General features: G+C 45.5%; 1 long non-coding RNA gene across 1 annotated transcript; it reads left to right on the forward strand.

The window, feature by feature from the left end:
- The first annotated feature begins 6,502 nt into the window (after positions 1-6,502).
- Positions 6,503-112,545, forward strand: LOC135051309 (uncharacterized). Its single transcript, XR_010242176.1, has 6 exons — positions 6,503-6,645; positions 8,308-8,387; positions 37,627-37,772; positions 44,519-44,636; positions 103,976-104,085; positions 112,389-112,545. It is a non-coding gene; the product is annotated as an uncharacterized LOC135051309 (long non-coding RNA).
- The last annotated feature ends 31,634 nt before the right edge of the window (positions 112,546-144,179 follow it).

Below are 144,179 nucleotides of genomic sequence, written 5' to 3' on the forward strand. Positions count from 1 at the left end.
TGGGCCAGGTGTTTGTGTCAGCCACTTGGGTCGCTTAGCTTAGCCATCCAGCGACCTTGGTGCACCTCTTTTTTTCTTTGCATCATGTGCTGTTTGGGGACTATTTTTTGAAGTGCCATCCTGTCTGACACTGCAGTGCCACTCCTAGATGGGCCAAGTGTTTGTGTCGGCCACTTGGGTCGCTTAGCTTAGCCATCCAGCGACCTTGGTGCACCTCTTTTTTTCTTTGCATCATGTGCTGTTTGGGGACTATTTTTTGAAGTGCCATCCTGTCTGACACTGCAGTGCCACTCCTAGATGGGCCAGGTGTTTGTGTCGGCCACTTGGGTCGCTTACCTTAGCCATCCAGCGACCTTGGTGCACCTCTTTTTTTCTTTGCATCATGTGCTGTTTGGGGACTATTTTTTGAAGTGCCATCCTGTCTGACACTGCAGTGCCACTCCTAGATGGGCCAGGTGTTTGTGTCGGCCACCTGGGTCGCTTAGCATAGCCATCCAGCGACCTTGGTGCACCTCTTTTTTTCTTTGCATCATGTGCTGTTTGGGGACTATTTTTTGAAGTGCCATCCTGTCTGACACTGCAGTGCCACTCCTAGATGGGCCAGGTGTTTGTGTCGGCCACTTGGGTCGCTTAGCTTAGCCATCCAGCGACCTTGGTGCACCTCTTTTTTTCTTTGCATCATGTGCTGTTTAGGGACTATTTTTTGAAGTGCCATTCTGTCTGACACTGCAGTGCCACTCCTAGATGGGCCAGGTGTTTGTGTCGGCCACTTGGGTCGTTTAGCTTAGCCATCCAGCGACCTTGGTGCACCTCTTTTTTTCTTTGCATCATGTGCTGTTTGGGGACTATTTTTTGAAGTGCCATCCTGTCTGACACTGCAGTGCCACTCCTAGATGGGCCAGGTGTTTGTGTCGGCCACTTGGGTCGCTTAGCTTAGCCATCCAGCGACCTTGGTGCACCTCTTTTTTTCTTTGCATCATGTGCTGTTTGGGGACTTTTTTGAAGTGCTATCCTGTCTGACACTGCAGTGCCACTCCTACATGGGCCAGGTGTTTGTGTCAGCCACTTGGGTCACTTAGCTTAGCCATCCAGCGACCTTGGTGTACCTCTTTTTTTTTCTTTGCATCATGTGCTGTTTGGGGACTATTTTTTTAAGTGCCATCCTGTCTGACACTGCAGTGCCACTCCTAGATGGGCCAGATGTTTGTGTCGGCCACTTGGGTCGCTTAGCTTAGTCATCCAGCAACCTCGGTGCAAATTTTAGGACTAAAAATAGTATTGTGAGGTGTGAGGTGTTCAGAATAGACTGGAAATGAGTGGAAATTATGGTTATTGAGGTTTATAATACTATGGGATAAAAATGACCTCCAAATTCTATGATTTAAGCCGTTTTTTAGAATTTTTTTAAAAAAACACCCGAATCCAAAACACACCTGAATCCGCCAAAAAAATTTCAGGGAGGTTTTGCCAAAACGCGTCCGAATCCAAAACACGGCCGCGGAACCGAATCCATAACCAAAACACAAAACCCGAAAAATTTCCGGTGCACATCACTAGTTATTACCCAGTTTTGTTATATAATTGTTTTGTTATATCATTGTTATTTCCATTTGTAAAACGCAACGGAATTTGCTGCGCTATATAAGAAACTGTTAATAAATAATAAACAAATAAATGAATACACCATGAAATCTGTAAGGATATAGCTGGATTTTGTCTTATTGCTATGAAACACCCCTGCATATGAATGAGACCCCTAGAGACTCCAACTGAGATCTTCTGCCAATAACCACAGCCCTTTGTTCCCATAGAGTTTTATACACTCACGGGTACTTAGGCTGTTGCCTGGACTTAAGCTAAGACAGTAGGGGTTCATTCAATACAAGGGTGATTTCAAGGTATTGACTGAAGTAAATGAAAAAATACACTGGAAGAGTAGAGGTAGTTTGCAGAACCAGAACCAGCAATAGCAGGGTTAATTGAAGGTCAGAACATCATGATTGCTCACAGGTTAAAAGCAGACAATTATCCACACCTGCTAGACTTGTAATAATGGCAATAACTCAGAATCCACACAGAATGTAACTTGAATAGCTTTCAGCAATAATAGCAGTAGTATACAAGTCCTGCACAGTATACAGTTGAATAGTAGAGGTACTTATAGGGGATCAGTACGATATCCCACTGGATGGGATCCCGGCGGTCAAAATACCGACACCGGAATCCCGACCAGCAGAATCCCGACAGGGGTGGCGAGCGGAATGCAGCCCCTTGTGGGCTCGCTGCGCTCGCCACGCTGCAGGCACGGTGCCTCGCTACACTCGGCACACTTTTTTTCTCCCTCTATGGGTGTCGTGGACACTCACGGAGGGAGAATATGACAGGATTGTGCCGGTTGGGATTCCGGTGTCGGTATTTCAACCACCGGGATTCCGTCCGGCGGGATCTTGACTGTATCCCACTTATAGTTCAAGATGCTACTTAACAGAATGTAATCACTGAATAAGCATGGACACATATGGCTTTGCAGATGATAATCAGCATAGATGGAATTCACTGTGTAGAAATAGTAGTACTTGCAGTTAGTAGATACAAGAATAAATCTTCACTAGAACTTAGCAACCAGAAACAAAAACTGCAGGAATATGCAGAGCAGGAGACCAGAACAACTATACACATGGAACGAACCAGGCAACAGCACTGAGGTATAAACTATCACCGTTGTCAGTTGTGCCGCACTGTCTGGGTAATAACAAAGGTAAGAACCAAGGTAAGACAGTTGTGGAGAGGACAAGACTCTCTAATGGGCTGTGCAAAGACATGTACAGCTAAGCTCTTTCTGTCAAGTGAATCTAGACCCAGAGAGCTTTGCAGCCACCAAGTGTCTAGGTCGCTCATCAACCAGTGGGACCATCAGCCCATGTGACAGAGTAACATGGCGTCCCGGCTGCCTAGCAACAGTTGGAACCCGCTGAAGTGGTGACCTGCGCTGGCAACTTGTAACACCTATCTACCTGTTCTCTAACGGTATTAATGCTTTGCCATGGAAATGACTTTGAAACTTAAGCTGGCCATAAGCTGCATGATAATCAGCTGACCAAACTTCTGGTTTGAATGATTATCATTTGTATAAAGCTGAAAAGAGATCAAAAATGGCTGTAAAATGGTCTAAATTATTTGGTTATCAAATTTGTTCATGTCATCCAACCATAGTTCAGAATACCGTAGTGCAGAATATTGCCATTTTAAGAGGGAAAATTAGCAATTAGATACACTGTAATAAAGAAACGTATCTAGTCAAAGAGTCTCTGCTATCTATCCATCTGTCTATCATTCAGGCTCAGTTACATCCAAATCTGCAACAAGCAGGCTAGAGTAGGACCAGTTACAGACAGATACATGGGGGAGATGTAATTAGATGCAGGATTTGTCGCACTGGGAAAACTACGGGTTTCATGAACAGACTTTTTAAATTATTAGCCTTTTTCTGCGCAGTAAAACCTCTGGTAACTAGCGTGGAAAGGAACCCAATGACTTTTTATATACTGTAATGTGGAATCTAATGAGTTAAATGCAGAGGGGTGCATATAATGCAGCTATTTCCTTGCAGCTCCTAAGGCTGTGAAGAAAGATACTGCCTCTGTGGATTAGCGCACAGGGTTGCTAATAATTGAATCAGGCAACACCAACAATTAGGCACGGGGTAAATCCTGCAACTATTTGAATCTCTCTCATGGTCTATCCCAAGGGGAACTGGTTTAATTCAGAGACTCAGGTTGGAGATTTGTAGAGGATCTGTGGAACTTTGTGGCAATAGACTTGAGGATGACTCAAAACAGCTAATGAAGCTATGGAGATTACAGGGGGAAATGTATTTTGATCCGAACTTGGACAATGTAATCTGATGGAGGAATATGCAAATTTGCACGTTTCCTACTATCCTGAAACTTGCACAGACCAAACGCTCACCATGATGTTTACCTATGGAAACATACAACTCGGCCAATGTAATAAAGTGTGAGTTTTAAACTCACACCCAAAATCTTACCAAAAACTTGCCTATAAATATACCAGCTTTTTATAGGCGAGTTCGACAGAAGCATGCACAGACCAGTGATATCTGTGCATGCTTCTGTCTGTAAAAGTTATGAAATAGTTAACAAAATTAAGAAAAAATATGTGGGGTTCTCCCAAAAGCCTAGCCAGCCGTGGGCTATTTGAGCCGTCCTGGTTTTTAAAATTCAGGGGAAAAAATGCATGAGGTGCCCCTGAATTTAAGGAACCAGCACCAGCTCTTGGACCAGTCCTTGTTCTAAAAATATAGGGGAAAACATTATAGGGCTCTCCCATATTTTCAGAACCAGCATCGGGCTACACTAGCAGGGAGGTGATGCCACAGCCAAGGGACGCACTTGACAGGGTCCCGTGGCTGAAGCAATACCACACCTAACTAGAATCAGCAGAGGCTGTTGTTCCCTGGAGGAGTGTGGACCCCTCAATAAAGGGGTCCCCCCTCCAAGGCAGCCAAGGCCAGGGCAAGTACCGCATGAAGAATCCACTGATACTTATAGTCCTAATGTAAAAGAAATATTAAAAAAGACAGTACACACACATTGTGACAGTAGGACTTTGATAAACACCCTTGCACACACACACACACATACCTACACTACCTGTAGCCATTCATATCCTCTTGTCCATGTAGACTCAGTGGCGTGCGGTGAGGTCAGTGGCTGGTGAGGCACTGCAGCCATAATGTCCGCTGAATCCTGACGATGACCCCTACCGCCGCCAAGCCAATGCCCGCTACTGCCCCTGAGCCGATGCCTGCTGCCACAGCCAATGGCTTACAAACTCACCCACCATCAACTGACCCAGTCCTCTGCCACTAATTTGCATCACTGCATTCTCAATCACTGCCGACAATAGCCAAACACTTCGGGAAACCATGGAATTCGTAATAAAATTGAGCTTTTTGCTTGTGTGTTGTGATAGTCATGCACGGATCAGTGAGATCCGTGCATGCTTATCTGTGAAAAAGGGTGTGAATGGGTTAAAATGTAAAAAGAAATGCGTGGGATCCCCCTCCTAAGTATAACCAGCCTCGGGCTCTTTGAGCTGGTCCTGGTTGTTTAAATACTGGGGAAACAATTGGACAGGGGTTCCCCATATTTAGACAACCAGCTCCGGGCTCTTAGTCCGGTCCTGGTTCCAAAAATACGGGGGACAAAAGACGTAGGGGTCCCCCGTATTTTTAAAACCAGCACCGGGCTCCACTAGCCAGAGAGATAATGCCACAGCCGGGGGACACTTTTATATTGGTCCCTGCGGCCGTGGCATTACCCCCCCAACTAGTCACCCCTGGCCGGGGTTCCCTGGAGGAATGGGGACCACTTAAATCAAGGGGTCCCCCGCCTCCAGGCACGCAAGGGCCAGGAATGAAGCCCGAGGCTGTCCCCAGCACCCCTGGGCGGTGGGTGCCAGGCTGATAGCCATAAGTGTGTAAATAAAAAAGGATATTGTTTTTTATTGTGGAACTACAAGGCCCAGCAAGCCTCCCCCACTTGCTGGTACTTGGAGAACCACAAGTACCAGCATGCAGGGAAATAACGGGTCCGCTGGTACCTGTAGTTCCACAACAAAAAAATACCCAAATAAAAACACAACACACACACCGTGAAAGTAAACATTTATTAAAACACACTTACGCACTCACACATACTTACCTACATCCCACGCCGAGAATCACGTCGACTTGTCCAGTAGAATCCAATAGGGGGACCTGTAGGGGAGAAAAAAAGTAAATAAAAAAAAAAAAAAAGAGAGGAGAGAGAGAGAATAAACATGTGAGAAAGGGTGGGGTGTACTAACCTCTCCGGCAGCGTTAACTGCCTTTTGCTGCGCTCCCCTGACATCTCCTCGGTAACCTGGCTCCTCCCCGTCCCATCGCTTTTATTCGCTTCTTGTTGTTCACATGCACCACCTCCTCACCGCCGCAACCACTCAGGACTCAGCATTGCGGATACCGCGCTGAGCCTTGGTATGCACTGGCGATGCATGTGCTCATATCACAGCATCCGGAGAGGTAGCTGTGACGTGGAAACAACAGGAGCGAATAGCAGCGCCAGGACGGGGAGGAGCCAGGTTACCGAGATGTCTGGGGAGAGTAGAGAAAGACATTTAACGCTGCGGGGGAGGTTATTACATCCCACCCAAAAAAAGACACAGAGAATGGGAAAGAGATGAGAAAGAGAAGTGGGAGGAAGGAGTACAGACATGAGCTACTTAAGAACAAAGACAATAAAAATACATTTACCATGGAGGGAGGGAAGGAGGGAGAGTGCGTGAGAGAGAGAGAGAGAGAGAGAGAGAGAGAGAGTGAGAGGGAGAGACGAACCTCGGATCAGACGTGCAGCTTCCGGACTCCAGGGTGATTCCAGGTCCTCTCTTGCCGGTGGAAGCAGCAGGTGGCTTCTGTAATCTTCAGGCCGCTGCAGGGGAGACAACTACACGGGGGAGGGAGGCGGAAGGCTCCGACCCTCCACCAGGTGTGGATCAGCAGCATGCGGCCACCACACATTCCGGCGGGGTCACGGAGGTTAACGCACCGGCGCCACCGCGATGACAGGACAGGAGGAGAGGGAGGTGAGTGACGCCGCAGGCCCTGTCCCAGAGGCACTTCTACTAGTGCCGCTGTATGGTCGTTTTTTCAATGGGCTTTTGCAGCCCAGTCCTTGGCCCCGCCCCCCACTTTATGCCCATTAACACTGACAACGGGAGGCACTGCTAGCAGTGCCTCCTATACTAGTTTAATGTCACAAAAGGATTAGAGTATTATGTCGAAGATACATATGACACATAATATGTGTCATATGTATCTTCCTTGCATTATTTTAATCATAAACGACAGGGAGGCACTGCCTCCCCTGACTGCACGTCCCTGTGTAGACTCCATTGTACTGTAACTGTCAAAAAAATCCATACTTACCTCTTTCTAGTGTAGATCAGGTCCTCTTAAGTCCAAGTACGCATCCAGAAAGTTAAAAAATAACAAACAGTTATACCTGAACCAGTATGGACTAAGTAAGTGTATGTGTTAACAAATACACTTACTCTACGTGACTGAGCGGCACCTGAGTGACTTCTGTCATTGAAGTAGCCACCATCCAATTAGCAAGTGCATTCATAGGAGCTGCTCTCTGATTGACAGTGAGCGGCTGTGCTGTCACTCAAACGTCCTCCATATACTTCAGTGGTGCGAAAGCACCATTGAAGTCTATGATGAGAATCACTACATTGTATTCTATTATGGGAAACACAGTTGTTCTGTTTATATAAATATATAAAATGCTAAGACATTGATTCAGTAGTGTCTCTGTACATATTAAAGCTCAAGCATGTGTCTGGATTGTATATTTTCTGGAGAAAAAAACCCTATATTTCTAAAAAGTTAACCCAACTAGCTCCCATGAAGTGGGAACAGTCTATATGGGGACTACCTTATATGTAATTGAGATCATAAATCAGCTGACTAATGTTACTGAATTGTAAGTTACTTTTATATCAATTTATTAAGGTTGTAAAATGTGTGGCATTCTGTTATAGTCAATGCTACTCATATTATCTACAAACTTTATACACACTATATCATATCAGAGATGAAAGATTAATGCACTATTTTCAGATATTAATAATATAGATGTAGAAGATGGGGTTGATGCAGGTATTCCTTTCTGGAGTAATAGGATATACAATAGGGAAGTGTCAGACAACTCGCTAGAAATGTGAAGTGTTTATGGTTGACGTGGATAGGCTGAAAACTGATGGATCTCAATAAGGTAAAGGTCAAATAAAGATTCAGTTTTGTTTACGTAATACTTCCTCTGTTACCCAAACAATGCTTCCAAAAAACTCTATCTGCCAAGGATATCTGTGTTGAGAGCCTGCCAACGGATATATCTGCTTTACATCTATACTGTATGTCAGGGATAAAAGTTTTAAAAAAATCCCAAATACAGTAATTTAAATCTTGAGCATTTTTCCATCACTCTGTTTCAGGCAGGTGACAGAACAGAAACTACACAACTAACTTAGTGGATCAATGTATAACAAATATTTTATAGTGTCATTTGTGTCTCTCTCTTATATATTGGGTTAATACTTGTTTCCTTATTTCGTGGAATTGAACAGATATCATTAGCATTGTTTGCAATTGAATTTACAGTATGATTTTTAATCGAACAGTAGCAGACTAATTTTAGATTTAGCTAAAATTAGCTTTTCTTACCCCATTCTCTTAAAATATAGATGATTGGATAAAAGTGTATGGAAGTATCGAAGTAGAGTCCTCTGCCCTATGTGAAGCCTGATCTGCTCTGTCAACTGATGTACGTACCATCTCCTAAACATGTCTTTTCTATACACTGCCTCCACTGAGTGACAAGATTTATCAAACCTTTTAAAGAGGATTAGCGAAGGTGTTGCCCCCAGCAACTACATTCTAGCTATTATCTATCTAATGCATTCAATAATGATAACTAGAATCTGACTACTTTCTCTGGGAAACATCTTCAGTTTTCCTCTTTAAGGGGGACATGTACTAAGCAGTGATAAAACTGGAGAAGTGAGCCAGTGGAGAAGTTGCCCTTGGCAACCAACTATACTTTTATAGTATGCAAATTATAAATGTTACACCAATGCTGATTGGTTGCAGTGGGCAACTTCTCCACTGGCTCACTCCTCCACTTTTATCTAGAGATGAGCGCCTGAAATTTTTCGGGTTTTGTGTTTTGGTTTTGGGTTCGGTTCCGCGGCCGTGTTTTGGGTTCGAACGCGTTTTGGCAAAACCTCACCGAATTATTTTTGTCGGATTCGGGTGTGTTTTGGATTCGGGTGTTTTTTTCAAAAAACCCTAAAAAACAGCTTAAATCATAGAATTTGGGGGTAATTTTGATCCCAAAGTATTATTAACCTCAAAAAACATAATTTACACTCATTTTCAGCCTATTCTGAACACATCACACCTCACAATATTATTTTTAGTCCTAAAATTTGCACCGAGGTCGCTGTGTGAGTAAGATAAGCGACCCTAGTGGCCGACACAAACACCGGGCCCATCTAGGAGTGGCACTGCAGTGTCACGCAGGATGTCCCTTCCAAAAAACCATCCCCAAACAGCACATGACGCAAAGAAAAAAAGAGGCGCAATGAGGTAGCTGTGTGAGTAAGATTAGCGACCCTAGTGGCCGACACAAACACCGGGCCCATCTAGGAGTGGCACTGCAGTGTCACGCAGGATGGCCCTTCCAAAAAACCCTCCCCAAACAGCACATGACGCAAAGAAAAAAAGAGGCGCAATGAGGTAGCTGTGTGAGTAAGATTAGCGACCCTAGTGGCCGACACAAACACCGGGCCCATCTAGGAGTGGCACTGCAGTGTCACGCAGGATGGCCCTTCCAAAAAACCCTCCCCAAACAGCACATGACGCAAAGAAAAAAAGAGGCGCAATGAGGTAGCTGACTGTGTGAGTAAGATTAGCGACCCTAGTGGCCGACACAAACACCGGGCACATCTAGGAGTGGCACTGCAGTGTCACGCAGGATGTCCCTTCCAAAAAACCCTCCCCAAACAGCACATGACGCAAAGAAAAAAAGAGGCGCAATGAGGTAGCTGTGTGAGTAAGATTAGCGACCCTAGTGGCCGACACAAACACCGGGCCCATCTAGGAGTGGCACTGCAGTGTCACGCAGGATGTCCCTTCCAAAAAACCCTCCCCAATCAGCACATGATGCAAAGAAAAAGAAAAGAAAAAAGAGGTGCAAGATGGAATTATCCTTGGGCCCTCCCACCCACCCTTATGTTGTATAAACAAAACAGGACATGCACACTTTAACCAACCCATCATTTCAGTGACAGGGTCTGCCACACGACTGTGACTGATATGACGGGTTGGTTTGGACCCCCCCCAAAAAAGAAGCAATTAATCTCTCCTTGCACAAACTGGCTCTACAGAGGCAAGATGTCCACCTCATCTTCACCCTCCGATATATCACCGTGTACATCCCCCTCCTCACAGATTATCAATTCGTCCCCACTGGAATCCACCATCTCAGCTCCCTGTGTACTTTGTGGAGGCAATTGCTGCTGGTCAATGTCTCCGCGGAGGAATTGATTATAATTCATTTTAATGAACATCATCTTCTCCACATTTTCTGGATGTAACCTCGTACGCCGATTGCTGACAAGGTGAGCGGCGGCACTAAACACTCTTTCGGAGTACACACTTGTGGGAGGGCAACTTAGGTAGAATAAAGCCAGTTTGTGCAAGGGCCTCCAAATTGCCTCTTTTTCCTGCCAGTATAAGTACGGACTGTGTGACGTGCCTACTTGGATGCGGTCACTCATATAATCCTCCACCATTCTATCAATGTTGAGAGAATCATATGCAGTGACAGTAGACGACATGTCCGTAATCGTTGTCAGGTCCTTCAGTCCGGACCAGATGTCAGCATCTGCAGTCGCTCCAGACTGCCCTGCATCACCGCCAGCGGGTGGGCTCGGAATTCTGAGCCTTTTCCTCGCACCCCCAGTTGCGGGAGAATGTGAAGGAGGAGATGTTGACAGGTCGCGTTCCGCTTGACTTGACAATTTTGTCACCAGCAGGTCTTTCAACCCCAGCAGACTTGTGTCTGCCGGAAAGAGAGATCCAAGGTAGGCTTTAAATCTAGGATCGAGCACGGTGGCCAAAATGTAGTGCTCTGATTTCAACAGATTGACCACCCGTGAATCCTTGTTAAGCGAATTAAGGGCTGCATCCACAAGTCCCACATGCCTAGCGGAATCGCTCCGTGTTAGCTCCTTCTTCAATGCCTCCAGCTTCTTCTGCAAAAGCCTGATGAGGGGAATGACCTGACTCAGGCTGGCAGTGTCTGAACTGACTTCACGTGTGGCAAGTTCAAAGGGCATCAGAACCTTGCACAACGTTGAAATCATTCTCCACTGCACTTGAGACAGGTGCATTCCATCTCCTATATCGTGCTCAATTGTATAGGCTTGAATGGCCTTTTGCTGCTCCTCCAACCTCTGAAGCATATAGAGGGTTGAATTCCACCTCGTTACCACTTCTTGCTTCAGATGATGGCAGGGCAGGTTCAGTAGTTTTTGGTGGTGCTCCAGTCTTCTGTACGTGGTGCCTGTACGCCGAAAGTGTCCCGCAATTTTTCTGGCCACCGACAGCATCTCTTGCACGCCCCTGTCGTTTTTTAAAAAATTCTGCACCACCAAATTCAAGGTATGTGCAAAACATGGGACGTGCTGGAATTTGCCCATATTTAATGCACACACAATATTGCTGGCGTTGTCCGATGCCACAAATCCACAGGAGAGTCCAATTGGGGTAAGCCATTCCGCGATGATCTTCCTCAGTTGCCGTAAGAGGTTTTCAGCTGTGTGCGTATTCTGGAAAGCGGTGATACAAAGCGTAGCCTGCCTAGGAAAGAGTTGGCGTTTGCGAGATGCTGCTACTGGTGCCGCCGCTGCTGTTCTTGCGGCGGGAGTCCATACATCTACCCAGTGGGCTGTCACAGTCATATAGTCCTGACCCTGCCCTGCTCCACTTGTCCACATGTCCGTGGTTAAGTGGACATTGGGTACCACTGCATTTTTTAGGACACTGGTGAGTCTTTTTCTGACGTCCGTGTACATTCTCGGTATCGCCTGCCTAGAGAAGTGGAACCTAGATGGTATTTGGTAACGGGGGCACACTGCCTCAATAAATTGTCTAGTTCCCTGTGAACTAACGGCGGATACCGGACGCACGTCTAACACCAACATAGTTGTCAAGGACTCAGTTATCCGCTTTGCAGTAGGATGACTGCTGTGATATTTCATCTTCCTCGCAAAGGACTGTTGAACAGTCAATTGCTTACTGGAAGTAGTACAAGTGGGCTTACGACTTCCCCTCTGGGATGACCATCGACTCCCAGCGGCAACAACAGCAGCGCCAGCAGCAGTAGGCGTTACACGCAAGGATGCATCGGAGGAATCCCAGGCAGGAAAGGACTCGTCAGACTTGCCAGTGACATGGCCTGCAGGACTATTGGCATTCCTGGGGAAGGAGGAAATTGACACTGAGGGAGTTGGTGGGGTGGTTTGCGTGAGCTTGGTTACAAGAGGAAGGGATTTACTGGTCAGTGGACTGCTTCCGCTGTCACCCAAAGTTTTTGAACTTGTCACTGACTTATTATGAATGCGCTGCAGGTGACGTATAAGGGAGGATGTTCCGAGGTGGTTAACGTCCTTACCCCTACTTATTACAGCTTGACAAAGGGAACACACGGCTTGACACCTGTTGTCCGCATTTCTGGTGAAATACCTCCACACCGAAGAGCTGATTTTTTTGGTATTTTCACCTGGCATGTCAACGGCCATATTCCTCCCACGGACAACAGGTGTCTCCCCGGGTGCCTGACTTAAACAAACCACCTCACCATCAGAATCCTCCTGGTCAATTTCCTCCCCAGCGCCAGCAACACCCATATCCTCCTCATCCTGGTGTACTTCAACACTGACATCTTCAATCTGACTATCAGGAACTGGACTGCGGGTGCTCCTTCCAGCACTTGCAGGGGGCATGCAAATAGTGGAAGGCGCATGCTCTTCACGTCCAGTGTTGGGAAGGTCAGGCATCGCAAACGACACAATTGGACTCTCCTTGTGGATTTGGGATTTCAAAGAACGCACAGTTCTTTGCGGTGCTTTTGCCAGCTTGAGTCTTTTCAGTTTTCTAGCGAGAGGCTGAGTGCTTCCATCCTCATGTGAAGCTGAACCACTAGCCATGAACATAGGCCAGGGCCTCAGCCGTTCCTTGCCACTCCGTGTGGTAAATGGCATATTGGCAAGTTTACGCTTCTCCTCCGACAATTTTATTTTAGGTTTTGGAGTCCTTTTTTTTCTGATATTTGGTGTTTTGGATTTGACATGCTCTGTACTATGACATTGGGCATCGGCCTTGGCAGACGACGTTGCTGGCATTTCATCGTCTCGGCCATGACTAGTGGCAGCAGCTTCAGCACGAGGTGGAAGTGGATCTTGATCTTTCCCTAATTTTGGAACCTCAACTTTTTTGTTCTCCATATTTTATAGGCAGAACTAAAAGGCACCTCAGGTAAACAATGGAGATGGATGGATTGGATAGTTTACTAGTATACAATTATGGACGGACTGCCACGGTTAGGTGGTATAAAAAAACCACGGTTAGGTGGTATATATTATAATAATAATACAATTATGGATGGACGGACTGCCTGCCGACTGCCGACACAGAGGTAGCCACAGCCGTGAACTACCGCACTGTACACTGGTTGATAAAGAGATAGTAGTATACTCGTAACAACTAGTATGACACTATGACGACGGTATAAAGAATGGAAAAAAAACCACGGTTAGGTGGTATATATTATAATAATAATACAATTATGGATGGACGGACTGCCTGCCGACTGCCGACACAGAGGTAGCCACAGCCGTGAACTACCGCACTGTACACTGGTTGATAAAGAGATAGTAGTATACTCGTAACAACTAGTATGACACTATGACGACGGTATAAAGAATGGAAAAAAAAACACGGTTAGGTGGTATATATTATAATAATAATACAATTATGGATGGACGGACTGCCTGCCGACTGCCGACACAGAGGTAGCCACAGCCGTGAACTACCGCACTGTACACTGGTTGATAAAGAGATAGTAGTATACTCGTAACAACTAGTATGACACTATGACGACGGTATAAAGAATGAAAAAAAAACCACGGTTAGGTGGTATATATTATAATAATAATACAATTATGGATGGACGGACTGCCTGCCGACTGCCGACACAGAGGTAGCCACAGCCGTGAACTACCGCACTGTACACTGGTTGATAAAGAGATAGTAGTATACTCGTAACAACTAGTATGACACTATGACGACGGTATAAAGAATGGAAAAAAAACCACGGTTAGGTGGTATATATTATAATAATAATACAATTATGGATGGACGGACTGCCTGCCGACTGCCGACACAGAGGTAGCCACAGCCGTGAACTACCGCACTGTACACTGGTTGATAAAGAGATAGTAGTATACTCGTAACAACTAGTATGACACTATGACGACGGTATAAAGAATGGAAAAAAAACCACGGTTAGGTGGTATATATTATAATAATAATACAATTATGGATGGACGGACTGCCTGCCAACTGCCGACACAGAGGTAGCCACAGCCGTGAACTACCGCACTGTACACTGGTTGATAAAGAGATAGTAGTATACTCGTAACAACTAGTATGACACTATGACGACGGTATAAAGAATGGAAAAAAAACCACGGTTAGGTGGTATATATTATAATAATAATACAATTATGGATGGACGGACTGCCTGCCGACTGCCGACACAGAGGTAGCCACAGCCGTGAACTACCGCACTGTACACTGGTTGATAAAGAGATAGTAGTATACTCGTAACAACTAGTATGACACTATGACGACGGTATAAAGAATGGAAAAAAAACCACGGTTAGGTGGTATATATTATAATAATAATACAATTATGGATGGACGGACTGCCTGCCGACTGCCGACACAGAGGTAGCCACAGCCGTGAACTACCGCACTGTACACTGGTTGATAAAGAGATAGTAGTATACTCGTAACAACTAGTATGACACTATGACGACGGTATAAAGAATGGAAAAAAAACCACGGTTAGGTGGTATATATTATAATAATAATACAATTATGGATGGACGGACTGCCTGCCGACTGCCGACACAGAGGTAGCCACAGCCGTGAACTACCGCACTGTACACTGGTTGATAAAGAGATAGTAGTATACTCGTAACAACTAGTATGACACTATGACGACGGTATAAAGAATGGAAAAAAAACCACGGTTAGGTGGTATATATTATAATAATAATACAATTATGGATGGACGGACTGCCTGCCGACTGCCGACACAGAGGTAGCCACAGCCGTGAACTACCGCACTGTACACTGGTTGATAAAGAGATAGTAGTATACTCGTAACAACTAGTATGACACTATGACGACGGTATAAAGAATGGAAAAAAAAACCACGGTTAGGTGGTATATATTATAATAATAATACAATTATGGATGGACGGACTGCCTGCCGACTGCCGACACAGAGGTAGCCACAGCCGTGAACTACCGCACTGTACACTGGTTGATAAAGAGATAGTAGTATACTCGTAACAACTAGTATGACACTATGACGACGGTATAAAGAATGGAAAAAAAACCACGGTTAGGTGGTATATATTATAATAATAATACAATTATGGATGGACGGACTGCCTGCCGACTGCCGACACAGAGGTAGCCACAGCCGTGAACTACCGCACTGTACACTGGTTGATAAAGAGATAGTAGTATACTCGTAACAACTAGTATGACACTATGACGACGGTATAAAGAATGGAAAAAAAACCACGGTTAGGTGGTATATATTATAATAATAATACAATTATGGATGGACGGACTGCCTGCCGACTGCCGACACAGAGGTAGCCACAGCCGTGAACTACCGCACTGTACACTGGTTGATAAAGAGATAGTAGTATACTCGTAACAACTAGTATGACACTATGACGACGGTATAAAGAATGGAAAAAAAAACCACGGTTAGGTGGTATATATTATAATAATAATACAATTATGGATGGACGGACTGCCTGCCGACTGCCGACACAGAGGTAGCCACAGCCGTGAACTACCGCACTGTACACTGGTTGATAAAGAGATAGTAGTATACTCGTAACAACTAGTATGACACTATGACGACGGTATAAAGAATGGAAAAAAAACCACGGTTAGGTGGTATATATTATAATAATAATACAATTATGGATGGACGGACTGCCTGCCGACTGCCGACACAGAGGTAGCCACAGCCGTGAACTACCGCACTGTACACTGGTTGATAAAGAGATAGTAGTATACTCGTAACAACTAGTATGACACTATGACGACGGTATAAAGAATGGAAAAAAAACCACGGTTAGGTGGTATATATTATAATAATAATACAATTATGGATGGACGGACTGCCTGCCGACTGCCGACACAGAGGTAGCCACAGCCGTGAACTACCGCACTGTACACTGGTTGATAAAGAGATAGTAGTATACTCGTAACAACTAGTATGACACTATGACGGTATAAAGAAAGAAAAAAAAATACCACGGTTAGGTGGTATATATTGTAATACAATTATGGATGGACGGACTGCCTGCCGAGTTCCGACTGCCGACACAGAGGTAGCCACAGCCGTGTACTACCGCACTGTACTGTGTCTGCTGCTAATATAGACTGGTTGATAAAGAGATAGTATACAATACATACAACAATGAATATACTACTATACTGGTGGTCAGGCACTGGTCACCACTAGTCACACTGGCAGTGGCACTCCTGCAGCAAAAGTGTGCACTGTTTAATTTTAAATTAATATAATATTATGTACTCCTGGGGGCTCCTGCTATAACAACCTGCAGTGCTCCCCAGTCTCCCCCACAATTATTATAAGCTTTGCCTTTTATACATTGATGTGCAGCACACTGGGCTGAGCTGAGTGCACACAGACTGAGTCACACTGTGTGACTGGCTGCTGCTGTGTATCGTTTTTTTTCAGGCAGAGAACGGATATAGCAGAGAACGGATATATATTAAAATAAATAAAAGTTAACTAACAACAACTGCACTGGTCACTGTGGTAAACTCTGTCTGACTCTGCACAATCTCTCTCTCTCTTCTAATCTAATTTCTAATGGAGAGGACGCCAGCCACGTCCTCTCCCTATCAATCTCAATGCACGTGTGAAAATGGCGGCGACGCGCGGCTCCTTATATAGAATCCGAGTCTCGCGAGAATCCGACAGCGTCATGATGACGTTCGGGCGCGCTCGGGTTAACCGAGCAAGGCGGGAGGATCCGAGTCTGCTCGGACCCGTGAAAAAAAACATGAAGTTCGTGCGGGTTCGGTTTCAGAGAAACCGAACCCGCTCATCTCTACTTTTATCACTGCTTAGTACATGTCCCCCTATGTTTGATAAATCTACTCTACTGTCCCTACTGTGAGGATGGATGGCACATACTATTTACTTTTCTTTCTCTACAGCCACTGTAAAACGTGTGCAGTAGTTATCCCTACATTTCTTCTTCTTCTGATTATGAGCAGGCACTGATACACTGCTTATATAGAGGCACCGTGAAGAAGCATAAGCCAATACCATGGTGCACTTCCTCTTTTAGTGAGTGAATGAGAAACCAAAGGGTAATTCATTAAGTTGCAAGTGTCCAGGCAGTTTTAAAAACTCTGTAAATAACCCATCAGTGGCAATTTTGCCCTCCAAATAATTAGATCTATGATCAGCAGAAACTCAAGTGGACCACAATGTTTGATGATGTGCAATGGTCTGAAGACCCCTGAATCACATATGGTTTAACAGAAGCTTCAAATGGTGTAGAGAAATTGGTAATAATAACGTTAAAATAAAAATCCTTCTTCCACTTCATTAGTGGGACATGCTATTAAGCATTAATCCCAACCCCCACATATATGTAAGAACATCTAAATAAGCTCCATATTTTTGATTGTTAGAATAAGAAACAGCTACTGCACAGTCTCCAACATGGCTTCTCTGGGCATTTGTGCCAAGAGGGGGGGAAGGGGGAGCCCAGCCCCCCCCCCTCCTTACCTGGCAGAAGCAGCAGCGGCTGCAGCTGTTCCGAGCTGCAGTGTTGCCAAGGAGGCTCTTAAAATACACTTTTCAGTATTTATTTTTAAGGGTGCATGGTCATGTCTCCTATCATTAGGCCACACCCCCAAAAAAGTACAAATACCTGGGCCCAGTCAGGCTCTTTACTGCCCTGCCTCTGGGGATGATGCTTCATTCCCTTACCAAAATGGTCACCAGTATTACTACTTCTCATGCACAGTGCCAACTTCTTACTGTGTATGAGTGACATACTGTAGGCAAGATTTACTGCACCTGTTATTATTTACCCCATGATATCGCTGTTCCAGTACCATGCACTGCTACTTGCATCCAGGAGACAGTCACGGCTGGTGAGCTGTCAGAACCCCCGACATCAGACTTCAAAATAAGAAATCAGTTGGCCCTGAGTGTCAAATCAACTCCACAGAAAGTATTGTTGGTATATGAGATGCAACAAGACATTTCAGCTGTGATGTGGAGGGGTTCACAAAGTTTTTCACAAAGTTACTGTAACTGAGTGTGATTTTATCTCAATCACAGGAATTGCCAATCAAACGTTGACAGTCACAAAAGATGGGACAATTAAAGCTCGCTTGAGAACTGTATCAAGAAAAAAAGTCAGAAATCCAAAGTATATTTTGTGTATCAGAGAAAGGAACAAATCATATTGCCATCAGTGTCCTTGAATGGAGAGTCCACAGAGTTCACTTCACCAAAGGAAAGTGCATTGTGAGAAATAGAATTGGGATAAAATGATTGTTTCAGGCACAAGGTGTCAGCAATTGTCTGTCCTTGATACACAGCACTGCTATGCAATCGTTACAAGTGAGCCACAGTGATTTGCACTCTGGCATATAAGATTTGGGGGACTATTTACTAAGACTTGGATGGAAATAAAGTTCCAGCAAATCAGCTCCTAACTAACATTTTTCAAAAGTGGTCTATTTACTAAGCCTTGTATGGAGATAAAATCGATGGAGATAAAGTCCCACCCAATCGGCTCCTAAATGCCATGTCACAAGCTGGGTTTGAAGGTCAGTGTTCAAAAGCTCTGATTGACAATGTTTTGAATATCTCAATAAAGAGGTGGAACAATCATTGCGAAAATATGGAATAGAGTATCAATTGACTATTGCCTGTACTCCTGAGCAAAAAGGTGTTAGTGAACACGCAAACCCTATACTAGTGGAGAAAGCAAGATGTATGCTGCAGGATGCTGAACAAAAGAAACCAACAGCTTACCTAAAAAAAATATTCAGAAATAAATATACACCACTTTCTGCGCAGTTGGGAATTTCCTCGCAGCCTTTTTGTGTCTTGGAAACGAGCACAATGTTTCCTTGAAAATGAGAACGAAACAATAAAAGGTAGACACACTTAAGGCGCTGAGAAAAATTCTTGGAAATCTCACACAAGTTTTAATTAAAAAACATGTTTTAATTACATATATTACAATAAAAACAATTCCACAAATAGTATGTAGAAAATACTTAAGGAACCATTAACTGGGTTCCATACACATGGTTTACATAAAACTGATGATTACACCTTGCTGGAAATGATCTTTATAATGGGATAAGGGCTGAATCTCATCATGACTTGGTGCTGCGGTGGGCTAGCTGTTATAGCAAATCTGGTCCCGGGCTGGAAGGCTCGGCACCACCACAGAGGGCTTTCCAGACTGTCCAGGCAAACTCCTTCCCCTTTATTTCCAGTAGGTTAAAGCACAACTTTCCAAACAACGCGTTTCAGTGATAGACACCTTTTTCAAGAATGGATAGTGTGCTCCTTCCTTTGCTGGTTTTTATACCTAACTGATTAAAACTTAATTGAATCATAATTCCGTTTTCCCGCCTCCTAAATTCCACTGAAAGTTGTATGTCCGTCTCTTTACATCCCCCAGTGTTACTGAACCAAGAGTGCCGTGCTCGGTTCCGCTTTTCCGGAACCGGAAGTGACGCCTTGCGTTCCACAGGCCCCTTCCGGTTGCGTTCCATCGTGGGCTTTACTCGTAACCGTGTTTTCTCCTTTATAAGTCTTTTGATGTTGTTATGGAGGAGTGGATTTGTGATTAGCCCTTTTCTAATATTGTAAACATGTTCGGATGACCTCTTTCTTTAGGGGTCTTGATGTTATCCCTATGTATATGAGTCCACACCTGCACTCCAATAAATAAATTACATTTCTCGAATGACAGGTGATGAACTCATTTATCTGGTATTTTTTCCCCTTTACTTCGAACTCTGTAATTTCCCGTTCTATATTTTTATTTGTGGTGGTTCTGCACATAAGGCACTCCCCACATCTGTGGAATCCCTTAGTGCGGTTCTTTCTCACATTAGTATCTGGAAGACTACTCTGAACTAGACTATTCCGGAGGGACTTAGCCTTCCTATATATGAACCAAGGTTTTTGTGGCAGGTGATTCCCTAGAATGGGGTCGTCTAACAGCAGTTTCCAGTTTTTATAAATATCTGTTCAACTTTTTTTATGATGCACCCCATATTTGTCGGTGAATGCCCATTCATAGTTGTTGGTATCATTCTTCTTTTTCTCCTTTTCTACTAGTAGTTCTGTTCGATCTATACCCTCTATTTTACTCTTTGCTTCTTGTAGGATGGTTTCTGAGTAGCCTTTTTCCTTGAACCTAGTTGTCATTTCTTCAATTTGGATTTGTAAGACCTCTTCCTGTGAGCAGTTTCTTTTCAAGCGTTTGTACTGACCCAATGGGATATTTTGTAGCCAACGGGCATGGTGCTCACTATTTATTGTGATATAGGAATTGGAATCAGTAAATTTTCTATGAGTCTTGGTGAACATTTTTCCGTTCTCAATGTAAATGACCAAATCAAGGAAGGTTAGTTCCTTCTTACTAATGTTTAACGTAAAATGTATATTGAACTCATTAGAGTTGAGTTCATTACAGAATTTTTGAAGGGAATCCTCTTCAACCCTCCATATAAAAAAACATCATCTATGAAACCCCACCAGCATACCAGGCTTGCTCCCAGCTGTCTAGCCTCATCCACATGGAGTTTTTCCCAATATGCAATGAATAAATTGGCATATTTTGAATTAAAATGGTTCTTGGATTAAATTTTATGTGCCAGTCACTTTGAAGCTTTCTTTCATCCTATGTTTTAATCCCTCTCTTCCCCTAATAATTGACCTTAGATGTTTTATATTATATTTTTACTCATAATTAATTAATCAAATAATTAAATTAAATTTTATTTATATGACTAATCCTATATTCATTTTTCTTCATTTTATATGTGTCCGGGAGAAAAATGTAAATATGCCTGACTTATTTCAAGGGATGGACTATGTGGGAATACTAAGTACCACATTAGAAATGGAATAAGTCAGGAAAGACTACAAAATGCAAAAAAGGTGAAATGAGCCCTTTCCCACTTTACAGATGGCGATGGTAGGGAAAGGAAGAATATTCGTGCCATCCAAGATGAGTAAAGATAAAAGGCATTAACCTCACTCCTTCAATGGCTAATGAGGAGAAGTGTATAAATATATATAACAACATCAAAAGACTTAAAATGGAGAAAACATGGTTACGAGTGAAACCCACGATGAAACGCAACCGGAAGTGGCCTGTGGAACTCAAGGTGTCACTTCCGGTCCAGAAAAGCGAACGGAGCGTGGCACTCTTGGTTTAATAACACTGGGGGATGTAAAGAGACGGACATACAACTTTCAGCGGAAGTTAGGTGGCGGGAAAACGGAATTATGATTCAATTAAGTTTTAATCAGCTAGGTATAAAAACCAGCAAAGGAAGGAGCACACTATCCATTCTTGAAAAAGGTGTCTACCACCAAAATGCGTTGTTTGGAAAGTTGTGCTTTAACCTACTGGAAATAAAGGGGAAGGAGTTTGCCTGGACAGTCTGGAAAGCCCTCTGCAGTGGTGCCGAGCCTTCCATGCCGGGACCAGATATGCTATAACAGCTAGCCCACCGCAGCACCAAGTCATGGTGAGATTCAGCCCTTATCCCATTATAAAGATCATTTCCAGCAAGGTGTAATCATCAGTTATATGTAAACCATGTGTATGGAACCCAGCTAATGGTTCCTTAAGTATTTTCTACATACTATTTGTGGAATTGTATTTATTGTGATATATATAAATAAAACATGTTTTTTAATTAAAACTTGTGTGAGATATCCAAGAATTTTTCTCAGCGCCTTAAGTGTGTCTACCTTTTATTGTTTAGTTCTAAAAAAAATATTCCCCAACAGTTGTCCTAAAAGACATAACACCTATTGAAACCTGGTCAAAGAGAAAATCAAGTGTGAAACATCTAAGAACATTTGGAAGTACTGTTATGTTCATAGGCTATATCAAAGGAAGGAGAACACAAGCTGGATTCAATTTTAATAAAGTGCATCATGCTTAGCTATAGCTGAAAGTAAAGGCTACAGTTTGTGGAATCCAATTACAAGAAAACTTGACAAATCAAGGCATGTTTAAAGAGCAAAAGTTACAGAAAAGCCTGACTTTGATATGCAGAACAGGTAAATAAAACAAACAATGGCACTGTGCTCTATATAAAAAAGAAAACAATATGGCAAAACAATCAATACACCTTCGCAAATAATGACTAATCCAGTGTGCTGGCTGCAGAGATGTAATAAAGTAGCATATAGATTAAATATCAATCAGTAACAATCCAGTATGGTGAGGAGACTAGTTACCAGTCAATTCCAGTAATGTTCAGATGGTCCTATACTGAAGACCTTGCTTTCCTTAGATGTGTTATCCTGTTCGCTGCTCCTCTGGAATCCAGATTAAAATGCAGTTCATTGACCAGAGAGTAGAAAGCAAATGATGTGCTTATGTGCCTGCTGAAATATCCAAATACCAATTGCCCAGTCCTGTGTTGTTGTTGAATGGACTGGGTAATCAGTAGTGATGAGCGGCTTCGGTTCCTCGGAAACCGAACCCCCCCGAACTTCACCCATTTTACACGGGTCCGAGGCATACTCGGATTCTCCTGTATGGCTCGGTTAACCCGAGCGCGCCCGAACGTCATCATCCCGCTGTCGGATTCTCGCGAGATTCGTATTCTATATAAGCAGCCGCGCGTCGCCGCCATTTTCACTCGTGCATTGGAAATGTTAGGGAGAGGACGTGGCTGGCGTCCTCTCCGTTTTTATCCATTGTTGATGCAAATATTTCTGCTTGCTTTGTATTATTAATATAGGAGGAGTACAGTGCAGAGTTTTGCTGATCAGTGACGACCACCAGTTTTATCCGTTCTCTGCCTGAAAAAAACGCTCCAAGTCCGTTATCTGTGCTCAGTGTGCTGCATATATCTGTGCTCACACTGCTTAATTGTGGGGACTGGGGAGCAGCAGTATTATATAGGAGGAGTACAGTGCAGAGTTTTGCTGACAGTGACCACCAGTATACGTTGTCTGCCTGAAAAACACTCCATATCTGTGCTCAGTGTGCTGCATATATCTGTGCTCACACTGCTTAATTGTGGGGACTGGGGAGCAGCAGTATTATATAGGAGGAGTACAGTGCAGAGTTTTGCTGACAGTGACCACCAGTATACGTTGTCTGCCTGAAAAACACTCCATATCTGTGCTCAGTGTGCTGCATATATCTGTGCTCACACTGCTTAATTGTGGGGACTGGGGAGCAGCAGTATTATATAGGAGGAGTACAGTGCAGAGTTTTGCTGACAGTGACCACCAGTATACGTTGACTGCCTGAAAAACACTCCATATCTGTGCTCAGTGTGCTGCATATATCTGTGCTCACACTGCTTAATTGTGGGGACTGGGGAGCAGCAGTATTATATAGGAGGAGTACAGTGCAGAGTTTTGCTGACAGTGACCACCAGTATACGTTGTCTGCCTGAAAAACACTCCATATCTGTGCTGCATTGTAGTATATAGTAGGAGTACAGTGCATAATTTTGCTGACCACCAGTATATAATATATAGGCGTACGGTACAGTAGGCCACTGCTGTACCTACCTCTGTGTCATCAAGTATACTATCCATCCATACCTGTGGTGCATTTCAGTTTTGCACAGTTTGCTGACCACCAGTATATAATATATAGCATTACGGTACAGTAGGCCACTGCTGTACCTACCTCCGTGTCGTCAAGTATACTATCCATCCATACCTGTGGTGCATTTCAGTTTTGCACAGTTTGCTGACCACCAGTATATAATATATAGCATTACGGTACAGTAGGCCACTGCTGTACCTACCTCTGTGTCGTCAAGTATACTATCCATCCATACCTGTGGTGCATTTCAGTTTTGCACAGTTTGCTGACCACCAGTATATAATATATAGCATTACGGTACAGTAGGCCACTGCTGTACCTACCTCTGTGTCGTCAAGTATACTATCCATCCATACCTGTGGTGCATTTCAGTTTTGCACAGTTTGCTGACCACCAGTATATAATATATAGCATTACGGTACAGTAGGCCACTGCTGTACCTACCTCTGTGTCGTCAAGTATACTATCCATCCATACCTGTGGTGCATTTCAGTTGTGCGCAGTATATATAGTAGTAGGCCATTGCTATTGATACTGGCATATAATTCCACACATTAAAAAATGGAGAACAAAAATGTGGAGGTTAAAATAGGGAAAGATCAAGATCCACTTCCACCTCGTGCTGAAGCTGCTGCCACTAGTCATGGCCGAGACGATGAAATGCCATCAACGTCGTCTGCCAAGGCCGATGCCCAATGTCATAGTAGAGAGCATGTAAAATCCAAAAACCAAAAGCTCAGTAAAATGACCCAAAAATCTAAATTGAAAGCGTCTGAGGAGAAGCGTAAACTTGTCAATATGCCATTTACGACACGGAGTGGCAAGGAACGGCTGAGGCCCTGGCCTATGTTCATGGCTAGTGGTTCAGCTTCACATGAGGATGGAAGCACTCATCCTCTCGCTAGAAAAATGAAAAGACTTAAGCTAGCAAAAGCACAGCAAAGAACTGTGCGTTCTTCTAAATCACAAATCCCCAAGGAGAGTCCAATTGTGTCGGTTGCGATGCCTGACCTTCCCAACACTGGATGGGAAGAGCTTGCGCCTTCCACCATTTGCACACCCCCTGCAAGTGCTGGAAGGAGCACCCGCAGTCCAGTTCCTGATAGTCAAATTGAAGATGTCACTGTTGAAGTACACCAGGATGAGGATATGGGTGTTGCTGGTGCTGGGGAGGAAATTGACAAGGAGGATTCTGATGGTGAGGTGGTTTGTTTAAGTCAGGCACCTGGCGAGACACCTCTTGTCCGTGGGACGAATATGGCCATTGACATGCCTGGTCAAAATACAAAAAAAATCAGCTCTTCGGTGTGGAATTATTTCAACACAAATGCGGACAACAGGTGTCAAGCCGTGTGTTGCCTTTGTCAAGCTGTAATAAGTAGGGGTAAGGACGTTAACCACCTAGGAACATCCTCCCTTATACGTCACCTGGACCGCATTCATCAGAAGTCAGTGACAAGTTCAAAAACATTGGGTGACAGCAGAAGCAGTCCACTGACAACTAAATCCCTTCCTCTTGTAACCAAGCTCCTGCAAACCACACCACCAACTCTCTCAGTGTCAATTTCCTCCTTACACAGGAAAGCCAATAGTCCTGCAGGCCATGTCACTGGCAAGTATGACGAGTCCTCTCCTGCCTGGGATTCCTCCGATGCATCCTTGAGTGTAACGCCTACTGCTGCTGGCGCTGCTGTTGTTGCTGCTGGGAGTCGATCGTCATCCCAGAGGGGAAGTCGGAAGACCACTTGTACTACTTCCAGTAAGCAACTGACTGTCCAACAGTCCTTTGCAAGGAAGATGAAATATCACAGCAGTCATCCTGCTGCAAAGCGGATAACTGAGGCCTTGGCAGCCTGGGCGGTGAGAAACGTGGTTCCGGTATCCACCGTTAATTCAGAGGCAACTAGAGACTTGATTGAGCTACTGTGTCCCCGGTACCAAATACCATCTAGGTTCCATTTCTCTAGGCAGGCGATACCGAAAATGTACACAGACCTCAGAAAAATAGTCACCAGTGTCCTAAAAAATGCAGTTGTATGGTACCCAATGTCCACTTAACCACGGACATGTGGACAAGTGGAGCAGGGCAGACTCAGGACTATATGACTGTGACAGCCCACTGGGTAGATGTATTGCCTCCCGCAGCAAGAACAGCAGCGGCGGCACCAGTAGCAGCATCTCGCAAACGCCAACTCGTTCCTAGGCAGGCTACGCTTTGTATCACTGCTTTCCAGAAGAGGCACACAGCTGACAACCTCTTACGGAAACTGAGGAACATCATCGCAGAATGGCTTACCCCAATTGGACTCTCCTGGGGATTTGTGACATCGGACAACACCAGCAATATTGTGCGTGCATTACATCTGGGCAAATTCCAGCACGTCCCATGTTTTGCACATACATTGAATTTGGTGGTGCAGAATTATTTAAAAAACGACAGGGGCGTGCAAGAGATGCTGTCGGTGGCCCGAAGAATTGCGGGCCACTTTCGGCATTCAGCTACCGCGTACCGAAGACTGGAGCACCACCAAACATTCCTGAACCTGCCCTGCCATCATCTGAAGCAAGAGGTGGTAACGAGGTGGAATTCAACCCTCTATATGCTTCAGAGGATGGAGGAGCAGCAAAAGGCCATTCAAGCCTATACATCTGCCCACGATATAGGCAAAGGAGGGGGTATACACCTGACTCAAGCGCAGTGGAGAATGATTTCAACGTTGTGCAAGGTTCTGCAACCCTTTGAACTTGCCACACGTGAAGTCAGTTCAGACACTGCCAGCCTGAGTCAGGTCATTCCCCTCATCAGGCTTTTGCAGAAGAATCTGGAGACATTGAAGGAGGAGCTAAAACAGAGCGATTCCGCTAGGCATGTGGGACTTGTGGATGGAGCCCTTAATTCGCTTAACCAGGATTCACGGGTGGTCAATCTGTTGAAATCAGAGCACTACATTTTGGCCACCGTGCTCGATCTTAGATTTAAAACCTACGTTGTATCTCTCTTTCCGGCAGACACAAGTCTGCAGAGGTTCAAAGACCTGCTGGTGAGAAAATTGTCAAGTCAAGCGGAACGTGACCCGTCAACATCTCCTCCTTCACATTCTCTCGCAACTGGGGGTGCGAGGAAAAGGCTAAGAATTCCGAGCCCACCCGCTGGCGGTGATGCAGGGCAGTCTGGAGCGAGTGCTGACATCTGGTCTGGACTGAAGGACCTGCCAACGATTACTGACATGTCATCTACTGTCACTGCATATGATTCTCTCACCATTGAAAGAATGGTGGTGGATTATATGAGTGACGACATCCAAGTACGCACGTCAGACAGTCCGTACGTATACTGGCAGGAAAAAGAGGCAATTTGGAGGCCCTTGCACAAACTGGCTTTATTCTACCTAAGTTGCCCTCCCTCCAGTGTGTACTCCGAAAGAGTGTTTAGTGCAGCCGCTCACCTTGTCAGCAATCGGCGTACGAGGTTACTTCCAGAAAATGTGGAGAAGATGATGTTCATCAAAATGAATTATAATCAATTCCTCCGTGGAGACATTCACCAGCAGCAATTGCCTCCAGAAAGTACACAGGGACCTGAGATGGTGGATTCCAGTGGGGACGAATTAATAATCTGTGAGGAGGGGGATGTACACAGTGAAAGGGGTGAGCAATCGGAGGATGATGGATGATGATGAGGTGGACATCTTGCCTCTGTAGAGCCAGTTTGTGCAAGGAGAGATTGATTGCTTCTTTTTTTGGTGGGGGCCCAAACCAACCAGTCATTTCAGTCACAGTCGTGTGGCAGACCCTGTCGCTGAAATGATGGATTCGTTAAAGTGGGCATGTACTGTTTATACAACATAAGGGTGGGTGGGAGGGCCCAAGGACAATTCCATCTTGCACCTCTTTTTTCTTTCATTTTTCTTTGCATCATGTGCTGTTTGGGGACAATTTTTTTGAAGTGCCATCCTGCCTGACACTGCAGTGCCACTCCTAGATGGGCCAGGTGTTTGTGTCGAACACTTGGGTCGCTTAGCTTAGTCACACAGCGACATTGGTGCGCCTCTTTTTTTCTTTGCATCATGTGCTGTTTGGGGACAATTTTTTTGAAGTGCCATCCTGCCTGACACTGCAGTGCCACTCCTAGATGGGCCAGGTGTTTGTGTCGGACACTTGGGTCGCTTAGCTTAGTCACACAGCGACATTGGTGCGCCTCTTTTTTTCTTTGCATCATGTGCTGTTTGGGGACAATTTTTTTGAAGTGCCATCCTGCCTGACACTGCAGTGCCACTCCTAGATGAGCCAGGTGTTTGTGTCGGCCACTTGTGTCGCTTAGCTTAGTTACACAGCGACATTGGTGCAAATTTTAAGACTTAAAATAATATTGTGAGGTGTGAGGTGTTCAGAATAGACTGAAAATGAGTGTAAATTATGGTTATTGAGGTTAATAATACTATGGGATCAAAATGACCCCCAAATTCTATGATTTAAGCTGTTTTTGAGGGTTTTTTGTAAAAAAACACCCGAATCCAAAACACACCCGAATCCGACAAAAAAATGTCAGGGAGGTTTTGGCAAAACGCGTCCGAATCCACAACACGGCCGCGGAACCGAATCCAAAACCAAAACACAAAACCCGAAAAATGTCCAGTGCACATCACTAGTAATCAGTTGCCACCACAACTTCAGAGATGCAGATGAACAAAAATGCCAGATGCAGTGGCGCACCCAGGGGGGGTTTCCGAGCACCCAGAAACCCCCCTCCACTAAAAATTTTTTTTTTTTTTTTTAATAGCTGCATGAGTATTATTAATGGCTGTCTAGCGTCCTCTGCAGCCTGCTGTCTTCCTGGTGGCACTTGTAAGTGCAATAAAAGTTTACTTTATTTTAATTATAGTACATATATATCCATGTGCATACATATATACACATGTACATACATACATACATACATATAACACACACACACACACACACACACACACACACACACACACACACACACACAATAGATATATATATATATATATATACATGTGTATATATATATATATATATATATATATATATATATATATATATCCAAAAAGAGTACAGGCACTCACCACTTTCCTTGAGAAATAGAAAAATGTATTGCCACTCACAGGTGTGTCTCACATGGAGACAGTCAGCATAACAGCATGACACTATATGCTGTTATGCTGACTGTCTCCATGTGAGACACACCTGTGAGTGGCAATAAATTTTTCTATTTCTCAAGGAAAGTGGTGAGTGCCTGTACTCTTTTTGGATATATTTTGGACTTCTTTGGAGCCCTTTATGGAGCACCGCCTATGTTGTGGACTGTAGCAGTGAGTGTGGACTTATCTGGATATATATATATATATATATATATATATATATATATATGTGTACTGTATGTGTGTGTACATATACATATATATATATATATATATATATATATATGTATGCATGTTTAATATGCTATGTATATGTGTTTATGTATGTGTGTGTGTATGTATATATATATATATATATATATATGTGTAGATACCATAGTTCCCAATGCTTACCCTGAAAGGGTTTAGACAAAAGGAGACCAGCACACCACCATATGAAAAAATATGAAAAACATTTAATGAATCAGTAGCATTATCAGGCCTTTTGAAAAAAGTTTTTAGTACTCATCATGAGGCTTTCAGCAGTATTCAAGAAGAACAGCCATCCCAACGGCCCGTTTCGGTTGTCACACCTTCATCATGGGGTCAGATGAAGGTGTGACAACCGAAACGGGCCGTTGGGATGGCTGTTCTGCTTGAATACTGCTGAAAGCCTCATGATGAGTACTAAAAACTTTTTTCAAAAGGCCTGATAATGCTACTGATTCATTAAATGTTTTTCATATTTTTTCATATGGTGGTGTGCTGGTCTCCTTTTGTCTAAACCCTTTCAGGGTAAGCATTGGGAACTATGGTATCAATAACAATTGACACGGCACCCTTCTAACATCCTTTAAGTGTGTGCGCTTCACCTCTGGACTTTATATATGTGTAGATATATGTATATATATATATATATGTATATATATATATATATATATATATATATATATATATACACACACAGACACACTAGTTTTACGGACCCAGCATATACTGGGTCACCTCAGTCCCCACCCCCGTGATTAGCTCCGCCCAGTTCTGGAAACCCCCCCATGCAAATCCTGCGTTTGCCACTGAGATGAACCCCAGTCTTTGACTGGTTTCACTTCTATTTGGACTATCAGCATTGAAGTTCAACCACAGAAAAGATTGTCTGATATATAAAATATTGGTAAACCACCTAAAAGATACAATGAGGAATTTGCAAACATTGCATTCAGTGTACAGTACCTCAGGATATTCATAAGCTAAAATTAAAGACTGATTGGTGTGAGTGGAAGTCCAAAGTAAGAGACTGTGCAAGATGTAGGCATCAAAAGTACAAAAGACATCAAGAGTCATGACAGTAGTCCAAAGTTTGTGGGTTGAGAAACTGTTGCCAAGGTCTTTGCTGTCAGTGAGAGGAGTCTTGCTGATGTACAGAAGTGGCCTTTTCTGCTGTGGCTGCAATACGTCACAGGTCACTTTGGATGTGCGGTGAGCTAAATGGCTCAGGAGCCACTGGCTAGCACCAGAACCAGATTTACAAGCAATATGAGTCAAAGGATACATCTGGGCATTATACACAGGTGCAGCAGTATAAACTTCTGCAAATTTGGTGAGTTTTAATCAGAGATGAGCGTAAAAGTTAGGTGCCTCACCTGCCATAGACTTTATACTCCTGAGTTTTGGCTATAAAAATTATTAGAATAATGCAAATAACATATTTCAAACATATTCTTTGTATTTTTCATATACTTTATACAGCCAAAACTCTGGCACAAATGTTAGTATGACAGGAAAGGCTCTGCCTCACCCCACCGTACGTCACTGCAGGTTACGGCAGAGTGGGTCGCATGCATATGCATGCTCCTGCTCTGCATTCACATCAATGGGGTTGGCGGCTGGGGCATGCGTACGCAGCATGCTGCACTGCATACGCATCATGGTCCGGCTACAGAACGCTGCTATATGCAGCAAAGATATAGCAGAACACATCTGTACATGTCAAGAAGGCCAAACCAAAGTTTTCTGATATGTTGTTTTTTTATGTGTCTAAATTCACATTTTTATAGGTTGCTACTTGAAAGCTTTAATTGTGAGTTTGTACAACATTGAGAAGCTTACAGTGCGGGGATTAGAATAGGAGAGTACTACTGCATATGGCTCCTCTGGGGATGATGCTTCATTCCCTTACCAAGATGGCCACCAGTATTACTACTGTGCATGCATAGTGCTATCTTTTTACTGTGTATGGGCAATATAATTTGAGATGGATGTCTCCCCCTTAGTTCCAAGGGGTGTAGTATGGTATGCCGGCGGTCGGGCTCCCGGCAACCAGCATACCGGTGCCGGGAGCCCGACTGCCGGCATACCGACAGTGTGACGAGCGCAAATGAGCCCCTTGTGGACTCGCAGCGCTCACCACGCTGCAGGCACGGTGGCACGCTACGCGCGCTACGCTATTTTATTCTCCCTCCAGGGGGGGGCGTGGATCCCAAAAGTTGGGGGGCACCCCCACCCCCCCAGAAATGTAGACAAGTCTCCTGGATTGCTGCCAACCCCCCCCTCCCCGCACCCTCACATAACTTTCCCCCGCGCTAAAGAAGCCGATGGCATGATTTGCATGAAATCGCATCGTCATGGCTCTGCCCCCTTGCGCTAGCAATGCTGGTAATATTGACATTGTGTAGCGGGGGCATAGCTACAATGCAGCATTTTCATTGCCACGCCCCCTCCACCCCTTTGCATCATCACGCCCACCAACATGCCCCCATATGCAGCAACACCCCCCCCCCCCCCCTCCCGCAATACCGGCAGCAAGAAGGTCGGCAAGTATGTGCTATCAAAGAGCGACTCCGAATTTCTAATAGGGGAGATGGGAGAAATAGGGGAGAGAATTGGGAAGGTGGGGGAAGAGAGAGGAAAAAAACCTGCACAATAGCTAGTGACAGCCAAAATACTAGTAATACTGTATATCCTCATTACCTTTTTTTTTTTTGCGCTATATGGTGCAAGACGCATGGTGTGACTAATATGCTCCACCACAGACTTATTTGCATTCTAGCTGCATTCAAAAGTCACTTTAAGTGACCTTTGCAATTACGATTAGTATTTTTGTTGCAATGGCATACCTCTCAACTGCCCCGATTTTCACAGGACAGTCCCGTTTTATTGGGACTGTCCCGCTGTCCTATCTGAGGGCCGCAGTGTCCCGCGGTGAGGGGGGGGGGGGGGCAGTTGGGAGGCTCCTGTAGTCACTGCTCTGCTTAGAGCAGCAGTGGATAGCGTCTATTCGGTGGAGACAGAGGGACTGGGGGCATGCCAGCTGCTCACAGAGTGCTGGTCATGCCCCCTTCAGTGACAGCAAATGGGGGGGGGTGACTTGTGACAGCAGCAGTGCCATGAAGCCACACCCCTTCAAATAGACCATTCCCCTTTTTCAGGCACGCATGCGCGGGAGTCCCTTTTCAAGATATGAAAATGTTGGGAGGTATGCAATGGTCTGTATAAAGTTGCTGATTAAACTCAGTGCTGCAACCACAACACATGTCTCATTTAACTAGTATCAGACCCAGGCCTGGTGCTACCTGCTCAGCAAAGGGATGCAGAGCAGGTAGGCAACAGTTTGGATAGGTGATCTCCCTGCTCTGCATATGCACAGCTGCACCGTCCTCTCCCTCTGCTGCCGTCGCCGGCTGTGCCTGTCATACTGTATGACAGGCAGCGGCGCTGGCAGCATGAAAAAGCCTCCTCCCCTCCCCCTGGTGACAGCATCAGTTAAGCACTGACAAGTGTGCAGAGCTACATGGATGGAGGGGGCAGAGCTACATGGACAGAAAGGCAGAGCTACACGGGATCTGCAGACTGCAGTGTCACAGAGGAGGACACGCTGCTCCAGACACGGCCAGCCAGACTGTGATAAGTGAAGGAAGCATAAGTGGCAAAGTGTGTGTGTGTGTGTGTGTGTGTGTGTGTGTGTGTGTGTGTGTGTGTGTGTATGTATGTATGTATGTATGTGTGTGTATTTATGTGTGTGTGCGGGGGGGGCAAAATGAGAATAAACTGCACGTCTGTGGGCATTATGTGTAAGCGGCGCTACTACTGGGGTGTTATGTGTAAGCGCGCCACTACTGAGGTGTTATGTGTAAACGGCGCTACTACTGGGGTGTTATGTGTAAGCAGCGCTACTACTAGGGCATTATGTGTAAGCTGCGCTACTACTGGGTTCGTTGTGTGTAAGCGGCACTACTACTGGGGTGTTATGTGTAAGCACCGCTACTACTGGGGCGTTATGTGTAAGCGGCGCTACTACTGGGTTCATTATGTGTAAGCTGTGCTACTGTGGTGTTATGTGAAAGCTGCGCTACTACTGGGTTCGTTATGTGTAAGCAGCGCTACTACTGGGTTCGTTATGTGTACGTGGTGCTACTACTGGGGCGTTATGTGTAAGCTGCGCTACGACTGGGGCTTTATGTGTAATCAGCGTCACTACTGGGGGTGTTTTAAATGGGGTTACTATTGTGTGGCAATGCACCTTCCTTGTGAGACCACACCCTTTTTTATGTGAGCTGTCCCTTTGTTAAGTATGGGAGATGGCAAATTTATAGTTTGCAGGAAGGCGCTGAACACCCTAGCACCGGCCCTGATCGGACCTCAGTCTTTCGCCTCTTTATACAAATTAGCATCCAAGTCGTACACAACAATGCCAGTGCCAGTGTCCTGGGCACTCATGCATTGTACTTTTATTGCATTAATAATGGGGGTAATTCCAAGTTGATCGCAGCAGGATTTTTGTTAGCAGTTGGGCAAAACCATGGGGGTAATTCCAAGTTGATCGCAGCAGGATTTTTGATAGCAACTGGGCAAAACCATGTGTACTGCAGGGGAGGCAGATATAACATGTGCAGAAAGAGTTAGATTTGGGTGGGTTTATTTCTGTGCAGGGTAAATACTGGCTGCTTTATTTTTACACTGCAAATTAGATTGCAGATTTAACACACCACACCCAAATCTAACTCTCTCTGCACATGTTAAATCTGCCTCCCCCGCAGTGCACATGGTTTTGCCCAACTGCTAACAAAAATCCTGCTGCGATCAACTTGGAATTACCCCCAATCTCCTATATATTTGTCTAAATCTGTGACTCTGTGCCCGTAACGCTGGGTGGAGTCACAGCGGTGGGCGGAGTCAGCAAGTCTCTGCTCCTGCTGCCTGTCCATCTCTCTCTCTCCCCTCCCCCCACCCATCAGCAGCTCTGATTCCCCGGCCGCGGCGCCGGCCCAACAACAACGGCTGATGCCGCCCCCGGCATACACATTAGGAGGGACGGGTGGCGCAGGAGAAGGCTCTCATAGCCCTCCCTGCGCCGTGGTCACAGACCCGCCGCCTCCTCCGCACAAATCCCGCTGTCAGCTCTCCTGCTCTGACAGGAGGCGAGTGCTGCAGTGACGTCATCTCCTGCAGCACTCTCCTCCTGTCACACAGCCGGCACACACTCTCCAGTCTCCGGGGGCTGCCAGCATCTACAGGCAAGCTGGAAACACCCCCGGATCGAGAGAGAACAGACCCGCGAGGCCACGCCCCGTTCACAGCAGGCCACGCCCCTTTTCGGCCGCTGGGGGGAGAGATGTGTGTAACAGTAATGCAGAAATGCTGACCCAGTGACGCCTCTGGACACTGTACTGTTTACCAGCCTGCAGCAGCCGCCCACAGCCCCAACGGTGAGTCCCTCCGGCCATCCTACCCACTGTTTCTATGTCTGCTCGCCACTTTACACAAGTCTCCTCTTCTGGTGCCCTCCCCCTCCACTACTTTCCCCCCTCTCTTCATCAGCTTCCTCACTGGGGACCCTCCCTGCCGACCCGCGTCTCTATATCCCCTCCCTACCACCCCGCGTCTCTCTATCCCCTCCCTACCGCCCCGCGTCTCTCTATCCCCTCCCTACCGCCCCGCGTCTCTATATCCCCTCCCTACCGCCCCGCGTCTCTCTATCCCCTCCCTACCGCCTCGTGTCTCTCTATCCCCTCCCTACCGCCCCGCGTCTCTCTATCCCCTCCCTGCCGACCCGCGTCTCTCTATCCCCTCCCTACCGCCCCACGTCTCTCTATCCCCTCCCTACCGCCCCGCGTCTCTATATCCCCTCCCAGCCGCCCCGCATCTCTCCATACCCTCCCTACCGCCCCGCGTCTCTATATCCCCTCCCAGCCGCCCCGCGTCTCTCTATCCCCTCCCTACCGCCCCGCGTCTCTATATCCCCTCCCTACCGCAACGCCTCTCTCTATCCCCTCCTCCCTATGCCTCTGTATCCCCTCCCTACCGCCCGCGTCTCAGTATCCCCTCCCTACCGCTCTGCGTCTCTGTATCACCTCCCTACCGCCCGTGTCTCTGTATCCCCTCCTACCGCCCCGCGTCTCTGTATCCCCTACCTACCGCCCCGCATCTCTCTATCCCCTCCCAGACGCCCCGCCTCTCTGTATCCCCTCCCTATCGCCCCGGGTCTCTCTATCCCCTCCCTACCGCCCCGCGTCTCTCTATCCCCTCCCTGCCGACCCGCGTCTCTCTATCCACTCCCTACCGCCCAGCATCTCTCTATCCCCTCCCAGACGCCCCGCCTCTCTGTATCCCCTCCCTATCGCCCCGGGTCTCTCTATCCCCTCCCTACCGCCCCACGTCTCTATATCCTCTCCCGGCCGACCCGCGTCTCTCTATCCACTCCATACCGCCCCGCGTCTTTCTATCCCCTCCCTACCGCCCCGCGTCTCTATATATCCCCTCCCTACCGCCCTGCGTCTCTCTATCCCCTCCCTGCCACCCTGCGTCTCTCTATCCCCTCCCTACCGCCCCCCTTCTATCTATCCCCTCCCTACCGGCCCGCGTCTCTCTATCCCCTCTATCCACTCATACAAATATTGAACCGCAGCAAGGCGTGCAGGGGTTAGGGGGGCGTAGCCCCTTTCGACGGTGTGAAGAGCGCCCGTAGGGCGCGATGAAGCACCTAGTGTGAATATAATGTGCAAAAGTGTGTTGCATGGCTTAGTCTGTGGCACTCCAAATGGGGCTATTTGGTCCAAGTTGAAGTTCCATGTTTGTGGACAGTAAATCTGAACATACTGTAGTGTTCTCACACAGAGATTTTATTGAATAAGTACTTCAAGGGCTCTTTTTTTTCCCTAGGAAAATCTCACTTATTGCACATCTTAACCATTCAAGGGGAAGAGGAGAAATAGAAGACAGTCCTAATGCTCTTTGTGTTTCCTTATTATATTATAATTCTATAAAATGATTAGATATACTCGCCCTTTGAAGAGATTTTAACTTGCATAAACACAATACAAATCTTTTCCTCGCTTCTTCAGAAGAGTACTAAATTTGTGAAACTGGAATGGCATAATGCCGTAAAATCAATGAAAATAAAAGTCTGCAATTGCATTGACACCTTTGGAGTAGAATCAAACTAACTGAGCTTACCTGGAGGTTCTTAATTGTTTAGACTTGTGACTGTCCTTCAAATGACCTGTTATAAAATTAGGAAACTCCTCAGGCTGCATCCAAACATTATTAACCAACATGGAGCCCTAAATATGCAAAAACATGGAGTGTGCGTGATTACTACCGGGACCAGTCTGCGTAGCCATAGGTCTTCCCTTCAGCCCGATGTTCCTTGTTTATGCGTATAGGCTGTGTATGTGTAATTGCAAATGAATTACAGAAGCACTGGTGGAGATCTTTTTTATTAAATTGTTTATTTAATTTTCAGGTTAAAAGGTACAACAATGTCTCCCAACAACAAGGAGAAAATATATTCATAAAACTACATAACATATAGATCAAAAGTATAACATTAATAAAGAAATCATAGGGTACACAGAGTAGGAAACATTACACTGGAAGAAATAGACCCCGGGAAAAGCAAAAGCATGTCATAAGGGCCCTACTCACTGGCCGACCCGCTGCTGAGCTGCCCGACGGCGGATACGGCCGACGAGCGACCCGGCGGCGGGGGGGCAGTGACGGGGGGAGTGAAGTTTCTTCACTCCCCCCGTCACGCGGCTGCATTGAAGTGCAGGCAAATATGGACGAGATCGTCCATATTGGCCTGCATGCACAGCCGACGGGAGACCAGCGATGAACGAGCGCGGGTCCGCGCATCGTTCATCGCAGGAGTCTCCACACTGAAAGATATGAACGAGTTCTCGTTCATTTATGAACGAGATCGTTCATATCTTTCAAAAAATCGGCCAGTGTGTAGGGCCCTATACATGGAGGAACCAAATATCTTTTTTCATTTCTGGATGACAGCTTCACTTGCTGATATCTGCAGTTGCATTGTGAAGAAACTCGCACTTGCAGCTGCATTAGCGTACTTCTCCGAATCAGGCCCTAAGTTTATATAAAACTTTGTAATATAAATGTAAAGGTCAACATTATTTCTCCTCAACTGTAAATTTATCTGATATATAGACTGTACTATGGCACATTAATGTTCTTTTTGAAAATGCACTTAATATGTTATATATTTATACTTAAAAATTAATTGTACTTTGAATGTTATCCTTTTTCCCCCTTTATTTCTGTATCTTTATAAAATGTAACTCAAATTACTCAATTTAAAAGATTTTATATTTAAAATATATGACTGTTTATCTCCTTTGTGGCACAGGGCCTAATTCAGCATGCGACGGCAGAGGCGTTTGAGGGCCGGACGAGGGTGTCGATGATTGACAGGTAGAGGCGTTTGAGGGACAGACGACTCAAAACTCAGCTGCTGCGACTCAAAACATGGCGGCTCGGCGACTGCCTTTGCAGGTAGGTACCTTAAACATGAGAGCGTTTCGCTATTTAGAGAATCGCTTTAGCAGGGGGGGCAGGACCCAGCATGCGGGGTAGCCTTCCCCTGTGCTGGGCGGCCAACTGCATGCTAGTGGAATGAGTTGTTGTTTTGACAATTTTCGCAATACTACAACTCATGGTGAATTAGGCCCATAAATCTGTTTTTCACCTAGTATTCTGCCACCTGCTTTTACGTTATTATCAATTTATTATTCTTACTTTATATAGCACCAACAAACTACAGAGCTGTAAAATCAATATAATATCAGTCACGGCCATATTATAGCTTACAGTGTTATACAATAAATCTAGCAAATCACAACACACACACACACACACACACACACACACACACACACACACACACACACACACACACACACACACCAGTTTGTCAGATGGCAATTTATATTTAACAATTTAAAATTGTGCAATGTCACAACAAGGGCTGGCACAACGTGCTCACCAAAGGCTTGCAAAGCAGGGACACACCCTGGTCTGCTACCCTGCTGATGTCCTCTGTTGCTTCCTCTGCACCTGTCACTGTATGACAGGCAGCAGCGCTGGCAACTTGTGCTTAGTGTCCAACCCACATTAGTGATCAGGGCCTGAAAATGGGGCAAAGTACATGGGAATGGAGGGGTGGGGGGGTGGGGGTGGAGCTATATGGACTGAGGTGGTGGAGCTACATGGGAGCAAGAGTACTCTGCCTCTTGACAAAGCCGCCCTGTGTGCAGAGAAACGCATTGAGGAAATGCAGAACAGGGACCCCTGGGATCACCATTGCGCATGGGAGAAGACTACTGCTCATTTCCAACTGGGCGTTCATTCGGCTCCCTTCACCATCATACCGCTGCAATATCGTATATTCAGACTGACAGCGCTGCACAGCGGCTCTCTGCACTGACGTCTCTGCCGCGTAGCCAGCTGTCATACACTCTTCAGCTCATCTGAGATTCAAATGTTTTAATATTTATTTCATTGTTGTTGTTATTATATTATATGATATTACATTATTTCTCTGACGTCCTAGTGGATGCTGGGAACTCCGTAAGGACCATGGGGAATAGCGGGCTCCGAAGGAGACTGGGCACTCTAAGAAAGAATTAGGACTACCTGGCGTGCACTGGCTCCTCCCTCTATGCCCCTCCTCCAGACCTCAGTTAGAATCTGTGCCCGGCTCGAGCTGGTTGCACACTAGGGGCTCTCCTGAGCTTCTAGTAAAGAAAGTATTTATTAGGTTTTTTATTTTCAGTGAGATCTGCTGGCAACAGACTCACTGCAACGAGGGACTTAGGGGAGAGAAGCGAACCTACCTGCTTGCAGCTAGCTTGGGCTTCTAGGCTACTGGACACCATTAGCTCCAGAGGGATCGAACACAGGCCCAGCCTCGGTCGTCCGGTCCCGGAGCCGCGCCGCCGTCCCCCTTGCAGAGCCAGAAGCATGAAGATCTTCACGGAAATCGGCGGCTGAAGACTCCAGTCTTCATTAAGGTAGCGCACAGCACTGCAGCTGTGCGCCATTGCTCCCTGTGCACACCACATACTCCGGTCACTGATGGGTGCAGGGCGCTGGGGGGGGGCGCCCTGGGCAGCAATTAGAGTACCTTAAAGTGGCTAATCACACATAATATAGCCTAAGAAGCTATATATGTGTAAAATATCCCTGCCACATTATTATTATAAAAGCGGGAGAAGTCAGCCGAAAAAGGGGCGGGGCTATCTCCCTCAGCACACTGGTGCCATTTCCTCTCACAGCTCCGCTGGAAGGACGCTCCCCAGGCTCTCCCCTGCAGTTTCCAGGCTCAATAGGGTAAAAAAGAGAAGGGGGAGCACTAAATTTAGGCGCAAATACTATATATATAGCGGCTATAGGGTAAATCACTTGTGTAGTGTAACTCCCTGCATTATATAGCGCTGTGGTGTGTGCTGGCATACTCTCTCTCTGTCTCCCCAAAGGACTTTGTGGGGTCCTGTCCTCAGTCAGAGCATTCCCTGTGTGTGTGCGGTGTGTCGGTACGGCTGTGTCGACATGTTTGATGAGGAGGCTTATGTGGAGGCGGAGCAGGTGCCGATAAATGTGATGTCACTCCCTGCGGGGTCGACACCTGAGTGGATGGATATGTGGAAGGAATTACGCGACAGTGTCAACTCCTTACATAAAAGGTTTGACGACATAGCAGATGTGGGACAGCCGGCTTCTCAGCCCGTGCCTGCCCAGGCGTCTCAAAAGCCATCAGGGGCTCAAAAACGCCCACTACCTCAGATGGCTGACACAGATGTCGACACGGATACTGACTCCAGTGTCGACGACGATGAGACTAGTGTACATTCCAACAGAGCCACCCATTACATGATTACGGCAATGAAAAATGTGTTGCACATTTCTGACATTAACCCAGGTACCACAAAAAAGGGTATTATGTTTGGGGAGAAAAAGCAACCAGTTGTTTTCCCCCCATCTGATGAGTTGAATGAAGTGTGTGAAGAAGCGTGGGCTTCCCCCGATAAGAAATTAGTGATTTCTAAAAAGTTGCTAATGGCGTACCCTTTCCCGCCAGAGGACAGGATACGTTGGGAGACATCCCCTAGGGTGGATAAAGCGCTCACACGCTTGTCAAAGAAGGTGGCACTACCGTATGAGGATACGGCCGCCTTAAAGGAGCCTGCGGATAGAAAGCAGGAGGCTATCCTGAAGTCTGTATATACACACTCAGGTATTATACTGAGACCGGCTATTGCTTCAACATGGATGTGCAGTGCTGCTGCTGCGTGGTCGGATTCCCTGTCTGATAACATTGATACCATCGACAGGGACACTATATTGCTAACCATAGAGCATATTAAAGACGCAGTCTTATACATGAGAGATGCACAGAGGGATATTTGCCAGCTGGCATCTAGAATTAATGCAATGTCCATTTCTGCCAGGAGAGGATTGTGGACTCGGCAGTGGACAGGTGATGCAGATTCTAAAAGGCACATGGAGGTTTTGCCTTACAAAGGTGATGAATTGTTTGGGGACGGTCTCTCGGACCTCGTTTCCACAGCAACAGCTGGGAAGTCGACATTTTTACCCCATGTTCCCTCACAGCCAAAGAAAGCACCGTATTATCAGGTACAGTCCTTTCGGCCCCAGAAAGGCAAGCGGGTTAAAGGCGCGTTCTTTCTGCCCAGAGGCAGAGGTAGAGGGAAAAAGCTGCACCATACAGCCACTTTCCAAGAACAAAAGTCCTCTCCCGCTTCCTCTAAGTCCACCGCACGACGCTGGGGCTCCACAGGCGGAGCCAGGTGCGGTGGGGGCCCGTCTCCGGAACTTCAGCGACCAGTGGGCTCGCTCACGGGTGGATCCCTGGATTCTACAAGTGGTATCTCAGGGGTACAAGCTGGAATTCGAGACGTCTCCCCCTCGCTGTTTCCTCAAATCAGCCTTGCCAACAGCTCCCCCAGAAAGGGAGGCAGTGCTGGAGGCGATTCACAAGCTGTATTCTCAGCAGGTGATAATCAAGGTACCCCTCCTTCAACAAGGACGGGGTTACTATTTCACAATGTTTGTGGTACCGAAACCGGACGGTTCGGTGAGACCCATTTTAAATTTGAAATCCTTGAACACTTATATAAGAAGGTGCAAGTTCAAAATGGAATCGCTCAGGGCGGTTATTGCAAGCCTGGACGAAGGGGAATACATGGTATCACTGGACATCAAGGATGCTTACCTGCATGTCCCCATTTACCCTCCTCACCAGGAGTACCTCAGATTTGTGGTACAGGACTGTCATTACCAATTCCAGACGTTGCCATTTGGTCTGTCCACGGCACCGAGTATTTACCAAGGTAATGGCCGAAATGATGATACTCCTTCGGAAAAAGGGAGTTTTAATTATCCCATACTTGGACGATCTCCTTATAAAGGCGAGGTCCAGGGAGCAGTTGTTGGTCGGCATAGCACTATCTCGGGAAGTGCTACAACAGCACGGCTGGATTCTGAATATTCCAAAGTCGCAGCTGGTTCCTACAACGCGCCTACTGTTCCTCGGGATGGTTCTGGACACAGACCAGAAAAAAGTGTTTCTCTCGGAGGAGAAGGCCAAGGAGTTGTCATCTCTAGTCAGAGACCTCCTGAAACCAAAACAGGTGTCGGTGCATCACTGCACGCGAGTCCTGGGAAAGATGGTAGCTTCCTACAAAGCAATTCCATTTGGCAGGTTCCATGCAAGGATCTTTCAGTGGGATCTGTTGGACAAGTGGTCCGGATCGCATCTTCAGATGCATCGGCTGATAACCCTGTCTCCAAGGACCAGGGTGTCTCTGCTGTGGTGGCTGCAGAGTGCTCATCTTCTAGAGGGCCGCAGATTTGGCATACAGGACTGGGTCCTGGTGACCACGGATACCAGCCTTCGAGGCTGGGGGGCAGTCACACAGGGAAGAAACTTCCAAGGACTATGGTCAAGCCAGGAGACTTCCCTACACATAAATATTCTGGAACTAAGGGCCATTTACAATGCCCTAAGTCAGGCAAGACCCCTGCTTCAACACCAGCCGGTGCTGATCCAGTCAGACAACATCACGGCGGTAGCCCATGTAAACCGACAGGGAGGCACAAGAAGCAGGTTGGCGATGGCAGAAGCCACAAGGATTCTCCGATGGGCGGAAAATCACGTGATAGCACTGTCAGCAGTGTTCATTCCGGGAGTGGACAACTGGGAAGCAGACTTCCTCAGCAGACACGACCTCCACCCGGGAGAGTGGGGACTTCATCCAGAAGTCTTCAAAATGATTGTAAACCGTTGGGAAAGACCACAGGTGGACATGATGGCGTCCCGCCTCAACAAAAAACTAAAAAGATATTGCGCCAGGTCAAGGGACCCTCAGGCGATAGCTGTGGATGCTCTAGTGACACAGTGGGTGTACCAGTCAGTTTATGTGTTCCCTCCTCTGCCTCTCATACCCAAGGTACTGAGAATAATAAGAAGGAGAGGAGTAAGAACTATACTCGTGGTTCCGGATTGGCCAAGAAGAGCTTGGTACCCAGAACTTCAAGACATGATCTCAGAGGACCCATGGCCTCTGCCGCTCAGACGGGACCTGCTGCAGCGGGGGCCCTGTCTGTTCCAAGACTTACTGCGGCTACGTTTGACGGCATGGCGGTTGAACACCGGATCCTAAAAGAAAAGGGCATTCCGGAGGAAGTCATTCCTACACTGATTAAAGCTAGGAAAGATGTGACCGCAAAACATTATCACCGCATATGGCGGAAATATGTTACTTGGTGTGAGGCCAGGAAGGCCCCAACGGAGGAATTTCAGCTAGGTCGATTTCTGCACTTCCTACAGTCAGGGGTGACTATGGGCCTAAAATTGGGTTCCATTAAGGTCCAGATTTCGGCTCTGTCGACTTTCTTCCAAAAAGAACTGGCTTCACTGCCTGAAGTTCAGACTTTTGTGAAGGGAGTGCTGCATATTCAGCCCCCTTTTGTGCCCCCAGTGGCACCTTGGGATCTCAACATGGTGTTGGATTTCCTAAAGTCGCATTGGTTTGAGCCACTTAAAACCGTGGAGATAAAGTTCCTCACGTGGAAGGTGGTCTTGCTGTTGGCCTTGGCGTCGGCCAGGCGTGTATCAGAAATGGCGGCTTTGTCATGTAAAAGCCCTTATCTGATTTTTCATATGGATAGGGCGGAATTGAGGACTCGTTCCCAATTCCTTCCTAAGGTGGTATCAGCTTTTCATGTAAACCAACCTGTTGTGGTGCCTGCGGCTACTCTGGACTTGGAGGATTCCAAGTTGCTGGACGTAGTCAGGGCCCTGAAAATATATGTTTCCAGGACGGCTAGAGTCAGAAAAACTGACTCGCTATTTATCCTGTATGCACCCAACAAGCTGGGTGCTACTGCTTCAAAGCAGACTATTGCTCGCTGGATCTGTAGCACGATTCAACTTGCACATTCGGCGGCTGGACTGCCGCATCCTAAATCTGTAAAAGCCCATTCCACGAGGAAGGTGGGCTCTTCTTGGGCGGCTGCCCGAGGGGTCTCGGCTTTACAACTTTGCCGAGCTGCTACTTGGTCGGGTTCAAAAACGTTTGCAAAATTCTACAAGTTTGATACCCTGGCTGAGGAGGACCTTGAGTTTGCTCATTCGGTGCTGCAGAGTCATCCGCACTCTCCCGCCCGTTTGGGAGCTTTGGTATAATCCCCATGGTCCTTACGGAGTTCCCAGTATCCACTAGGACGTCAGAGAAAATAAGAATTTACTCACCGGTAATTCTATTTCTCGTAGTCCGTAGTGGATGCTGGGCGCCCATCCCAAGGGCGGATTGTCTGCAATACTTGTATATAGTTATTGCCTAACTAAAGGGTTATTGTTTGGAGCCATCTATTCAGGAGGCTCAGTTGTTGTTCATACTGTTCACTGGGTATAGTATCACGAGTTGTACGGTGTGATTGGTGTGGCTGGTATGAGTCTTACCCGGGATTCCAAATCCTTTCCTTATTGTGTCAGCTCTTCCGGGCACAGTTTCCCTAACTGAGGTCTGGAGGAGGGGCATAGAGGGAGGAGCCAGTGCACACCAGGTAGTCCTAATTCTTTCTTAGAGTGCCCAGTCTCCTTCGGAGCCCGCTATTCCCCATGGTCCTTACGGAGTTCCCAGCATCCACTACGGACTACGAGAAATAGAATTACCGGTGAGTAAATTCTTATTATTAACTATTGTGTTTTTACTAAGGTTGTCTCTGTGGTTCTGAGCGCCTACCTGGTATCAATTAATCTACATGGGAGCAGGAATGCTGTGTATTAGAGGGAGAGGATGAGCAGCTACAGATCTGGCAAGCAAGACTTTTTAAGTAAATGGAGAGAAAGTGCATGTGTGTGCATGTGTGTGCACGTGTGTGTGTGTGTGGGCATTATGTATAAGGGGTGCTACTGCTCTGGGCATTATGCATAAGAGGTGCTACTATTGTGGGCATTATGTGTATAAATGGTGTTACTACTATGGGCATTATGTGTATAAAGGGCACTACTACTCTGGGCATTATGTTTAAGGGGTACTACTGTGTGTTGTATCATGGATAAGGGACACCATTATGTGGTGTTAAAGGAATCATGGGCACTATGTGTGGTGTAATGTGAATGAGATTGTGTTACTATGTGGAATAATTTGACATGGGAATACTATTGTGTGGCCACGCCCCTTACTTTGGAGACCACACTCCTTTTCCTTTGCAAAGTATGGGAAGGCACTAATTTATAGTTTGCAGGGGGGCGCTGAACATCCTAGCTCTGGACCTGGTCATAACACACACACATATATCATTGTATAACATGCAATAGTAGACGTCAACTTGAATACATAAGTAAACTTATATTAACATAATGTTATAAACATAAAACAAAAGAAGTGAAATATTCCTCAATACCATTAAAATTTTCACAAACTATATTACACAGATAACCACATCTAGGTTTAAGAAGAAGTAGATTTAGTGTAAAAACCACATGAATGCAATGTCCACAATTGGCAAACTTTGACTATGGTAAGTCAGTTCTTCAGTAAGGACAGCATTGCAACATAAATTGTGTTGTCTTTATTTTGAAACTGCATTAATCCTAATTCCTTCACAGCATGAGTTATAAAAAAAATAATTTATATTGGGAAATAATGTTTTGTGCTTTGGTTTTAGTTCTAATTCAACTTTTGTGTTTTGGTTTTGGCTTGGTTTTGCCAAAACCACCCTTTTGTGTTTTGGTTTTGGATCTGGATGATTTTTGCTCCTACAATATTATTAACCTCAATAACATTCATTTCCACTCATTTCCAGTCTATTCTGAACACCTCATACCTCACAATATTGTTTTTAGGCCAAAAGGTTGCACCGAGGTTGCTGGATGACTAAACTAAACGACACAAGTGGACAACACAAACACCTGGCCCATCTAGGAGTGGCACTGCAGTGGCAGACAGGAGGGCAGATATAAAAAAAGGCCCCAAACAGCACCTCATGCAAAGATGTAGAAGAGGTGCAATGAGGTAGCTGTATGACTAAGCCAAGCGACACAAACAATTGGCCCATCTAGAAGTGGCACTGCAGTGGTAGACTGGAGGGCAGATATAAAAAAGGCCCCAAACAGCACCTCATGCAAAGATGTAGAAGAGGTGCCATGAGGTAGCTGTATGACTAAGCCAAGTGACACAAATAATTGGCCCAACTAGGAGTGGCACTGCAGTGGCAGACAGGAGGACAGATATCCCAAAAAAAGGCCCCAAATAGCACATGATGCAGAGAAGAAAAAGAGGTGCACCGAGGTTGCTGTATGACTAAGCTAAGCGACACAACCACCAGGCCCATCTAGTAGTGTCACGCAGTGGCTGAATGTCGAAAGTGGGCCGCAATTGTTCGGTCCACTGACAGCATCTCCTGCACGAACCAGTCATTTTTCAAAAATTCTGCAATTGGTGTACTTATACGGCAGTACCCCAGGACTAATACAGCAGTACCCCTGGACTCATATGCTAGTGTCAGATAGGATGGCACTTTTCAAAAACTAGGCCCCAAACAGCACCACATGCAAAGATGTCGAAGAGGTGCAATGAGGTAGCTGTATGACTAAGCCAAGCGACACAAACAATTCCCACTGGAATTATACATCCAAATCACTGAAATTATACATCCAAATCACTAGAATTATACACCCAAATCACTGGAATTATATGTCCAAATCACTGGAATTAAATGGCAAAATCACTGGAATTATACGTCCAAATCACTGGAATTCCAGTCTATTCTGAGCACCTCATACCTCACAATATTGTTTTTAGGCCAAAAGGTTGCACCGAGGTTGCTGGATGACTAAACTAAATGACACAAGTGGACAGCACAAACACCTGGCCCATCTAGCAGTGGCACTGCAGTGGCAGACAGGAGGGCAGATATAAAAAAAGGCCCCAAACAGCACCTCATGCAAAGATGTAGAAGAGGTGCAATGAGGTAGCTGTATGACTAAGCCAAGCGACACAAACAATTGGCCCATCTAGAAGTGGCACTGCAGTGGCAGACTGGAGGGCAGATATAAAAAAGGCCCCAAACAGCACCTCATGCAAAGATGTAGAAGAGGTGCCATGAGGTAGCTGTATGACTAAGCCAAGTGACACAAATAATTGGCCCAACTAGGAGTGGCACTGCAGTGGCAGACAGGAGGACAGATATCCCAAAAAAAGGCCCCAAATAGCACATGATGCAGAGAAGAAAAAGAGGTGCACCGAGGTTGCTGTATGACTAAGCTAAGCGACACAACCACCTGGCCCATCTAGTAGTGTCACACAGTGGCTGAATGTCGAAAGTGGGCCGCAATTGTTCGGTCCACTGACGGCATCTCCTGCACGAACCAGTCATTTTTCAAAAATTCTGCAATTGGTGTACTTATACGGCAGTACCCCAGGACTAATACAGCAGTACCCCTGGACTCATATGCTAGTGTCAGACAGGATGGCACTTTTCAAAAACTAGGCCCCAAACAGCACCTCATGCAAAGATGTCGAAGAGGTGCAATGAGGTAGCTGTATGACTAAGCCAAGCGACACAAACAATTCCCACTGAAATTATACATCCAAATCACTGAAATTATACATCCAAATCACTAGAATTATACACCCAAATCACTGGAATTATATGTCCAAATCACTGGAATTAAATGGCAAAATCACTGGAATTATACGTCCAAATCACTAGAATTACACGCCCAAATCACTGGAATTATACGTTTAAAACACTGAAATTAAATGGCAAAATCACTGGAATTATACTGCAAATTCACTGGAATTATACGTCTAAATCACTGGAATTATACATCCAAATCACTGGAATTAAATGGCAGTACCACTGGACATATACAGTATTGTGAGACAGGATGGCACTTTAAAAAAAATAGTCCCCAAACAGCACATGATGATTAGAAGAAAAAGAGGTGCAAGATGGAATTGTCCTTGGGCCCTCCCACCCACCCTTATGTTGTATAAACACGACATGCACACTTTAACATACCAATCATTTCAACGGCAGGCTCTGCCACATGACTGTGGCTGATATTGAAGGAGGAGCTGTTGATGGGTCATGTTCCACTTGAGTTGACAATTTACTCACCAGCAGGTCTTTGCACCTCTGTACACTTGTGTCTGCCAGAAAGAGAGATACAACATAGGCTTTAAACCTAGGATTGAGCACGGTGGCCAAAATGTAGTACTCTGATTTCAACAGATTGACCACCCTTGAATCCTGGCAAAGTGAATGAAGGGCTCCATCCACAAGTCCCACATACTTTGCGGAATCGCTCCGTCTTAGCTCCTCCTTCAATTTCTCCAGCTGCTTCTGCAAGAGCCTGATGATGTAAATGAACTGACTCAAGCTGGCAGTGTCTGAACTGACTTCACGTGTGGCAAGTTTGAAGGGTTGGAGAACTTTGCAGAAGACAGAAATCATTCTCCACTGCACTTGAGTCAGGTGCATTCCCCCTCCTTTGCCTATATCGTAGGTGGGTGTATAGGCTTGAATGGCCTTTTGCTGCTCCTCCATCCTCTGAAGCATATAGAGTGTTGAATTCCATCTCGTTACCACCTCTTGCTTCAGGTGATTGCAGGGCAGGTTCAGTCGTGTTTGATGGCGCACCAGTCTTCGGCACGCGGTGGCTGAATGCCGAAAGTGGCCCGCAATTTTTTGGGCCACCGACAGCATCTCCTGCACGCCCCTGTCAAATTCTGCAAGTTAATTGTATGTGCAAAATATGGGACATGATGGAATTTGCCATATGTAGCCACGCACAATATTGGTGGCTATGTCCGATATCACAAATCCCCAGGAGATTCTAATTGGGGTAAGCCATTCTGCGATGATGTTCCTCAGTTTCCGGAAGAGGTTGTCAGCTGTGTGCCTCTTACGGAAAGCGGTGATACATAGCGTAGCCTGCCTAGGAATGAGTTGGCGTTTGCGAGATGCTGCTACTGGTGCCGCTGCTGTTGTTGCTGCGGGAGGCCATACATCTACCCAGTGGGCTGTCACAGTCATATAGTACTTAGTCTGCGCTGTTCCACTTTTCCACATGTCCGTGGTTAAGTGGACAATGGGTACAACTGCATTTTGTAGGATACTAAGGACACTTTTTCTGACGTCTCTGTACATTTTCGGTATCGCCTGCCTAGAGAAGTGGAACCTAGATGGGATTTAATACCGGACACACGCTACCTTAAACAATTCTCTAAGTCCCACTGAACTAATGGAGGATACCGGATGCACGTCTAACATTAACATAGCTATCAAGGCCTCAGTTATCCGCTTTGCAAAAGGATGACTGCTGTCATATTTCATCTTCCTCACAAAGGACTGTTGGACAGTCAATTGCTTACTGGAAGTAGTACAAGTGGTCTTCCGACTTCCCCTCTGGAATGACGATTGACTCCCAACAGCAACAACAGCAGCGGCAGCAACAGCTGGCGTACCACTCAAGGATCCTCCAGAGGAATCCTGGTTAGGAGAGAACTCCCCAGTCTTCACAGTGACATGGCCTGCAGGACACTGACATTTCTGACTGAGGAGGAAGTTGACGTTGAGGAAGTTGGTGGTGTGGCTTGCAGGAGCTTGGGTACAAGAGGAAGAAGGTATTTAGGTGTCAGTGGACAGCTTACGCTCTTACCCAAAGTTTCACAACTTGACACTGACTTCTGATGAATGCGCACGCTGCAGGTGACGTATAAGGGAGGATATTTCTAGGTGGTTAACATCCTTACTCCTACTTATTTACAGATTGACAAAGGCAACAGATGGCTTGTTGTCCGGATTTGTGGAGAAATAATTCCACACCAAAGAGGTGGCTTTTTAGGTAGTTTGCCCAGGCATCACAATGGGCTTCTTCATCCCACGGACAACAGGTGTCTCCCCCGGGGCTTGACTTAAACAAACCACATCACCATCAGAATCCTCATCACCAACTTCCTTCTCGGCGCCAGCAGCACCCATATCCTCATCCTGGTGTACTTCAACAGTGACATCTTCAATTTCAATATCAGGAACTGGACTGTGGGTGCTCCTTCCAGCACTTGCAAGGGGCATGCATATGGTGGAAGGAGCCACCTCTTCCCTTCCAGTGTTGGGAAGGTCAGGCATGGCAACTGCCGACACACTTGGACTCTCCTTGGGGATTTGTGATACCATCTCAGAATGCACAGTTGTTTCTGTGCTTTTTCCAGCTTAACTCTTATAATTTTTCTAGCGGGAGGATGAGGGCTTCCATCGTCATGTGAAGCTGAACCACTAATCATGAGCATAGGCCTCAGCTGTTCCTTGCCACTCCGTGTCGTAAATGGCATACTGGCAAGTTTATGTTTCTCCTCAGACCATTTAAATTAATTTTTTTGGGTCTTTTTACTGAACTTTGGCTTTTTTGGATTTTACATGCCCTCTACTATCATATTGGGCATCGGCCTTGGCAGACGATGATGGCATTCCATCATCTATGTCATGGCTAGTGGCAGCAATTTCAGCAATAGGAGGAAGTGGTTCTTGATCTTTCCCTATTTTATCCTCCAAATGTTTGTTCTCTATTATTTTTCTGGAGTTATATAACACAATATGCGGCACAGGAATGACTGATGGCTGATGCACAGTACATTACCACCGGTCTGATGAAGGACCACACTGCAACACTGTAAGGGACTTATTATTATACTGCAGCACTGGACATATGGCAGCAGAGTATACCACTGTGACTGCCTGGTCACTGGAATGACTGATGGCTGATGCACAGGACACTACCACTGGTCTGATGCAGTACAACACAGCAACACTGTAAGGGACTTGTTATATTATTATACAGCAGCACTGTACATATGGCAGTAGAGTATACCACTGTGACTGCCTGGTCACTGGAATGACTGATGGCTGATGCACAGAACAATACTACTGGTCTGATGCAGTACAACACAGCAACACTGTAAGGGACTTGTTATATTATTATACAGCAGCACTGGACATATGGCAGCAGAGTATACCACTGTGACTGCCTGGTCACTGGAATGACTGATGGCTAATTTATTTATTTATTATTTATTTATTAGCAGTTTCTTATATAGCGCAGCATATTCCGTTGCACTTTACAATTAGAACAACAGTTACAGAACAAAACTGGGCAAAGACAGACAGACATAGAGGTAGGAAGGCCCTGCTTGCAAGCTAACAATTTATAGGGAAACAGGCATTGATACACAAGGATAGATGCTACCTGTTACATAATGGTCCACCAGGCTGGGAAAGACCCGGCGGTCTTGGTGCACGTTGGCACCAATGACAAAGTTAGCGGAAGGTGGGATGTCCTTAAGAAAGACTATAGGGACTTAGGAAAGAAACTGAAGGCAAGGACATCTAAGGTAATATTCTCGGAATTATTACCCATGCCACGCGCTAGTCCAGGGAGGCAGAGGGAGATTAGGGAGGTAAATGTGTGGCTTAGGGATTGGTGCAGGAAAGAGGGGTTTGTGTTCCTGGAACACTGGGCGGACTTCTCAGTCAGGCGCCATCTCTTTTGTTGTGATGGATTGCACCTGACTGAGGAGGGGGCAGCGGTGCTGGGGGGAAGGATGGTTAGAAGGTTGGAGGAGATTTTAAACTAGGAGCCTGGGGGGAGGGTTTAGCTAGAAACTACGGGTCATGCAGTGAGAATAGTGGGGATGGTGGTAGTAAACGAAATGGGGGAGAAGTTGGGGGGAGGGTAAGAGCAGGCGGTAAGGTTACTAACATGGGTACTAAAAGAGATTTTACCAAAGCACTAACCAATGACGATTACAGGTCATCATTGCTACATAAGGTGAAAGATGTCCCTAACGCAAGGGAAAATACTTATCTTAGTTGTATGTATGTAAACGCCAGAAGCATTACTGGTAAAAAGGGTGAACTAGAAATACTTGCAGCAAGCAAACAGTATGATATTATAGGTATTACTGAAACTTGGTGGGATGAATCTCATGATTGGACAGTCAATCTAGAGGGCTATACACTGTTTAGTAGAGACAGACTAAATAAAAAGGGTGGAGGGGTGTGTCTTTACGTAAAGCCGTTTTTAAAACCTGATATACGGGAAGATATTCAGGAGGGGACTGTAGACACTGTCGAGACATTATGGGTAGAAATTGCATGCGAGGAAAAAGGAATAAAAAATTTAGTATTGGGTGTATGCTATAGGCCGCTTGGTATCAACGCATCTGATGAGGAATTGTTACTAAAGCAAATTAAAAGAGCAGCAGGAGTAGGAGACATAGTAGTGATGGGAGATTTTAACTATCCAGAGATAAACTGGAAAAACGATTCATGTGATACTGCTAGGGGCAATATGTTTTAAACACACTTAATGATAACTACTTAGTCCAACTAATTGAGGAACCAACTAGGTACAATGCAATCTTAGACCTGGTATTAACAAACAATGGGGATTTGGTATCAGGTATTATAGTAGGGGAACCCATAGGAAACAGCGACCACAATATGGTCACATTCAATATCAGTTTCCATAAACAGCCCTATACTGGCTCAACTAGGACTCTAAATTTTAGCAAAGCAAATTTTGAAAAGATGAGGGTATTTTTCAGGGATTTTGAATGGGAAGGTTTGTTTTTAGGAAAAAATACTACGGAGAAATGGGAGGTACTAAAATTCCTGCTAGCTAAAAATACACTCACATTTATTCCTATGAGCAGCAAAAAAAGGAATAAAAATCATAAACCGATGTGGCTTAACAAAAATATTAAGGAACTTATGGGCAAGAAAAGGCGAGCATTTAAAAAATACAAATCTGACGGGGAAGCAGAGTCATTTCAGCACTATAAGGAATGTAACAAAATTTGCAAAAAAGAAATAAGAGCGGCTAAAGTAGAAACTGAAAAACTAGTAGCAAAGGAAAGCAAAGCGAATCCCAAAAAATTCTTTAAATACATTAATAGCAAGAGATTAAAGAAGGAGAGTATAGGCCCTTTAAAAGACAAGTTGGGAGTCTTAAGCAAAAATGATAATGACATAGCGGACACACTAAATGAGTTTTTTTCAACAGTATTTACTAGAGAGGACCCAATTCAGGGACTGACACACAATCTCAATAATGAGAATATCCCACTGATAGGTACTTATTTAAGCGAGGAAGTAGTCTGTGACCGATTAAAACATTTTAAAGATTAATAAATCACCAGGGCCCGATGGTATTCACCCAAGGGTTCTAATGGAGCTTCACTCTGAACTGGCAAAACCGCTATTTTTGATCTTTAAGGATTCAGTTATATCAGGTTTGGTTCCCAAAGACTGGCGTATAGCGGAAGTAGTGCCTATATTCAAAAAGGGAAGTAAAGCTGAACCAGGTAATTATAGACTAGTTAGTCTTACATCTATAGTGGGGAAAGTATTGGAAGGTATTCTAAGAGATAGTATACAGAAGTTCCTTGAAGTCAATAAGGTCATTAAAAGGAATCAACATGGGTTTATGAAGGACAGATCCTGTCAAACCAACTTACTTGGCTTTTATGAAACAGTAAGCGCAAACCTAGATCAGGGTAAAGACGTGGATGTAATCTTTTTAGACTTTGCCAAAGCGTTCGATACTGTACCACACATGAGACTTATCTACAAGCTACAAGAATCAGGGCTAGGAAACACAATATGCACTTGGGTCAAAAACTGGTTAGATAATAGGGAGCAGCGCGTTGTGGTTAATGGATCTTTTTCAACTTGGACTGAAGTGCTAAGTGGTGTGCCGCAAGTCTCAGTATTAGGACCGCTATTGTTCAATATTTTCATTAACGACCTAACAGAAGGTCTAGAGAGCATGGTGTCAATTTTTGTAGATGATACCAAATTGTGTAAGGCTATAAATACAGAGGAGGATGCCGAGTCTCTACAGAACGACTTAGTTAAATTAGAAGCATGGGCAGCCAAATGGAGAATGCGCTTCAACACAGACAAGTGTAAGGTAATGCACTGTGGTAACAAGAACAAAAATTACACCTACCTACTAAATGGGGTAAAATTAGGGGATTCTGTACTTGAAAAGGACTTAGGTGTCCTCATAGATAGCAAACTGAGCAGTAGTACCCAAAGTAGGACTGCAGCAAAGAAGGCTAATAAGATATTAGCATACATAAAACGGGGTATTGATGCTAGGGACGAGAGTATTATATAAATCACTAGTGAGGCCACACCTTGAATACTGTGTACAATTCTGGGCACCGTACTACAAAAAGGATATCCTGGAGCTAGAAAAGGTTCAGAGGAGGGCGACCAAACTAATTAAGGGCATGGAGACGATGGAATACAAGGAAAGGCTTGAAAGACTAGGCATGTTTACATTGGAAAAGCGGAGACTAAGAGGGGATATGATCAACATCTACAAATATATAAGGGGACAATACAAAGAGCTTGCGCAGGACCTGTTTTTTGTTAGATCAACACAGAGGACTCGTGGACACTCGCTCAGGTTAGAGGAGATTCCGCACAATACGGCGTAAAGGCTTTTTCACGGTAAGGACAATACGTGTTTGGAATTCCCTGCCTGAGGGAGTTGTAATGGCGGAATCTGTCAACACCTTTAAGAATGGGTTAGATAAATTCCTAATGGATAAGGATATCCAGGGGTATGGTGCATAGTCATGCATTATAGTTACTATAAATAGGGATAAAATGCAACGGCTGACATCAGCATCAGTCAGAAATTTTAGTCAAATCATCATGCATAGGAGACCACAAATAGGTTGAACTCGATGGACAATTGCCTTTTTTCAACCTCAGATACTATGATTGCTAAGTTCTTAATGAGTAGTATGATATGATCACCCAGCAATGTTGGAAGACAAAATGTGAGGTTATGTGGACTGTCCAGAGAGGATGTAACTGGATAGGGAAGCATTGAAGGTTATGTGGGTGGGTCTGGAATTTGGTAGGCTTGCCTGAAGAGATGAGTTTTCAGGGAACGTTTAAAGGTTTGGAGACTAGAGAGTCTTATTGTGCATGGGAGGGCATTCCACAGAGTGGGTGAAGCCCGGCTAAAGTCCTGTAATTTTGAGTGGGAACAGGTAATACACGTGGATGAGAAACGCAGATCTTGTGCAGAGCGGAGAGGTCTGGTAGGGAGATATTTTGAGATGAGTGAGGAGATGTATGATGGTGCAGTTTGGTTAATAGCCTTGTATGTGTAGTGATGAGCGGATTCAGTTTTACTCAGTAAAAGTATTTTATATTTAACACGGTAGAATACCGGTAACCAATGGAGGGACTGACAGAGCGGATCAGCAGATGAAGAACATCTGGCAAGGAAGATTATCCTCGCAGCTACATTTAAAATGGATTGTAGTGGCAAGAGACTATGTTTGGGAAGACCAGTAAGGAGACTATTACAATAATCAATGCAGGAGATGAGTGCATGGATTAGAATTTTTGCAGTGTCTTGTGTAAGATAAGGGCGTATTTTGGATATGTTTTTAAGGTACATGTAACATGATTTAGAGACAGATTGAATGTGTGGAACAAAGGACAGTTCAGAGTCAAGGGTGACGCCTAGGCCGCAAGCTTGTGGGGTAGGGTGGATAGTTGCATTGTCAACAGTTATGGAGATATCAGGTTGGTAACTACTCTTGGCTGGTGGGAAAATAATTCATTCTGTTTTGGAAATGTTGAGTTTGAGGTAGCGAGATGACATCCAAGATGAAATGGCAGACAGGCATCCAGTGACACGAGCCAATACAGATGGTGATAAATCTGGGGTGGATAGGTAGATTTAAGTATCATCAGCGTACAAATGATACTGATATCCGAAGGAGCTAATGCACAGGACACTACCACTGGTCAGATGCAGGACAACACAGCAACACTGTAAGGGACTTGTTATCATTATACAGCAGCACTGGACATATGGCAGCTGAGTATACCACTGTGACTGCCTGGTCACTGGAATAACTGATGGCTGATGCACAGGACACTACCACTAGACTGATGCAGCACAATACACCACCACTGAACTGATGCAGCACAACATAGCACCACTGGACCGGACTTATACAGCAGACATATGGCAGCAAGAGGACACAACCACTGTGACTGGACAAATACAGCACAAGACACAGACACTGAGAGAACGGAGACACGTCCTCTCTGTACACTCTCCAATGCCGGAGTGAGAATGGCGGGGACGCGCGGCTCCTTATATGGAACCCAAATCCCGCGAGAATCCGACAGCGGGATGATGACGTTTTGCCTCCTTCTGGTTTCCGAGTCAGGCGGGAAAACCCGAGCCTGACTCGGATCTGGGCTCGTGGTGTAAAGTCCGAGGGGGAGTTCAGTTCTCTGAGAACCAAACCCACTCATCTCTATAAATGGGTAATTAAAACGTTGCTGAAATAATTTGGATTTTTGCTAAAATACATTTTGCCATGAGACACAACCAGCAGATATTTGTGAAAGATCCTTTCAAATGACATACTGGAAAACAAAGAGGATTTATATCAGAGTATATGAAATCAGGGAATTCATGACTGTTTGATGCTCCATAAGCTTTAGAATACCTGTTTGTGAGGAAGCCTAAAGTATATAGAAGATTATTCTACATTTCAAAAGTATTCTGCACACACTGTAAAATCTAAGAATTGAGAAATATATTCAAGGACTGAACCAGCAATGAGAGGAAGAGAGCCAAAGCTGCACTACTCCAGAGCTGATTAAGCCCACCTTGCTGGGAGGTGATATCCATTGCTGACTTCTCCCTCATCTCCTTTTTCAGGTGAGTAGATTGACAAGTGAGCGTCGTAAACTGAGCTGTCCTCTAGACCTCTAGAGCAGGATGGACCTTTGGATGGGATTAACAGGAGGTCTGTGGCAGGTATTATACATGTCACACACTGGCCTGCATCAACAACCATTGGAGTGATGTGCTTATGGTAGCTACTGTATTAAGGCTTAGTTTACTGCAGTAATAAGGGACAGAATTGGAGTTGAGGCCATACCATATTTGCTGATATTGGTTCTATTTAGTTATCCGGTTTTGTTTTTGGATTCAGCTTTGGATTTTTACCAAAAATTTTCAAAAAAGCTAAAATCACATAATTTGGGCCTTTTTTGTTCCTAGAGTATTATTAACCTCAATAACATTAATTTCAAATCATTTACAGTCAATTTTGACCACCTCACAGCTCACAATACTGTTTTCATCTGCTTCCACCCACCTCCGTGAGTTTTGGTGCTGTAAGTCTTTTTGCCAAATAAGGTCTACTTTGTCCATAAAATATCTGGATTTTTAAGAGTATGTGGCTACAAGTTGGAATCAGGAGTGCTAATATATACCAGCAATGAAGACAAAATGAGCCGCAGTACCATTCGGTACCATCAGGAGAAAAAGTTCAGTCTATAGAAGGATGATCCATCATTTGCTGGGTCGCAAGCTTTTGTTCACCCCACTTACATCCATTGCTCTTCTTCCCCCTTTCGTCCATCTCTATCTCCCTCTTTCTACCATCTCTCTCCTTCTTTCTTCCTTTTATCTCTCTCCCTCTGCCTGCCATCTCTATACTTCCCTCTCATGTTCCTCTTCCTCCGCTTTACCACTTTTTCCTCCCATTTCTCTTTCTGCCATCTTTCATCTCTCACCATCCTCTTCCAATCTCTCTCTTCTTTGATCTTCCACTTACTCCCTTTCCCACGTCTTCCTCCCATATCTTCCCTCTTCCTCTCTCTTCTTCCTGCTAATTCTCCCTCCTCTCATTTCTCTACAGTATGTCTTATCTCTCTCCTATTATCTTGCTCTGTCTCCATCCCTTCTCTCTCTTTTTGTCTGTTTGCCCCCCCCTCTCTTTCCTATACAGGACCTTTTATCAAGTGTGTGGGAATGGGTGATGTTATGGCCTAGTTTGAGACATTCATTATTCTTTGTTGTCTGGGGAACTAATTTTACTGGGTAAGAAAGAGGTAATGTCTGTCAGGCAGCCAGTGACACAAACAAATTAACCCATTAAGTCATGGTACCATAAATGTATCCATTCTTGGCACCACTGGTTACCAGAGTAAAATAAAGGTCACTTCCTGTTACTGAATAATATTTGTTAACACAAGACTACAGGCGGGATGTAATGAAGTCCCAGGATGCAGGACAAACTCAGACTTTTTTTAAAGGAGCAATCATGGTTTAGCCTTGTAAATACGACAGGTGATTGATAAGTACCCTTGTTAGGCAAAAAAAAAAAATTTTATTGGGAAAATTTGTATTTAATTTTCAACATAGTCCCCTTTTAGCTTGATACACTTGACCCAATGATATTCCAATGTTTTCAAGCCCTCCAAAAAATAGGATTTGTCAAACTCTGGGAAATAGGCTTCAGTTATGCCCAAATGTTCATGTAGGATATTCTGCACACATTCAAATTAGATGCCGACGATCTCAAGACTCTCTCTGATCTTCACTCGCCGGTCTGCCAATACAATATCATGGATTTAGTTGACCATTTCATCTGTAGTCACCTCAATTGGCCGACCTGGATGCTCTTCATCGAGGACGGATGTATGACCACGCTTGAATTCATTGAACCAATATCTGATGGTTGTCATCGAAGGTGAAAGGTCCCCATAAATGGCTTCCAACTTTTCTTTGATTTCCTCACACATCTTCCCATCCAAAAACTAGAATCTAATCACCGATCACTACTGCACTTTCGCCATAGTTAGTAAAAACTCAAACTTCCACCAGCTACCAAAACAAAAGTACACTATGAATTTATCTGAAATTCTGACAGTTGTTGTATGACAGATGACACTAAACGATGATATAGAGGTTTGATGTCAGTGGCGCCATCTGTCTTCAAACATGGGTACTTATCAATCACCCCTCGTAATCACCCCTTTAAAAAAAATTCTCAGTTTGGCTTGCTTCCTGCATGCCCACCAAACTTGTACTTCATTACATCCATCCCTGCAAGTCAAAATGAACATACTTATATTTGTTCCCCTAAAAATATCTATTTAATGTTTCTATAGTTATATTTTTGTAGTGTTTCTACATTTATGACTGAATTGGTTTCCACCATTGTTCAAAATATGTAAACCCTCTATCTGTTAAATGGGTGTGACACGTGTGACTGGCGTCTGGGATGCTGGCGGTCAAAAAAACTACATGGGTCAGATAAGTATACTTACCCTCCCCCCCAACCCTAACCCTCCCCTCTGCAGCCTAACCCTAACCCTCCCTGGTGGTGCCTAAACCTACCCCCTTTCCCCGTAGCCTAACACTAATTTACCCTTCCCCACAGCCTAACCATTACCTCCCTAGTGTTGCCTAAACCTACTCCCCACCCCAGCCTAGCCTAGCATACTTACAGTTGGGATGCTGGCTAGCGGAATTCCAGTGTCGGCAATTCGAGTGATGTGGGGATTGCGGCACCAGCATTCTGGCCACGTGGCAAGATTCAGGTGCCACAATTTTGACTGTCGGCATCCTGACCACATCCCTGTTACATGTGTTTAAAATAAACACAGTACTGTAATTACTGCAGTTTTTGTCTTATTGATAATCTTAAGGCCACCAGTAAAATGGTCACCTATATCTGAGTAACGTCTTAATCTCAATATGGCTGGAGTCATTTACAATCACTGGGTTAAACCAATCAACAAAATGACTGCCTTTAGTTTAGTGATGTCTTGTTTTTAATATGGCATCATTATACACAATGTATTGTATTGTGTGCAGCTTGTCCACATTGACTTGATAAGTATAGTACATGTTCTCATTGGTGACTAGTCTAATTATTTGTGTCCTTAATTTACAACTACTCCTCAAACCTTGCAAGCAAGGGCATAGCATAGGGAGTGCTGTTGCTATGGGGCCCAGAGCTGAGAGGGCCCACCTCTCCTGTCAAAGTCACATGTGTTGTATACATTTTTCACCATTGGGTGGTACATAGTGGTCTTCACAAACTTTTGCCTTGAAGCTTACAATATATCTAGTAATGCCTCTTGACCTGGAGGGCATTATAATGTTACAAAATAAGAACTGGGGGTAATTGTAGTGTCGCACAATATGAAGTGGAGGTACTACATGTCATATTGTGAATTGGGGGTACTGTGTTGCATAATGTGTACCGGCAGCCCTACAATGTGACATAATGTGAAATAGGAAACTACTATGGTTCCACGACCGCAGAGAGCTGCCTCTCTAGAAGCATTTTAACAGGGGCCACTTCAATATGTTGCTATGGGGCCCACAATGTGCTGGCTACGCCCCTGCTAACCCTAACCCTCCGAGGGTAGACTAGTGTCAGGATCCTGGCGTTGGTATTCTGACTACCAGGTTTCCGACAGCCGGGATCCCGACTGCTTCCCGTATCAGCTATACAACAAATATACAATAGATATGGGGGTATTTATAATCTTTTCATGTAAATTATGAGTAAATACAGTATAAAATGATCCGCTCATTGTTTACCAAATCATGCATCCTATAGGAATTTTGTTTCCTGCAGTAGTAACTGTTTAATAAGAAATCCAAACAAGTGTCTGCAACATGTTATTACATAGCCAGAGCAATAATGAGTGGAGTGCTATCTGTTGGAAATGTGTGTAGATACAGTAAAACTATCATCAGTAACATCTTCGCTATATCATGTCTCTAGCACCCTCAACAGATACACCCTAATAGACGGGGTCATACTGTATATCCAAGGTGTCAAGCTATACAGTATATACTGTATGTATACACACCCTTCCTGAACTCAATGCTTCCAGATGCAAAGGGACAGATGTCTATGATATGCAGAAATTAATGAATGTTGGTACTGTAGGCATGTGTGGTACAGAAATGTGTCTTTTTGCACCCCACAAATGTACGTAGAGTACTTCCAGCGTTAACCTTCAACCTTGGAGTGCAAAACAAAGAAGTTTCAAGTTACAAATCAAATACAATGATTTCACAAAATTTGTATGGACAAAATGTAAATTTTGTCTGTACACAGTCCCAAGTCAATTGCTGTTTCCTCTTGTTCCATTATTGTTTAACCAAATGCAACAGGTACTTAATTATCAGTATGTAAGTTTCTGTCTTTTAATGATTATCTAGGAAAATTTATGGATTTCTTCTAAAGGAAATGTGATCATTATGTGATATATTATTGCTCAATTATTACTTCCAGCTGGACCCCATTAACTTGTATGCAGGAAAATTTGATTATACCTTTCCATGTAATTACTTGCCATAAATATGCTAATTGAAGTAGCTCTGAATTTCCTAATTATGTGCTTACATATTCATGTTAATGATTTAAAGTAGGGGTTCTCAACTCTATCCCTCAAGTACCACCAACAGATCATCTTTTGTGGATTTCTTCAAACGTGCACAGGTGAGTTCATCTATTTTGTTGGGTCAGTAATTATCCCACCTGCTTCCACAGATAGAAATCCTGAAAACATGACCTGTTGGGAAAACTTGAGGGTTGAGGGGGCTATTTAGTAGCAGATTCTACTGAGATGCGATCGCATCTCCCCGCAGTGCGCACACGCAGGACCCGCACTGCCAAACCGAAGTTTACAAGCTCACACCTCATATCAGGTAGAAACTCACAGGCAGCAGACTTCATCTCTTACAATCTCTAGGCAGTCACATAATAAAGCATAAACTATTAACTTAAGATGCAGTTCGGACCATGGAGGTAATTCAGAGTTGATCGCAGCAGCAAATTTGTTAGCAATTGGGCAAAACCATGGGGGTCATTCCGAGTTGTTCGCTCGCTAGCAGATTTTAGCAGCATTGCACACGCTAGGCCGCCGCCCTCTGGGAGTGTATCTTAGCTTGGCAGAATAGCGAACGAAAGATTAGCAGAATTGCGAATAGAAAATTCTTAGCAGTTTCTGAGTAGCTCCAGACCTTCTCACAGATTGCGATCAGCTCAGGCCGTTTAGTTCCTGGTTTGACGTCACAAACACGCCCTGCGTTCAGCCAGCCACTCCCCCGTTTCTCCAGACACTCCCGCGTTTTTCCCTGACATGCCTGCATTTTTCCGCACACTCACAGAAAACGGCCAGTTTCCGCCCAGAAACACCCACTTCCTGTCAATCACACTCCAATCACTACAACGATGAGCATTCTTCGTTCGGTCGTGAGTAAATGTAATAAGTTTTGTGTTAAAATATTTAGCGCATGTGCACTGCGTACCATGCGCATTTTAGCCTTAATTGTTCCGTTGCGAAAATGGGCAACGATCGATCAACTCGGAATGACCCCCCATGTGCACTGCAGGGGGGGCAGATATAACATGTGCAAAGAGAGTTAGATTTGGCTGGGTTATTTTGTTTCTGTGCAAGGTAAATACTGGCTGCTTTATTTTTACAGTGCAATGTAGATTTCAGTTTGAACACACACACACACACGGCAAATCCTGTAAAATTAATTTGGATAATAATAACCCTTTTATTTGGAGATACTATAATAATATGCAGCACAGGCGAGCGTACCCCTATACCACACAGGGCAAACCCTGTAAAAATGATATGTATATAACCCTTTTATTTGGAGTAAATAATATATAGCACAGGACACCACCACTGGACTTATGGCAGCACAAGACAGCACCACTGGACTGGACTTATACGGCAGTACTCCTGGACTTATATGGCAGTACCCATGGAGTTGTACGGCAGTGTCAGACAGGATGGCACTTTAAAAACTAAGCCCCAAACAGCACATGATGCAAAGAAGAAATAGAGGTGCAAGATGGAATTGTCCTTGGGCCCTCCCACCCATCCTTATGTTGTATAAACAGGACATGCACACTTTAAGAAACCAATCATTTCAGTGACAGGGTCTGCCACACGACTGAGGCTGAAATTACTGGTTTGTTTGGGCCCTCACCAAAAAAGAAGCAATCATTCTCTCCATGCACAAACTGGCTCTACAGAGGCAAGATGTCGACCTCATCCTCATCCTCCAATTCCTCACCCCTTTCACTGTGTACATCCTCCTCCTCCTCACAGAGTATTAATTTGTCCCCACTGGAATCCACCATCACAGGTCCCTCTGTACTTTCTGGAGGCAATTGCTGGTAAAGGTCTTCCTGGGGGAATTTATAATTCATTTTGATGAACATCATCTTCTCCATATTTTGTGGAAGTAACCTTCTGCGCCGATCGCTGACAAGGCTACTGGCTGCACTAAACACTTTCAGAGTACACACTAGATGGGGGACAACTTAGGTAAAATAAAGCCAGTTTGTGCAAGGGCATCCAAATTGCCTCTTTTTCCAGCCAGTATACATACGGACTGTCTGACATGCCTACTTGGATGCTGTCACTCATATAATCGTCCACCATTCTTTCAATGGTGACAGAATCATATGCAGTGACAGTAGACATGTCAGTAATCGTTGGCAGGTCCTTCAGTCCGGACCAGATGTCAGCACTCACTCCTGACTGCCCTGCATGACCACCAGCGGGTGGGCAAGGAAATCTTATCCTTTTCCTCGCAGCCCCAGTTGTGGGAGAAAGTGAAGGAGGAGCTGTTGACGGGTCACGTTCTGCTTGAGTTGACAATTTTCTCACCAGCAGGTCTTTGAACCTCGGCAGACTTGTGTCTGCCAGAAAGAGAGATACAACATAGGCTTTAAACCTAGGATCGAGCATGGTGGCCAAAATGTGCTCTTATTTCAACAGACTGACCACCGTTGAATCTTGACAAAGCAAATGAAGGGCTCCATCCACAAGTCCCACATACTTTGCGGTATAACTCTGTCTTAGCGCCTCCTTCAATTTCTCCAGATGCTTCTGCAAAAGCCTGATGAGGGGAATGACCTGACTCAAGCTGGCAGTGTCTGAACTGACTTCACGTGTGGCAAGTTCAAAGGGTTGGAGAACCTTGCACAAGGCTGAAATCATTCTCCACTGTGCTTGAGTCAGGTGCATTCCCCCTCCTTTGTCTATATCGTAGGTGGATGTATAGGCTTGAATGGCCTTTTGCTGCTCCTCCATTCTCTGAAGCATATAGAGTGTTGAATTCCACCTCATTACCACTTCTTGCTTCAGGTGATGGCAGGGCAGGCTCAGACGTGTTTGATGGTGCTCCTGTCTTTGCACTCGGTGGCTGAATGCCAAAAGTGGCCCACAATTTTTCGGGCCACCGACAGCATCTCCTGCATGCCCCTGTTATTTAAAAAAAATTCTGCACCACCAAATTAATTGTATGTGCAAAATATGGTACATGCTGGAATTTGCCCAGATGTAATGCACGCACAATATTGGTGGCGTTGTCCGATATCACAAATCCCAAGAAGAGTCTAATTGGGGTAAGCCAATGTGCAATGATGTCCCTCAGTTTCCATAAGAGGTTGTCAGCGGTGAGCATCTTACGGAAAGCAATGATACATAGTGTAGCCAGCCTTGGGAATGAGTTGGCATTTGCAAGATGCTGCTACTGGTGCCGCTGCTGTTGTTGTTGACGCGGGAGGCAATACATCTACCAAGTGGGCTGTCACAGTCATATAGTCCTTAGTTTGCCCTGTTTCACTTGTCCACATGTCCGTGGTTAAGTGGACAGTGGGTACAACTGCATTTTGTAGGACACTGAGGACATTTTTTCTGATGTCTCTGTACATTCTCGGTATCGCCTGCCTAGAGAAGTGGAACCTAAATGGGATTTGATACCGGGGACACAGTACCTCAAACAATTCTCTAAGTCCCACTGAACTAATGGCGGATACCGGATGCACGTCTAACACCAACACAGCTGTCAAGGCCTCAGTTATCCACTTTGCAAAAGGATGACTGCTGTCATATTTCATCTTCCTCACAAAGGACTGTTGAACAGTCAATTGCTTAGTTGAAGTAGTACAAGTGGTCTTCTGACTTCCCCTCTGGGATGACGATCGACTCCCAGCAGCAGCAGCAGCAGCAACAACAGCAGGCGTACCACTCAGGGATCCCCCAGTGGAATCCCGGTTAGGAGAGGACTCCTCAGTCTTGCCAGTGGCATGGCCTGCAGGACTACTGACGTTCCTGACTGAGGAGGAAGTTGACGTTGAGGGAGTTGGTGGTGTGTCTTGCAGGAGCTTGGGTACAATAGGTGGAAACGATTTAGGTGTCTGTGGACTGCTTGCGCGCTTACCCAAAGTTTCACAACTTGACACTGACTTATGATCAATGCGCTGCAGGTGACATATAAGGGAGGATGTTCCTAAGTGGTTAACATTCTTACCCCTACTTATTACAGATTGACAGAGGCAACACACGGCTTGACACCTGTTGTCCGGATTTGTGGAGAAATAATTCCACACCGTAGACGTGGCTCTATTGGTACTTTGCATAGGCATCACAATAGGCTTCTTCATCCCACGGACAACTGGTGTCTCCCCCGGTGCCTCATTTAAACAAACCACATCACCGTCAGAATCCTCATCGTCAACTTCCTCCTCAGCACCAGCAACACCCATATCCTCATCCTGGTGTACTTCAACAGTGACCTCTTCAATTTGAATATCAGAAACTGGACTGTGGGTGCTCCTTCCAGCACTTGCAGAGGCCGTGAAATTGGTGGAAGGAGCCACCTCTTCCCATCCAGTGTTGAGAAGGTCAGGCATCACAACCGCCAACACACTTGGACTCTCCTTGGGGATTTGTGATACCGTCTTAGAATGCACAGTTCTTTGCTGTGCTTTTTTCATCTTAACTCTTATAATTTTTTCTAGCGGGAGGATGAGGGCTTCCATTGTCATGTGAAGCTGAACCACTAGCCATAAACATAGGCCAGGGCCTTAGCTGTTCCTTTCCACTCCGTGTCTTAAATGGCATATTGGCAAGTTTACATTTCTCCTCAGACTATTTAAATTTCTTTTTTTTGGTCTTTTTACTGAACTTTGGCTTTTTGGAATTTACATGCCCTCTACTATCACATTGGGCATCGGCCTTGGCAGACAATGTTGATGGCATTTCATCATCTATGTCATGACTAGTGGCAGCCGCTACAGCACTAGGAGGAAGTGGTTCTTGATCTTTCCCTATTTTATCCTCCAAATTTTTTTTCTCAATTATTTTTCTGGAGTTATATAACACAGTATGCGGCACAGGAGAGCGTACCCGTACACCTCACAAGGCAAACCCTGTAAAAATTATTTGGATTAAATATTAATAACCCCTTTATTTGGAGTAAATAATATACAGCACAGGACAGCACCACTGAATTTATATGGCAGCACCACTGGACTGGATTTATACGGAATTGTATGGATTTATATGGAATTATACGGCAGGATAACTGGAATTATACGGCAGGATCACTGGAATTATACGGCTGGATTACTGGAATTATACGCCAGTACCAGTGGAATTATACTGCAGGATTACTGTAATTATATGGCAGGATTACTGGAATTATACACCTGTACCACTGTAATTATACAACAGGATCACTGGATTCATACGTCAGTACCACTGGAAGTATACAGCAGGATCACTGGATTTATATGGCAGTACCGCTGGACATATACATCAGTACCGCTGGACATTTATGGCAGTATCAATGGACATATATGACAGGATCACTGGATATATACGGCAGGATCACTGGAATTATATGGCAGGATTACTGGAATCATATGCCAGTACCACTGGAGTTATACGGTAAGATTAATGGAATTATACGGCAGGATTACTGGAATTATACGCCAGTACCACTGGAATTATATAGCAGGATTACTGGAATTATACGGTAGGATTGCTGTAATTATGCGCCAGTGCTTCAATTGTTTTCAGTGATTCCAGTGTGCAGTTCTCCCATAGACTTTCTCTGCAGTACAGCCTGACTCCCTGGTGATTACACTCTGCAGTGTAACCCGACTCTCCAGTGATTAACCCTCTACAGTCTACCCTGATTCACCTGTGTCTGAACTCCGGCTTTCCAGCAGCCATTCTGCAGCTTCTTCTACAGCTCTCCAGCGATCCCCAGCATCAGTTCATGCTTCACCTGTGCTTCTAAGTACAATAGTGCATTTCTATCTGCGAACCCCAGCTTCACTCAAAGCTTACCAACGATCCCCAGCATCACTTTATGCTTCACCCGTGCTTCTAAGTACAATAGTGCATACCACTTATACTTCAGATTACTGGTCACAACCAGTAATATTTCAGAGACTCACTTGTTACTGTTTTGTTTGGTTGCACATTATCTGACTTTTCGTTTAATAAAAGCACTTAAAGATATTCCTGTTGTCGTGGTCACGCCTTCGGGCATTTGGTATACAGCTTCTACGTATGTCCAGAAGTCCTCTCACACCTCCTACATTCCGGTACCCATCAGCCCCTGCAACTGAGGCTCCCAGTCACGGTCATCAGCCCTCAGTTGTGACAAATTATATAGCAGGATTACTGGAATTATATGGCAGGATTACTGGAATTATATGGCAAGATTACTGGAATTATACGCCAGTACCACTGGAATTATACAGCAGGATTACTGGAATTATACGTCAGTACCACTGGAATTATACAGCAGGATTACTGGAATTATATAGCAGGATTACTGGAATTATACACCCGTACCACTGGAATTATACGGCAGGATTATTGGAATTATACGCCAGTACCACTGTAATTATACATCAGGATTACTATAATTATACTGCAGGATTACTGGAATTATACGCCAGTACCACTGTAATTATACTGCAGGATTACTGTAATTATACGCCAGTACCACTGAAATTCTATGTCAGGATTACGGTTTTTATATGGCAGGATTTCTGGAATTATATGGCAGGATTACTGGAATTATACGGCAGGATTACTGAAATTATACGGCAGGATCACTGGACATATATAGCAGTAACACTGGATATATATACGGCAGCACAGGGACACCACCACTGGACTGATGCAGGACAATGCACCACCACTAAACTGATGCAGCACAACATAGCACCCTATACAGCAGCACTGGACATATGGCAGCAGAGGACATCACTGTGACTGGTCACTGGACTGACTGATGCACAGGACACTACCACTGGTCTGATGCAGGACAACACAGCAACACTGTAAGGGACTTATCATACAGCAGCACTGGACATATGGCAGCAGATGACACATCCACTGTGACTGGACTGATGCAGCACAACACACCACCACTGAACTAATGCAGCACAACACAGCACCACTGGACAGCACTGGACATATGGCAGCAGAGGACACAACACTGTGACTGGACAGATGCAGCACAAGACACGGACACTGAGGACACTAAGAGAATGGAGACACCCCCTCTCTCTACACTCTCCAATGCCGGAGTGAAAATGGCGGCGACGCGTAGCTCCTTATATGGAATCCAAACCCCGCGAGAATCCGACAGCGGGATGATAACGTTTTGGTTTCCGAGTTAGGTGGGAAAACCCGAGCCTGACTCGGATCTGGGCTCGGAATGTAAAGTCCGGTAGGGTTAGGTTCTCTAAGAACCGAACCCGCTCATCTCTAATATATATATATTTATAGATAGATATATATATATATATATATATATATATACACACACATACATATATATAGTGGTGCTTAAACATATTTCTACAGCAACAATATACTGTAATACTATATTCTGTATACAGTATCTCTGTAGTTTTTATCTGTGTGTAGTAGTGTGTATATCCCAGGTAAGGATTAAATATTTGTATGTTACATGGCTAACACATGAATAGAGGTTTAGGGGAGATAATGAGAAAAAAGACATATATTCTTACCTCTCTAGGGAACAGCCATCCACCCCACGTCTTCCACAACAGAGTCGGACGTAGCTATAGACAAATTAGGTAGATGCTTAGGGTATTTGGAATGCTTAGGAGCATTCCACGCCTAAAGTCGGCTCAGCATGACAGTGGGTAGCTAATCAGTGCCCCTTGCATACAGTCCGTAATGTGTGTATACTCTGTACTTTATATACTCCATCATGGTGGCGGCAGTTGTTGGGTAATTTGCTCCGGTGTAGTGGCATCACAGTCATACCCAGCCAATAGCAGGTCGCCCCTAATGCTGAGTGGTTGCTGCTATGACAAGCCGCGCCCCTATTGGTGATTTATAAAGAGGCAGTTAATTGTCTGAGAAAGGTAGGGGGGGGGAGGCATGGCGTAGTATCCCGCCAAGACTTGCATGTTGAGTGCTGCGCATAGCGGTGTATAGCGGGTATGCGGTGGCCACGGTGGAAGGTAGGACCCCCATCAGCAACATGTCTAATCACATTGCGCTGAGTACTTTGTGCTGCTGGGGTGACACTGCACACTGAGCCGGCAGAGTCAGCTACTGTGCATCGCATGCTGGTGCCCTATGCTCAGGCGATCACAGCTTCCCAGCCCCTAGGTGATGTGTGACATACTGCTCAGTGCCGCTGTGCATTGTGGTGTGAGTGCTGGCAGCTGACACACTACTGCAGGATGCTGCCGGTGGGGATTTGGTGGAGGGAACTCTTTCATACATGGGTCCCTACTAGTAAGAGCTATTGCACAGACTCTGCTGCTGATCCTATGAAGAGGGTGTGTGACTTGTTAACATACATGACATGATATAGGTGATGGTCACAGGCTCTGCCTCAGTGCTGCCCAGCAGCTGACCTTCTACACTGAGGGATGAAGCCCAATAAAACGGCCTCTAAACTTCCATGGCCCCCTTCTCATGATGACATGACTGCCTAATCTACTGGGGCTGTGCAGTCAGAACACCAACCCCCCAATTCCTCTGTTTTACTGCTGTCCGGCTCCTTCATAAATGACAAATGTGTATTGTACATGTACTCTGTCTAGCCTACAATTTGGACCATAGGGTAATTGTATTTATGTGCTGCATGATTCCATTAAGTTTCAAATAGTAGTTTGTCACGCAATAGAAGATTGCAGGTAACTTATTACAGCAGAATGGGTTAATTGTATCATGGTATAATGTGTGACGTCTGCATGTGGAAACTGGTTATTAGCACTGTATACTGGGTGACGGCAGCATGCAGTGGTATTGCAGTCTAGCTGTGGGTGACGACAGCAGCGTGCAGTCATTTTGATGGCTTAATAACTCTTCTTTGGACACACATGGGGCGAGATGTAATGAAGTCCGAGTTTGGCGACCATGCAGGATGCTGGCGGAACTGGTACAAGGCTAAAAGATGCCTTGTACATGATTGCCCATTTAAAAAAAAAAACGGCCAAGTTCAGCCAGCATCCCACACAGCCACCGAACTGTGACTCCATTACATCCCAGCCCTAGTCCTTAAAATGCTAAGGAAGATATTTATATAATATGATCTTTTATTTTAAAGCTGGAGTTGCAGTTAGTACATTTCTACCATTTCTGATGTCAGAGCCCTGCTTTATATGCCTGTCTGGAGAACTTTACTAAATGAATGCTTCCTTCGCACCCTCTTGTGTCTTGTATAATGTTTCTTCTCTAATATACAACTGTTACTGTCACATGGAGAAAGTTGTCAACTCCTGACACCTGAGATTCAGGACCCAACTTCTGTCACAAAATGTCAGAAAGTGACATGATGGGGAAAAGGAGGCTAGAGAGTAGAAACAATACAGTATAGTTTAGTGTGAATAAGGTGCAATATGGTGTGGTGTAACGTATAAAGGGTACCACTGTGCTATGTAATGTGAATACGGAGTACTACTGTGGTGTAATGTGAATAAGGAGCAAAGTGGTGCAGTGCAATGTGCATAAGGAGTGATGCAGTGCAGTATAATGTGAGTAAGGCGCAAAGCAATGTAATGTGTATAAAGAGCAAAGCAGTGCGGCATAATGTGTACAAGGAGTGATGCAGTGCAGTGTAATGCGTATAAGTAGCAATGCAGTGCGGTGTAATGTGATTAAGGAGTGATACAGTGCGGTGTAATGTGTATAAGGAGCGAAGCGGTGTAATGTGTGTATATAGGGCCTAATTCAGACCTGATCGCAAAACTACGATCAGTTACTCAGACATGCGGGGGGACGCCCAGCACAGGGCTAGTTCGCCCCGCATGTAAAGCCCTACCCCATCCCCCGCACAGGTACAAAAGCATCACACAGCGGCGATGCTTTTGTACCTGAAGAGTAGCTCCCTACCAGCGCAGCTCCAGCGCGCTGGCAGGGAGCTACCCGTCGCTGTCCGGGTCATAAAAGCTGCATGTGACGTCACGCAGCCACCGCAGCCCGCCCCCCGCATGGTCCAGGCATGCCTGCGTTGACTGGACTGCGGCCCAACGCTGCCAGCCTGCCCCCTCCCGCACATCGACCGCCTTTGCCTATCAATCAGGCAGAGGCAATCGCTGGACTGAGATGGCCATCGGCTGTCTGGCATGCACCATCACACTGCGGCACCGGCGCATACGCAGTTCAGACCTTATTGGCTGCTGTGCGAAAACAAACAACAGCGATCAGGTCTGAATTAGGCCCAAAGAATTAGGCCCAGTGTGGTGTAATGTGTATAAGGAGTGATGCAGTGCTGTGTAATGTGAATAAGGAGCAATACTGTGCGGTTTAAAGTACATGAGGGGCAATATGATGCAGTGTAATGTGAAAAGCGGCACCACTGTGCATAACGTGAATAAGGAACACTATCATGTCATTTGAATAAGCTCCCTATTTAAAATTTGGGAGGTGGGGTTGCTTATACTGTTGCTGACACAGGGCACCATAATGTCTAGTTATAGCTCTGTTGATGAGGATTGCTTTGGGTGAGGGGTGATGGGTGTTGCTGGCTGCTGCTATGATATGTGCTGATGGGTGCTGTGCTGGGAGAGGGGTGTTGGGTCAGAGGCAGAACTAGCAGCGGTGCTAGGCTGCACCAACCAAAATCTTACCTAGGGCATCAAATTGGTTAGGGTCTGGAATAGATCACAGTTGGTGAGGACTCTGGCATCATGTGCCAGTCCAGGCCACCCTATGAAAACATCTGTGAAAGAAAAAAAAGGTTTATTTAATTTTACTCTGTAGTTTAGAAACAAAAAAATGGATATGAAACACTCATTAGTACAAAAGTACTTATCAATATCTGTGATCAATGACAGGCTGAAGTATAATTGAATGCCACTCCAATTATAATAGTCTACGAGGTTGTCACAAGGGTTATGATGGGGATGTGGCTTCCATCTATGGCACCAGCACACTACAGATACCCCACCTCAGTAAGCCTTGGATGATGTCATCTAGGTGCTGTTCTTCCAGCAAGGAGATGAATCACTGGTACACAAATGCCCACATGACCTTGCAGACTATGCAAATCACAGCAGGAGAGTGTAAGTACCTTTCAGGGGTAGCATACCACCAGAGTGCTATTGCTAATCTCCTGTTTGGGTCGGATTATGGGCTTTCTGAAGTGGGTTGTCTGCTTCGTCAGTGCAGGTGCCAGTAGATCCAATATATAATAAAATGTAGCATATGACATGCAGAAGAAGCCATCCACTGCTCCTCTTGGATAGTTTCCACATTATCTGATCTCTCATGGTGCTCATTCTTATAATCGATATGACAATAAAGTGATGGTATAGTTTATTGTCTTAAATTTACTCTTAAATTATACTGAGAACATTTTCTAAAAAATACATAAAATATATCTAATCACAACAGTTTTCAATGCACAATATACCTGTTACAAGTTTTGACAATAAATGTTTACTTAATACAACCACATTTATATATATTCTACTGGAACTCTGTAGAATGGATTGCTGTACAGTACCTGAAATAACTTCCGATTAAGTGGTATATATTATTACACAATACATTAACTTGTTGTAATGATACTCTTGAACAGTTGCACTTTCTTTAATAACAGGCAATTCTGCAGCAAAACTAATTACTTATACTTTATGATGAATTCAATGCAAAATATTATTAAACTTTCACAATTTCAGCAATATCCTATAGAACACAATCTAATCACATATAAATGACTTTAACCTTGGGGCCACATCACAGTTCAGCTGAATTACTCTCGTTGTTGCACTGATGCTAACATGGATTACTTGCTAGTTTAGCGAGTAGTAATATCAGAATGCAGGTTATCACTAATTTAGGAAACATTGCTTGTAACAAATTAGCTGTGAAGAAGTGTTTTTCTAAGTAGCTGAGCCTTTGAGTGCAACTTATCTTGCACATTAAGGAGTATATTGAATTGAAGTCGAAAGCTGCCGTCTGTCGAAGAGACGGCAGTTTTCGACTTTTTTAGGTTAGAAGGGGTTCCGACTTATTCAATCTAACCCCAAATTATTCGACAAGTTGAGGAAATAGACTTGTCGAAAAGCACGTGGATCGCTGAATAGCTGCCAATCCACGTGTTTGTGTCGAAAACGGTTTTGGCACCCTTTTCGACCATCTCAATTCGACTTTTAAAAAAGTCGAAGTGAGATGCGGGAGCAGAGACTGGGAGAGCCGCGGGCAGCCAGATGGGGAGAGCAGCGCCGGAGGATGTCACAGCCGCCGCTGACAGCAGCATCCACCCGACCCAGCAAGCGAGACCTCGCTTGTTGGAGCTGGGTGGACACTGCCGTGAGCGGCGGCTGTGATGCAGGGACGGGGAGAGTTGGGACGGGGAGAGGCAGAGAGATGGGGGAGAGCAGCGGGCAGACGGGGGAGAGCAGCGCTACAGCAGCGGCTATATAGCCGCTGCTGTAGCGCTGCTCTCCCCCATCTGCCCGCAGCTCTCCCCTGTCTCAGCTCCCGCATCTCAATTTGACTTTTTTAAAAGTCGAACTGAGATGACATTGAATAGCCCAGGTCGGATCCATTCCGACAAATGAATGTCAGAATGGATTCGACTTCAATTTAATATACCCCTAAGCTTCCTGCTGGATTGCATCTGAATAAAGAGTTTTTTTCCTTTACTAAAGTCAGGGATAAAGTGCCTGGAGGTTTCAGTACATTCAATCTGTGGTAACTGTAAAATCACTAGGTTTACAGGAACAGCCCACGTCAAAACCCTCTGCTCAAAATGGCTGCCTCCCAAGTGCCAGCAGTCCCAGCACTCAGCTGTTTACTGTGCCAGCGCCTGCCAGCTACAGCTTTAACAGTTTCCCTGCTGCAAGTCACCAAGCATACAGTTAGGCTGCATCTTGGAAAGGGCAAAAGAGCCCAGAAGTCACTTAAATGCCTGTGGGAGCCCTGATGGGGTATCACACTTCTAACACCTGCGATAGGGGATGGGATGGCTCCCGCATGGTATCACTCAGCCTGCGCTGCAACAAGCAATGATGCAGCTGCTGGATTATGAGATGGGACCCATCGGTGAATTCAACATGCTGCAGATGGCTGAATTTTTTGAGTCTGACCCTGGCCCACTGGCCGTCATCACACAGCATAGCTGAAGCCCTGTCAGTTCACTGCGGGCTCCAGTCCATGTAGAACATCAATGAACACTATCTATATAATTCTGTAAATTGTGTGTGCTTATATACTGTATACAGTACACACACACACACACACACACACACACACACACACACAACAACATACATAGTTTTCCTTTTTTTAAACTATATGAACCAATACATGAATTTATAATCCCTTAATTTACAAGTAGGGTATATGAAACAAATATAAATAATGTTAATAACTAAAATAAAATAACACATAAGACCAATATGCATTTATAGTAGCTTATTATGTATGTGGCCAAATGAATATATCTTCATTATAGGGACCAAGATAAAATACGAATTTGATTACTCAGAGATTGATTAAACAAGGATGAGGTGCATTGACATTGTAGAGTATACTCAATACACATTGCTAATTGAAACCTTACTAATGTCTTCACAGACGGAACATTTGAATTCTGCTTAGCCTTCTCCATTGATGGAACATAGCACCTCATTCAGCTTCATAAACCTCCTAATGATAGTGTGTGGACCCTTATTCAAAAGTAAAGCATTCAATACCTTTAATACCAAGAAATAATGACACGGAGACTTGAATTTGGCAGAAAATTGTTAGCTATTTATTGTACCCTAACGATTGGACCTGCCAACGATTACTGACATGTCGTCTACTGTCACTTCATATGATTCTCTCACCATTGAAAGAATGGTGGAGGATTATATGAGTGACCGCATCCAAGTAGGCACGTCAGACAGTCCGTACGTATACTGGCAGGAAAAAGAGGCAATTTGGAGGCCCTTGCTCAAACTGGCTTTATTCTACCTAAGTTGCCCTCCCTCCAGTGTGTACTCCGAAAGAGTGTTTAGTGCAGCCGCTCACCTTGTCAGCAATCGGCGTACAAGGTTACTTCCAGAAAATGTGGAGAAGATGATGTTCATCAAAATTAATTATAATCAATTCCTCCGTGGAGACATTCACCAGCAGCAATTGCCTCCACAAAGTACAGAGGGACCTGTGATGGTGGATTCCAGTGGGGACGAATTAATAATCTGTGAGGAGGGGGATGTACACAGTGAAAGGGGTGAGGAATCGGAGGATGATGATGAGGTGGACATCTTGCCTCTGTAGAGCCAGTTTGTGCAAGGAGAGATTGATTGCTTCTTTTTTTGGTGGGGGCCCAAACCAACCAGTCATTTCAGTCACAGTCGTGTGGCAGACCCTGTCGCTGAAATGATGGGTTCGTTAAAGTGTGCATGTCCTGTTTATACAACATAAGGGTGGGTGGGAGGGCCCAAGGACAATTCCATCTTGCACCTCTTTTTCTTTAATTTTTCTTTGCATCATGTGCTGTTTGGGGACAATTTTTTTGAAGTGCCATCCTGCCTGACACTGCAGTGCCACTCCTAGATGGGCCAGGTGTTTGTGTCGGCCACTTGTGTCGCTTAGCTTAGTCACACAGCGACCTTGGTGTGCCTCTTTTTTTCTTTGCATCATGTGCTGTTTGGGGACTATTTTTTTGAAGTGCCATCCTGCCTGACACTGCAGTGCCACTCCTAGATGGGCCAGGTGTTTGTGTTGGCCACTTGTGTCGCTTAGCTTAGTCACACAGCGACCTTGGTGTGCCTCTTTTTTTCTTTGCATCATGTGCTGTTTGGGGACAATTTGTTTGAAGTGCCATCCTGCCTGACACTGCAGTGCCACTCCTAGATGGGCCAGGTGTTTGTGTCGGCCACTTGTGTCGCTTAGCTTAGTCACACAGCGACCTTGGTGTGCCTCTTTTTTTCTTTGCATCATGTGCTGTTTGGGGACTATTTTTTTGAAGTGCCATCCTGCCTGACACTGCAGTGCCACTCCTAGATGGGCCAGGTGTTTGTGTCGGCCACTTGTGTCGCTTAGCTTAGCCATGCAGCGACCTCGGTGCAAATTTTAGGACTAAAAATAATATTGTGAGGTGTTCAGAATAGACTGGAAATGAGTGGAAATTATGGTTATTGAGGTTAATAAAACTATGGGATCAAAATGACCCCCAAATTCTATGATTTAAGCTGTTTTTTAGGGTTTTTTGTAAAAAAACACCCGAATCAGGCAAAAATTTTTCGGTGAGGTTTTGCCAAAACGCGTCCGAATCCAAAACACGGTCGCGGAACCGAATCCAAAACCAAAACACTAGAGATGAGCGGGTTCGGTTTCTTTGAATCCGAACCCGCACGAACTTCACTTTTTTTTCCACGGGTCCGAGCGACTCGGATCTTCCCGCCTTGCTCGGTTAACCCGAGCGCGCCCGAACGTCATCATGACGCTGTCGGATTCTCGCGAGGCTCGGATTCTATCGCGAGACTCGGATTCTATATAAGGAGCCGCGCGTCGCCGCCATTTTCACTCGTGCATTGAGATTGATAGGGAGAGGACGTGTCTGGCGTCCTCTCCATTAGAATAGAGATAGATAGATTAGATAGAGAGAGATTGTGCAGAGTCGCAGACAGAGTTAGTTTACCACAGTCAGTGACCAGTGCAGTTGCTAGTTAACTTTTATTTAATATAATATATCCGTTCACTTCTCTCTGCTATATCCGTTCTCTGCCTGAAAAAAAAAACGATACACAGCACAGTCAGTCACACAGTGTGACTCAGTCTGTGTGCACTCAGCTCAGCCCAGTGTGCTGCACAGTCATCAATGTATAAATTAAAAGCTTATAATTAATTGTGGGGGAGACTGGGGAGCACTGCAGGTTGTTAGCAGGAGCCAGGAGTACAATTATATTAATTAACAGTGCACACTTTTGCTGCAGGAGTGGTGACCAGTGCCTGACCACCAGTATAGTATTGTTGTATACTACTAATATCTCTTTAAATATCAACCAGTCTATATTAGCAGCAGACACAGTACAGTGCGGTAGTTCACGGCTGTGGCTACCTCTGTGTCGGCACACGGCAGGCAGTCCGTCCGACCAGAATTGTATTATTTATTATTATATACCTACCACCTAACCGTGGTTTTTTTTTCATTCTTTATACCGTCATAGTGTCATCCTAATTGTTACGAGTATACTACTATCTCTTTATCAACCAGTGTACAGTGCGGTAGTTCACGGCTGTGGCTACCTCTGTGTCGGCACACGGCAGGCAGTCCGTCCGACCAGAATTGTATTATTTATTATTATATACCTACCACCTAACCGTGGTTTTTTTTTCATTCTTTATACCGTCATAGTGTCATCCTAATTGTTACGAGTATACTACTATCTCTTTATCAACCAGTGTACAGTGCGGTAGTTCACGGCTGTGGCTACCTCTGTGTCGGCACACGGCAGGCAGTCCGTCCGACCAGAATTGTATTATTTATTATTATATACCTACCACCTAACCGTGGTTTTTTTTTCATTCTTTATACCGTCATAGTGTCATCCTAATTGTTACGAGTATACTACTATCTCTTTATCAACCAGTGTACAGTGCGGTAGTTCACGGCTGTGGCTACCTCTGTGTCGGCACACGGCAGGCAGTCCGTCCGACCAGAATTGTATTATTTATTATTATATACCTACCACCTAACCGTGGTTTTTTTTTCATTCTTTATACCGTCATAGTGTCATCCTAATTGTTACGAGTATACTACTATCTCTTTATCAACCAGTGTACAGTGCGGTAGTTCACGGCTGTGGCTACCTCTGTGTCGGCACACGGCAGGCAGTCCGTCCGACCAGAATTGTATTATTTATTATTATATACCTACCACCTAACCGTGGTTTTTTTTTCATTCTTTATACCGTCATAGTGTCATCCTAATTGTTACGAGTATACTACTATCTCTTTATCAACCAGTGTACAGTGCGGTAGTTCACGGCTGTGGCTACCTCTGTGTCGGCACACGGCAGGCAGTCCGTCCGACCAGAATTGTATTATTTATTATTATATACCTACCACCTAACCGTGGTTTTTTTTTCATTCTTTATACCGTCATAGTGTCATCCTAATTGTTACGAGTATACTACTATCTCTTTATCAACCAGTGTACAGTGCGGTAGTTCACGGCTGTGGCTACCTCTGTGTCGGCACACGGCAGGCAGTCCGTCCGACCAGAATTGTATTATTTATTATTATATACCTACCACCTAACCGTGTTTTTTTTTTCATTCTTTATACCGTCATAGTGTCATCCTAATTGTTACGAGTATACTACTATCTCTTTATCAACCAGTGTACAGTGCGGTAGTTCACGGCTGTGGCTACCTCTGTGTCGGCAGTCGGCAGGCAGTCCGTCCATCCATAATTGTATTATTATTATAATATATACCACCTAACTGTGGTTTTTTTTTCATTCTTTATACCGTCGTCATAGTGTCATACTAGTTGTTACGAGTATACTACTATCTCTTTATCAACCAGTGTACAGTGCGGTAGTTCACGGCTGTGGCTACCTCTGTGTCGGCAGTCGGCAGGCAGTCCGTCCATCCATAATTGTATTATTATTATAATATATACCACCTAACCGTGGTTTTTTTTTCATTCTTTATACCGTCGTCATAGTGTCATACTAGTTGTTACGAGTATACTACTATCTCTTTATCAACCAGTGTACAGTGCGGTAGTTCACGGCTGTGGCTACCTCTGTGTCGGCAGTCGGCAGGCAGTCCGTCCATCCATAATTGTATTATTATTATAATATATACCACCTAACCGTGGTTTTTTTTTCATTCTTTATACCGTCGTCATAGTGTCATACTAGTTGTTACGAGTATACTACTATCTCTTTATCAACCAGTGTACAGTGCGGTAGTTCACGGCTGTGGCTACCTCTGTGTCGGCAGTCGGCAGGCAGTCCGTCCATCCATAATTGTATTATTATTATAATATATACCACCTAACCGTGGTTTTTTTTTCATTCTTTATACCGTCGTCATAGTGTCATACTAGTTGTTACGAGTATACTACTATCTCTTTATCAACCAGTGTACAGTGCGGTAGTTCACGGCTGTGGCTACCTCTGTGTCGGCACTCGGCAGCCCGTCCATAATTGTATATACCACCTAACCGTGGTTTTTTTTTCTTTCTTTATACATACATACTAGTTACGAGTATACTATCTCTTTATCAACCAGTCTATATATTAGCAGCAGACACAGTACAGTGCGGTAGTTCACGGCTGTGGCTACCTCTGTGTCGGCACTCGGCAGCCCGTCCATAATTGTATACTAGTATCCAATCCATCCATCTCCATTGTTTACCTGAGGTGCCTTTTAGTTGTGCCTATTAAAATATGGAGAACAAAAATGTTGAGGTTCCAAAATTAGGGAAAGATCAAGATCCACTTCCACCTCGTGCTGAAGCTGCTGCCACTAGTCATGGCCGAGACGATGAAATGCCAGCAACGTCGTCTGCAAAGGCCGATGCCCAATGTCATAGTACAGAGCATGTCAAATCCAAAACACCAAATATCAGTAAAAAGCCTCTTTTTTTCTTTGCGTCATGTGCTGTTTGGGGAGGGTTTTTTGGAAGGGACATCCTGCGTGACACTGCAGTGCCACTCCTAGATGGGCCCGGTGTTTGTGTCGGCCACTAGGGTCGCTAATCTTACTCACACAGCTACCTCATTGCGCCTCTTTTTTTCTTTGCGTCATGTGCTGTTTGGGGAGGGTTTTTTGGAAGGGACATCCTGCGTGACACTGCAGTGCCACTCCTAGATGGGCCCGGTGTTTGTGTCGGCCACTAGGGTCGCTAATCTTACTCACACAGCTACCTCATTGCGCCTCTTTTTTTCTTTGCGTCATGTGCTGTTTGGGGAGGGTTTTTTGGAAGGGACATCCTGCGTGACACTGCAGTGCCACTCCTAGATGGGCCCGGTGTTTGTGTCGGCCACTAGGGTCGCTAATCTTACTCACACAGCTACCTCATTGCGCCTCTTTTTTTCTTTGCGTCATGTGCTGTTTGGGGAGGGTTTTTTGGAAGGGCCATCCTGCGTGACACTGCAGTGCCACTCCTAGATGGGCCCGGTGTTTGTGTCGGCCACTAGGGTCGCTAATCTTACTCACACAGCTACCTCATTGCGCCTCTTTTTTTCTTTGCGTCATGTGCTGTTTGGGGAGGGTTTTTTGGAAGGGACATCCTGCGTGACACTGCAGTGCCACTCCTAGATGGGCCCGGTGTTTGTGTCGGCCACTAGGGTCGCTTATCTTACTCACACAGCGACCTCGGTGCAAATTTTAAGACTAAAAATAATATTGTGAGGTGTGAGGTATTCAGAATAGACTGAAAATGAGTGTAAATTATGGTTTTTGAGGTTAATAATACTTTGGGATCAAAATGACCCCCAAATTCTATGATTTAAGCTGTTTTTTAGTGTTTTTGGAAAAAAACACCCGAATCCAAAACACACCCGAATCCGACAAAAAAAATTCGGTGAGGTTTTGCCAAAACGCGTTCGAACCCAAAACACGGCCGCGGAACCGAACCCAAAACCAAAACACAAAACCCGAAAAATTTCAGGCGCTCATCTCTACAAAACACAAAACCCGAAAAATGTCCGGTGCACATCACTAATCCACACCCAGAAGATTGTCAGTGCTTCAATTGTCTTCAGTGATTCCAGTGTGCAGTTCTCCCATGGACTTTCTCTGCAGTACAGCCTGACTCCCTGGTGATTACACTCTGCAGTGTAACCCGACTCTCCAGTGATTAACCCTCTACAGTGTACCCTGATTCACCTGTGTTTGAACTCCGGCTTTCCAGCAGCCATTCTCCAGCTTCTTCTACAGCTCTCCAGCGATCCCCAGCGATCCCCAGCATCACCCGTGCTTCTAAGTACAATAGTGCATACCACTTATACTTCAGATTACTGGTCACAACCAGTAATATTTCAGACACTCACTTGTTACTGTTTTGTTTGGTTGCACATTATCTGACTTTTCGTTTAATAAAAGCACTTAAAGATATTCCTGTTGTCGTGGTCACGCCTTCGGGCATTTGGTATACAGCTTCTACGTCCAGAAGTCCTCTCACACCTCCTACATTCCGGTACCCATCAGGCCCTGCAACTGAGGCTCCCAGTCACGGTCATCAGCCCTCAGTTGTGACAAATTATATAGCAGTATTACTGGAATTATATGGCAGGATTACTGGAATTATATGGCAAGATTACTGGAATTATACGCCAGTACCACTGGAATTATACAGCAGGATTACTGGAATTATACGTCAGTACCACTGGAATTATACAGCAGGATTACTGGAATTATATGGCAGAATTACTGGAATTATACACCCGTACCACTGGAATTATACGGCAGGATTATTGGAATTATACGACAGTACCACTGTAATTATACATCAGGATTACTATAATTATACTGGAGGATTACTGGAATTATACGCCAGTACCACTGTAATTATACTGCAGGATTACTGTAATTATACGCCAGTACCACTGAAATTCTATGTCAGGATTACGGTAATTATATGGCAGGATTTCTGGAATTATATGGCAGGATTACTGGAATTATACGGCAGGATTACTGAAATTATACGGCAGGATCACTGGACATATATAGCAGTAACACTGGATATATATACGGCAGCACAGGGACACCACCACTGGACTGATGCAGGACAATGCACCACCACTAAACTGATGCAGCACAACATAGCACCCTATACAGCAGCACTGGACATATGGCAGCAGAGGACATCACTGTGACTGGTCACTGGACTGACTGATGCACAGGACACTACCACTGGTCTGATGGAGGACAACACAGCAACACTGTAAGGGACTTATCATACAGCAGCACTGGACATATGGCAGCAGATGACACATCCACTGTGACTGGACTGATGCAGCACAACACACCACCACTGAACTAATGCAGCACAACACAGCACCACTGGACAGCACTGGACATATGGCAGCAGAGGACACAACACTGTGACTGGACAGATGCAGCACAAGACACGGACACTGAGGACACTGAGAGAATGTAGACACCCCCTCTCTCTACACTCTCCAATGCCGGAGTGAAAATGGCGGCGACGCGTAGCTCCTTATTTGGAATCCAAACCCCGCGAGAATCCGACAGCGGGATGATAACGTTTTGGTTTCCGAGAAAGGTGGGAAAACCCGAGCCTGACACGGATCCGGGCTCGGGATGTAAAGTCCGGTAGGGTTCGGTACTCTAAGAACCGAACCCGCTCATCTCTAATATATATATATATATATATATATATATATATATACACACACACACACACATACATATATATACTGGTGCTTAAACATATTTCTACAGCTACAATATACTGTAATACTATATTCTGTATACAGTATCTCTGTAGTTTTTATCTGTGTGTATATACCAGGTAAGGATTAAATATTTGTATGTTACATGGCTAACACATGAATAGAGGTTTAGGGGAGATTATGAGAAAAAAGACATATATTCTTACCTCTCTAGGGAACAGCCATCCACCCCACGTCTTCCACAACAGAGCCGGACGTAGCTATAGACAAATTAGGCAAATGCCTAGGGCATTTGGAATGCTTAGGAGCATTCCAAGCCTAAAGTCGGCTCAGCATGACAGTGGGTAGCTAATCAGTGCCCCTTGCATACAGTCCGTAATGTGTGTATACTCTGTACTTTATATACTCCATTATGGAAGCGGCAGTTGTTGGGTAATTTGCTCCGGTGTAGTGGCATCACAGTCATACCCAGCCAATAGCAGGTCGCCCCTAATGCTGCCTGGTTGCTGCTATGACAAGCCGCGCCCCTATTGGTGATTTATAAAGAGGCAGTTAATTGTCTGAGAAAGGTAGGGGGGGGGTGCATGGTGTAGTATCCCGCCAAGACTTGTATGTTGAGTGCTGCGCATAGCGGTGTATAGCGGGTATGCGGTGGCCACAGTGGAAGGTAGGACCCCCATCAGCAACATGTCTAATCACATTGCGCTGAGCACTTTGTGCTGCTGGGGTGACACTGCACACTGAGCCGGCAGAGTCAGCTACTATGCATCGCATGCTGGTGCCCTATGCTCAGGCGATCACAGCTTCCCAGCCCCTAGGTGATGTGTGACATACTGCTCAGTGCCGCTGTGCATTGTGGTGTGAGTGCTGGCAGCTGACACACTACTGCAGGATGCTGCCGGTGGGGATTTGGTGGAGGGAACTCTTTCATACATGGGTCCCTACTAGTAAGAGCTATTGCACAGACTCTGCTGCTGATCCTATAAAGAAGGGGTGTGACTTGTTAACATACATGACATGATATAGGTGATGGTCACAGGCTCTGCCTCAGTGCTGCCCAGCAGCTGACCTTCTACACTGAGGGATGAAGCCCAATAAAACGGCCTCCAAACTTCCATAGCCCCCTTCTCATGATGACATGACTGCCTAATCTACTGGGGCTGTGCAGTCAGAACACCAACCCCCCAATTCCTCTGTTTTACTGCTGTCCGGCTCCTTCATAAATGGCAAATGTGTATTGTACATGTACTCTGTCTAGCCTACAATTTGGACCATAGGGTAATTGTATTTATGTGCTGCATGATTCCATTAAGTTTCAAATAGTAGTTTGTCACGCAATAGAAGATTGCAGGTAACTTATTACAGCAGAATGGGTTAATTGTATCATGGTATAATTAGAGATGAGCGGGTTCGGTTTCTCTGAATCCGAACCCGCCCGAACTTCAGGTTTTTTTACACGGGTCCGAGCGACTCGGATCTTCCCGCCTTGCTCGGTTAACCCGAGCGCGCCCGAACGTCATCATCACACTGTTGGATTCTCGCGAGGCTCGGATTCTATCGCGAGACTCGGATTCTATATAAGGAGCCGCGCGTCGCCGCCATTTTCACACGTGCATTGAGACTGATAGGGAGAGGACGTGGCTGGCGTCCTCTCCGTTTAGAAATTAAAATAGATAGGAGAGTGAGACACGTTCATTTACTTACTGGAGCTTAGGAGGAGTTATTATATTATACTAGTGACTGATGACCAGTGACCTGACCACCAGTGCAGTTTTATAATTTATTATTATTAATATTTAATAATCCGTTCTGTTCTTGTTCTCTGCCTGAAAAAAATTATACACAGTGACTCAGTGACACTCACATACCATATCTGTGCTCAGCCCAGTGTGCTGCATCATCTATGTATAATATCTGACTGTGCTGCTCACACAGCTTAATTGTGGGGGAGACTGGGGAGCAGTTATAGGTTATAGCAGGAGCCAGGAGTACATATTAAACAGTGCACACTTTTGCTGCCAGAGTGCCACTGCCAGTGTGACTGACCACTGACCACTGTGACCAGTGACCTGACCACACTGACCACCTGTACTATAGTATATTGTGATTGTCTGCCTGAAAAAGTACACTCGTCGTGGACTCGTGTGACTTGTGTGGTGTTTTTTTATTCTATAAAAAACTCATTCTGCTGACAGACAGTGTCCAGCAGGTCCGTCATTAATATCTCTGACTGTGCTCACACAGCTTAATTGTGGGGGAGACTGGGGAGCAGTTATAGGTTATAGCAGGAGCCAGGAGTACATATTAAACAGTGCACACTTTTGCTGCCAGAGTGCCACTGCCAGTGTGACTGACCACTGACCACTGTGACCAGTGACCTGACCACACTGACCACCAGTACTATAGTATATTGTGATTGTCTGCCTGAAAAAGTACACTCGTCGTGGACTCGTGTGACTTGTGTGGTGTTTTTTTATTCTATAAAAAACTCATTCTGCTGACAGACAGTGTCCAGCAGGTCCGTCATTATATAATATATACCTGTCCGGCTGCAGTAGTGATATATATATATTTTTTATATCATTATTTATCATCCAGTCTATACTAGCAGGAGACACAGTACGGTAGTTCATGGCTGTAGCTACCTCTGTGTCGGCACTCGGCAGTCCATCCATAATTGTATACCACCTACCCGTGGTTTTTTTTTTCTTTCTTCTTTATACATACTACATCTCATTATAATCCAGTCTATATTAGCAGCAGACACAGTACAGTACGGTAGTCCACGGCTGTAGCTACCTCTGTGTCGGCACTCGGCAGTCCATCCATAATTGTATACCACCACCTACCCGTGGTTTTTTTTTTCTTTCTTCTTTATACATACTACATCTCATTATCATCCAGTCTATATTAGCAGCAGACACAGTACGGTAGTCCACGGCTGTAGCTACCTCTGTGTCGGCACTCGGCAGTCCATCCATAATTGTATACCACCTACCCGTGGTTTTTTTTTCTTTCTTCTTTATACATACTACATCTCATTATCAACCAGTCTATATTAGCAGCAGACACAGTACGGTAGTCCACGGCTGTAGCTACCTCTGTGTCGGCACTCGGCAGTCCATCCATAATTGTATACCACCTACCCGTGGTTTTTTTTTTCTTTCTTCTTTATACATACTACATCTCATTATCAACCAGTCTATATTAGCAGCAGACACAGTACGGTAGGTCACGGCTGTAGCTACCTCTGTGTCGGCACTCGGCAGTCCATCCATAATTGTATACCACCTACCCGTGGTTTTTTTTTCTTTCTTCTTTATACATACTACATCTCATTATCAACCAGTCTATATTAGCAGCTAGTATCTAGCTAGTATTATTAGCTAGTACTATTATTATTAGCTAGTATTAGTACTAGTATTATTAGCTAGTACTAGTATCCATCCATCTCCATTGTTTGCCTGAGGTGCCTTTTAGTTGTGCCTATTAAAATATGGAGAACAAAAATGTTGAGGTTCCAAAATTAGGGAAAGATCAAGATCCACTTCCACCTCGTGCTGAAGCTGCTGCCACTAGTCATGGCCGAGACGATGAAATGCCAGCAACGTCGTCTGCCAAGGCCGATGCCCAATGGCATAGTACAGAGCATGTCAAATCCAAAACACCAAATATCAGTAAAAAAAGGACTCCAAAACCTAAAATAAAATTGTCGGAGGAGAAGCGTAAACTTGCCAATATGCCATTTACCACACGGAGTGGCAAGGAACGGCTGAGGCCCTGGCCTATGTTCATGGCTAGTGGTTCAGCTTCACATGAGGATGGAAGCACTCAGCCTCTCGCTAGAAAAATGAAAAGACTCAAGCTGGCAAAAGCAGTAGCACCGCAAAGAACTGTGCGTTCTTCGAAATCCCAAATCCACAAGGAGAGTCCGACTCCAATTGTGTCGGTTGCGATGCCTGACCTTCCCAACACTGGACGTGAAGAGCATGCGCCTTCCACCATTTGCACGCCCCCTGCAAGTGCTGGAAGGAGCACACGCAGTCCAGTTCCTGATAGTCAGATTGAAGATGTCAGTGTTGAAGTACACCAGGATGAGGAGGATATGGGTGTTGCTGGCGCTGGGGAGGAAATTGACCAGGAGGATTCTGATGGTGAGGTGGTTTGTTTAAGTCAGGCACCCGGGGAGACACCTGTTGACCGTGGGAGGAATATGGCCACTGACATGCCTGGTGAAAATACCAAAAAAATCAGCTCTTCGGTGTGGAAGTATTTCAACAGAAATGCGGACAACAGGTGTCAAGCCGTGTGTTGCCTTTGTCAAGCTGTAATAAGTAGGGGTAAGGACGTTAACCACCTCGGAACATCCTCCCTTATACGTCACCTGCAGCGCATTCATAATAAGTCAGTGACAAGTTCAAAAACTTTGGGTGACAGCGGAAGCAGTCCACTGACCAGTAAATACCTTCCTCTTGTAACCAAGCTCACGCAAACCACCCCACCAACTCCCTCAGTGTCAATTTCCTCCTTCCCTAGGAATGCCAATAGTCCTGCAGGCCATGTCACTGGCAATTCTGACGATTCCTCTCCTGCCTGGGATTCCTCCGATGCATCCTTGCGTGTAACGCCTACTGCTGCTGGCGCTGCTGTTGTTGCTGCTGAGAGTCGATGGTCATCCCAGAGGGGAAGTCGTAAGACCACTTTTACTACTTCCACCAAGCAATTGACTGTCCAACAGTCCTTTGCGAGGAAGATGAAATATCACAGCAGTCATCCTACTGCAAAGCGGATAACTGAGGCCTTGGCATCCTGGGTGGTGAGAAACGTGGTTCCGGTATCCATCATTACTGCAGAGCCAACTAGAGACTTGTTGGAGGTACTGTGTCCCCGGTACCAAATACCATCTAGGTTCCATTTCTCTAGGCAGGCGATACCGAAAATGTACACAGACCTCAGAAAAAGAGTCACCAGTGTCCTAAAAAATGCAGCTGTACCCAATGTCCACTTAACCACGGACATGTGGACAAGTGGAGCAGGGCAGGGTCAGGACTATATGACTGTGACAGCCCACTGGGTAGATGTATGGACTCCCGCCGCAAGAACAGCAGCGGCGGCACCAGTAGCAGCATCTCGCAAACGCCAACTCTTTCCTAGGCAGGCTACGCTTTGTATCACCGCTTTCCAGAATACGCACACAGCTGAAAACCTCTTACGGCAACTGAGGAAGATCATCGCGGAATGGCTTACCCCAATTGGACTCTCCTGTGGATTTGTGGCATCGGACAACGCCAGCAATATTGTGTGTGCATTAAATCTGGGCAAATTCCAGCACGTCCCATGTTTTGCACATACCTTGAATTTGGTGGTGCTGAATTTTTTAAAAAACGACGGGCGTGCAAGAGATGCTGTTGGTGGCCAGAAGAATTGCGGGATACTTTCGGCGTACAGGCACCACGTACAGAAGACTGGAGCACCACCAAAAACTACTGAACCTGCCCTGCCATCATCTGAAGCAAGAAGTGGTAACGAGGTGGAATTCAACCCTCTATATGCTTCAGAGGTTGGAGGAGCAGCAAAAGGCCATTCAAGCCTATACAATTGAGCACGATATAGGAGGTGGAATGCACCTGTCTCAAGCGCAGTGGAGAATGATTTCAACGTTGTGCAAGGTTCTGATGCCCTTTGAACTTGCCACACGTGAAGTCAGTTCAGACACTGCCAGCCTGAGTCAGGTCATTCCCCTCATCAGGCTTTTGCAGAAGAAGCTGGAGACATTGAAGGAGCAGCTAACACGGAGCGATTCCGCTAGGCATGTGGGACTTGTGGATGGAGCCCTTAATTCGCTTAACAAGGATTCACGGGTGGTCAATCTGTTGAAATCAGAGCACTACATTTTGGCCACCGTGCTCGATCCTAGATTTAAAGCCTACCTTGGATCTCTCTTTCCGGCAGACACAAGTCTGCTGGGGTTGAAAGACCTGCTGGTGAGAAAATTGTCAAGTCAAGCGGAACGCGACCTGTCAACATCTCCTCCTTCACATTCTCCCGCAACTGGGGGTGCGAGGAAAAGGCTCAGAATTCCGAGCCCACCCGCTGGCGGTGATGCAGGGCAGTCTGGAGCGACAGCTGATGCTGACATCTGGTCCGGACTGAAGGACCTGACAACGATTACGGACATGTCGTCTACTGTCACTGCATATGATTCTCTCAACATTGAAAGAATGGTGGAGGATTATATGAGTGACCGCATCCAAGTAGGCACGTCACACAGTCCGTACTTATACTGGCAGGAAAAAGAGGCAATTTGGAGGCCCTTGCACAAACTGGCTTTATTCTACCTAAGTTGCCCTCCCACAAGTGTGTACTCCGAAAGAGTGTTTAGTGCCGCCGCTCACCTTGTCAGCAATCGGCGTACGAGGTTACATCCAGAAAATGTGGAGAAGATGATGTTCATTAAAATGAATTATAATCAATTCCTCCGTGGAGATATTGACCAGCAGCAATTGCCTCCACAAAGTACACAGGGAGCTGAGATGGTGGATTCCAGTGGGGACGAATTGATAATCTGTGAGGAGGGGGATGTACACGGTGATATATCGGAGGATGATGATGAGGTGGACATCTTGCCTCTGTAGAGCCAGTTTGTGCAAGGAGAGATTAATTGCTTCTTCTTTGGTGGGGGTCCAAACCAACCCGTCATTTCAGTGACAGTCGTGTGGCAGACCCTGTCACTGAAATGATGGGTTGGTTAAAGTGTGCATGTCCTGTTTATACAACATAAGGGTGGGTGGGAGGGCCCAAGGACAATTCCATCTTGCACCTCTTTTTTCTTTAATTTTTCTTTGCGTCATGTGCTGTTTGGTGAGTATTTTTTGGAAGGGCCATCCTGCGTGACACTGCAGTGCCACTCCTAGATGGGCCCGGTGTTTGTGTCGGCCACTAGGGTCGCTTATCTTACTCACACAGCTACCTCATTGCGCCTCTTTTTTTCTTTGCGTCATGTGCTGTTTGGGGAGGGTTTTTTGGAAGGGACATCCTGCGTGACACTGCAGTGACACTCCTAGATGGGCCCGGTGTTTGTGTCGGCCACTAGGGTCGCTTATCTTACTCACACAGCTACCTCATTGCGCCTCTTTTTTTCTTTGCGTCATGTGCTGTTTGGGGAGGGTTTTTTGGAAGGGACATCCTGCGTGACACTGCAGTGACACTCCTAGATGGGCCCGGTGTTTGTGTCGGCCACTAGGGTCGCTTATCTTACTCACACAGCTACCTCATTGCGCCTCTTTTTTTCTTTGCGTCATGTGCTGTTTGGGGAGGGTTTTTTGGAAGGGACATCCTGCGTGACACTGCAGTGACACTCCTAGATGGGCCAGGTGTTTGTGTCGGCCACTAGGGTCGCTTAGCTTAGTCATCCAGCGACCTCGGTGCAAATTTTAGGACTAAAAATAATATTGTGAGGTGTGAGGTATTCAGAATAGACTGAAAATGAGTGGAAATGATGGTTTTTGAGGTTAATAATACTTTGGGATCAAAATGACCCCCAAATTCTATGATTTAAGCTGTTTTTTAGGTTTTTTGGAAAAAAACACCCGAATCCAATACACACCCGAATCCGACAAAAAAAATTCGGTTAGGTTTTGCCAAAACGCGGTCGAACCCAAAACACGGCCGCGGAACCGAACCCAAAACCAAAACACAAAACCCGAAAAATTTCCGGCGCTCATCTCTAGGTATAATGTGTGACGTCTGCATGTGGAAACTGGTTATTAGCACTGTATACTGGGTGACGGCAGCATGCAGTGGTATTGCAGTCTAGCTGTGGGTGACGACAGCAGCGTGCAGTCATTTTGATGGCTTAATAACTCATTTTTGGACACACATGGGGCGAGATGTAATGAAGTCCGAGTTTGGCGACCATGCAGGATGCTGGCGGAACTTGTACAAGGCTAAAAGATGCCTTGTACATGATTGCCCATTTTTTTAAAAAAACAGGCAAGTTCAGCCAGCATCCCACACAGCCACCGAACTGTGACTCCATTACATCCCAGCCCTAGTCCTTAAAATGCTAAGGAAGATATTTATATAATATGATCTTTTATTTTAAAGCTGGAGTTGCAGTTAGTACATTTCTACCATTTCTGATGTCAGAGCCCTGCTTTATATGCCTGTCTGGAGAACTTTACTAAATTAATGCTTCCTTCACACCCTCTTGTGTCTTGTATAATGTTTCTTCTCTAATATCCAAATGTTACTGTCACATGGAGAAAGTTGTCAACTCCTGACACCTGAGATTCAGGACCCAACTTCTGTCACAAAATGTCAGAAAGTGACATGATGGGGAAAAGGAGGCTAGAGAGTAGAAACAATACAGTGTAGTTTAGTGTGAATGAGGTGCAATATGGTGTGGTGTAACGTATAAAGGGCACCACTGTGCTATCTAATGTGAATACGGAGCACTACTGTGGTGTAATGTGAATAAGGAGCAAAGCGGTGCAGTGCAATGTGCATAAGGAGTGATGCAGTGCAGTATAATGTGAGTAAGGCGCAAAGCAATGTAATGTGTATAAAGAGCGAAGCAGTGCGGCGTAATGTGTACAAGGAGTGATGCAGTGCAGTGTAATGCGTATAAGTAGCAATGCAGTGCGGTGTAATGTGATTAAGGAGTGATACAGTGCGGTGTAATGTGTATAAGGAGCGAAGCGGTGTAATGTGTGTATATAGGGCCTAATTCAGACTTGATCGCAAAACTACGATCAGTTACTCAGACATGCGGGGGGACGCCCAGCACAGGGCTAGTTCGCCCCGCATATAAGGCCCTACCCCATCCCCCGTACAGGTACAAAAGCATCACACGGCGGCTATGCTTTTGTACCTGAAGAGAAGCTCCCTACCAGCACAGCTCCAGCGCGCTGGCAGGGAGCTACCCGTCGCTGTCCGGGTCATAACAGCTGCATGTGACGTCACGCAGCCACCGCAGCCCGCCCCCCGCACGGTCCAGGCATGCCTGCGTTGACTGGACTGCGGACCAACGCTGCCAGCCTGCCCCCTCCCGAACATCGACCGCCTCTGCCTATCAATCAGGCAGAGCCAATCGCTGGACTGAGATGGCCAGCGGCTGTCTGGCATGCACCATCACACTGCGGCACCGGCGCATACGCAGTTCAGACCTTATTGGCTGCTGTGCGAAAACAAACAACAGCGATCAGGTCTGAATTAGGCCCAAAGAATTAGGCCCAGTGTGGTGTAATGTGTATAAGGAGTGATGCAGTGCTGTGTAATGTGAATAAGGAGCAATACTGTGCGGTTTAAAGTACATGAGGGGCAATATGATGCAGTGTAATGTGAAAAGCGGCACCACTGTGCATAACGTGAATAAGGGAAACTACTGTGTGATGGAACATGAATAAGGAACACTATCATGTCATTTGAATAACCTCCCTATTTAAAATTTGGGAGGTGGGGATGCTGATACTGTTGCTGACACAGGGCACCATAATGTCTAGTTATAGCTCTGTTGATGAGGATTGCTTTGGGTGAGGGGTGATGGGTGTTGCTGGCTGCTGCTATGATTTGTGTTGATGGGTGCTGTGCTGGGAGAGGGGTGTTGGGTCAGAGGCAGAACTAGCAGCGGTGCTAGGCTGCACCAACCAAAATCTTACCTAGGGCATCAAATTGGTTAGGGTCTGGAATAGATCACAGTTGGTGAAGACTCTGGCATCATGTGCCAGTCCAGGCCACCCTATGAAAACATCTGTGAAAGGAAAAAAAAGGTTTATTTAATTTTATTCTGTAGTTTAGAAACAAAAAAATGGATATGAAACACTCATTAGTACAAAAGTACTTATCAATATCTGTGATCAATGACAGCCTGAAGTATAATTGAATGCCACTCCAATTATAATAGTCTTTGAGGTTGTCACAAGGGTTATGATGGGGATGTGGCTTCCATCTATGGCACCAGCACCCTACAGATACCCCACCTCAGTAAGCCTTGGATGATGTCATCTAGGTGCTGTTCTTCCAGCAAGGAGATGAATCACTGGTACACAAATGCCCACATGACCTTGCAGACTATGCAAATCACAGCAGGAGAGTGTAAGTACCTTTCAGGGGTAGCATACCACCAGAGTGCTATTGCTAATCTCCTGTTTGGGTCGGATTATGGGCTTTCTGGAGTGGGTTGTCTGCTTCGTCAGTGCTGGTGCCATTAGATCCAATATATAATAAAATGTAGCATATGACATGCAGAAGAAGCCATCCACTGCTCCTCTTGAATAGTTTCCACATTATCTGATCTCTCATGGTGCTCATTCTTATAATGGATATGACAATAAAGTGATGGTATAGTTTATTGTCTTAAATTGACTCTTAAATTATACTGAGAACATTTTCTAAAAAGATACATAAAAATTGTATATCTAATCACAACAGTTTTCAATGCACAATATACCTGTTACAAGTTCTGACAATAAATGTTTACTTAATACAACCACATTTATATATATTCTACTGGAACTCTGTAGAATGGATTGCTGTACAGTACCTGAAATAACTTCCGATTAAGTGGTATATTATTACACAATACATTAACTTGTTGTAATGATACTCTTGAACAGTTGCACTTTCTTTAATAACAGGCAATTCTGCAGCAAAACTAATTACTTATACTTTATGATGAATTCAATGCAATATATTATTAAACTTTCACAATTTCAGCAATATCCTATAGAACACAATCTAATCACATATAAATGACTTTAACCTTGGGGCCACATCACAGTTCAGCTGAATTACTCTCGTTGTTGCACTGATGCTAACATGGATTACTTGCTAGTTTAGCGAGTAGTAATATCAGAATGCAGGTTATCACTAATTTAGGAAACATTGCTTGTAACAAATTAGCTGTGAAGAAGTGTTTTTCTAAGTAGCTGAGCCTTTGAGTGCAACTTATCTTGCACATTAAGGAGTATATTGAATTGAAGTCGAAAGCTGCCGTCTGTCGAAGAGACGGCAGTTTTCGACTTTTTTAGGTTAGAAGGGGTTCCGACTTATTCAATCTAACCCCAAATTATTCGACAAGTTGAGGAAATAGACTTGTCGAAAAGCACGTGGATCGCTGAATAGCTGCCAATCCACGTGTTTGTGTCGAAAACGGTTTTGGCACCCTTTTCGACCATCTCAATTCGACTTTTAAAAAAGTCGAAGTGAGATGCGGGAGCAGAGACTGGGAGAGCCGCGGGCAGCCAGATGGGGAGAGCAGCGCCGGAGGATGTCACAGCCGCCGCTGACAGCAGCGTCCACCCGACCCAGCAAGCGAGACCTCGCTTGTTGGAGCTGGGTGGACACTGCCGTGAGCGGCGGCTGTGATGCAGGGACGGGGAGAGTTGGGACGGGGAGAGGTAGAGAGATGGGGGAGAGCAGCGGGCAGACGGGGGAGAGCAGCGCTACAGCAGCGGCTATATAGCCGCTGCTGTAGCGCTGCTCTCCCCCATCTGCCCGCAGCTCTCCCCTGTCTCAGCACCCGCATCTCAATTTGACTTTTTTTAAAGTTGAACTGAGATGACATTGAATAGCCCAGGTCGGATCCATTCCGACAAATGAATGTCAGAATGGATTCGACTTCAATTTAATATACCCCTAAGCTTCCTGCTGGATTGCATCTGAATAAAGAGTTTTTTTCCTTTACTAAAGTCAGGGATAAAGTGCCTGGAGGTTTCAGTACATTCAATCTGTGGTAACTGTAAAATCACTAGGTTTACAGGAACAGCCCACGACAAAACCCTCTGCTCAAAATGGCTGCCTCCCAAGTGCCAGCAGTCCCAGCACTCAGCTGTTTACTGTGCCAGCGCCTGCCAGCTACAGCTTTAACAGTTTCCCTGCTGCAAGTCACCAAGCATACAGTTAGGCTGCATCTTGGAAAGGGCAAAAGAGCCCAGAAGTCACTTAAATGCCTGTGGGAGCCCTGATGGGGTATCACACTTCTAACACCTGCGATAGGGGATGGGATGGCTCCCGCATGGTATCACTCAGCCTGCGCTGCAACAAGCAATGATGCAGCTGCTGGATTATGAGATGGGACCCATCGGTGAATTCATCATGCTGCAGATGGCTGAATTTTTTGAGTCTGACCCTGGCCCACTGGCCGTCATCACACAGCATAGCTGAAGCCCTGTCAGTTCACTGCGGGCTCCAGTCCATGTAGAACATCAATGAACACTATCTATATAATTCTGTAAATTGTGTGTGCTTATATACTGTATACAGTACACACACACACACACACACACACACACACACACACACACACACACACAACAACATACATAGTTTTCCTTTTTTTAAACTATATGAACCAATACATGAATTTATAATCCCTTAATTTACAAGTAGGGTATATGAAACAAATATAAATAATGTTAATAACTAAAATAAAATAACACATAAGACCAATATGCATTTATAGTAGCTTATTATGTATGTGGCCAAATGAATATATCTTCATTATAGGGACCAAGATAAAATACGAATTTGATTACTCAGAGATTGATTAAACAAGGATGAGGTGCATTGACATTGTAGAGTGTACTCAATACACATTGGCCCTCATTCCGAGTTGTTCGCTCGGTATTTTTCATCGCATCGCAGTGAAAATCCGCTTAGTACGCATGCGCAATGTTCGCACTGCGACTGCGCCAAGTAACTTTACTATGAAGAAAGTATTTTTACTCACGGCTTTTTCTTCGCTCCGGCGAACGTAATGTGATTGACAGGAAATGGGTGTTACTGGGCGGAAACACGGCGTTTCAGGGGCGTGTGGCTGAAAACGCTACCGTTTCCGGAAAAAACGCAGGAGTGGCCGGGGAAACGGTGGGAGTGCCTGGGCGAACGCTGGGTGTGTTTGTGACGTCAACCAGGAACGACAAGCACTGAAATGATCGCACAGGCAGAGTAAGTCTGGAGCTACTCTGAAACTGCTAAGTAGTTAGTAATCGCATTATTGCGAATACATCGGTCGCAATTTTATGAAGCTAAGATTCACTCCCAGTAGGCGGCGGCTTAGCGTGTGTAACTCTGCTAAAATCGCCTTGCGACCGATCAACTCGGAATGAGGGCCATTGCTAATTGAAACCTTACTAATGTCTTCACAGACGGAACATTTGAATTCTCCATTGATGGAACATAGCACCTCATTCAGCTTCATAAACCTCCTAATGATAGTGTGTGGACCCTTATTCAAAAGTAAAGCATTCAATACCTTTAATACCAAGAAATAATGACACGGAGACTTGAATTTGGCAGAAAATTGTTAGCTATTTATTGTACCCTAACCATTAGACCTGTATAGTAAAATTTAAGTTAACATGCCGATTCAGCCGGCATATGGTGGCAGAAAAATGAACGGCTATATTCAACTGGCGATAATCTCAAAAACGTAAAACCTAAACGATCCTAATTTACCACAAAACATACGTAGGTAATAGGTGCCCGACTCAGACCTCCACGCTGACTGCCCACCCGGATGGGTGATGACGCTGCCCCCTGATGGGTGATCTAGCGGCCTTAAAAGTCAATGGAGGTGAGTGCACCTAAACCACACCAATACTGCAAACAACTGCAACTAACCAGTCAAATTACAACCTGCCATTCTTTTCCGCCAACAGCGAAAGACTCTTCCCCAGAGTCTTCGCACCGCCACCATACCCTCAACCTAACTCCTGCAACACCAGAAACAGATCCTCCAGGAAAAACAGCATCCCCTCCTTGGACAGATGCACACCATCAGGCCGAAAAAGGTGACTGTCACGAAACCGAATCCTAGGGTGGCGAACCACTTTCCCTCTGTGGGCCAACACCCACTTCGCCACCGCTGCATTCACCTTTTGCCTGGCCTCATCAATCGGGCGACCGTCCGCCACTCCTTGCCAATGCAACCTTGGCACCATCATATAGAACACCAAGACACAATTGGGCCACACTGCGGCCACACTGGCCAGATCCTCCATCATGGCCCACCGCAGCTCCAAAGATGTCCTCTTCCCCAGATCGTTGCCACCTAAATGGACAACCAGCACCCTAGGGACTCCATGCTCGCTGACCTGACTGACCAATCTACTCTTCAGATCTTTCCACATCATCCCCCGCCAACCAAGCCAACGAACGCCATGAGCCCTAGGAAACATCTGTGCCCCCTCCGAGGCCAAAAACCTGGCTGCCCAGTAAACATAAGAGTGGCCAACCACCCAGATTGCCAAATCGTCTTCTACCCAACCTGAAGAGAAGGAAAGGAGTAAAATTCGGTTAATAAGTATCCTAACAGGAGTATATTAAGCGCATTAACCTGAAGGATCTGCCAAAAGAAAAAAGGTGTTTTTGTGTCTTGCAGAAGTCACGGCCTAGCCGATCTAAACAAGCTTCCAGCCAATCGAAGCACATAAGCACACAACGGGAAAAATCAAAATAAAATAAGGAAAGTAAAACGGGGGGGGGGGGGGTTTGGGGTATAAAATGGGAAAGACATGTAAGAACTCAGCTGGAGGTTAAAGCGTAAAAACCTGCTGAGGGACTTTGATTTGAACTGATCAGCCGAATTGTAGATTAGAATTCAGTCCGTCAAGTCAGGCAAAAAATCGCAAAAGAACTCCAGACCCCCGCTGCCAGCAGCGGCGAGTAGCTAATCCCTGAGTAGGATGAACAGGGGAGACAAACAGACACCACTGCACAAGGACGTACTTAATCTTACAACATGAACTTATACAACGACTAATAAACTGAACTGTTAGTCAACGAAAGACTCATGGAACTGGGTGAATATATCGTCTGTAACTAGACGACTTCCTTCGCCCCACCGCCTGGATCTCCGCAACGGAAAACCCCGCAGACGCAGCCGACGTCGCCGCACCGATACGGAAGGAATGCGTACCGAAAGCAGCGGGTGAAAGGCCCAAGCTCGCCAGACAGCGACTCAGCATCCAAAGAAACTGATACTTCGTTAAAGGATTACCGTCATAATGCAGCAGCCACGACTCCTGCACACCTGGCCGAACCGCTGCATACTTCGATGCCAACCTCACCGGGCAAATGCTCTCCTCCAGAGACGGAACCAAAGTGACCCATCGCCCTCTACCTACTTGGTCCGTCTTAGAGCGACGCAATCTGCACAGCAAGGACCTATCACCCACCACCACGTCATCCAGAAGCATGCGCGAGCCTGCCCGCTTAGATGGCGCTACCAGCTCAGAAACCCGAAAGGCTCCGTGGTAAGCCATGGAGAACGCCAACTGGAACAAAAGCGATTCAAAAATTGACGACGCGATACCGCCAACCGCATCGATGACAGCCGGTAGCAAGGCCGCATCAATGGGTCGCCGCCTATCAGGCGGCGTTGGCGCCACGCACGCCCACCCTTTCATCGCCTTAACCAGAAGCCCGCTCTTTGTCACGTCAGGGACACCCTTGATTTTACTAAAAAACGAAATCCCAGCTAAGTACCGGGACACCACCGCTCTGGACCTACCCGTGACAAAAAGCTGCCAAATAAAAGAAAGCATCATCCGATGCCCGCTCTTACCTTCATGACCACGTCCTCGGACAAACTCTTCCCACTCACTCCAAGCTTGCCCGTAAGCCTTGAGCTAGACCCTCCAGTCCGGTCCGATCACCTGCCAGACATAACCGAGACATTGAAACCCACGCTCCTCGGCCTCGGGCGCCAACAAACGAAATCTCTCCCACTGACCGCGGGACAACGCGTTGGCAATACCGTTCTCAAGCCCTGGCACATGCTGCGCGCGGAACCATACATTCTTATGCAAGCATGTCAGCAGCAATCGCCCGAGCACCCTCAGAACCACTTCGCCCTCTGGATATTGATCGCATGCACCACGCCCAGATTGTCACATCTAAACAAAATGCTGCGATGAGCCAGACGATCGCCCCAAACCTCCAGTGCCACCATATTGGGGAAAAGCTCCAGCAGCAAGAGGTCCTTAGTGAAACCTTCGCGATGCCATTCCTCAGGCCACGAGGCCACGCACCAAGATCCCTCTAGGTAGCAACCGAACCCAGAAGAACCCGCCGCGTCGGTAAACAGCTGTAATCGAGCATTGTCGACTGTTGGGGCCAGCCAGATACGCACCCCATTGAAGTCCTCCAGGAACGAGGCCCAGACGGCCAAATCCCTCTTAATCTCGGAGGACAAACTAATGAAATGATGCGGCCTGGCACACCCTGCCGCCGCCCTCTCCAGCTTACGGCAGAAAACCCTGCCCATCGGGATCACCCGGCATGCAAATTTCAAGAGGCCCAGCAATGACTGCGCCTGCCTCAGCGTGACTTTCCGCGACATTACGAACTGGGGAATAACCTCGCGGAGCTTTGCAACCTTGGCCTGAGGAAGGCGACACGATCCCGCCACCGTGTTGATTTCAATCCCCAAGAACGACAAACAGGAAACAGGCCCCTCCATTTTATCCTCGGCTACAGGAACGCCAAAGTGATAAAACAACGCTTGGATGCTGAACAGCAAGTCGCTGCAGCGCGGCACATTCGCCGGTCCCACACACAGGAAATCATCGAGGTAATGCGCAACTCCATGAATGCCTGAAGAAGACTCCACGCACCAATGCAAAAATGTGCTAAACCTTTCGAAAAACGAGCAGGAAACGGAACATCCCATCGGCAAACATTTGTCAATGAAATATTCCACTCCGATTCGAAGACCCATAAAACGGAATGAGTCCGGATGCAACGGGAGCAACCGAAAAGCGGATTCCACATCTATCTTAGCCATCAGACCACCCGGGCCGTAACTACGAACCAACTCCAGCGCCTCGTCAAACGACTGGTACACGACCGAGCAGTGTGTCGGCGGTATCGCGTCGTTGACCGATGACCCCGACGGGTAAGAAAGATGCTGAATGAGCCGAAAGGCACCCGGAGTCTTCTTGGGGACTACCCCCCCTGGGGAAATGACCAAGTCATCCACAGGGGGCGAGCTAAAAGGGCCCTCCATCCTACCGAGTCGCACCTCCTTCTCAACTTTCTCGCGCAAAACGGACGGCAAGGAACGAGCGGACTGAAGATTCCGTGGAGCCTTGACAGATACCTCGCCCGCAACAGGCAGGCGGAAACCGAACTTAAAACCATGAAACAAAAACTGAGCATCCGTTCTATTCGGATATCAATCCAACCATTTGGACATGGCGTCCAAATTAAGTGGCGTTGGGGCCCTGAGGAGCGATCCCACTCACGCCGGGCCTAGTGTATCTTTGCTTCCCCCTCGCGCCTTGCCGATTCCCTTTAAGACAGTTGGAGGCAGGGTGGAAGCCGACGCATTGCAAGCACGAATGTCGAAACCGACACTGCTTGCCGAAGGAACAGGTCACATCATTAAATGCGAAGCACTTACCCTTCGCGGTGGCCTGCCCACCCCCGCGGACGGCCAACCTACTTTTCCTACTCGGTCCCCCTTCCGCGCTACTCCCTTGAGCGGACGACCCTTGTCGCTGCCCGTCCGCCCCCGGATTCCGGGGCTCCTTTGCGGGTTGAGAAGCCCGGGTGACTTGGAGCCAGACCTCTACGTCCTTGCACCTGAAGTCAATAACCCGTAAGCAGTCTTGCTTCTCTCGGAACTTCTTATCATACATCCGCCATTCGATACCCGACGAAGTGCGCTTCATATCGTGTATCAAGTGCAGGTATCGTATGACGTTCATATGTTTGTCAGGCCTATCTTCCAGGTAACACGCCGCAAAGACGCAAAAACCGGCCAGCCAGTTGTCGAAAGTACGGAAAGCTTCAGCTCCGATGCCCTTCTTAGCTGCCGCTGACTTATATTCCTTCTTCGCATCCTTAGTCAGCACGAACATATCCACGTAATCGCCCCTGCAGATCTTCCTACGGCAGCTATCGCGCAACCCCCTCAAAACTGCCGTATAATCACAGTGGACCACCGCAGGCAAATCGTGGCGCTTCTTGGCCCTGCGAGCGTCCTCGCTAACACGCTTGCGCCTCTTCCGCCTCTCCTGCTGCCCCCTGCCTTCTTAGCGTACTTTGTCACCCGCTTCCTCGCCTAGTCGTGCTACTGACGTCTGACGCTTGCGACGACAGGGATGAAGAGGAGGAGGAACTGAGCGAACTGGAGCGCGTGGTGGACCCCGACGCCGACTGGTCAACCTCACCTGACGCTGATGACTGATCGGCCCGGGAGTCCTCCGGTGTTGAAACTTCAAAATCCTCCTCCTCGCTCACGTCCACATCAGCCTCTCCGCGATCACCTGAAAAATAAGACACAGCACGGGACCCGGAAGCCACTCCCGGGGCATGCCTAGCACTCCGGGGCAACGACGTCCCCACCTCGCGACCGAGCTCCGTCCGTACTGGACGGTGTCCCAACTGCACCGCGGCCGCCCCCAGGTCACAGCAAGCGCACGCAATGCGCTGAGCCGCTGACCCCCGCTGCGCACCGGACGCCCCCGCATCAGCGCGCACGTAGGAATGCCTTGCCACCCCCGGGGATGCGGCCGCGGCCAATGGGCCCAATGCCGCCACCACCGTCGACAGAGCCGACGCCAGCTCACCGGAAGCCTCCTGGCCCGTCGGCCGGCAGGTGCCAACATGGGACGCAATGGCCAAAGCCCCGCCTGGTCTGCCGGCAAGCCGCTGGCCTCCCCGACCACAATTGGTGCGGTCCCCCACCAATCCTCCAAGCTAGCCTGCGCCCGCTGGCCCTCACTAAAGCTGGAGTGTCTGCTACCTGCCCCCCCACGGCCGGAGCTCTCCCCATCTGCAGGGTAAGCACTGCTGCGGGGCTCCATGCTGGTGCTCCCTATCATGGGACGCCTCCCCCGCCGTCGCTCCCCGCCGAGCTCCAGCAGTAAGGGAGGCAGCAGGGGAGATGCTGAAACTGGTGGCGCCGCTGCGAGCACACGTGCGCGAACGGCGCCACATGCTGAGAGCGCGGGCGTGCACGCACCCCGTGTGCGCGGCCCGCCGCTTCCCGCCACCGTCCTCCCAGCGTCTCCATCCCCACTAGCAGGAACCGCCGGATGAGGCCCCGTGACAGGCCTCGTCCGTCCCGCCGCCATCCTCCGCCCGCCCCGGCCGCGACAAGGGGGACGGGTGGGAAGCTGTGATGGGAGCCCCCGCCGGCTGCCCGTTCAGGCGCGCACTCGCGCACCCGCGGGTACCCGCTCCCGGCAACGGCGCCTCACCCGCAAGAGGAGCAGGTGAAACCCGGTGCCCGGGCACCTCCGAACGGCCCCCCCGTGCCCTCAGCCCCCCCTGCCGCCCGCGGTCGGAGGTTAGCACAGGAACCGGAGCCAGGGGCAGGGAAGACCGGGTCCGTCCGGCCACCGCTGCACGGTGACCCGCTCCGGCGCTGGCGGACGGGGAACGGGCCAAAGAGCCCGCAGGCCCATCTGCGGACCCAGCATCACCGCCCGCAGAGCGGTAGCGAGCTGGGGTCCCGGCAGATCGGAGAGGGCGTGAGGCGGCCATTCCAAACAGTATATGGAGGGAATTGAGAGAGGAGGGTGACTTACGCTGTGTATACAGGGAACAATGAAAGTAATAGAATAATCTAAGCAGCTAGGTAGACTCTAGTGCATGTGCAAATCAGCAACACTCACCAGAAGGAAAACCAGCAGCAAGAGAGACCAAGCTAGGCTATACATCCCTATATATACTGATCCCTCCCCTCTCTATCATTGGCTATACTTTTCAACACAGTTAGGTCCACCCCTCACAGGAGGTTTAACTCTCTCCATTCCTATGCTGTCATTTTGCTCTCCTTAGCAGTTTTGCTAAGATTGCAAAACTGCTAATGATAAAAACACATGCTGGGGGCCGCACAGCACAGGGTAAGGCCGCCCATAATGTAAATGGCCGGCAGCGATGTGATCGCAATACAATTGTGGATGCCCCCTGCCTCTGCAGCCAGGCTGCAAAGGCAGGTGCAGAACGACCATTTTCTGAGTCGCAGCAGCCGCGTGTGACATCATGGGGCCACCCCGAACCTGCCTCCATTCCCCTCCCCATGCCCGCCCAACATCGCATCACCTCCCCCGCAATGCCACATCGCTGCCCCGTACCACCCCGCGAACACCTTTGCCTGTCTATCACGCAGAGGCATTCACATAACCGAGATGCGATCGCATCTCCCTCCCTGCACACATGCAGAACGGTTCCTGCGCTTGTGCACTGTGGGGGAAAACAGGAAGTTGTGATCGCACCTCAGTAGCGACTGCTACTAAATACCCCCCATAATTGGGGACACTATTCTATTGGCCTCTCTCCCCTATATATACCTCAGACTCGACGGGCTGCGATTTCTATAACTTTGCAAAAGCTTCAAGCAAAGTGAAATGCACATTGAGTCTTGTGGTGTGCTGTGTACAATGACAATATATGAATAACTATATGTATTTAGCTGTAAACTATATACCGATAGCAAGACTGTGATCGATGTGATCGCAGTCTGGAATGAACATCGCGACCATTTGTCGCAATGTTCATCTGCGATGGCAGGCTTAGAAAGCCTGAGCTTACTCCGGCTTGCTGTCACAGGGTGGCATGCGAGTCCAAGGAGGCTGCGTTTCGTGACACAGTCCTTGGCCTCGCCACTCCCGTAAAATGGGTTGACACACTCCCGTTTCCAGCAATGGCGGCCACGCCCACCCCTGTCCCTCACTTCTAATACCTTAGCCTGTCAATCAAAACTGGTCCTGCGCGTACGCAGTTTCCAGAATATCGGGAAACTGCAGGTTGGATAACCTCGAACCAACCTGAATCAGGCCCACATATGTTGAGAATTGAGACATACATTAACAATAACAAAAACAAAAACAAAAAAAGCTGACCTCCCTGAGTGTCTGAAGGATGTTCCAGATGACACTGTTGTAGATTTCAAGGCGGCAGGCTGCCATTCTAAGAAGCCTATAAGCCAAAGATATTCATGGGCTAGAAGTAAAATGACAAAAAAATTAAAAGGGTGCAGAATTTTTTTTTTTTAATTCAGCAGCTTAATACAATCAATTTGAATACTAAAAATAACATAAAAATCTTGATCATCAATTTGTAGTAGTGGTCTAAAGATCAGACCAAATGGAGAAAAGAATCAGTTTTCATCAGCAAGAACTTCACACCCTCGGATGAAGTCCTAGATGATGAACCACGTCTTGGCACACTATTGGATTAACTAACAGCGATTCTCTCCCTTCATTTGCTTTGATCTTTGTCCATTAATATGAATTGATTAGCAAGTATTAAACTGAACATGTTAAATTAACCTGCTAAATAAAACATCTATTCTACATTGTGGAGCACCCTCTTTGGGCCCACCAGGGTAAAATTCAACTTATATATCTGTATGTCTCTTTGTCTAGCAAAGACTTCCTAGAAATAAGTATTTGCCAAAGTATTTACTGTTGAAATGTACTTTAAAAACTGATATCAGATGACAGTATAAGTGCATAGTGTGCATATTTCAAATAGTTTTTCCATGGCAAAGGTTGGGGCCATGTTAGTTTTAAAGTTATCCAAATGTTTATACCTATAATGTAATGTGGTTTGGAATTTGTTTATTATTTTCTTGCTACAGTAAGTCCCAGAAGAAGAACGGGATTCTGATGTCAGAAATGTTTTATTGATGGGAACACACAAGGAGTGCATGATATATGAGGATGAGGATCAGATCAAATGTCTTGAATTGTAAGTAAAACTATCTGGTATAATCTGCTCAAACTTTCACAGAAAATTATACTTTCAGCAATATAGTAAATAAAGGGCATTAATTCATACATTATGTAAAAAAAATATTTAAAATATAATTATTTTCACATAGGAAAAACAATTCTATATTGTTTTGTGTATGATAACTAGAATGTCCATGACATCTTGATCATAGGCAACAATGAAACTTTTAATACTGTAGATATGAAGAAAAATCTAGCATAATAATTCCATTTAGTGGAATTTTGGAAGGCAGTGAGAATTTTTTCATAATTACTGTTGAATGTGTAACATGGAGAAGCTTGTAGTGAGGAAGGAGGTGTTAAAAGAGGAGTGCACTACTGCGTAGGCTCCAGTGTTTCTGTTCTCCAGGGAGGCTTCATGTCCTGTCCCAAGATGGCCTCCAAGATCTCTAATGAGCATGTGCAGTGGCAATATTATCTTTTCATTGTGTAGTGTGATTGTGGGAGACAGAAGTCTCCTGCTTAGCTCCTATAAGAAACCTGGTTAATACTCACATATAATGCTGTTCTAGCATCCATGCCCTGATACCCATTTGCAGTATATACTCACTGGCTAATGAGCCATATGAAATACCGCTTAGCTCAAGCTATGCTCCATCATCAGTGTACATGAAACAATAAGTAAGGCTGTACCTGCTATCAATAAACAAACACCACTGGTTAATTAACTGGGCTCTTCATAATTTGAGATATCCGCTAGTGTTTGACTATATAATACCCCTTTTCCACTAGCTAAATTTACCCATGTTTTTGCACGGGGGCACGCATCAACACAGGTTTTTAGTAAGTGGAATCGGCTCAATATGGGTTGAGTGACCCTGGAATCCTACCCGGGTAGCTACCTGGGTTGAACACGGTAACACGGTAATGACCCGGGTAATTGTGCAGTGGAAATGGTCATTACCCGTGTTTTCAGACCCGAGAAACAAGTGACATCAATAGGCTTTTACAGAGCTTACCCGGGTTAAGTGGAAACAGATCCGACCCGGGAATAACCCGTGTTGAAGTGCAGTGGAAACGGCGGGGCTGACACGGGTTGTAGCTAGTGATGAGCGGGTTCGGTTTCTCGGAAACCGAACCCCCCCGAACTTCACGCTTTTTACACGGGTCCGAGGCAGACTCTGATCTTCCCGCCTTGCTCGGCTAACCCGAGCGCGCCCGAACGTCATCATCCCGCTGTCGGATTATCGCGAGGCTCGTATTCTATCGCGAGACTCGGATTCTATATAAGGAGCCGCGCGTCGCCGCCATTTTCACACGTGCATTGAGATTGATAGGGAGAGGACGTGGCTGGCGTCCTCTCCGTTTAGAATAGAAATAGATAGTGAGAGTGAGACACTTGATTTACTGGAGCTTAGGAGTACTCAGAGAGTGCAGAGTTTACTAGTGACTGACCAGTGACCACCAGTGCAGTTTTATTATTATTTCATATAATCCGTTCTCTGCCTGAAAAAAAACGATACACAGTGACACAGTATACCATATCTGTGCTCAGCCTCAGTGTGCTGCATCATCTATGTATATTTGACTGTGCTGAGTGCTCACTGCTCACACAGCTTAATTGTGGGGGAAACTGGGGAGCAGTTATAGCAGGAGTACATATATTTAACAGTGCACACTTTTGCTGCCAGAGTGCCACTGCCAGTGTGACTGACCAGTGACCAGTGACCACCAGTATATTGTGATTGTCTGCCTGAAAAAGTTAAACACTCGTCGTGTGGTGTTTTTATTCTATAAACGCATTCTGCTGACAGTGTCCAGCAGGTCCGTCATTATATAATATATACCTGTCCTGCAGTAGTGATATATATATTTTTTTTATATCATTATCATCCAGTCTATACTAGCAGCAGACGCAGTACGGTAGTCCGCGGCTGTAGCTACCTCTGTGTCGGCAGTCGCTCGTCCATCCATAATTGTATACCACCTACCTGTTGTGTTTTTTTTTCTATCTTCTTGATACTAGTAGCTTACTTTAGGAGTCTGCAGTGCTGACAGTGTCCAGCAGGTCCGTCATTATATAATATATACCTGTCCGGCTGCAGTAGTGATATATATATATTTTTTATATCATTATCATCCAGTCTATATTAGCAGCAGACGCAGTACGGTAGTCCACGGCTGTAGCTACCTCTGTGTCGGCAGTCGCTCGTCCATCCATAATTGTATACCACCTACCTGTTGTGTTTTTTTTTTCCTATCTTCTTGATACTAGTAGCTTACTTTAGGAGTCTGCAGTGCTGACAGTGTCCAGCAGGTCCGTCATTATATAATATATACCTGTCCGGCTGCAGTAGTGATATATATATATTTTTTATATCATTATCATCCAGTCTATATTAGCAGCAGACGCAGTACGGTAGTCCACGGCTGTAGCTACCTCTGTGTCGGCAGTCGCTCGTCCATCCATAATTGTATACCACCTACCTGTGGTGTTTTTTTTTTCTATCTTCTTGATACTAGTAGCTTACTTTAGGAGTCTGCAGTGCTGACAGTGTCCAGCAGGTCCGTCATTATATAATATATACCTGTCCGGCTGCAGTAGTGATATATATATATATTTTATATCATTATCATCCAGTCTATATTAGCAGCAGACGCAGTACGGTAGTCCACGGCTGTAGCTACCTCTGTGTCGGCAGTCGCTCGTCCATCCATAATTGTATACCACCTACCTGTGGTGTTTTTTTTTTCTATTTTCTTGATACTAGTAGCTTACTTTAGGAGTCTGCAGTGCTGACAGTGTCCAGCAGGTCCGTCATTATATAATATATACCTGTCCGGCTGCAGTAGTGATATATATATATTTTTTATATCATTATCATCCAGTCTATATTAGCAGCAGACGCAGTACGGTAGTCCACTGCTGTAGCTACCTCTGTGTCGGCAGTTGCTCGTCCATCCATAATTGTATACCACCTACCTGTGGTGTTTTTTTTTTTATATCTTCTTGATACTAGTAGCTTACTTTAGGAGTCTGCAGTGCTGACAGTGTCCAGCAGGTCCGTCATTATATAATATATACCTGTCCGGCTGCAGTAGTGATATATATATATTTTTTATATCATTATCATCCAGTCTATATTAGCAGCAGACGCAGTACGGTAGTCCACGGCTGTAGCTACCTCTGTGTTGGCAGTCGCTCGTCCATCCATAATTGTATACCACCTACCTGTGGTGTTTTTTTTTTCTATCTTCTTGATACTAGTAGCTTACTTTAGGAGTCTGCAGTGCTGACAGTGTCCTGCAGGTCCGTCATTATATAATATATACCTGTCCGGCTGCAGTAGTGATATATATATATTTTTTATATCATTATCATCCAGTCTATATTAGCAGCAGACGCAGTACGGTAGTCCACGGCTGTAGCTACCTCTGTGTCGGCAGTAGCTCGTCCATCCATAAGTATACTAGTATCCATCCATCTCCATTGTTTACCTGAGGTGCCTTTTAGTTGTGCCTATTAAAATATGGAGAACAAAAATGTTGAGGTTCCAAAAATAGGGAAAGATCAAGATCGACTTCCACCTCGTGCTGAAGCTGCTGCCACTAGTCATGAAATGCCATCAAAGTCGTCTGCCAAGGCCGATGCCCAATGTCATAGTACAGAGCATGTAAAATCCAAAACACCAAATATCAGTAAAAAAAGGACTCAAAAATCTAAAATAAAATTGTCGGAGGAGAAGCGTAAACTTGCCAATATGCCATTTACCACACGGAGTGGCAAGGAACGGCTGAGGCCCTGGCCTATGTTCATGGCTAGTGATTCAGCTTCACATGAGGATGGAAGCACTCAGCCTCTCGCTAGAAAAATGAAAAGACTCAAGCTGGCAAAAGCACAGCAAAGAACTGTGCGTTTTTCGAAATCACAAATCCACAAGGAGAGTCCAATTGTGTCGTTTGCGATGCCTGACCTTCCCAACACTGGACGTGAAGAGCATGCGCCTTCCACCATTTGCACGCCCCCTGCAAGTGCTGGAAGGAGCACCCGCAGTCCAGTTCCTGATAGTCAGATTGAAGATGTCAGTATTGAAGTACACCAGGATGAGGAGGATATGGGTGTTGCTGGCGCTGGGGAGGAAATTGACCAGGAGGATTCTGATGGTGAGGTGGTTTGTTTAAGTCAGGCACCCGGGGAGACACCTGTTGTCCGTGGGAGGAATAGGGCCGTTGACATGCCTGGTGAAAATACCAAAAAAATCAGCTCTTCGGTGTGGAAGTATTTCAACAGAAATGCGGACAACATTTGTCAAGCCGTGTGTTGCCTTTGTCAAGCTGTAATAAGTAGGGGTAAGGACGTTAACCACCTCGGAACATCCTCCCTTATACGTCACCTGCAGCGCATTCATCATAAGTCAGTGACAAGTTCAAAAACTTTGGGCGACAGCGGAAGCAGTCCACTGACCAGTAAATCCCTTCCTCTTGTAACCAAGCTCACGCAAACCACCCCACCAACTCCCTCAGTGTCAATTTCCTCCTTCCCCAGGAATGCCAATAGTCCTGCAGGCCATGTCACTGGCAATTCTGACGAGTCCTCTCCTGCCTGGGATTCCTCCGATGCATCCTTGCGTGTAACGCCTACTGCTGCTGGCGCTGCTGTTGTTGCTGCTGGGAGTCGATGGTCATCCCAGAGGGGAAGTCGTACTCGTAAGACCACTTTTACTACTTCCACCAAGCAATTGACTGTCCAACAGTCCTTTGCGAGGAAGATGAAATGTCACAGCAGTCATCCTGCTGCAAAGCAGATAACTGAGGCCTTGGCATCCTGGGCGGTGAGAAACGTGGTTCCGGTATCCATCATTACTGCAGAGCCAACTAGAGACTTGTTGGAGGTACTGTGTCCCCGGTACCAAATACCATCTAGGTTCCATTTCTCTAGGCAGGCGATTCCGAAAATGTACACAGACCTCAGAAAAAGACTCACCAGTGTCCTAAAAAATGCAGTTGTACCCAATGTCCACTTAACCACGGACATGTGGACAAGTGGAGCAGGGCAGGCTCAGGACTATATGACTGTGACAGCCCACTGGGTAGATGTATGGACTCCCGCCGCAAGAACAGCAGCGGCGGCACCAGTAGCAGCATCTCGCAAACGCCAACTCTTTCCTAGGCAGGCTACGCTTTGTATCACCGCTTTCCAGAATACGCACACAGCTAAAAACCTCTTACGGCAACTGAGGAAGATCATCGCAGAATGGCTTACCCCAATTGGACTCTCCTGTGGATTTGTGGCATCGGACAACGCCAGCAATATTGTGTGTGCATTAAATATGGGCAAATTCCAGCACGTCCCATGTTTTGCACATATCTTGAAATTGGTGGTGCAGAATTATTTAAAAAACGAGAGGGGCGTGCAAGAGATGCTGTCGGTGGCCAGAAGAATTGCGGGACACTTTCGGCGTACAGGCACCACGTACAGAAGACTGGAGCACCACCAAAAACGCCTGAACCTGCCCTGCCATCATCTGAAGCAAGAAGTGGTAACGAAGTGGAATTCAACCCTCTATATGCTTCAGAGGTTGGAGGAGCAGCAAAAGGCCATTCAAGCCTATACAACTGAGCACGATATAGGAGGTGGAATGCACCTGTCTCAAGCGCAGTGGAGAATGATTTCAACGTTGTGCAAGGTTCTGCAACCTTTTGAACTTGCCACACGTGAAGTCAGTTCAGACACTGCCAGCCTGAGTCAGGTCATTCCCCTCATCAGGCTTTTGCAGAAGAAGCTGGAGACATTGAAGGAGGAGCTAACACAGAGCGATTCCGCTAGGCATGTGGGACTTGTCGATGGAGCCCTTAATTCGCTTAACAAGGATTCACGGGTGGTCAATCTGTTGAAATCAGAGCACTACATTTTATCCACCGTGCTCGATCCTAGATTTAAAACCTACCTTGGATCTCTCTTTCCGGCAGACACAAGTCAGCTGGGGTTCAAAGAACTGCGGGTGACAAAATTGTCAAGTCAAGCGGAACGCGACCTGTCAACATCTCCTCCTTCACATTCTCCCGCAACTGGGGGTGAGAGGAAAAGGCTCAGAATTCCGAGCCCACCCGCTGGTGGTGATGCAGGGCAGTCTGGAGCGACTGCTGATGCTGACATCTTGTCCGGACTGAAGGACCTGACAACGATTACGGACATGTCGTCTACTGTCACTGCATATGATTCTCTCCCCATTGAAAGAATGGTGGAGGATTATATGAGTGACCGCATCCAAGTAGGCACGTCAGACAGTCCGTACTTATACTGGCAGGAAAAAGAGGCAATTTGGAGGCCCTTGCACAAACTGGCTTTATTCTACCTAAGTTGCCCTCCCACAAGTGTGTACTCCGAAAGAGTGTTTAGTGCCGCCGCTCACCTTGTCAGCAATCGGCGTACGAGGTTACATCCAGAAAATGTGGAGAAGATGATGTTCATTAAAATGAATTATAATCAATTCCTCCGTGGAGACATTGACCAGCAGCAATTGCCTCCACAAAGTACACAGGGAGCTGAGATGGTGGATTCCAGTGGGGACGAATTGATAATCTGTGAGGAGCGGGATGTACACGGTGATATATCGGAGGATGATGATGAGGTGGACATCTTGCCTCTGTAGAGCCAGTTTGTGCAAGGAGAGATTAATTGCTTCTTTTTTGGTGGGGGTCCAAACCAACCCGTCATTTCAGTCACAGTCGTGTGGCAGACCCTGTCACTGAAATGATGGGTTGGTTAAAGTGTGCATGTCCTGTTTATACAACATAAGGGTGGGTGGGAGGGCCCAAGGACAATTCCATCTTGCACCTCTTTTTTCTTTCATTTTTCTTTGCGTCATGTGCTGTTTGGGGAGTAGTTTTTGGAAGGGCCATCCTGCGTGACACTGCAGTGACACTCCTAGATGGGCCAGGTGTTTGTGTCGGCCACTTGGGTCGCTTATCTTAGTCACACAGCTACCTCATTGCGCCTCTTTTTTTCTTTGCGTCATGTGCTGTTTGGGGGGTGTTTTTTGGAAGGGCCATCCTGCGTGACACTGCAGTGCCACTCCTAGATGGGCCAGGTGTTTGTGTCGGCCACTTGGGTCGCTTATCTTAGTCACACAGCTACCTCATTGCGCCTCTTTTTTTCTTTGCGTCATGTGCTGTTTGGGGGGTGTTTTTTGGAAGGGCCATCCTGCGTGACACTGCAGTGCCACTCCTAGATGGGCCAGGTGTTTGTGTCGGCCACTTGGGTCGCTTATCTTAGTCACACAGCTACCTCATTGCGCCTCTTTTTTCCTTTGCGTCATGTGCTGTTTGGGGGGTGTTTTTTGGAAGGGCCATCCTGCGTGACACTGCAGTGCCACTCCTAGATGGGCCAGGTGTTTGTGTCGGCCACTAGGGTCGCTTATCTTAGTCACACAGCTACCTCATTGCGCCTCTTTTTTTTCTTCTTTGCGTCATGTGCTGTTTGGGGAGTAGTTTTTTGAAGGGCCATCCTGCGTGACACTGCAGTGCCACTCCTAGATGGGCCAGGTGTTTGTGTCGGCCACTTGGGTTGCTGAGCTTAGTCATCCAGCGACCTCGGTGCAAATTTTAGGACTAAAAATAATATTGTGAGGTGTGAGGTGTTCAGAATAGACTGAAAATGAGTGGAAATTATGGTTATTGAGGTTAATAATACTTTGGGATCAAAATGACCCCCAAATTCTATGATTTAAGCTGTTTTTTAGGGTTTTTTGAAAAAAACACCCGAATCCAAAACACACCCGAATCCGACAAAAAAAATTTGGTGAGGTTTTGCCAAAACGCGTTCGAACCCAAAACACGGCCGCGGAACCGAACCCAAAACCAAAACACAAAACCCGAAAAATTTCCGGTGCTCATCACTAGTTGTAGCCGGGTTAAACATCCTGGATCAGACCCGGTACTCAGGTGGAAAAGGGGTATAAGTCTGCAATATCAACACACAATTACCAACAACAAGAAGGAAAATTACATTTTAATTTATTTTCTTTTAAATTCACACATATTTGATCTCCAAAATGCTCATCATACCCTATGTTTACAAATAGTCACTTTGTATGGATATTTAAAAAAAAACATATGTACAGTAACTGAATATGTATTATTTCAAGCATGTTTTAATAAAGTACCAAAGAAATATTCTTGTATTGGTGTTCATAGTTTTTGTATTTATTCCACCAGCTATGAGTGACTCTGGTAGCTGTTATATGTTAGATGTCTGTTATAGCAGTAATAAAAAGTGTATGCATTATGCTAAAGCTCTAGATATCATTGCATTTACAGTAGACAACTTATTGGATGAGAAACGGTTTTCCACACAGTATGATGAGCCATACAATCTGCATCTCCTCCAATGGATGAACCTGGATCCTTGATTGAAAGAGATTACGGGGTCATTGCCCAATTATGAATTGACACAGCAGCAGCATAATCAGTTACTATAGGAAATGCTGGGTGAAATCATCAAAGCCCAGCAGCAAAACAATTAAATCTTGATTAAAAATAATGAATTCATGATGGGTAATAATGAAGACTTGCAGACAGTGATTGCGGAACCTCATTTACTGAATGAACGCTGGTTGTAACTTTGTTCAAATCAGGATGTGTTTATACAACACTTACTGTACTTGAAAAAGTCCAAACGGAAGCACCGGGCATAGGTGAGCCTGAGTTGTCTGTAAAAGTGGTGACACATCTGCCTTTGTTACTATAGCCTTGGACATCCACAGACTGCAGCCAGTGTAAAATTGTGGTAAACTTGTTTACAATGATGTAAGACAGGATTTTATTATGAATCTGTAATGGTATTTTCCCCTCTCGCCATTTGTTTGTTTTAGATTTTATTGCTATCCACGTTAGTGGTTGTTGGGCATTGTGGTGTGTTCTCAATCAGTGAACACACATACACATGTTTGTAGCTATTCTGATTAGGGTATAGTAGGCTGAATAGGTGTAGGCGGGTATAGCCAGTGTGTAGATTCAAAGTGTGAAGATTATAAATCTATTTACAATTTGATAACTAAAATGGATTTACACTGGATTTAAACTTGACACAAACTGAAGGAGAATATCTAATAGCTAATACAACTACAGACGGACTATCACTCTGCAATCTGCCTACTTCAATCTGAAACTGTTAGGGAACTCTAGCACTGTATGTGTGAGACCGCTAAAGACAGTGTGAGGGTCTTCTGCCAATAACAGCCGCTCCTGTTCTCATAGAGCTGTATCTGCTCACCGGTACTTGAGATATCGCCTGATCTTAAACATCTAGCAGTAGGAGCTCACATTATAGGCCAGAGACCACTAGGTGTTAAGCCTTTAGTGTAGTTGCAGGATGACTGGCAAGGCAAGAGTTAAAAGCATATTATACAAAGAGTATTCCCTTTCACAGCGCCTGTAAGTCAGCAGCTTGTCTCTTTCTCGTGGTGTACCCCTGCACCAATCAATCACATACAAATTAAACAAATGAGGTTGAGCTCCCAGCGCTGAACTTTACAATGGAAATTAAGTATTTAAATGTTAAACTTCAGAAGTATATCACGATCTCCATAATATTAGGAATTTATAGCCTCAGATGGTTCCCAACAAATGGAAGTGTCTTGCTCTTTCCCTATGGGCTGACACCTATTGATGAATGTCACAAGTGGTTTAAAAGTATCTTTTCAATTCCCCCAGTCTTTCATCTATGCTTGCACGGAGGAGAGGAGACCCGATTCATCATACCAGCAGCCATCCAGACACCAAACAACAATGAAAGATTAAAAAGTTCCCAACAGGGATTTAAGATATCACTTAATTAAAAAGTAACAAACTTTGTTTAGAAAGTGACAGTGGACAGGGGAGATCGTACCCGCTCCTGGGTGAGGCTGTGCGCTCCAGCTGAGAGTATCCGGAATTCCTCAGTGTGTTGTTCCAGCAACAGCCTTAGACATACGAGCCGGCAGTATTCTCTCCACGTCCCGTCCTGGTCCAAGTCCTGCAATGTCAACGCGTTTCGGAGGTCCGCCTCCTTTCTCAAGATCTGTTGCAGGTGGTACATTCTTCCATATAAATACCTAATCTGTGATTGGCTAGATCACGGTCTGCAGGTGTTAACCTCAATCACACTACTCCCTTCATAATTACTCCATTTGCATACATTGTATCTGTCTATGTAATTAAGCATGGGGATCTAATAAAAACAGACCTCACAGCAATTTCTTAGGTATATAGGTATATATGGAACATTTTTTATATATATATATATATATATATATATATATATCAGAATTCACATAATTATATAATGCATTATTTTTCAGCAAATTACTACTTGATTGTTATATATATATATCCGGTCTAAAATGGACAATCATACAGGAGTAACATAAATTACAAATAAAACGTTACACAGTTGTACAATTTACACAGAATGAGTGCTAACGGGCTATACTGTACTCTTGAATAAACAGCCATTCAATGTTATACAAAGATCATAAATATCCATATATTCATTCATCCAACCAACCACCATAACGAAAGCCAGAAAGGTGGAGGGGGGGGGGGGGGGGAAGAAAAAGAACATATATTAAGTTTAACCATTAATGATCTTTACAAAAATCATTTGGTCTCAAAATCTTTATTTAACCCATCAGGCATCAATCTTTTTATCTCAAAGATGGTTCTCATTTCAAGTTACGCAAGTCTTTCTACCCTATCATAGGTTCTCCAGTTAGGGTCGACTTTTTTGATGCCAGCAAAAAATTGAATAAACTATGGATCACAATTGTGTGTAGTTTTAAAATGCAGAGACATTATGGTTTTCATAACCCCGCTTGATATTTCTTACGTGTTCTGCTAATCTTTCTTTTAATGGACGTATTGTATGTCCAATATATTGCTTGTCACATTGTCATTCTAAGATGTATACTATATATTTGCTGTGGCATGTAATACATTCTCTTATAGGCATTGTCCTTCCTGTGCTATTAGAGATAACTTGTGTGTAATTTTCCTATCTGTCTTACACACCTTACACATGGGGCCCCGAACCTCAGAAATCCCTGTGCTAAGGCACGAGTATCCCTTTTAGTTCTAGATGTCACACTACTCACTAGAAGGTCCTTTAAATTATCAGCCCTCTTATATACAAAACATGGGAATCAAGAAATAAATTGTTTTAAGCAAGGATCCGCATATAGGACTCCCCAATGTTTTCTAAAGATCCGTTCTAGTTCTTTATGCTGATTAGTATACCGAGTAATAAAGGGAATATCACGTTTACTTTCCCTAACAGGCATTTTAGCTGTAAGTGTCTTTGACCTATCCATTTTTCTACACTTATCAATTGTGTGATCAACTTGATGTTTGTTGTACCCCTTATCTATAAATTGCTGTCGCATCTCTACTGCTTGGATATCAAAAACCTCTATATCCGTACAATTACGGCGTAGCCTTTGAAATAGACTATTTGGTATACTCGTAATCCAATTCATGTGGTGGTTTCTATCAAAGTTGATGTAAGAATTACAATCAGTGGGTTTATTATAATTCTTGGTACAAAGGTGATCCCCAATCACATATATTGTCAGGTCTAAAAAATCTACACTGATATCACTAATCTGAAAAGTGAGTTGTATATTATAATTATTATTATTATTCATCCGTTGACAGAATAAATCCAAAGAAGGTCTATCACCCTTCCAGATGAATATAATGTTATCTATATACCGGCTATATAGCACCAGGCTGGCATCTGCTTGTGGGTCCTCACATACTGCTGACTCCTCCCAGTGTGCCATAAATAAATTGACATTGCAGGACTTGGACCAGGACAGGACATGAAGAGAACACTGCCGGCTCATATGTCTGAGGCTGTTGCCGGAACAGCTCGCTGAGGAATTCCGGATACTCTCAGCTGGAGCACACAGCCTCACCCAGGAGCGGGTACGATCTCCCCTGTCTGCTGTCACTTTCTAACAAAGTTTGTTACTTTTTAATTAAGTGATATCTTTTTATACTATGTTATTAAAATCCCTGTTGGGAACTTTTTAATCTTCCATTGTTGTTTGGTGTCTGGATGGGTGCCGGTATGATGAATCGATCTACTCTCCTCCGTGCAAGCATAGCTGAAAGACTGGGGGAATTGAAAAGATACCTTTTGATGAACGTCACAAGTGGTTTAAAAGTAAATGTCAGCCCATAAGGAAAGAGTGAGACACTTCCATTTGTTGGGAACTGTCTGAGGCTATTTATTCCAGATATTATGGAGATCGTGATATACTTTTAAAGTTTAACATTGAAATACTTAATTTCCATTGTAAAGTTCAGCGCTGGGAGCTCAACCTCATTTGTTCTATTTGTAAGGGTTAATAGCAGACAGACTGGATATTGGAATGGTAACTGCAGATAGGCTTAACAAAATATGGTGACTGAAGGCTGCAGGACTGAATATGCACTGGTAACTGAATAATGATAACTGAAGAAATAAAGTGTTGCAGGGGAACACAGCCAGATGATGGTTAACTGCTGAGAAGTATACAGGTGGTGGGTGTGTATTGTGATTGAAAGCAGAGTGCTGTCAGCATGAACCAAATTGCAGGGAGACTTGCTGGATGATTAGTGACCAGGCCACAGCCTGAAATAACATAGTACAACAGAGTGAAGAAACTGTGACTTAAGAACAAATCTGAATGTGTTGGAAACAGGTAGCTGCAGACTTGCTGTTAAAGGCACAGCAGAAGTTTATGTACTTTGCTGCAGTGGGTAAACACGGACACACAGGCTGGATAGACACAGAACCAGAGCTGGCAGGGTATATTTAAAGAGTCTTGTCAGGAGCCCGGACACAGATCAGGACCAGACATAATATTAACTGGAGGGCCACAGCTAGCAAGGGACACAGAACAGGAATGGACACTGGATAGCAGGTACAGGGCAGAATCCAACAGGGCATGGGTGCAGGACTAGCAGGGACATCACACTGAGAACTGGGGCAGGATACAAGGACACAGGGACACAATGGCAAGACACCAGGATGCAGGAACAGACAAGCAGGCTGGTAATTGTACAGGGTACAGTGACCATGTGACAAGCTCACTAGGTGTGGGAATTATGGAATATCACTGGCAACAGAAACTGAGCAGAATCCCTAATGAAAGGGAGAGAGACTATTCACAGGATTCATCAGGCTGAAGTCAAGTAACAAAGCATTCCAAACAGGTGTGCTGCTACATGTAGCAGCCAGTATCCTAGTTGCTAGGAGACAGACAAAAATCCAAACAGGAATGAGCAGCAGCAACTCATAACAGAAACTCTTACAAAGAATTTCCATGCAAAACATGTGTTCACCTCTATCACCCTGCAATCCTCACTCTGCAACCAACTTGTTTAGAAACATTTGTAATATAATGATTTCCTTGCAACTAAGAATACCTGTATTTGTATATTTGGTCATTGAGGAATTGATAATGAAGGTATGCTGGGCTGGTGTTTGCATAATCAACGACAGTGTAAATTGTCATCTTTGAACGGATAAGCATTTGCTTCACTTGTAGCCTGTGTTAATTAACCATAATATTTTTTTGTAGAGGCAGCCTAGGTAAGTCATGCTGGGGAACTGTTCATTTAAATACCCAAAATGTTCATAACACATTTTGAAAATGAACGGTTGAACAATATCAGTAGCAGGTACTTGTACTTTATACTTTAACAATTGCAACTTCATTACACACTAAGGCTAAATAATGTTATTTTTATTTCAAACACACCATGTACCATGCTTTTCTCATATCACTCCATGGTATTTTCTCCATGACTATTACATCCTTCACCCACCCCTCTTTACACATTACCATTGAAGGGAAAGTATGCCTTTTTGCAGATGACCCAAAGGTATGCAACAGGGTAGACACACCAGGTGGGGTAGAACAAATGATTGAGGATCTAGGTAGACTACAGGAATGGTCAAGAGTGTGGCAATTACAGTTTAATGCCAAAAAAATTCAAATCATGCATTTGAGTCTCAAAAATCCAAAAGGCTAAATATAGTATTAATGGCACTATACTGGAAACTACTGAGGAGGAAAGGGATCTAGGAGTCACTATTTCAGGTAACTTAAAGGCAGGTAAACAATGTAACAAAGCAATGAGGAAGGCTAATCAGATGCTTGGCTGCATTGGGAGAGGTATCAGCAGCAGAAAGAGAGAAGTAATAATGCCACTGTATAGGTCTTTGGTACGGCCCTTATTTAGAATACTGTGTTAAATTCTGGAGGCCATATCTTCAAAAGGATATCAATACATTAGAGACTGTACAAAGAAGGGCAACTAAAATGGTGCATGGCCTACATCACAAAACATACCCAGGAAGACTAAGAAATCTCAATATGTATAGTTTGTAGCAGAGAAGGGAAAGGGAGGACATGATCTAAACTTTAAAATATATCAAATGTTTTAACAAAGTCCAGGAGGAGAATATTCTCCAAATGAAGATAAGCAATAGGACATGCACTGAGAATGGAAGGGGGGGGGGAGGTTCAGGGGAAATTTGAGGAAAATTACTTCACAGAAAGGATAGTGGATAAGTGGAATAGCCTCCCATTAGAGGTGGTAGAGGCTACGACAGTAGAGCAATTTAAACATGCATGGGATATACATAAGGATATCCTTACAAAGAAATGAGGATCAAATAAGGTTTGATATAAAAAATATGGTAAAAAAAGGGAGGCAGACTAGATGGGCCAAGTGGTTCTTATCTTCCATCAAAACCTATGATTCTATGTACCAACTCAATTACCCACTCCCCTTCTTATTTACACTCAAGAGCTTTATCCTTATCTGTATACACTGACAGTAATATCCCCAACCTGTCAGGGCCGTCTTTTCGTATGGGCTCAATGGGCTCTTGCCCAAGGGCCCCATGAGTATAAGGGCCCTAGGCCAATAGCTGAGGGTCCCCTCTTTCCAGGGGTACCAGATTTTTGAAAATCGGCCCTAGGAAACCAGAGATATCCGACTTCAAAGCAGTGGTCCCCATCCAAGCCTGTTAGTTGCTCTTCCAAGCCAGATATCTTAGGTTCTGTCTGACATAGAGTTTTTTCGAGGGTATACTCCAAATGCTGGGACTCTCCCCTTTCAGTGGACAATGGCAACTTGGCCCTACTATGCCCAGAACCAGAGATATCCGCCTTCAAGCAGCTGGTCCCTGCTCCAGCTCCACTCGCCTGGTATGCAGTTTTATATTTTCATTGTAGGACTGCTCTAGTTCCTGAACTCTGATCTACAAGTCCCCAGCACCTCCTGAAAGTGGGTCTCTATACTTTTTTATCCTATTAAAAGCTAAGAAATCTATTACCAGGAACTTGAGATATCTGCAGTCAAGCAAGCTGCCCTCCCACCAGAAAATGATAAATATTAAGCCGCACACCATCCACTCCTCCCCTACGTATTAAACACCCCCTACCACAAAGTCATGTACCAGGGCCACTTCATCCAGCACAATGCCCCATTCTACAGTTTAGTGTTCTCCCTCCCGCCCCATCTGTGCAGTAAAGGAGTAATTAGCAGAAATTACTGCTCCAGGTTCTACATGCTTAGCGGAAGTTAGATCACCCCCTACCGCCCGCTGCCTCTGATAGCACCCCCCACCCCTACTTCTGGAGGATGGGTAGGGGCCCCAGTGCGTTGCTGTGCCCAGGGGCCCACACTACTGTTAAGACGGCACTGCAACCTGTCACTATAAAAAGACATTCACAAACCTCCTACAAGTTAATTTAGCTCTCTCCCCAGCTTTTTTGTTAGCTGGTGACATATCACCAAATCCAGGCCCCACCAATTTGCCCCACTCACATTCAACTGACTCGCAGCAATATATAAATCCAGCTAATCTCATAAACATTACATGTCTTCCATCCCCCTCAAAATCACTAAAATCTGCCATATGTAATGCGCATTCTGTTTAATGACAAACTAACATTCATCCATGACCTTTTAATCTCTAACATCGTCAATCTGCTGGCTATAACAAATACATGGCTCACACAATCAGACACATCCTCCCTTGCACCACTATCACATCATAGTCTCCTCAAACCCTCAGAAATATTAATTTCAAGGACTTTCTCCTAAGACTGCTGTATCACACCTGAACCAGACTCTAGAACTAGCACTTGAGGAAGTGGCTCCAGCTACAAATCACACTCCATGTAAACTTAGATGTCCACTGTGGCACTTTAAATGAACAATGGACCTACAAAAACTCTAAACATGAAGTAGAACATTAGTAGGGTAAATCTTACTCCAAGTGACTTCCTCACATATAAGATTACCTACCACTCCAATCGTAAATGCCATGGACACTGCCAACCACCATATTTCTAATCTCTCATCTCTGCTCAAGCCTCTAACCCTATGTGACCTTACATCTTAACCCTCCCTCACGAATCCCAACAGCCACTATCAGTGTGCAAGATCTTGCTTCCTACTACAAGGACAAAAATAATAAGAAATTAATTGGTATGCTCTTCCTCAGCAAATGATCAGCTAAATTCCCTACCTGAATCCTCTGGCACCTTCTCTTCATTTGATCCAACAAATGAAGCTGAAGTATCAACACCCTCAGAAATCAGTAAAACTTTGTCACCTGTGCTCATCCCAACCTTAACTAAAATCGGTAGTCTCTCTCGCTCCTGGTTATTTTCCCATTACTTTTCAAGCATGCAGTGATCACTCTCATTCTCATTCTGAAAAAGCAAAATTCTGACCCTAACTCTTTCTCAAACTAACATCCCATCTCTCAGTTCCCATGCCCCTCCAAGCTACTTAGGAGACTTGCATGCACTCGCCTCACACACTTTCTTAACTCACACAACTTATTGGACCCACTTTGGTCAGGCTTTTGTTCCCAACACTCCACATAGACAGCACTGACTAAAGAAGTGTATGATCTAGTCACCACCATACTAAAGGCAATTACTCAATTCTTATTCTTCTAGATCTCTCTGAAGCTTTTGACACTGTTGATCATTTCTTCTCATATAAACACTACAATCCCTACTGTAGATCTCCAGGACACAGCCCTTTTTTAATCACTCTTTCATTGTGCAATTCTCTTAATACACCACCTCTTCACTACCTGTATCGATTGGAGTCCAGCAAGGCTCAGTCTTAGGCCATCTTCTTTTCTCAATCTATGCAACATGTCTTGTTAAAGTAATCAGCTCTTTTGGATTTCAGTATCATCTTTACACAGATGATATTCAAACCTAGCTATCCTCCCCAGATTTGTCAGCATCTGTATTGGTCTGTGACACTAAATATCTTTCTGCCATTACATCATGAATGTCATCTTGCCACCTCAAACTTAATATTTCCAAAACATAATTAATTATATTTCCACCACCCATTAGTAGTTACCAACCTGATATCTCTATAACTGTGGAGAACTCAAACATTCCCCACAATCCCCACAATCTGTTTCAAAATCATGTTACTTATATCTAAAAAAACATATCCAATATATGACCATACCTTACACAGGACATTGCAAAAACTCTAAACCATGCTCTCATTATCTTTCGCATTAATTGTCTCCTTATTGGTCTTACCAAAAACAGACTCCCACCACTAAAATACATTTGAATGCTCTCACCATTGCAATCCATTTGAATACAGCTGTGCTGCTGCTCTTCCTTGACATCCATTCATCATCTGTTGATCATTTGTAATGTTAAGACATCTGTCTTAACATTTGTTACCTGTTTTCTAACTTATTCAATATAACATACTTTTACTTACACACGGTAATAACCATACTTGCCTACTTTTGAAAAAGCAGGGAGGTTGTGAAAGTAACACCTATCAGCGCAGACGTGTACTGCTACATCTGAGAGGAGTGTCATAATAATGACTTACATCCAAATGTAAATGAGCCCCAAAGTTAGTAAAATCTACTTGTTGAAGAAAAGACACTGACATTTTTCAGGATTTGTTTGTGTATTGTATTTAACAAGAGGTTCCACATACTGTAAGGGGCCACGAGAACCCGTATTTAAAATGCATGTAGCCATAGGGATCATTGGGGCAGATGTATTAACCTGGAGAAGGCATAAGGAAGTGAATAACCAGTGATAAGTGCAAGGTGATAAACGCACCAGCCAATCAGCTCCTAACTGTTAATTTACATATTGGATCTGATTGGCTGGTGCATTTATCACCTTACATTTATCACTTTCTTATGCCTTCTCCCAGTTAATACATCTTCCCCATTGTGCCTTATAACCAATGCAGGGAAATAGCACTGATGAGCCCATTTGAATGTAACAGCTACATAATGGGTATAAGGTGCAATTATGGAGATTGCTGGTCTATTCAGGGAGTCAGGGAGATTGCTACTATTTCAGGGAGTCTCCTGCAGAATGCAGAAGGGTAGGCAACTAGGCTATTAACCAAATGACACCAACAAACATCTCTTTACTAATCTCAAAATATCTCCCAATCTGACTTCTCTGCTCTACATAAGATATCATTACTCGCTCCCATTAACGATTGCAGTACTTTCTTGGGGCTGCACCCACTCTGTGGAATGCCCTCCCATACACAATAAGACTCTTCTCTTGTCTCCAAACCTTCATTCTTTCCTTGAAAACTAACCTCTACAAATAGCTTATCAATTTCCTGATATGCCCACACACTCTTCATAAGCTTTCCGACTTAATTGCATCCCCTCTACACACATAGCCTCCCATATTTTGTCTTTATTCACATCACATTTTCCTGACCCCAAGCCAACATTGCTGTGTGAGTAAAATATACAGACCACCAAGAACCTTTGCGATCTGCCTAAACCATTATGTAATAGATTACACCTATCCTTGTGTATCAATGACTATTTCCCCATAGATTGTGAGCATGCGAGCAGGGCCTTCCTACCTCTATGTCTGTATGTAATTACTAAGTTTTGTTCTATCACTGTTGTTTTCAAATGTAAAGCACAACGGAATATGCTGCGCTATATAAGAAACTGCTAATAAATAATAAATAAAATGTATCTTACATGAGCCATACATAATGACTGTTAGAAAAAATAGATACTGTCAGGGGCTTAATGGAAAACTTTAGATTGGGATGTGACAAGTAAACACAGGGCTGTAACTAAGGGTGCAAGCGGTGCCACCTCACAGCACAGGGCTCTGTTGGGACACTGTCACTGCCCCTGGCACAGCACCCTGCAGCCAGAGTTGCTGCTGTAGTGCCGCTTGTGCATCCTTTTAACACTCCAGATATGCAGACTGCAGTGGGAAACAACCTCCCGGAGCATCCTCAGGATGCTCTGGGCAGTTTTGTGCTAACCAGCGCTGGCCGTCCCACCAATTCTGCATGACATCATGGGGTGTAGCAAGCACAGGGCACTTGTAAGCGATGCTACAGTGCTGAATACACATCCTTGGCCCATGAACAGCAGCAATACAGAAAAGGTAGTTTAAGGGTTAGAACTCAGGGTCTGATTTATCAATGGGCAGAAAGCCGAACTGTTGGAGAAAAGAAGTGTTACTGCTGAAGATTGGGCTATTTGTTATGATGCCCTAAATACAGGTGTCCATGTGGGTTGGTGTTGAGATCCCGGCACTTGGGATGGCGGAAGTCAGAATACCGACAGCGGCATCCTGATGCACATGGTTTCAACACCTACTAAGTAAGTAGGCTAACACCTACCCCTATCCCTCCCTCCCCACAGCCTGACCCTAACCTTTCCACTCCCCCTTCCCCTGAAAGCCTAACCCTAAACTTCGTATGGTGCCTAATCTTATCCCCCCTTCCCACAGCTTAACCCACTCCGATGATGCCTAACACTAACCCTCCCTCCTCCTCCCACAGCCTAGCCCCAGCATACATATGTTGGGATGACGACAGTCAGGATTTTGGTGCCAGAATTGTGATCGATGCTGTGATCCCGACGCCGATATTCTCACCAGTGTTGGGATTCCTGCATCAGTATTCCAATTTCGCCGGTATGTTGACCGCATTCCATTCTCGCCAGAGACCCCCATATGTAAAGTATCGAGGTGGCATACAAAATCATCCTGTCAAATAACATCATCCTAAAATGGCGTTACCAAAACAGTAGCATTAAAAATAAATGGAATACAAATATATTGTTTTAAATTTATGTCTAATTATATCAACACCGGTTGTGTATGCTGCAGGAAATTATACACATTATGGTGCTTTATTTAGCAATAGTGAACTTTAGACTTTTCTTTATATTGTTTTTTTGTGTTTGCATGATTATATAATGGGCCGGAAGTAGTGCCGTCCTTGCTCGCCCGATGTGCAGTCATTTACAAGGCATGGGTCATCCCATCCACTCCATTGGGTCTATATTGCATAAACTGAAGGTGGCACTTTATTCTTATTGGAAAACGTTTCCTAATTATTGTAGCTGAGTTATTTCAGTATGAATTCCATTAGATTTAGCATAATGCAATTTAAATTAAACGTCAAACAATCAAACATCCTTTTCTATACAAATGATGGTTCTCTATTTTCTTTTCTTTTTGGGTCAATGGTTTTATTTGGAATGTAATAATTATAGACTATTTTATTCCCAAATTTTATGAATAATTCAATAATTTCTCATGAATCATAAGGTGGGTTATTATGATGTTACATTAAATTCTTTTTTCTTGCTCTATTCTCTCCCCATCGCCTTTGCTCTCTCTGCATGAGCCGATCCTTCTTCCCCCTGCTCTTCCCTTTCCTTAAAATTAAGTATAGTCATATTTGTTCATCACCATAACATGCTGTGTCGAAAATTTGAAAATGTTTAATTTGCATATTAAGTTGTTAATATTTAGTGGGTTTATATGCAACTGAACTCTAAAATAGAAAATAAAAAGTATATGCCCACAGTTTTTGTAAACAGCTTGTGCACAGATTGCAACACTAAATTGATTGGCCTCACTAACTACACATTTTCCTACAGTATGTATACTTCTGGGACTACTAGTGAAATTTGCTTTTTTTTTTCTTTTGTAAAAAAAAAAAAAAGACCCCTGCCATTGTCATAATGGGAAGCTTTGGTCCCATGAAGGGCGAAATGTGAAAGTGCTTGGCTCTATATTCAGTACATAGCTACATACATACGGAATATGAGATATTATTGTATCTGTACAACATCAATAATGATGTCACAGATAGAGTTATCACATCATACTGTACACTAGCCTCTTGGATATCCCTAATTGCCTTATTATAAAAGAGAAATGTGCACTCCCAGGAACTGTGGCAACCAATCTACAGATGCAGAGAGACACTTTCCTATAGCCTGCGTATTAATGAAACAAAAAAAAAAAATTCTGATTAGGAAAGATTCATTTTTCTGATTGCAGTATAAAAGTTTTATTAGCTCTTATGTCATGCAGAAATGAGTGATCTTGTACAATTGCTGTCTGATAGACAAGAGTGTCCTTATACAATGGCAAATGAATACATTTCTTGTGGCAAGGTACCCATAGGAATGAATGGATGACCTGCTTCAGGAATGAATGGATGACCTGCTTCAGTACCTGGCTAAAAGCAGACTATGACATCCCTGCTACAACAGCTACTGTGGTTGAAAATAACCCAGAAATATAGCACAGCCAATAATTTAGTCAGGGGTGGTATTGCTGTGTGTGCAGATTTTAATTGTGAAAGACTCATGGTGTTCAGGGTGATGATGTTAGCAGTCGGAGAGATTTGATAGGGGTAGTAGTAGAGACACCTGGTGTGGATTTAGGAGTGAGTCTGCCCCTAGGCACAACAGTAACTGCCGCCTCCTGCCTGCCTAATTTTATTATTTTTATTGATTGGTTATACGTCCTCATTTGATGATAGTCAATTTAATAGAATAATGAATAAGCACTGTGACATTTTAGTTATGTATACACATTTACTAAGTAGGACAGCTTACAGGGGCAGTATGTGCATGTCCTACCTGTTTACACTCTATTCAAGATGGCATATGGTACAGTACAGTGGAAATATTTAGCAGTTACTGGTACTTATTGGTCTGACAGTACCAACACAAGCATCCAAGTGCCGCCCCAAAACAAATGCCGCCCCTAGGCACGTGCCTCACGTACCTAATGAGAAATTTGCCACTGGTGGCCATGTGATGTTGCAGACAGGAAGAGATCATGCCATGTTGCAGACAGGAAGAGATCATATTAAGATGGGTTCACACTGGCAACCTTTCAAGCAAAAGGATGATATGTTGCAAGCCCGTTGGCTGGCGTGTACTCCCAATAAATCTGTAAAAGATGTTGTTCACAGACATACTGTCCAGTGCCACACACATGCTGGTCCCCATGCTGGGTGGCCCACAGCTTGTGAGTAGATGGATGCAGAGCATGGGTCTTCAACCTGCGGCCCTCCAGCTGCTGTGGAACTACACATACCAGCATACTCTGCCACAGTTTTGCTATTAAGGCATGCTAAAACTCAGCAGGGCATGCTGGGATGTGTAGTTCCACAACAGCTGGAGGACCACAGGTTGAAGAACCATGCCCTAAAGCCCAGGGGTGGATTGGCCCACCAGGACATCATGAAAGATTCCGATGGGATGGTCCCATATCCCCTTCAGCCAGGCCGATTCACACTCAGGCTGGGCTGGCTCACACTGCTTCCAGTACTCGTGGTTCATTGGAATGCAATCCGGAAGTTAGGCTAGTGAGCACTTGCAGGTTCCGCGAGCCGTGGAAAGTGATGAAGCTGTTCTACCAACAGGGGACCTGGAGAAAATTAACCAGCCCAGCAGCATCCTCTTCCTGGCCCCGGCCAAAGGTCTCTTCAACGAGCCTGGGCACTGGAACAGCAGCATAATGATGGTCAGAGCCAGGTTAACTACACCCACCGCCAGAGGCGGATTGGGCATAGGGTTCACAGGGAAGATTCCCGGTGGGCCGACGCACCCATGGGGCCTGTTTTGTTTGAGGACATGTGGTCCTTTTTATAGACATAATGAAAAAGATGCTAAATAATTTGCATATATGAAAATTACTTTGCCACTTAGCCTGTGATTGCAGATGATCTAGTGTATGCTCTGTCTGCCTGCTTGGCTGACATATAAGATTGAGTGAATAGTGATTGGGATACGGTTGGTGTAATAAGCAAGAAAATATATATTTCTAAAGAATGATATAGTTTCCTAAATTCTGAAGGTGTATCATATAATGCGCTCATAATATTTAATTTTATTTATTTTTAACTTCCCCCGTGATGCTGCACATGCCCACTATCTGAAAAGTTTTGGGGGGAGGGTGCTGCTGCCATGGCCCATGGCTAAACCTTAAACCTCTGGCGCTGCCCATGTGGGGACAATAGTACAAATTTTTCCAGGGCCGCTCTTTGTTCCCAATCCGCCCCTGCCCACCGCCACCCTAGCTCCCGCACTCTCACTGAACTGGCCAGATCGGCGACTGAGCACTGAAGGGGACCCGGCAGAGAGGTTATATTTAATGACATTATTTGCATTATCATGTTGGTGTAAGGGTTAGGGGGTCCCCGGTCACAGTGTATGGTTTGGGGACTGGACAAGAGCAGGATGTACCTTGTTCTCAGGATGCCAGCTGATCAGGCAGCACTCACAGCCAGCCCTGGGACAATCTCTAATGCAAAGTTTTTCAGCCCTATAGCTGCCAAATGTCTGTCCATGATGATGAGCCTATTTATGTAATGCAGTGACTACATATGTAATGCAGTGGCTACGTATGTAATGTGGTGATATTTGTGTAATGAGGAGCTATACGTGTAATGTGGTGCTATATGTATAATGCAGTGGTATACGTGTAGTGCGGTGCTATACATGTAATGTGGTGCTATTAGTGTTATGTGGTGCTATTCGTGTAATGTGGTGCTATTTGTGTAATGCCGTGCTATACTTGTAGCGCGGTGCTATACATGTAATGCAGTGCTATATATGTAATGTGGTGCTATTCGTGTAATGTGGTGCTATTCCTGTAATAATGTGGTGGTTATGTATGTAATGTGGTGGGCAGATTGGCCACTGGGACAGATTCTGCTGCGCTGGTCCCCTGTGTCTGTGTTTCACTACTGTGTGTGCTCCCTCCCTGTACTGTGCTGTATGTAGTGTGGCTCCCTCCCTGTACTATGCTGTGCTGTATGTAGTGTATGCTCCCCCTCCCTGTACTGTGCTGTATGTAGTGTGTGCTCCCTCCCTGTACTGTGCTGTATGTAGCGTGTGCTCCCTCCCTGTACTGTGCTGTATGTAGTGCGTGCTCCCTCCCTGTACTGTGCTGTATGTAGTGTGTGCTTCCCCTCCCTGTACTGTGCTGTATGTAGTGTGTGCTCCCTCCCTGTACTTTGCTGTATGTAGTGTATGCTCCCCCTCCCTGTACTGTGCTGTATGTAGCGTGTGCTCCCTCCCTGTACTGTGCTGTATGTAGTGTGTGCTCCCCCTCCCTGTACTGTGCTGTACGTAGTGTATGCTCCCCCTCCCTGTACTGTGCAGTATGTAGTGTGTGCTCCCTCCCTGTACTGTGCTGTATGCAGTGTGTGCTCCCCCTCCCTGTACTGTGCAGTATGTAGTGTGTGCTTCCTCCCTGTACTGTGCTGTATGCAGTGTGTGCTCCCCCTCCCTATACTGTGCTGTATGTAGTGTGTGCTCCCTCCCTGTACTATGCTGTGCTGTATGTAGTGTATGCTCCCTCCCTGTACTATGCTGTGCTGTATGTAGTGTATGCTCCCCCTCTCTGTACTGTGCTGTATGTAGTGTGTGCTCCCTCCCTGTACTGTGCTGTATGTAGTGTGTGCTCTCTCACTGTACTGTGCTGTATGTAGTGTGTGCTCCCTCCCTGTACTGTGCTATATGTAGTGTGTGCTCCCCCTCCCTGTACTGTGCAGTATGTAGTGTGTGCTCCCTCCCTGTACTGTGCTGTATGTAGTGGTATGCTCCCTCCCTGTACTGTGCAGTATGTAGTGTGTGCTCCCTCCCTGTACTGTGCTGTATGTAGTGTATGCTCCCTCCCTGTACTGTGCTGTATGTAGTGTGTGCTCCCTCCCTGTACTATGCTGTATGCAGTGTGTGCTCCCCCTCCCTGTACTGTGCAGTATGTAGTGTGTGCTCCCTCCCTGTACTGTGCTGTATGTAGCGTCAGCTCCCTCCCTGTACTGTGCTGTATGTAGTGTGTGCTCCCTCCCTGTACTGTGCTGTATGCAGTGTGTGCTCCCCCTCCCTGTACTGTGCAGTATGTAGTGTGTGCTTCCTCCCTGTACTGTGCTGTATGCAGTGTGTGCTCCCCCTCCCTGTACTGTGCTGTATGTAGTGTGTGCTCCCTCCCTGTACTATGCTGTGCTGTATGTAGTGTATGCTCCCTCCCTGTACTATGCTGTGCTGTATGTAGTGTATGCTCCCTCCCTGTACTGTGCAGTATGTAGTGTGTGCTCCCTCCCTGTACTGTGCTGTATGTAGTGTATGCTCCCTCCCTGTACTGTGCTGTATGTAGTGTGTGCTCCCTCCCTGTACTGTGCTGTATGCAGTGTGTGCTCCCCCTCCCTGTACTGTGCAGTATGTAGTGTGTGCTCCCTCCCTGTACTGTGCTGTATGTAGCGTCAGCTCCCTCCCTGTACTGTGCTGTATGTAGTGTGTGCTCCCTCCCTGTACTGTGCTGTATGCAGTGTGTGCTCCCCCTCCCTGTACTGTGCAGTATGTAGTGTGTGCTTCCTCCCTGTACTGTGCTGTATGCAGTGTGTGCTCCCCCTCCCTGTACTGTGCTGTATGTAGTGTGTGCTCCCTCCCTGTACTATGCTGTGCTGTATGTAGTGTATGCTCCCTCCCTGTACTATGCTGTGCTGTATGTAGTGTATGCTCCCCCTCTCTGTACTGTGCTGTATGTAGTGTGTGCTCCCTCCCTGTACTGTGCTGTATGTAGTGTGTGCTCTCTCCCTGTACTGTGCTGTATGTAGTGTGTGCTCCCTCCCTGTACTGTGCTATATGTAGTGTGTGCTCACCCTCCCTGTACTGTGCAGTATGTAGTGTGTGCTCCCTCCCTGTACTGTGCTGTATGTAGTGTATGCTCCCTCCCTGTACTGTGCAGTATGTAGTGTGTGCTCCCTCCCTGTACTGTGCTGTATGTAGTGTATGCTCCCTCCCTGTACTGTGCTGTATGTAGTGTGTGCTCCCTCCCTGTACTGTGCTGTATGCAGTGTGTGCTCCCCCTCCCTGTACTGTGCAGTATGTAGTGTGTGCTCCCTACCTGTACTGTGCTGTATGTAGCGTCAGCTCCCTCCCTGTACTGTGCTGTATGTAGTGTGTGCTCCCCCTCCTTGTACTTTGAAACATATAAGGTTAAAAAAAGGGGGTTTGTTGAATGAAAAATCAATAAAATCAGAAGTAGATTGAAGACATGATTGCAGTGTCAGTAGACACTGAAAGTGGGCATATCAGTCCTTGTATATTCAGACGTACGGATGTACATCAGGCAGTGGCGTAACTAACCCTCGCGGTGGATTGGGGGCGCAGGGCTGCGGGGGCGCCGCCACTGATTTAGCGCAGATTGACATGCGGACGAGCCGTCCGCATGTCAATCTGCTGTCTCCTCTCACTAACCCTCCGCTGCTGTGATGGAGGGACATGGAGGGCACAGCGTGCGCCTCTCCTGTGTCCCTCCTGGGTCTCCGGCGGGTCTAATAAATGAAGTGCCGTTCCTGAGCTCTGATTGGCTCACGAACCGGCACTTCCTTTAACAGACCCGCCGGAGACCCAGGAGGGACACAGGAGAGGTGCGCGCTGTGCCCTCCGTGTCCCTCCATCACAAAACAGCGGGGGAGCGCGTGGGGGGGGGGGGAATTGAACTGGCAATGGGGGAGCATATTCGGGGGAGGGGGAGCATATGTGGCACTGAGGGGGCATATGTGGCACTGGGGGTGTATATGTGTACCTGGCACATGGGGGGGGGGGCTATATTTGGAACTGGGGGCATGTGAGTACCTGGCACTGTGAGGGAATATCTGGCACTGGGGGCATATGTGGCACTGGGAACACAGCCCTAGCAACAAGCACTACCCCCTGGCAACGAGCATGACACCCAGTGCATGAAACCCCTGGCAACGAGCATGACACCCTGAGCATGAAAACCCCTGGCACCGTGCATGGAACCAAGAGCATGAAACCCCTGGCAACGAGCAGGTAATTTAAAAGTAATTAGAAGCCTTACTGTAGGACTTAATGTGTAATGGGCATTACGGTGTGTGGCATAATGTATCACGGACATTGCGGTGTGTGTCATAATGTGTCACAGGCATTACGGTGTGTGGCATACTATATCACGGGCATTGTGGTATGTAGTATAATGTCTCTGGGGCATTGCAGTGTGTGGCATAATGTATCACGGACATTGCGGTGTGTGTCATAATGTGTCAGGCATTACGGTGTGTTGTATACTATATCACGGGCATTGTGGTATGTGGTATAATGTCTCAGAGTCATTGCAGTGTGTGTCATAATGTGTCACAGGCATTGTATGTGATATAATGTATCAGGGGCATTGCAGTGTGTAGCATAATGTATAACGGGCATTGCTGTGTGTGGCATAGGGTATAACGGACATTGCGGTATGTGTCACAGGCATTACGGTGTATGGTATACTATATCACGGGCATTGTGATATGTGGTATAATGTCTCTGGGTCATTGCAGTGTGTGGCATAATGTATCACGGACATTGCGGTGTGTGTCATAATGTTTCAGGCATTACGGTGTGTTGTATACTATATCACGGGCATTGTGGTATGTGGTATAATGTCTCAGGGTCATTGCAGTGTGTGTCATAATGTGTCACAGGCATTGTATGTGCTATAATGTATCAGGGGCATTGCAGTGTGTAGCATAATGTATAACGGGCATTGCGATTCCTGTCAGAATGTGTCACAGGCATTACGGTGTGTGGCATAATGTGTCGGGGGCATTATGGTGTGTGCATATTGTGTCATGTGCATTATTGTGTGTGGCATAATGTCTAAGGGCCATTGCAGTATGTGGCATAATGTATACTTTGCATTACTATAAGGAGGAAAAATGACAAATAATGTAAGGGGCATGAATCAGGATTATTTTTCTTTCCTGTGGTGGCCAACGTCTGGGCGTGCAGGTTGCAAAACTGGGGTATAAGGTAGTCTTTTCCTGCAATGCCACGCCCCTTTATGCAAAGCCACGCCCATTTCAACAAAGCCACACCCTTTTTGCGGCGCGCGCATGTTTGTCCCTTTACTAGTGCCAATTATGGGGGATGGGGGGATGGGGGCGCCGAAGATTTTTTGGGCTTGGCGGAGAAAAATTTCTAGTTACACCACTGACATCAGGGAAGGGCATTGTAGCAACATATGCATAAAGTCGCAGGTAAACATTAGCATAGCATAAAGCAGGAACCTCTGAAAAATGACCCTGCCCTCTTGACAGACCCCTCCCCCTCAACAGACTCCACTCTCATTAAGGCTGCTTCCATAAATTTCCCAGGCTGGTGTTCAAACCCAATCCGCCCCTGCTAAAGCCTATGGTCCCCATGGCTTTATGTACTTCATCAGGATTGGGATCGTTACCTGGATTATTTGCAGTCTTCAACAGTTTTTCTCGCTTGGGCTGTATCTCCATAGCAGGGATGTGCAAAATGATTAGAATAATTCAAAGAAGATATTTCAAACATATTCTTTGTATTTTTCATATACTTTATACAATCAATACTCTGGTACAACGTTAGTATGACAGGAAAGGCTCTGCCTCACCTGCCTCACCCCACCGCACGTCACTGCTCCATAGTGAACTTCCATACATACATCTGAGCATACATCTGAGCCTCTCTAATTTATGCAGTTCATGCTGGCTGCTACTGGTGCTGCACAGTGCATGCTGCATGTTTCTCCAAATGCTGGACTACCTGTATTCCTTCACACGCAGTGACGCAGGGTAGTTTGGTGCCTGGGCCCATAACCTGTTTTATGTCCTATTGGTGTAGAGCAGTTGACATCAGCAGCATGTGAAATGGAGTTGAGGCCAAACAGTTAAGCAGGTTTGGAGGTTTATTTAGGTAATATTGGTTTTCAGGGATAAAGCGGTTGCAGAGTATAGTACAGAGTAAGCGGCACTGGTGTATTTATAATGGGTGCAGTGTATGCGGTGCACACGGGCCCCTGGGGTCCAGGGGGGCCCAAACTGCAAAGCCCCCACCCATTGTGTTTAATACTTACCCTCCAGAGTCCCATGGCGCAGCAGCAGTGCTGCAGAAATCAATGGGATAATGGTGCGGTGCCGTTTTCCCGATGTTTCACGCATGTGAAGTAGAAAAACCACTGGGAAAATGGCCACCCCATAATTCTCCCAGAGATCTGCGCATGCGCTGTAGATTCTGAGACAGAGCTAGGGACCCTAGTGCCCAGAGTTAATCGCTGCCGGCTAGAGAGGAGAGGGCCCAGATCAGAGCCGGCCCTAACCAATATGATGCCCTAGGCAAGATTTTGGCTTATGCCCCCTAGCACCACCGCTGGTTCCGCCTCTGACCTTTCACCTCTTTCCCAGCACCATCACCCCTCACCCATAGCAGTCCTTATTTTGGTGTTTGTACCTCCAATATTTTAAATAGGAGCAGTTCGCACATTTGGCGCTCAGCCCAAAAAGGGGTGTGTTTTTGCTGGCAAGGGGTACGGCCACACAATAGTAACCCCAATTCCAATTACGCCACACAGTACTGCAACTTTATTCACTTGATCATGCGATAGTGTCCATAATTCATATTACATCCCACAGTAGTATCACTTTACCTTATAAACGTTACTCCTCACAGTAGAGCCCCTTATTCACATTACATCACACTTAATTGCTCCGTTTTCACATTACACCACACCCTATTGCTCTTTATTCACATTAGACGACACAGTAGTGCCCTTTCTATACGCAACGCCACATACAGTAGTGGAGCACCTTATACACATAATGCCACAGAGTAATGCCCCTTACACATATGAGACACGTTATTAATGTCCTTATAAACATAATGCACCTTACACATTATGACAACCTTTATTAATGCCATTTTACACATAATGTCCCTTACACATATGCCGCACATTATTAATGCCCTTATACACATAATGACACACATAGTGCCCTCTACACATTTGCTGCACATTATTAGTGCCCCTATACACATAATGACACAAATACAGTAGTACCCTGTTACACATATGCTGCACATTATTAATGCCCTTATACACATAATGACACATAGTGCCCCTTACACATATGTTGCACATTATTAATGCATTATTACATGACACACATAATGCTCCTTACACATATGCCGAACACTACTGCACAACCAACCCACTCACATGCACACAGCACTCACACGGCCACTATCACTGTGACCTCTGCCTCTGCTTGGATACGGATGTGTCCTCATAAATCTTGCCTCACTGCCAACTTCGGGCACCTTTTCTTTTTGAAAATGCATCTTATTTGCATTACTATGTGGCTAGGATGCACAAGCAGATTCTGTTGATTAAAATGATATGCAGCATGCCTATATTCTGTGTGAGACTGTGGCTGTATCTGCATACGAAATGCTACAAACAGAATATAGGCATGCCGCATATCATTTTAATCAGCAGAATCAGCTGATGCCCCTAGGCATATCAAATGCCCTAGGCAATTGCCTAGTTTGCCTATGCCTATGGCCGGCTCTGGCCCAGATGGAGCCTGCACACGGGCCTCCTCCTCTCTAGAAACATCCCTGGTAAGCAGCTATGTTGCCAGACACATGGAAACATGTACTCCACATACGTGCAGTACATCACAGTCACACACATCTAAGATGGCACACAGGAGCAAGGTCACGGATGCTCAGTGAAGGTTGCAGTAGCCATCTTGGTAAAGGTGGCTGTCTAGCTTCACACTCAAGAAGATATGTTCACTCCTCTGTAGCACAAATATGAGTGAGGAGGTGAGTAGATATCTCACTGAGTAGCTCAGTAGAGGGACTAAAGTAACCCTTCTGTGTGCCCTGCAAGTAGCAGGAGCAGTGTCATGTTGGGGCATGAAGGGCCCACTAGAGAAATGCAATCACAGGGGCCCACTAAGGGGAGTTGCAATATGCCTGACCAAAGAGGAGTGGCCAGCCATTATAGGCACCACCTAGTATAATATATAAAGAAAAAGAGCTCTACCTCGCGGCCCACTTCAAGCTGTTGTGTATGTGCCTGGGTTACACCTTGAGAGGACAGTAGTATATGTGCCTGGGTTACACCGGGAAATAATGGTAGTATATGCGCCTGGGTTACAACTAGAGATGAGCGGGTTCGGTTCCTCGGAATCCGAACCCGCCCGAACTTAATTTTTTTTTACACGGGGCCGAGCGACTCGGAACTTCCCGCCTTGCTCGGTTAACCCGAGCGCTCCCGAACGTCATCATCCCGCTGTCGGATTCTCGCGAGGCTCGGATTCTATCGCGAGACTCGGATTCTATATAAGGAGCCGCGCGTCGCCGCCATTTTCACACGTGCATTGAGATTCATAGGGAGAGGACGTGGCTGGCGTCCTCTCCGTTTATAGAGAAGAGAGTGAGACTAGAGTAGAGAGAGACACAGTAGTAATTTTGGGGAGCATTAGGAGGAGTACTACTACTTGCTGAAGTGATAGATAGATAGTGTGACTGTATAATGTATATCTGACTTGTGGGGGAGACACTGACAGTGGGGAGCAGTTAGAGTCTGAGAGCAGGACTCAGGAGTACATATAACGTACAGTGCACACTTTTGCTGCCAGAGTGCCACACTGCCATTGTGACCACACTGACCACCAGTAAAATATATATTGTGATTGTCTGCTTAGGAGTACTACTTGCAAGTTGCTGATAGTTTGACCAGTGACCTGACCACCAGTTTAATAATCACCACCAGTTTAATATATATAATATATATATATAATTGTATATAATATATATATAATATTGTATACCACCTACCCGTTTTTTTTTTTTCTTTCTTCTTCTTTATACATACTACTATAGTAGCTTACTGTAGCAGTCTGCGGTGCTGCTGAGCTGACAGTGTCCAGCAGGTCCGTCATCAGTCATTACATAATAAATATATATACCTGTCCGGCTGCAGTACTAGTGATATTATATATATATATATTGATTTCATCTCATTATCATCCAGTCTATATTAGCAGCAGACACAGTACGGTAGTCCACGGCTGTAGCTACCTCTGTGTCGGCAGTCGCTTGTCCATCCATAATTGTATACCACCTACCCGTGGTTTTTTTTTTTTCTTTCTTCTTTATACATACTACTATAGTAGCTTACTGTAGCAGTCTGCGGTGCTGCTGAGCTGACAGTGTCCAGCAGGTCCGTCATCAGTCATTACATAATAAATATATCTACCTGTCTGGCTGCAGTACTAGTGTGATATTATATATATATATATATATTGATTTCATCTCATTATCATCCAGTCTATATTAGCAGCAGACACAGTACGGTAGTCCACGGCTGTAGCTACCTCTGTGTCGGCAGTCGCTCGTCCATCCATAATTGTATACCACCTACCCGTGGTTTTTTTTTTTCTTTCTTCTTTATACATACTACTATAGTAGCTTACTGTAGCAGTCTGCGGTGCTGCTGAGCTGACAGTGTCCAGCAGGTCCGTCATCAGTCATTACATAATAAATATATCTACCTGTCCGGCTGCAGTACTAGTGTGATATTATATATATATATATTGATTTCATCTCATTATCATCCAGTCTATATTAGCAGCAGACACAGTACGGTAGTCCACGGCTGTAGCTACCTCTGTGTCGGCAGTCGCTCGTCCATCCATAATTGTATACCACCTACCCGTGTTTTTTTTTTTTTTTTCTTCTTTATACATACTACTATAGTAGCTTACTGTAGCAGTCTGCGGTGCTGCTGAGCTGACAGTGTCCAGCAGGTCCGTCATCAGTCATTACATAATAAATATATCTACCTGTCCGGCTGCAGTACTAGTGTGATATTATATATATATATATTGATTTCATCTCATTATCATCCAGTCTATATTAGCAGCAGACACAGTACGGTAGTCCACGGCTGTAGCTACCTCTGTGTCGGCAGTCGCTCGTCCATCCATAATTGTATACCACCTACCCGTGTTTTTTTTTTTTCTTTCTTCTTTATACATACTACTATAGTAGCTTACTGTAGCAGTCTGCGGTGCTGCTGAGCTGACAGTGTCCAGCAGGTCCATCATCAGTCATTACATAATAAATATATCTACCTGTCCGGCTGCAGTACTAGTGTGATATTATATATATATATATATTGATTTCATCTCATTATCATCCAGTCTATATTAGCAGCAGACACAGTACAGTAGTCCACGGCTGTAGCTACCTCTGTGTCGGCAGTCGCTTGTCCATCCATAATTGTATACCACCTACCCGTGGTTTTTTTTCTTTTCTTTCTTCTTTATACATACTACTATAGTAGCTTACTGTAGCAGTCTGCGGTGCTGCTGAGCTGACAGTGTCCAGCAGGTCCGTCATCAGTCATTACATAATAAATATATATACCTGTCCGGCTGCAGTACTAGTGATATTATATATATATATATTGATTTCATCTCATTATCATCCAGTCTATATTAGCAGCAGACACAGTACGGTAGTCCACGGCTGTAGCTACCTCTGTGTCGGCAGTCGCTCGTCCATCCATAAGTATACTAGTATCCATCCATCTCCATTGTTTACCTGAGGTGCCTTTTAGTTGTGCCTATTAAAATATGGAGAACAAAAATGTTGAGGTTCCAAAATTAGGGAAAGATCAAGATCCACTTCCACCTCGTGCTGAAGCTGCTGCCACTAGTCATGGCCGAGACGATGAAATGCCAGCAACGTCGTCTGCCAAGGCCGATGCCCAATGTCATAGTACAGAGCATGTAAAATCCAAAACACCAAATATCAGTAAAAAAAGGACTCCAAAATCTAAAATAAAATTGTCGGAGGAGAAGCGTAAACTTGCCAATATGCCATTTACCACACGGAGTGGCAAGGAACGGCTGAGGCCCTGGCCTATGTTCATGGCTAGTGGTTCAGCTTCACATGAGGATGGAAGCACTCAGCCTCTCGCTAGAAAAATGAAAAGACTCAAGCTGGCAAAAGCACCGCAAAGTACTGTGCGTTCTTCGAAATCCCAAATCCACAAGGAGAGTCCAATTGTGTCGGTTGCGATGCCTGACCTTCCCAACACTGGACGTGAAGAGCATGCGCCTTCCACCATTTGCACGCCCCCTGCAAGTGCTGGAAGGAGCACCCGCAGTCCAGTTCCTGATAGTCAGATTGAAGATGTCAGTGTTGAAGTACACCAGGATGAGGAGGATATGGGTGTTGCTGGCGCTGGGGAGGAAATTGACAAGGAGGATTCTGATGGTGAGGTGGTTTGTTTAAGTCAGGCACCCGGGGAGACACCTGTTGTCCGTGGGAGGAATATGGCCGTTGACATGCCTGGTGAAAATACCAAAAAAATCAGCTCTTCAGTGTGGAAGTATTTCAACAGAAATGCGGACAACATTTGTCAAGCCGTGTGTTGCCTTTGTCAAGCTGTAATAAGTAGGGGTAAGGACGTTAACCACCTCGGAACATCCTCCCTTATACGTCACCTGCAGCGCATTCATAATAAGTCAGTGACAAGTTCAAAAACTTTGGGCGACAGCGGAAGCAGTCCACTGACCAGTAAATCCCTTCCTCTTGTAACCAAGCTCACGCAAACCACCCCACCAACTCCCTCAGTGTCAATTTCCTCCTTCCCCAGGAATGCCAATAGTCCTGCAGGCCATGTCACTGGCAATTCTGACGATTCCTCTCCTGCCTGGGATTCCTCCGATGCATCCTTGCGTGTAATGCCTACTGCTGCTGGCGCTGCTGTTGTTGCTGCTGGGAGTCGATGGTCATCCCAGAGGGGAAATCGTAAGAACACTTTTACTACTTCCACCAAGCAATTGACTGTCCAACAGTCCTTTGCGAGGAAGATGAAATATCACAGCAGTCATCCTGCTGCAAAGCGGATAACTGAGGCCTTGGCATCCTGGGTGGTGAGAAACGTGGTTCCGGTATCCATCATTACTGCAGAGCCAACTAGAGACTTGTTGGAGGTACTGTGTCCCCGGTACCAAATACCATCTAGGTTCCATTTCTCTAGGCAGGCGATACCGAAAATGTACACAGACCTCAGAAAAAGAGTCACCAGTGTCCTAAAAAATGCAGCTGTACCCAATGTCCACTTAACCACGGACATGTGGACAAGTGGAGCAGGGCAGGGTCAGGACTATATGACTGTGACAGCCCACTGGGTAGATGTATGGACTCCCGCCGCAGCAGCGGCGGCACCAGTAGCAGCATCTCGCAAACGCCAACTCTTTCCTAGGCAGGCTACGCTTTGTATCACCGGTTTCCAGAATACGCACACAGCTGAAAACCTCTTACGGCAACTGAGGAAGATCATCGCGGAATGGCTTACCCCAATTGGACTTTCCTGTGGATTTGTGGCATCGGACAATGCCAGCAATATTGTGTGTGCATTAAATCTGGGCAAATTCCAGCACGTCCCATGTTTTGCACATACCTTGAATTTGGTGGTGCAGAATTTTTTAAAAAACGACAGGGGCGTGCAAGAGATGCTGTCGGTGGCCAGAAGAATTGCGGGACACTTTCGGCGTACAGGCACCACGTACAGAAGACTGGAGCAACACCAAAAACGCCTGAACCTGCCCTGCCATCATCTGAAGCAAGAAGTGGTAACGAGGTGGAATTCAACCCTATATATGCTTCAGAGGTTGGAGGAGCAGCAAAAGGCCATTCAAGCCTATACAATTCAGCACGATATAGGAGGTGGAATGCACCTGTCTCAAGCGCAGTGGAGAATGATTTCAACGTTGTGCAAGGTTCTGCTGCCCTTTGAACTTGCCACACGTGAAGTCAGTTCAGACACTGCCAGCCTGAGTCAGGTCATTCCCCTCATCAGGCTTTTGCAGAAGAAGCTGGAGACATTGAAGGAGGAGCTAACACGGAGCGATTCCGCTAGGCATGTGGGACTTGTGGATGGAGCCCTTAATTCGCTTAACAAGGATTCACGGGTGGTCAATCTGTTGAAATCAGAGCACTACATTTTGGCCACCGTGCTCGATCCTAGATTTAAAACCTACCTTGGATCTCTCTTTCCGGCAGACATAAGTCTGCTGGGGTTCAAAGACCTGCTGGTGAGAAAATTGTCAAGTCAAGCGGAACGCGACCTGTCAACATCTCCTCCTTCACATTCTCCCGCAACTGGGGGTGCGAGGAAAAGGCTCAGAATTCCGAGCCCTCCCGCTGGCGGTGATGCAGGGCAGTCTGGAGCGACTGCTGATGCTGACATCTGGTCCGGACTGAAGGACCTGTCAATGATTACGGACATGTCGTCTACTGTCACTGCATATGATTCTCTCCCCATTGAAAGAATGGTGGAGGATTATATGAGTGACCGCATCCAAGTAGGCACGTCACACAGTCCGTACTTATACTGGCAGGAAAAAGAGGCAATTTGGAGGCCCTTGCACAAACTGGCTTTATTCTACCTAAGTTGCCCTCCCACAAATGTGTACTCCGAAAGAGTGTTTAGTGCCGCCGCTCACCTTGTCAGCAATCGGCGTACGAGGTTACTTCCAGAAAATGTGGAGAAGATGATGTTCATTAAAATGAATTATAATCAATTCCTCCGTGGAGACATTGACCAGCAGCAATTGCCTCCACAAAGTACACAGGGAGCTGAGATGGTGGATTCCAGTGGGGACGAATTGATAATCTGTGAGGAGGGGGATGTACACGGTGATATATCGGAGGATGATGATGAGGTGGACATCTTGCCTCTGTAGAGCCAGTTTGTGCAAGGAGAGATTAATTGCTTCTTTTTTGGTGGGGGTCCAAACCAACCCGTCATTTCAGTCACAGTCGTGTGGCAGACCCTGTCACTGAAATGATGGGTTGGTTAAAGTGTGCATGTCCTGTTTATACAACATAAGGGTGGGTGGGAGGGCCCAAGGACAATTCCATCTTGCACCTCTTTTTTCTTTAATTTTTCTTTGCGTCATGTGCTGTTTGGGGAGTGTTTTTTGGAAGGGCCATCCTGCGTGACACTGCAGTGCCACTCCTAGATGGGCCCGGTGTTTGTGTCGGCCACTAGGGTCGCTTATCTTACTCACACAGCTACCTCATTGCGCCTCTTTTTTTCTTTGCGTCATGTGCTGTTTGGGAGTGTTTTTTGGAAGGGCCATCCTGCGTGACACTGCAGTGCCACTCCTAGATGGGCCAGGTGTTTGTGTCGGCCACTAGGGTCGCTTATCTTACTCACACAGCTATCTCATTGCGCCTCTTTTTTTCTTTGCGTCATGTGCTGTTTGGGGAGTGTTTTTTGGAAGGGCCATCCTGCGTGACACTGCAGTGCCACTCCTAGATGGGCCCGGTGTTTGTGTCGGCCACTAGGGTCGCTTATCTTACTCACACAGCTACCTCATTGCGCCTCTTTTTTTCTTTGCGTCATGTGCTGTTTGGAGAGTGTTTTTTGGAAGGGCCATCCTGCGTGACACTGCAGTGCCACTCCTAGATGGGCCCGGTGTTTGTGTCGGCCACTAGGGTCGCTTATCTCACTCACACAGCTACCTCATTGCGCCTCTTTTTTTCTTTGCGTCATGTGCTGTTTGGGGAGTGTTTTTTGGAAGGGCCATCCTGCGTGACACTACAGTGCCACTCCTAGATGGGCCAGGTGTTTGTGTCGGCCACTAGGGTCGCTTATCTTACTCACACAGCTACCTCATTGCGTCTCTTTTTTTCTTTGCGTCATGTGCTGTTTGGGGAGTGTTTTTTGGAAGGGCCATCCTGCGTGACACTGCAGTGCCACTCCTAGATGGGCCAGGTGTTTGTGTCGGCCACTAGGGTCGCTTATCTTACTCACACAGCTACCTCATTGCACCTCTTTTTTTCTTTGCGTCATGTGCTGTTTGGGGAGGGTTTTTTGGAAGGGACATCCTGCGTGACACTGCAGTGCCACTCCTAGATGGGCCCGGTGTTTGTGTCGGCCACTAGGGTCGCTTATCTTACTCACACAGCTACCTCATTGCGCCTCTTTTTTTCTTTGCGTCATGTGCTGTTTGGGGAGTGTTTTTTGGAAGGGCCATCCTGCGTGACACTGCAGTGCCACTCCTAGATGGGCCCGGTGTTTGTGTCGGCCACTAGGGTCGCTTAGCTTAGTCATCCAGCGACCTCGGTGCAAATTTTAGGACTAAAAATAATATTGTGAGGTGTGAGGTATTCAGAATAGACTGAAAATGAGTGGAAATTATGGTTTTTGAGGGTAATAATACTTTGGGATCAAAATGACCCCCAAATTCTATGATTTAAGCTGTTTTTTAGTGTTTTTTGAAAAAAACACCCGAATCCAAAACACACCCGAATCCGACAAAAAAAATTCGGTGAGGTTTTGCCAAAACGCGGTCGAATCCAAAACACGGCCGCGGAACCGAACCCAAAACCAAAACACAAAACCCGAAAAATTTCAAGTGCACATCTCTAGTTACAACAGGAAATAATGGTTGTATATGTGCCTGGGTTACACCTGGCGAGAGCAGTGGTATATGCACCTGGGTTACACCGGGAGAGAACAGTAGTATATGCGCCTGGGTTACACCAGGAGAGAACAGTACTGTAGTATATGCGCGCAGGGTTACACCTGGAGAGAACAGTAGTATATGCGTGCAGGGTGACACCTGGAGAGAACTGTAGTTTATGCGTGCAGGGTTGGACTGGCCCACAGGGGCAGCGTGGAAACCCCCGGTTGGCCCCACTGCCTGGGGGAAGGGGGGGGGGGGGGGCACGCCACCTCCTTCTCTATGGATTGTTGCAGACTGTTCACTTGAACTATACTTATGTTGCAGTACCTTTTACTATACTTATACTTGACATATTTATCAGAGCCGTAACTAAACTTTTTTGCGCCCTGTGCCAGAGAGAGAATTGGTGCCCCCCCATTTTTCCAATAGTGACATAAGGTGCCTGCCTTTGTTGGGAAAGGGCATGACAAGACTGATCCCAGTGAAAGTCCATGCTATGATGCCTCTTCTCACATTTTATATATATATTATAGTATATATTATAGTATATAATATAATATATTAGAACATATCATACTGTATATATAAATAATACACACACATTTATAGAACACTGCAAGAAAATGTATTTGGACACAAATCCTCTTTATACAACATTCATGCACTTAACTTGAGAGCTTCTTGTTATTCAGTTACAATATTAAATAACACATTTCAATATACTGCCAAACCCAGGATTCAAACCTATAACCTGTTGAATTCTAATCAAACACCCTACTCATTGAGCTATTTGATCCTGCATAAAAACGACGGCAGTTCATCGCTGCGGTGTGAACGGGTCGGAAATGCGCGGCGTTGCCCAGCGACAGCCGTCGCCGGGTAATGACCAGAAGAAAGAAGAAAGTGATCGCTAGCGCGATCGCAACAATATTGACAGCGGGGAGGCGTTCCAGGACAGATACTCACTGTTTTCCGGGCGTGGAGATCCGAATGCAGGCGTGTCCAGGCGTTTGGAGGGCGGTTGTCTGATGTCAATTCTGGGACATTCATCGCTGGATCCATCGCACAGGGTAAGTAACTGCAGGGCTGGTCTTGTTCTGCACAAAACTTTTTTAGCATAGCACGCAGGGCTGCACAAGCGATCGCAGCCCTGCTATGCTAAAATACACTCTCCCATAGGCGGCGTCTAGTTGATCGTACAAGCAGCAAAAAGTTGCTACATGTGATCAACTCGGAATGACGCCCTATGAACACTATATGTAAACAAATAATCAGCATTGCATTTGAGCAGATATATGCAGTGTGCAGCCACACATCCAATCTCTTGCAGCCACACACTACCTAGATCTGCTCAGCCGCAATGCTGATCACCCCTTCACAAAGTACAAGGTAAGCTTCAAATAGTTAGAATTCTCTAGCTTAGAA

This window comes from Pseudophryne corroboree, chromosome 2 (assembly GCF_028390025.1).
Source record: "Pseudophryne corroboree isolate aPseCor3 chromosome 2, aPseCor3.hap2, whole genome shotgun sequence".
Taxonomy (NCBI): Eukaryota; Metazoa; Chordata; class Amphibia; order Anura; family Myobatrachidae; genus Pseudophryne; species Pseudophryne corroboree.